The 144,179-nt window shown below is 43.8% G+C and overlaps 1 protein-coding gene across 1 annotated transcript; it reads left to right on the top strand.

Annotated features, from left to right (window-relative positions):
* Positions 1 to 26,779: 26,779 nt before the first annotated feature.
* Positions 26,780 to 87,898, top strand: SCNN1G (sodium channel epithelial 1 subunit gamma). Its single transcript, XM_086940445.1, has 13 exons — positions 26,780 to 27,046; positions 52,059 to 52,389; positions 55,909 to 56,248; positions 58,046 to 58,242; positions 58,975 to 59,078; positions 62,158 to 62,321; positions 64,138 to 64,236; positions 70,826 to 70,943; positions 71,229 to 71,307; positions 72,797 to 72,854; positions 78,006 to 78,067; positions 83,910 to 83,985; positions 85,097 to 87,898. Exons 2-13 carry the CDS (start codon positions 52,070 to 52,072, stop codon positions 85,508 to 85,510), a joined length of 2,031 nt encoding a protein of 676 aa, XP_086796571.1. The 5' UTR covers positions 26,780 to 27,046; positions 52,059 to 52,069; the 3' UTR covers positions 85,511 to 87,898.
* The last annotated feature ends 56,281 nt before the right edge of the window (positions 87,899 to 144,179 follow it).

The following is a 144,179-nucleotide window of genomic DNA, read 5'->3' as shown; positions in this document are numbered from 1 at the left end:
GACCCCAAAGGTCCTCTCTACAACATTTCTGGTGGAAATATGGGCATGGTTGTAGTTTTGCTCTTTACGGGTTGATGGATTGAGGTATGGTGTAAGTATATATGATCTCACAGCCTAGGCACTGTCTCCTATGGGGGTGTAAAAAGGTACAATTGAAGTTGACATATCTTGCAACAGCATGTGATTGAAATGTACTTTGGAAAACAGAACATTATTTACCAAGCAAATATCCATCTCCAAATTCACCTGACAACAGTCGCCCATGGATGGCACTATGTTTGAAAATGTAGGAGTCATGGGCACTCCCAGGGTAACTTGCAACTAAGTCTGTGATTAGTGTTTTGGAATTACAAATTACTTGAATGTTTAATGAGTGATATTTTTTTCTGTTGCGAAAAATATACTCATTTACAGATGGGGGACAGATGGGAACATGGGCTCCATCTATGCAACCTATAACATGTGGAAAATTAGCCATGTTGTAGAAGTCCAACTTTGTTTCCAACAACTCTTGAGGATTTCTTGGAAAATAAATGTGATGCTGTATCCTTAGCAGCACTGCATTGAGGAAATCATGGAAAAAACTAGAAAGTGCACTTTGTGAAACCCCCCCCCCCCCAGCAATTGCTATAACTCCCTGGAAGGAACCTGAGGCTAGAAGGTGTAGGCAACATAACACCTGCACATGGGTGGGTATGGCTCGGGTCCTACGAGTTTCTCTATGCAAAATAGGGTCTAATTCAGCAATGAGATCTATAATGGAGTCAGCATTCAGCCTATACTTGTCATATATTTCAGCCTGTGTCTGACCAAACAAAGTGATGCGCAATCTAAATATCCTTTCACTGAGCATCCTCCTTCTCCTTCCAGCTGCTCTCAACCTCCAGCGACGTGCCAGGACAATGACTGCTGCCATCCTCAAAGAGGTCTTGCTCAACTGTGGAACCCCTTAAGTACCCTACAAATTGGTTTCACATGTTTTCCACAAAAAAAAGAAAATACCACCTGCTCTCAGTACTTCTAAATTTAGGAATTCCTAAATGCGATTACTTAAAAAATCGCAATTTGCGAATTTTGATGCATACACTTTTTTGATTTTTTTTTGCGATTCCTTATATTTGCGATTTTTTAAGGAATCGCAAACAGAATTGCGATTTCGCAAAATGCGAAAAATACATTTCTTCATGATGCATCTCAGAACCAGTAATTGCATTCGCAAACGGCCTATTTTTGCGATTCGCACCGTTTGCGAGTGCAATTCTGCTTGATGCATGTGGGCAAATATGTATAAAAATGTAGGTAATACATATTAAATCCCTATTAACATATTTAGAAGGTTTGCTAAATCAGAACACACACATCTTATTAAAAATGCAACTTCCTATTGAATAACTTTTTTGAAATACATGTCTAAAGACATTTGTAAGATTTGAAATGTTTTCATCTCAGCATGGCAGTATAAAAATTGATAATTTTTTTATTTTTCATTGATCTTTGAATACACACTTTGAAGATATATTAACATTGATTAAAAGCTATTGCGTTTTCTCCAAGTGATATCCCTGTCATAATTATTGAAAATATTTGTCTGTGGATCCACAGATCCTTGCAAGTGTGTAACAAAATGTTAAATTATTTTTAAAAATAGTTTTTTGCTACCAGGCCTAGGGTGTAGGGTATCCCCACCCTGCCCCCTTACATGTTTTTATACTTTTATCAGGGCAGAGGACCGAGTCTTGAGTCCTAAAATGGTTTTCATCACATCTTTGTTAATGTGGTGGTAGCCAATCATATCGGATCTCGAGATCTGTCGGCTCCGCAGATCTTACGTTTTTTTAAACCCTAATTTTTTAAGAACTACTGATAGAATTACACTAGATGACAAAAAGGCATACTTTCTGGCCAACGATCTAGCTTTGTTCCAAATTTGGTGTAATTCCGTTGAGACGTTTTGGCAGTAACAGTCTAATTTTCCTATGGAAAAAATAAAGAAAATGTCTTTTAAGACCATATCCCCACAGTTTGTTTCTGGCCCTGCTTGACAGATAACCCTGAAAGTTTCTTGAAAGGAGTTGAGGTGGAAGAACATTTTCTGGGGAACATTTCGCGAAGATTCATCAAACAGCGCCGAAGTAATAGGCAAGCCAAAAAATGCTTTGCCTATGGAAACCTGGTCTTTACTTTAACTAACAGCCACTTTGTAACACATATACATATATAAATAATGCCTGTGCCTATGCCTAAAAGAACTATTATATAATATGGGCAGAGCCGTGAAAACTGGAATTGCTGGCTTTGAGTCTCATTGATTGCTGGCTTTGTGTCTGCTTGAGCTTCCAGCGTTGCAGCGTCATGCTTTAGGAATGGAATTTTGCTTTTTTTTCCTGCACTCATTAAACAGTATTTAATGTTGTAATTGATTTATCGCTGCTGGAAAAGAAATTAACCCCTCCCATGCCCATGACGAGCTCAGCTCGTCATGAGCCCCGGTGCTCCTGTGCTCATGACGAGCTGAGCTCGTTATGGCCCGTGGAACGCTCGCACGCTGGGCTAATTCGCCTGCTGTGCTGAGCGTTCCATTAAACGGGCGTGGTCGTGACAAGCTCATCTCGTTATGAGCACCGGAGCACCGTGGCTCATGACGAGCTGAGCTCGTCATGAGCATATGCGCACTGTGCGTGCCGCCGCGCCCCCAGCACAGCAGGGGAATACCCCCAGCAGCCAAGGGGTTAAGGACCTGGTTTAGATCTTGGTAGACTGGATATCTGTAACCGTTGTGATGGAGTAACTCGTGCGCCAAGACCTAAATCAGGCTACCTCTCTATTCCAGATAATCACGTAGTCGTGTAGTAAAGTGCATGACGGCAAAAAGGTCCACTCAGTGGGCCTCTTTCATCTTTCATTTGTTCCATTGTAATGATTTATTGCTTAAAACCTTTTGTGTATGGAACGAAAATCTTTTCAGTGGGGCACTTTTTAATGAAAATGTTCATTAAGGGGCATTTTTTTGTTCGGAAGTTGAAACAAGAGCAAACAGGCCATTGAAGCAGCAAAGAGTCTTTGCCAGATGGTCACACATAGGACCTCTATGTTGTGTGATTATTTGGCATTCATTTGTCCAGCTGGAGATCTAACAAGTGCCTCTTAGCCTGCTTTATTCCTCCAGTGGATGTTGTTTCAATATATTATGCTTTAAGACACTTGTTATTTGTTTGTTGTTATTAGAGCAGTAAAGGACAGTGGGTTACCTAATATATCCTTGCGGGCTCAGGCTGGTAATCGATAATGAAAAGTATGCCAGCAAGGGAATTTGTTTTGTAAGAATCAATCACAGATTATAGACACATATATTATTCACATTTAATAGTCTATCCAACCCAATTGGTATCTGTTTTTCTATTATTTGAGTCTCACTAATAAAGACAAAGAAATGAATCAAGATGAAAGAAATTGCTACACTGGCTGTATATCCACTAACAGATGCAGCGTAGTCTCGCGAGATCCACCGTTCAAACAAACATAATCTACGAAGACCATAAAACGAACATTCGTCAATCAGGCCTTAAGTGACAAAACAGATTAAACAGGTTTGAAAGAATCGTGAAGACAGAGGCATAATCACGAGTAATTCTTTATCAGTTCGAAGCATTAAGAGAACTGACCAGGGGGTCTCATCTTTATGTAAATATTGATTGTCCTGAAGATGGTCTTAAGGAGTCAACAAGTACAAGACCGAAACGTCGACTAAAATGTCCATATCTTTTACACCTTGATTGAATTTTTATAACGACTTTCCTTTTGTTGTAATACAGGAGTCGTTGATTATAATATTATAATTTATGTTGGATTGGACTTGAGTTCAGATGGATTAACGGAGTAATTGATTTAATTCCTGTTCATTTGAAATATTTTGTATAATCAATTTTAAATATTGAACTGTACCCTTCTCAAAAAATACATAAAAATAACACATTTTTCATAAAATTAATTTCTCGTGTAGCAATTTCTTTCATCTTGATTCATTTCTTTGTCTTCAATAGTGAGACTCAAATAATAGAAAACAGATACTAATTGGGTTGGATAGACTATTAAATGTGAATAATATATGCGTCTATAATCTGTGACTGATTTTTACAAAACAAATTCCCTTTCTGGCACACTTTTCATTATCGGTTATTAGAGCAGGCCTAAAGTCCCAGGATACAAAATACTGCTGGCTGAAACCCATGACTGCCCTAACTTTCTGAAAGTGTCACACATGAAATGGGGAATATTGACATGTGGCCCAAGTGTACATCACTATGTAGCCTTTAATGTACCCTCTGTTAAAAATCATCATATGCTACTATATATCAACCTATGCCCTGCTGCGCATAATGCACACCATCCTGTGCCCTCCATTGCATTCTTGATCCACAGCATCCAGTGCTGACCTCAAGCACCACACCCTGTGCTCACTTCCTGTGCAACACCCAGTGCTCTACTGATGCAGAACATTCAGTGCTCTCTAGAGGCACACCGCCCAGTGCTTCCCTGAGCTGTGTCATCTAATGCTCACTTGAGGTGCATTACCACTGCTTCCCTGGATGTACATCTCATGTCCACACCCGCTGCACTTCATTCTGTGCCTCTTTCTACACGCCACCCTGTGTGCCCACTAATTCACCTAAACATGTTTCCTCTGCTGCACATGGTCAAGTATACTTGGAATGTCCCTGATCTGTTAGAAATTTCTGAGACATAGAACTTTTTTCTGGAGAATTCGCGAATATATTTTTTCTATGGGAATGCCCTCTGCTCTGGCTTTGAAATGCCCCTCCTGTAGCCCCTGAAAGAAGGCATTGACAGATCAGTGTTAGCTTGATGCTCAAAGAGATCAGAGAGAAACCATTGTGGGTGCTTCAGATCACAAGAAAATTGTAAGAGGTGGAGATTGCTTATGCAATTAAGTCTGATTAAAGTAATTTATTGTCCTTTTATCAGAACAAATCAAACCTATATTTACCATTTCTGCATGAAGGACCACACTTTCCCCTATCTAGGTCCTTTGGTGACACATAAAACTGAATCACTGCATTCGTTTTTCCATCTACGTATACTGAAATACCTTTACAGAGTGAGAAAATGCACTTTTTGTATCCTCCCTAAAAAACAATTTGGTACAATTGACCAGCTCTTGGTTTGTAACAGACTGTAAATGTCAGGGCTTAGTAACAGGATAACTGCTCTACCTAATTTAACACACATTTTGAAGTGCTACTTTAACCCCTTCGCTGCGGCGGCAATTCCGCCGCAGCGCTAAGGGGGCGAGGGGGCCGAGCAGCGCTCGCATGCTCGTGACGGAGCCGCTCCGTCACGAGCCGCGGTTGAGCTGTGCTCGTGACGGAGCGGTTCCGTCATGGCCCCGCCCGCTCAATAGAACGCACCGCGCAGGCGCGAAATCAGCGCCACGCAGGCGCGGCGGCAGGGCCATGACGGAACCGCTCCATCATGAGCACAGCTCAGCCGATGCTCATGACGGAGCAGCTCCGTCTCATGAGCATGGAAGGGGTTAATGGAAATCAGGATCTAGTGCAGAAAGGTTGAAATGTAATGCTTGGAGCTAATTCTGAGGTTCACGTCTGCTTCTGTAGACTGCAACAGTTTATCTCCAGGGAACTGCTAGCCCTTTTGACAGTCAACTATCTTTGGGATCGTTTCCTGAGTAAAATGTGTTCTGGCTCCTGTCAGCTTTACTTCAGGATAAACTAAAACCGAACGTTCTTCTTTCTACAATTTGCAGGCTGCTGGAATCCACATATACATTTCCTTTGACTGTCAAAAGTGCAAAAGAAGTCTCTCAACAGTTAAAAGCCCTCATAGTACCTTTATCCCTTTAACATACTGTGGAATAAAATACTATTGCGTTTTAATGCATATTACTTTCCTTGGATTCTGAGCAGCTGCTAGTCATATAAGGAGCCTCTGGGCCCGATTCACAGAACTAACTTAAGACAAAATCCTAAACTTAACACTTTTGGTATTCACAGAAGTTAGGATTTTGTCTTAAGTTTGTCTTAAGACAAACTTAAGACAAACTTAAGACAGACTTAAGTTAGGATTTTGTCTTAAGTCTGTCTTAAGTTTGTCTTAAGACAAAATCCTAACTTCTGTGAATACCAAAAGTAGTAAGTTTAGGATTTTGTCTTAAGTTAGTTCTCTGTATCGGGCCTTCTGTCACGACCTTTGTATCATAAATTCACGCCTATTGTGTTAATATTATTTTCTCAGCTAAATATTCTTGGAAACTGAAGCTTTTTCTCAGCTAAACCTTCTTGCATACATTGCTTCATCAAAGTATCATCTCCATCACTTCATTTGAAAGAATATCAAGTAACTATAGTTTATGTCATTTCTGTTGGCAGGTTCGATTCACTATTGCACTATATAAACTCCAAATATTTGAGATAATGGCTAATAATAAGGGAGTTTATACATGAAGGTCCTTGTCAAAGAAGTTATTTTCAGAATAAAGCTGCTGCTCGTGACATATGACGCTCTTTACCACACATTGAATCACCTCAGAGTCGTGTCTGCGCTTAGCTCCTCTGCACTGGAACATTTTATTTCTATAAATTACAGGTTTATATGTCACCTAAGTTCCAAAAAATCCATTCTCTTACATCTGAATCGTTTGTTGTTAGAGATTGATGATTCGATTCGATTAGCTTTATTCGATTTCAATGTAAAATCATAAAAGCAACAGCGACACATATATATACATCAACACATCAAAAACATTTCATTTCGCAAGAAATTAACAAACATTTAAAAAAGTGATTAAATCAATAAAAGAATTTAAAATTCAGCTAATCACTGGACAACAAAAGTATTGAAATGAACAAAATTCAAAATAGTGGGAAATGGGGCCATTCAGTACAGGACCACTTCTAGCCGTCCGGAAGTTACTCTGAGTTACTTAACGGTGCGGCGGGACATATAAATATCTAGGGTAAAAATCGCTTAAACTCCAAGTAGATATTGGACCATCATCTATTTGCGGCTGCCAAGATTTGAGGTATGGGACAACATATTTGTTGCTGAATTTTACAAGAACCAAATCGCCCACAGTATTTTTTACAAGGGGTCCTAGCCAGCCCACCCTTCTGACGCTTAGAATAGTGCCATCTATATTGGCGGGCAATGGTCTATTCTTAGTTAACCAGAACGCTACGCTTGTTCCTTAGATCCTGCTGACTTTCATGTTTCCCCTTTGGGAGTTCTGGTATACCTGCGAGGACAGACACAATGGGAGCTGCCTCTGGTGGCAAATGAAGGTGATTAGTTTTACGTGGGATGGTGTTATGACTAGCCGCTATTCTATTTTGGGATGGCATTTCTTTATTTTGCCCAACCCTGAGGTAAGAACACTGTGGTGTTGTGGCTGCTTTCGAGTTTTTTACAGTGTTCACGGGTGGGGCAGCTATTTGTTTACAGATAGGTGTGTTTTGTATAATAGAGACAGGTGATTCTATGGGGGGTGGGCACTGTAGTGGTACTGGTCCTCCCAAGGTTTTTGTAGATAGCGAGTTAGCCTTTATTGCTTCTTCAAGTCCCGTTAGTCTATCCCCTAGGCTAGTTATTTTTTCGAGCAATGGGGATATAATAGATTTCATGATATTTTCAAGCGCGGATAATAGGGAATCCTGTACAAGTACATTCGGGTTTTTAGTACTAGGGGTATTGTGTACTGATTGCTGTTGGCCTAATTTTTGTTTCTTAACCTGACTGCCTGTTTGATTAACTTTATCTCTCTTCCTTTTGGCCGAGGGCATCTGGGTGGAGACGATGGGTAGGAAGTTTGATGTTGGGTGAATTTTGTCCTGTAAACTCTGGGTCGGTTGGGAAGAACGACTGGGACCAGGACTAGTCATAGTCATAGCTATAGGGGAGATTGGAACGGGAGTTAGCACATTTTCTATATTCACAAGGACATACGAGGCTTTACACATTAGATTGAGTTCTTCCAATAATGATATAGGTGGAGCTATATCAGCAGTCTGTGAGGGAGAACCCTTAATAAGAGAACTGTCCATGGCAGGAGATCGTTCAAGTCTTTCCAAATCGCTAGCAATGGGCGTTAGAGCACTCTTGAAGTAATAGTCCATTCTTCCCCTGAGCAAGTCACCCTCCAAGGAGTGTTTTCTACAGACCCCCTTACAAGTTATAGTGTAACAGCTTGTAACAATCAGAACCGAAACAATGTCGGGAGTCAAGCTACAGTGACCCTTGGCAAGAACCTGTAGAATAACACAAATTTAATCAGTTGGTAAGGTACCTTAAGTCAGTGTTCCTCATAGCAAGTAATCAGTCAATTCACATGCAAGGGGGGATGACCCGACCCGGCCTCCTCTGGCCTATGATGGCCTTAGATGGTCCCGCCCTTGTCCCGGGCTTCTCCCGGCGCTACCCGCGACGCGGAGGGCAGTCCTTCTTTTAAAGCGCCTTCGGGCGCTCCCTGGTTGCTGGAGGCGGCGTCCTGCCGCTAAGGATGTTGGGGGATGTAGTCCCCTATCCAGGCTGCCACGCTGCGGTGTCCTGGCAGCTGCGGCGATGGTGGGGATGAAGGAGCGCGAATGTCTGGGGCGCGAGTCTGTAGGTAAGGGACAGCAGCTTTGGCCCCACAGGAAATGCGCTAGAGCCCCCCGCTCCCCCGAGGGCAGTCCTTCTTTTAAAGCGCCTTCGGGCGCTCCCTGGTTGCTGGAGGCGGCGTCCTGCCGCTAAGGATGTTGGGGGATGTAGTCCCCTATCCCAGCTGCCACGCTGCGGTGTCCTGGCAGCTGCGGCGATGGCGGGGATGAAGGAGCGTGAATGTCTGGGGCGCGAGTCTGTAGGTAAGGGACAGCAGCTTTGGCCCCACAGGAAATGCGCTAGAGATTGATGCTTCACAATACCTTATAAGGGGCGATTGGAATTTGGTTTGAGATTCGATTCTTGACAGGACAGGCCCTCTTGATGAACATAATGCTGCAGACAGGGCCCTCATGAATGATATAATTGAAGATAACGGTCGTGTTGATCACTGGCGTCTTGCACACCCAGATGACACTGAATACACCTTCACTTCCCCCACTCATGGAACTCTTTCTCGGTTGGACTACTTTTTAATTTCCCAAGGTATAGTCCAATCAGTTCAGGAATCCCACATTTTGGAAGCATCAATATCTGATCACTCTCCAGTCTTATTACCGTTGCAAACAGGGATGACCAGACCAGGTCGCAAACCTTGGAGGATGAACATTCAACGTCACAGAACGCCTAAGGGTAAAACACAATTACAGGATCATCTTCACACTTATCTTTCCTTAAATCTAGGTTCTGTGGCTTCTGGTAGTACTATGTGGGCTGCTGCTAAAGTTACAATCCGGGGGCAACTTATGCGGGATGCAGCTCAGGCCAATAGGAAAAATGCTACTCGACAGAAAGAATTAGAACAAGATATTGAGCACTTCACCCGTTTATACACTAAAAAACCCAATTTACAAAACCGTAAATCATTAGAACAAGCCCGTACTAAACAGTCTCTTCACCTCCAAGGCAGAATATGCTCTACAAAAAATGAAAGGGAGACATTATGAGCAGGGAGAAAAGGTAGTTAGACTTTTAGCAGCGCAATTACCACAAAGAGAAGTTGCAATGGCTATCTCAGCCTTAAAATCATCTACAGGTAAAATGCTGACTCATCCTCAGGATATAGTTAATGAATTTGCCTCTTACTATAAATCTCTTTACACCGCAGGTACCCAAATAGACCATGATAAATTGACATCCTTTCTTGCAGAAATTGATTTACCTCTCCTTTCTGCAGAAGACAGAGCACTTTTAAATACAGAAATCAGTAAAGAGGAAATATCACAAGCCATAGCCAAACTTCCATATCATAAAGCCCCGGGGGAAGATGGATTCCCTGCAGAACTTTATCGTTGGTCAGGCGACACTGTAGTAGATTGTTTACATGCTGCATTCCAAGAAGCGGAACACTCATCTTCCCTAGAAAGTCTTTCTAATAAAGCTATAATTGCAGTCCTACCTAAACCGGGGAAAGATCCATTACTCTGTAGCAGTTATCGGCCTATATCACTTCTCAATTGTGACATAAAAATCCTAGCCAGTATTCTTGCCTCTCGCCTCCGTAAAGTTATTCCCTCCCTAATTCATCCTACCCAAGTAGGATTTATACTTGGACGCTCCTCTCGAAATCCTTTGCGTTCTTTAACACACCCTTACCGCTGCTAAAGTTCTTCAAGACGATGCCATAGCATTATCCCTTGATGCCGAAAAGGCATTCGATCGAGTAGAATGGACATACCTATTTAAAATTTTAAAAGAAATTGGATTGGGAGACCAGTTTATAAATAAGGGACAATTGCTATATGAACAACCCATTGCATCAGTTAACTGTAGAGGTTTCGTTTCTGATCCATTCACAATCCGTAGAGGAACTTGCCAGGGTTGCCCCTTGTCGCCTCTTTTGTTCTTATTGGCTATTGAACCTTTGGCAGCTGCAATACGTCAATCACCCACGATTGTTGGTATTCCTCTTCCGCTGGGAGAATCAAAACTTTATCTCTATGCAGATGACATTCTACTCACCATTACTGATTTATCAAGATCATTACCATCACTACTTCAAATCATAGAGAATTTTTCTTCTTTTTCTGGGTATAAAATTCACTGAGATAAGTGTGAAGCACTTCCTATATCTGATGGCACCTCAAAACATGTGATACAAGGTTACCACTTCCATTGGCAGTCTTCTCGTTTAAAATATTTAGGTATTCTTATGAATAAGGGAATGGAAGCCATGGTTACGGATAATATAAACCCCTTACTTACCCAACTATAACGTGATTACGATAAGTGGAAAATCTTGGGTTTATCATTGTGGGGTAGAGTACAAGCGGTGAAAATGGTCACTCTCCCTCGTTTTCTTTACACACTAGGAATGCTTCCTCTCCATATTCCGTTATTCACAATACGTCTCATAGATTCTAAGACAATCCTTTATATGGGGCCCCATCAAACCCTGTTTAGCTATCAATAAATTGATTGCCCATCATTACAATGGCGGTTTGAGTCTCCCCTCGATTGAACACTATTCAATTGCATTACAATTATCCCAACTTACATACATGCTTCACAATAACTCTAACACGCCACAATGGGTACATATTGAAAGATTTCTCTTATCCTCTGAATCAGGTCTTTCTGCCTTATATGGGTCAGGTACCAGCCGTCTTCATCCCCGTAATCCTATGTTATCTGCAATGCGTAAAACTTGTCAAAAAGGTCACACCGTATTTCAGGCTTTAATCCACGTCTACATGTAAAAGCCCCAATATGGAATAACTCTGGAATACGTATTAAAGGGAAAACTCTCTTCTGGCCTACATGGAAATTGGCGGGTATCCTTACCTTAGATCAGATTCTTCATAATGGAGACCTCAAATCCTTTTCACAATTGGTGGAGGAGTTTATTCTTCCCCTATTACAAAAGGCTAATTATCTTCAGCTATATAACTCTCTTCTTAAGGCTTTAGGCTCAAAGCCCTGGACACTGCAAATTTCACCAATAACATTGTATCATCACACTTGGGGAAGACACAAAGGGGTTAGCTCTGGTCTGTACAAAACACTCACAACACAATTATTTTCTTATCCTTTATCGCAAGACCTTCGTTCCAGGTGGAAATCACGCCTAGGACTTTCCTATGAAAATGAACAAAGGACAACTTTACTGGACAACGTAGTTAAAGGTGCCCAAGAGGCTTGTTTAAAATGTTGTATATGTAAAATACTTAATGACTGGCACTGGTCTCCTGTGAAATTACATAAAGCAGGCCTACTATCGCATACTAATTGTTGGAGATGTAATGCCTCTGGTTGTGACATTGTACATATCATATGTAAATGTCCCATGGTGAAACTTTACTGGTTATTTATAGGTCGATTTCTGTGTAACACTGTCCCCTTACATTTACCACTCTCACCAGCAACAATTTTACTGCATGATTTATTAGATTCCCCTACCCTTTCCAAACCGCAATGTCGTCTTGTCCACACTGCATTAGCTACTGCTAAAAATTGTATATTAAGACAATGGAAATCCTCATCTCCGCCATCACAGGAGACTTGGCTAGCATCAATGATCCAATCTGCCTCACATGAGAGAGTCGTTTATAACATTCAAGATCAAACTGAATTGTTTTTACAAGTATGGGACCCTTTCCTACAGGTAAAAGATATATCTGTTGCTCACCTTACTTCTTAGATTACTCCGTTCATTACACTGAATTGATCTTTGGGTACTGATAGTTTAATGACTTATGACTATGCAGGAATCTTTTCAATTAGTCAACTTTTTAATATTATATTTATACCTACTACCGGTGTGATTCGGTATTCTTTATAATGCATTCCCTTTTAATATTTCAAATCAATTCTTTTAATGAAATATAACTTATGTTTTACTAGCTTAACATTCTATCTTTTTCAGTTTTTAATGATTTGTTGTCAAATTTATGGTTTAATGCTTTAATATTTTATATTCACTATTTAACATTTAATGATATCTGTATTTATTTTATATAATATTTTGCCCCTAATTTCCTCCTTTGTTCCGCTATTCTATGGAGTTTGATACATTTGCTTTTATATTTATAATTGTATTCATTATTCTTTCTTTATTATTACGTATTTTAAGAAATGAAATGTTATCATATATTTCCTGTACCGTATTTATGAAATGCTAATAAAAAATTATAACACTAAAACCCCTTGTACTAAATCCTCAGGCTGTTGTCAAAACTATCATCATAGTCCAGTGAGAGGCTGCATTCATGGACTGAGGACAAGACTTGGGTTTTCTTGTATGTAGTTTCAACTTTTGCAGTACCATTAACGAATAAGTCTTATTTTTACACCCAATATAGATTTTGCTGTAATTTGAAAATATTTTTAAAAGTTTTGAGTACATTCGTTTTAGCAATGTTGAGATTTTTGTAAGCATTACTTAAATTAGTTATTTACAAAATGTATTGACAAATATGAAAATGATGTAATTTCCATCCTTTTCTACGGCATCTATAAGCATTTTTCAACACTTCATATTAAAAATTCCTGTTGTAAAACATAGACACCAATTACTGTTGTATTTTAGGTGATGGTATATATATAGATTAGATTGCGCTATCTGTGCTATTTGAGGAGAACAGCTGCTGTGAACAATAAACCTGCATGACAGCTGCATACAAGAAAAGACAAGTAAAGGCAATTGAATAGGTCTGGAGTTGGCAGCCTGCCTTTTGGCTTTGTTAATGCTTGCTTTGTTTTGTCATTTGTTTGGAAAACTTTATTGCTGGGAAGCTGCCAGGCCCCCCAGGAATCTAATAACAAATTAGAGGAAAGCACAAATATCTTATTGGTCTCAAAAAGCACACTTTTCTTAGCAGTCCCTTGCACCCATGGGAGCTACTTTGTGTGTAGATGTGCTCCTTTTAACCCCTCCCATGCTCATGTCGAGCTCAGCTCGTCCTGAGCCACGGTGGCCGTGTGCTCATGACAAGCTGAGCTCGTCATAACGGCCACAACACTCGCACGCGGGGCTAATTCCTCCGTTGTGCTGAGCGTTCTAAAGAAACGGGTGTGGCCGTGACGAGCTCAGCTCGTCATGAGCCCCCCCCCAGAACAGCGGGGGAATTAGCCCCGCAGGCAAGGGGTTAAAAGAGTAGAATGACATTACGCACGATAAAATTAGCCAATGGCTGTACTGGACTGGTCTTTTGCCCAATGCTGTATGCTGTAGTGGATGTGAATGACACAAGAACAGACCAATGGATGAAAAGGGCTGGCCGAACACCACTATAAGTATGTTATACATATAATTTTAGTAAAAAAGGTTTTGGCTAATGTCAGACCTAAAATAAGGAAATCACAGTGTTGTCTATCTTGTTGATTTCTTTCAAATCCTCCCATGCTTCTTGGTCACAGATTGTCTCTATACAAATACGAAAGAAGAAATTCTAAATAAACACATGCATGGCTTTCTTTACATGAGAGGTAATCACTTACATCCATGTTCTTCCATTGTGTTGTCACTTCTGAACTCTTTTATTCTTTTAATGTCATACCAATCTGTTGGATTTCTCCTTTTTCATTTTCTCTCAGAGCCTTAGATTGTTTTTGGGATACTTTTAACTCCAGATTATATTTTTTTTACAGAAATAAGTATTCGCTGAATTTATTACCCAAAAAGCTGATATTCATTCAATGTTATTTCCTCAACCATGATTTTTAATTCACAACTAGTAAACCTAGACTTTCCTTTTCATTTGGTGAACGATGTTGAATAAAAAGAAAAAAGCAAGAATAATAAAAGAAATGTAATTAAAATTCCTATTTCACCTGTGCAATCTGCCCAATAACATGTTGGAAATAAAAATCACAATAGTCATGTAAGTGACGTGATGACGTGCATTTTCATCAGTGCATTAATAATTTAAGATGTGCAACCCAAACATGGCCCATACCCTGTAATGGTATTTAAAGAGCTGCAGTCAATGAACGTTACAGTACTATTTTAGAACTTTCTCAATAAAAAATGTTGGTAAACACTCATGCATACTTTTACATCACTAAGGTATCAAATATGCCTTGTTTGTCTTCACAGCTTTCACTCCTGTCAACATTCATGTTCCTGACCTATCCCCAGCCATGCAAGCCTAGGCTTTATACAAGATTACAAAATGTATATAGACTTTTCAAAAAGATAGATATTGTCATCAAATATGGCTTGGGAAAGAATGAACGTTCGTAAGCCACATCGTTATCGATATTAACAACAGGTTATTCCCCAGTTTCGCGACAGGTCGCTAGCTCTTTCACCGCACTACAACTAGACATAGGTCCAGCAGACAAAATATTGATTCATTTTATCTTCATGGTGAAATTTTAAATTGCTGATATTTTCATTGATTTGAGTAAGTAATCTTTGCATTAAATGCTTGAAGAGCACATCACATGTTCTGTTTATATTTCTGACCTGTCTTTTTTTGCGTGTGACTGATTTCCTTGGTGTGACTGAGGGTAGTGGTGTTCCTTCACTCTTGTTTGTTTAGACTTACTAATTGTATTAGCAAGACAAACAAAATATTGCAAGTTTTAACATTTCTGATTTTCTCATATTTTGTCAACAGATAAACATTTTGGCACAATGTTAGTCCATTACTCATGTGATGGATATTCAGTCCACCTTATTACAAGCGCCATAGGATATAACATATGTATAATGTTTATGACAAGGTAACCTGTAGTAAATGTATAACTTTATTGTTTCTATTTAAACCAAATAAATGTATTATGACCAAAAAATATGTATATTGTCAAATGTTCTACTTCTTGCAGTTGCTTTGTTAACACTTGACTAATGCCAGATTAAATGTCCAAGATTACAGGATATTTGACCTCTGATGATCCCTCACGCCCACCATTTCAATGTACTTGACCAACACTTTCACTGTGGAGTTTGACAATGACCTCCTCAACAAATTATTTTTCAAATTAATTCAAATTAAGCATTTTATAGTTATGTTTGGCCCGCATTTTTCAAAAATATTGGTAAATGCCATGTATGTTGTTCTATGCTCATAGGTTCATACCCTTTCTACATTTGTTCTGGCACAGAAGACTGATCTTATATAGCCTTATAGCCTGCCATGGCGGGCTATATAAGGCCATTAAAGGCCTGCTCCAGTGTTAAAGTCCCAAGCTGAAGGCTAGCACATTTAACAAGGGAGCGTGACTTTGTTGCTGGTGTAGCCCAGCTACGAAGAGCTATGAGGCTATTAGAACATTCCGACACTAGAGGGCAGAATGTTCTAACAAACAAAAAAAGACCTCACTGAACTCAAGGGTATTGAAATCCCTTTGGGCTTGTGAGGCCTTCGTTCACATCAACAGCTGTGAAGGACAACATTGGGATGTTGGAACTCGGGGCTTTTACCAGCCATTAGAAGACCAGAGCCCTCCATTGTCTTCCATAGAGCTCCCAACATTCAGTGGGCTGGAGGTGCTGAGCTTAGGTGAAGACAATAGTTGTTGCTGAGCACTGCCCATCAGATGCTAGTAGCTTGGTTAATTACCCGTAATTGTCTTTACTCTGACTCCAGGTCTTCCCCGCCATAGTTCTCATGCAGTGATCGTTTGCGCCTCCAACCACCTAAAATTTCACCAAAGCATAAAACGTTTCCCGCCCACCGCTTTAGCTTTCTCCTGACACACCTCCCAGGAGCTGTGGACAGGAGTGCTGCTGAGTCGAAGGCAGCAGTTGCTCACCTCAGAGTGACAGGTGCAGCGGACTGGATAGCGGTTGCTGCTGTGCTGAGGCCTTATGGTGCTTCTGGGCTGAGGTAGCAGGTGCTTAGCTGACAGCAGTAGACTCTGGCTGCTGAGGGCTGTAGGTGCTGCTTAGTTGAAGCACTAGATGCTAACTTGAGGACACACTTAGTCAGTGCAGTTGGGTTGTTGTGGTGCTGATGTGATGGAGCAGGTGCTCTTGACTAGGAGGGGGATGTGGTGAATATATATTGTTTTGCTGAGATAAGGCCTTTATTATTAGGGTGTAAACGCTGCTGAGTAGACGCTGTTGCTGAGGAAATGTGAGCAGTTTCTGAGCTGAGGGGTGCATGGCCCATAAACTGAGGGCCGAAGCTGTTCCTGAGTTGAGGGCAATATGTGCTGCCAGGCAGAGGGTTGCAGGATCTCCTGTACTTATAGATATGTGTGGTGGTAAATGACTGCTGCAGATTGACTCTGATTTAAGAAGTATCAGCTCGTTTGCTGACTTAAGCGAGGCTGAGTGCAGAGGCTGCTGCTAAGCTGAGGGCACCACATCATACTGTTGAGTTGCAGGGACTAGCACTGCAGAGCTGAGTGAGATTATGAGGTGCTAAGCTAGGGCAGCCAGTGCGCCTTAGCTGAAGATAAAATTTGAAGGTGCTGAGTTGGTGGCTGTACATCCCGCTGCGAGGGCTCAGCTGAGGGCAGAACTAGCCTATGGGATGAGGTAAATGTAGCTTGCCATATCGCACACAGGGGTCAGCATCCTTGTTTGGCGCCCCTGCTAGATAGGACAGTATCTGAGCACATGAGCCGCCATAGGTGGAGAGGGCTACTCACCCATCAGTTTTATTGCCTTGGGCGTCAGGAGAGGTGGAGTAAGGCCAAAGAGGCACTTATAAAGGTTCATCTGGAGGGGCCGGGCATCTTTGGTGATGCCGGAGTTACAGGGTGATCCTAAAGCTTTAAGGAACTACAAGGGCTTCCAGATAGTAGATCGTGGAGCCAAAACAGAATGCCTCAGGTCACTGGGAGTCATTACGACAGGTCCTGAAATGACGTGACGGCGCTCCTTAATCCTTTAAGGACATTTGAAATCCTGAGCAACTCTGGAAACTAGCTGGGTCGTGCTCTGACTTGTCAGGAGCATGATGCAAAGGTAAGGAGGAGGGTGGCAAACCACTTTAAGTGAATGAGCTGCAAAGAATCTAAGCGCTGTGGTGCTGGAAACACCAATAGGAAACCTTTAGCTTTTATCAGGTGTCGTCTGTTTCGATGAACTCAACGCTGACACCTGAATCACCCGTAAGTGAACCCAATCTGTGTAATCAATAAACGTGTGACATATATGATCCACAAAGGGTGTCACTGTCACTTATTGTGTCACATCTTTTGTATTATATTTCGAGTTATACGTTTTCAAGTGTCCTTGTTTGAAATTGGGTTATTGGTTGAAGGGGGTGAAACCCGACTCAAGCAGGAACCACAATCTCTGTCAGAGTGAAACACAAGCAAACCCCTAATTAACCTGTGCTTAAACCTTTGGTAGCTTAGCACAAAAGCAGTCAGGCTTAACTTAGAGTCAATTTGTGAGGTGTTTGTGCAGCATTTCACACGGTAATAAAGTGAAAACACAATACAAGAAAAATCCCAAACCAATTTAGAAAAATAGAGTAAAATGTAAGACCAAAATGACAAAAATCCAATCAGTAGAACGGGAGATATGCAATTTTGAAGATTTAAGTGAAAAACAACCAAAAAGCACAAAGCGCCAACTGTGGATATCTGGTCATGTGGGACTGGGACAAAGTCACAAGTTCAGGCTGACCGTGATGGAGCGCTGGCCAGCTACAGGGACCCCGTTAGGCCCGCTGAACAAAAGTACCTTAAATCATGGGTGCAGAGTGAAGCGGAGTTCAGTTTCGAGGATACGTTGTGCAGCGCCGATTTCCTAGGAGCTATGAAGCTGTGATGCAATGTCCTGCATCATCATTGAGGATGTTATTGAGGGGCTTGTGATGCAAAGTCCCGGAAGGGTGTGAGCAGCAATTCAAAGTCATGCGCCGGGGCGGGCCATGCAGAGGTCCCAATGCGGAGTCTGGTGAGATGATGCGCAGTGCAGCGGCTCCGATTCGGAGTTTCTGGTAGCTGATGCGTTGCTTTGCATTGGTTCTGCTAGGACTACAGTTGGACAGGTAGTAGCATCTTCAGTCCCACTTCCAAGGGTTCAGGGATTGTGTGGCACTACTTGGGAGGGCTAGACTCACATCTGGGGGAGTCCTGGGGATGGGTTCAAAATGGAGATAGCCTGTTCTGTCACTGATGCTTCTGATCAGGAGGCCAGCCAACCAGCCTTTGAGTCACTCTGATGTTCCTGGGTTCCTGGTGAAAGTCCAGTCCTTCTCACTCAGGCGGGAGGGCTGCAGGGCCGCAGAGTTGCAGTCCTTGCAGCAAGACAGCGCAGTAGTCCTTCATCTGAGTCTTCCACAGGTCTAGATGTGTACTATAGAGTTGGGGGCTGAGGTCCAATATTTATACTTGATGCCCACATTGAAGTAGAAGAAGCTTCTTGAGATTTTCACCCACTAGAGGTGCTTTAAAAGTCCTGCCTCCCTGAAATGGCCACAGATTGCTTGAGTCACAATTGACTAGTGTCAAAATCCCTTTGTGAGAGTGCTCTGGCAGAGTTTTTTGATGTGCAAGTGTGGTAGGTGACAGTTCCTCACTCTCTTTAACTTGGAATGGCCCATCCTGCCAGCATCTAGTATCCTTTTATCTCACTGTCTGGGAGCAATACACAAAGACCAACTGACAGCTACACCCAGTCGTGTGACCCAGGATCAGGCTGCAGGCACCAAATGGTTGGGACAAGAAAAACGCCCACTTTTTAAAAGTGACAGTTTCAGAACTGTAACTTACAATCAAACTTTACCATTAAAGAGGGCTTTTAATTACAATTTCAGAGACACCAAACTCGACATTTCTACTTGTTTCCAATTGAAAGTTAGCATTTATTAAATGTAATGAGGAAAGCTAATGTCATCATATGGGCGAGGTAGGTCTTGAGGTACTGAAATACCAATTTAAGGTTCCACTACCAGGACATGTAAAACTTAAAAGTACATAGTCATCTTTTTATATACACTATACCCTGCCCTTTAGACAGTTCAGGGCCTGCCTTAGGGTATGACTATGATTTAAAAAGGAAGGTTTGGGCCAGGCAAACGGTTTATTTTGTCAGGTCGAATGGCAGTTTAAAAAGGCACACGAATGCTGCAATGGCAGGCTTGAGACATGTTTAAAGGGCTAATTAAGTGGGTGGAACAATGCATACTACAAGTACACTAGTAGCATTTAATTTACAGGCCCTGGGTACATGAAGTACTACTTTACCAGGGGTTTACAAGTAAATTAAAAGGGCTGATTGGGTTTAAGCCAATGTTACCATGTTTAGAGGAGAGAGCACGAGCACTTTAGCTCTAGTTAGCAGTGGTAAAGTACACAGAGTTCTAAGGCCACAAAAAAATAATAGAGGAGGAAGGCAAAATGTTTGGGGGAAGACCCTCCTGAGGCTGATGGCTCTAATTGTCCTCACATTCGCAAACAGCTAGGAACAACAATGCAATGCAGTTGGCCATATTGAAAATAGGGGAACATAGAGGGGGGAGCCTCATTTTGTTGCTCTCTTGCTAGATAGGATGGTAGCTGAGCACATGGGGCTTACATGGGTGGAGATGACGACTCACCCCTCTGTTTAATTGAACTGGGCGTCAGGGGGGAATGGGCCAAATGGGGCCTTATGAGGGGTCGTCAGGGAGCAGCAGGCGTCTTTGGTGACCGGTGGTAACCACACACCCACCCATTCATTTGATCTTTATTTCGATACAAAGTATCATAAAAGTCACAATAACAAGACAGGTATACATAAACATATAAAAACATTTTATCGTGCAAAATCATCAATAATCATAAAAACGGAAATTTAGTACATCTCCGAGGGGAGAGATAATCATATTTTAAAACATACTTAAATAGTTAAAATTTTAAAAAGGCACCATAAAAACAATTCATTAAAACACAATCAATTATGTCAATCTTTGCTGGATTTGTAATTTTTCAGAATTTTTCACCCGCTTTTTTCTTTGGAAAATTTACTGCTAGCAGGAATCTGCTAATACCAAATACTAAAACCTGGCGCGTGTCAGTTATTAAAGTTCTTTCTGCCACTCTATGCATTCGCACACCAATGTTTATACAGAGGGGTTTGATCCATTTTTTCCTAGAAACCACGTAAGCTGGACAAAAAAACAAAACATGAGTGACATCCTCCCTCAATTCCCCACTGCACATAGTACATTTGTCATCACCATTATACTCCACCTTGCTAAACAGCTTTTCAACATCAATATTCCATATCTGAATTTTAGATATAGTGTTTTAGCTAAAGGTAGGTTTACCTTGTTCAAAAAGGATTCAAAGTTTGGGTCTACTTTGAACACAAGGAATTCTTTGTTTAACGATCCATTTGATACATCATTGGTTCTATGCTCATTCATGTAAGCCCAAAAAAGTAACTTTTAAAGTCTTTTTTGAACGGGCAGTCAAAGCAGTAGGACTTTTCCAGAAATGTGATAATCCAACCCTTTCTAACCATACTCTGATTTGTTTAAACCATATAATGCAGTTAGAAGCATCCATATCCATACCCACTCAGCTACTTCCATGAAAGGACAAGGAGAAGAGTTCTTCCAGAGTTTTCAGTCATCACACGGTGGAGTTACAGGGCAATTCTAAAGCTTTAAAAAACTACATCGGCCTCTAGCTTGTGCATCTTGAAGCCAACACCAAATTTTTCATGTTACTAGAAGTCAATACGGCAGGATGGGATTACATGAGGGTACTTCTTAATCCCCCAAGGGACAATTGAAATCCTGAGCTACTGTAGAGCCCGACCGGGTTCTCACTCTGATTTATCAGGAACATGACACCAAAGTAAAGAGTAGGGTGACAACCCACTCTAAGTGAATGAGTTTTAAAGGATCTAAGTATGTTGGAATGTATGACGTTACAACAAGGTCTTTACACCGCGATACACTTACAGCTCTGTCATTACACGCAAGTCATTACAACGACTTGCGCTAGAGGCGCTGGACTTAGTAATAGTATGATTTACTATTCCAACTCCAGCCTACGTAACAGTAAGGAAGGTGTTAGAATAGTAAATCATACTATTCCTTAGGCTATAGCGCCATCTAGAGCAAGTCATTGTAACGACTTGCGTTATAATGACCACGTTGTAAACATATGGTGGTGTAAAGACCGCGTTGTAATGGATGTTTATGCTGAAAATACCAACAGGATAGAGGTGAGAGAGACACAGAAAGTTTGAAACAGATGCTTCCCTCTGGATCAGCTCGAAGTCCCATTGAAACCTCAAACCTAAAATCAGTTGAGCTCTATTGGGACTTCTACCTGTCACCCACGCTGTAGACTAATATGCTAAGAATGAAAAATATATTACCTTGGATGTAAAACAGGGAAATGGAAATAGATGCTCATCTTGTGGCTGAATGGCACAATGTGAAAGCAGAAAACCTAGGAATTTTCACGGCTTCCCCGCCTGACCAAACTGTGTGATCAATGGCAAATATTTTATTTCACCGCGTTTTCTTTTTCCTTAATGCATTTGAGAGCACTTTAAAACACAGGATTTCAGGGTGTGTGCTATACATGCATCTCTGACTTAAATAGACTACAATGCTGCTCCATGTAAGAAACTATACCTTATATACGGTGCACATGATTAACGGCATGGCGAATGCTGCGGGAACATGAATATTTTTAGATTCATGTTTAAAAACTATGGGCCTGATTCACAATCTGCACTTTGCAGTATGTTCTGTAGTACTACAGTAGTAATACAAAACGTATTACAAAGTGCTATTCGCAAACTGCACTTTTGCAATAACTGACACTTTTGTAGTAAGTCCACACCTCCATCATTTTCTTTGGGAGGGTGTTGTGGTATCAGCGGTTGGCCATCTGCAGTGCTGGATTTACTACAATAGTGTAAGCTACTACAGAAGGGTAAATCACAAAAAACAAGTGCAGTTTGTGAATACCAAAAAGTAGCAAGCTTACACAAAAATATATACTTACTCAAAAGTGTAAGTTATCTTTGTGAATCAGGCCCTGTCACTTCTACCTAGGGATTCTCAATGCAGTGATATAATCTGAATGTATTAAGTTGAAACGCTTAATGCTGAGGAAGTGAACTGTTTTTAAATTGTGTAGCGACTTGAGCATATTTGTATATGGTGTTTGCTGCACAGTTTACGTGCCAATCATTTTCATAGCTCAGCTTGTGCGCGTGCTCTTAGAGCCCAGCCTGGCCCCCCGCTTGTCTCTGGCGCACCTTTCCCTGGTAATTTTTGGGTTGACTACCTCTACAACAGCGGCTCTCCCCGGTATTTTACTGTTTTTCCCACCTCTACAACACGACAGACCTAGCTTTCTCAGGATGGGTGACAGCTGTTCGATGAACTCACCTCCCACACCTGGATCGCTGTAGGGTAACCCAACCCGTGCAATTAATAAACTTTTATCCTATATTTTATCCTCAAAGAATGTCACTGTCGTTTAAAGTGTTTCATGCATTGCATTGTTATAAGTTCCAAGGTTCTTCCTATCCTCAAAGCGCAAATGCTATGATCAGGAGGTAAATGCAGTACTTAAAAAAGGACAGCAGATGGCGCAATAGAATTAAAGTCGCTTCTAGTGTACACCGATCTTATCAGTAGATTAGACTGTGGCTCTTTTCAGATATCAGGGGCCACGGAGCCTGGCCCCGGCCAACAGGTGCCGCTGAAGTACGTTCTCTAGGTGCTTCGTGAAAACTCGCCGGGTAGCCCAGGTGGTTAAGGCACTTTATAATTTTGGAGCCAGCTGTTGTTTTGGAGATTCCAGCGAGATTGAGTCAGACTTGTATTATTCCTGTCGCGATAATAGAATATAGCTTTTTAACATGGTGGGGTGTTTTTGCGTTCTTTAGGCATTGTGGTGTGAGCCTGAAACGAGGGGTCTTAGCAGCTCATCTGGTTTACGCCTTATCTCGATGGAGGCAAGTGGCTTTTTTTCTCAGCTAGCCATCTGAAAATACAGGGGCCATATTATCAAGAAAGGATACATTATCGACGCTTTTATCGGCAGGGAACTGCCGCTAAAGCGGCGATAATGGGCTTGAATAGGCCCTTGGGAATTCCCATAGAAGCCCAGGTTCTGGCGTTAACCTGGGCTTCTATGGGAATTCCCAAGGGCCTATTATCAAGCCCATTATCGCCGATTTAGCGGCAGTTTCCTGCCGCTAAAAGCGGCGATACTGTATCACCCTTTCTTAATATATGGCCCCAGGAGTTAAAAGTGACCGATCTTCTGTGGAGATTCGTCACTCGTGTAGTTTAGTTTCGTTTTTCATTGTAGTTGGGGAGCACTGATGTTTTCATTTCACTACAAAAAATGACTGCTATTGAGGAAGCAGTGTTAAAGTACAGAAGTTTCAAGAAAGCAGAGATAGCAGGTGCAGCAGATCTAAGAATGAGTCGTTGTTCAGGGCCACACTTTTCCCTCTGCATTCTGGTACTTGTAGTTCTGATGTCAGACTTGGATAAGCGCGAATACAAGTAACAGCATGCAGAGGAATGCCTTGGGCACTAAGGGCCCTCACACATCCACGCTCCTCAGTGGCCTTTAAGAGGATTCTCCTTCCACATGGGGTTGTGTGTGAACAATCATATCTTTGAGGCACCTGTTTACTGGCCAGTTGTTAAATAGCTTTCTTACACAGTTTTATAATGAAACATTTCAATTTAGAATTGGGTGGATTTGGTCAGCTGGAGGTGGTATTGTGCAGGGCTGGGTCAGTAGGTGGTGCTGTGGAATTGTAGTGGGTCAGTGGGAGGTGGTATTGTGCAAGGATGGGCGAGTGGGTGGTGCTGTGGAATTGTAGTGGGTCCTCGGGAGGTGGTATTGTGCAGGGCTGGGTCAGTAGGTGGTACTGTGGAATTGTAGTGGGTCCTCGGGAGGTGGTATTGTGCAAGGATGGGTGAGTGGGTGGTGCTGTGGAATTGTAGTGGGTCAGTGGGAGGTGGTATTGTGCAAGGATGGGCGAGTGGGTGGTGCTGTGGAATTGTAGTGGGTCAGTGGGAGGTGGTATTGTGCAAGGATGGGTGAGTGGGTGGTGCTGTGGAATTGTAGTGGGTCCTCGGGAGGTGGTATTGTGCAAGGATGGGTGAGTGGTGGTGCTGTGGAATCGGAGTGGGTCAGCGGGGGTGGTATTGTGCAAGGATGGGTGAGTGGGTGGTGCTGTGGAATTGTAGTGGGTCAGCGGGAGGTGGTATTGTGCAAGGATGGGTGAGTGGGTGGTGCTGTGGAGTTGGAGTGGGTCAGTGGGAGGTGGTATTGTGCAAGGATGGGTGAGTGGGTGGTGCTGTGTAGTTGGAGTGGGTGAGTGGGAGGTGGTATTGTGCAAGGATGGGTGAGTGGGTGGTGCTGTGGAATTGTAGTGGGTCCTCGGGAGGTGGTATTGTGCAAGGATGGGTGAGTGGTGGTGCTGTGGAATCGGAGTGGGTCAGCGGGGGTGGTATTGTGCAAGGATGGGTGAGTGGGTGGTGCTGTGGAATTGTAGTGGGTCAGCGGGAGGTGGTATTGTGCAAGGATGGGTGAGTGGGTGGTGCTGTGGAGTTGGAGTGGGTCAGTGGGAGGTGGTATTGTGCAAGGATGGGTGAGTGGGTGGTGCTGTGTAGTTGGAGTGGGTGAATGGGAGGTGGTATTGTGCAAGGATGGGTGAGTGGGTGGTGCTGTGGAATTGTAGTGGGTCCTCGGGAGGTGGTATTGTGCAAGGATGGGTGAGTGGTGGTGCTGTGGAATCGGAGTGGGTCAGCGGGGGTGGTATTGTGCAAGGATGGGTGAGTGGGTGGTGCTGTGGAATTGTAGTGGGTCAGCGGGAGGTGGTATTGTGCAAGGATGGGTGAGTGGGTGGTGCTGTGGAGTTGGAGTGGGTCAGTGGGAGGTGGTATTGTGCAAGGATGGGTGAGTGGGTGGTGCTGTGTAGTTGGAGTGGGTGAGTGGGAGGTGGTATTGTGCAAGGATGGGTGAGTGGGTGGTGCTGTGGAATTGTAGTGGGTCCTCTGGAGGTGGTATTGTGCAAGGATGGGTGAGTGGTGGTGCTGTGGAATCGGAGTGGGTCAGCGGGGGTGGTATTGTGCAAGGATGGGTGAGTGGGTGGCGCTGTGGAATTGTAGTGGGTCAGCGGGAGGTGGTATTGTGCAAGGATGGGTGAGTGGGTGGTGCTGTGGAGTTGGAGTGGGTCAGTGGGAGGTGGTATTGTGCAAGGATGGGTGAGTGGGTGGTGCTGTGTAGTTGGAGTGGGTGAGTGGGAGGTGGTATTGTGCAAGGATGGGTGAGTGGGGGTGTGTGGGTGGTGCTGTGGGTTCAGAGGTGGTCAGCGGTGGTATTGTGCAAGGATGGATGAGTGGATGGTGCTGTGGAATCGGAGTGGTCAGTGGGAGGTGGTTTTATGCAAGGATGGGTCAGAGGGTGGTGCTGTGGAATCGGAGTGGGTCAGTCTGAGGTGGTATTGTGAAGGGTGGGTCAGTAGTTGGTGGTGTGCAATTGAATCAAGTACCTTTTTTCCCTCGGAGTAAGACCACACCCCCTCACCACCCACAGTGGGTTATGTGTTGCTCTTGGACTGCGGTCCGTCCGCTGGGGCTGGTGTTGTCCAGGGCTGCTCGCTGTGCGCTGCAGTGGATTTTCAGCGGCTCCCCGTGTTCTGCGGTGTTATGGATTGCTGTTAAAATGTAGCTGGGTCGGTAGGCAGGGTTGGGCTGGGATAAAAAATAGACCCGGGCATCAAAATAAAGTGCCCCCCCCCCCCAATTAGGTAAGCAGATAACTAAAAAAAATAGGTACTACAAGGGAAACCAACAGTTCAAACCGGCCCCCTGACCATAATTCCGTCCCATAACATCTAAAAAAAAAGTCCACACACGATCTGTCAGAGCAGCGCGTGGGGCATCGCCTGGTAGCCCGGTATGCCAGTCCGACCTTGTCGGCAGGTAGATCTGTATTGATAAGTGGAACTGTTTGGTAGGCTGGTGGTTAAAGTTGTGCAGTGCTTGGTGGGCAGGGGTTGCTGCTAGGCCTGGCTGTCTGGGCCTTTGGAATCGGAGCGGGTCAGCAGACAGTGTGCTGTGTCGGTAGGTGGCGCTGTGGTACTGGAGTGGGCCTGTTGGCGGTGCTGTTATCCGCGCTTTGGTCGGTAGGTGGTGCTGTCGAGCCGCTTTCTTTGCATATAGAGGCTGAGCGCCGCATGCTAGTTATTTTGCCAGGGGCGAGTGAGGTAAGGAGCGGAGAGCCCAGGTGAAGGAGCCTTGACAGCCGCTTGTCCTCTCAGAGCATTAGAGAGACGAGAGGAGGCAGCAGCGGCCGGAGACCTCTCCAGGAGACGGCCTCAGAGCACACCCCGCCACGCCCGGATCCCCCCAGCGCTCATTGACAAACCCCCCCCTGGGCCAGAGCCTCGCTCCTGCCCCCAGCCCTGCCGGCCGACCACCTGTGCCCCCGGGCACCCACCTGCAGGCCACCTTTATACCAGGACCGTGAACAAATACAGGTGAGACCCCCAAGGTATGACTGCGGAATATGTGCCTGGAGGCGTGAGAGGAGGGGTAACTACTTCTTAGCGCTTCAAATTGTGGGGACCAAGGCAAACAGAAAAAAGTATGTGCCCAGGATCACACATGGCGTGTGGAAGTCGGGATTAGGACTCCGATCTCCCGGTTTATCGATAACATTGTTCCTACTTGAGCACATTATCTTCCTCAGAGACGAGCGCTGTATATATTTTTAAATTGAAATCGTTTTTGTGTCAGGAATTAATGTGAAATAATCCAAGTATTTTCCAGGTATATATGCTGTTATAGCTCCGAAAACATTTCATTTGTAGACGTTTGTTGTATTTCTTGTGGTACATATCAAATATGTCTGGGAAGACACTTTGTTCGACTAAATTTAGTAAACGACAATTCTCCCCCACCCCCGGGGACACAAAATATGCGTCTGCTGGCGTGCACGCTGCCGTTTTATTATGTGCTGCATTTCATTCGAATTGTTTGTGACATTAGGAGCGACATCTAATCAAACGTGAAAGCAGAGTACGGAGTGAAAATCCATGTTAATGAAAATACTTTCTGAGTGAATCCGCCCCACCTTGATATTAGTTGCTTTTGTTGGCGTGGCGAGAATGTAAAGCCCCGCCCCCCCCCCCCCCCCCAAACACCCCCCTCTGGTCCATATGGGGGTTGGGGTGGTCGGCTGCCTGGCCCCGTTTTGCGGGTTGTCCACTTCTGAGACGTCTGTTCCTGGCTCTGGGGTGTCTCTGCGCTGGGGCCCTGGTCACGAGAACATGTTGAGATGCCTGCAGGCCGGGCACGAGGGTGCTCAAACAGGTGTCATTAGGAAGAATTAGCGGTAAATGCTCGCTTGGATTCGATCACGTGATCTCCATGCGGATCTCAGCAGTAGACCCTCAACAGACCCCCCCCCCCCCCCCCCCATATCGCAGGCGTGACACATTAACGGAAAGTGGCGGGTTTTTACATCTATATAATATGGACATTAAGGGTATATTTACGAGCCCCTTGCGGTGCCTGTCCGCCACTTTTCCCCATATTAAAAGTGACGCAGCGGCGGTACAAGGGCCAGGAGCATGTACGTAAGCCCCTAAAAGTCCTTTCACGAGGCGCTTTGCTCATTTTGTGTTCACATTTGCTTGCACGCCACCTGCATTGGCGCTGATTACATTAGGTTTCATTTAAAAGTGAGGTGATGGAAGGCAGTGTCGGGCCGAGGCTGGGACCCGAGGTCGTGGATATACTTCGAGCCGCTTCGAGAGTGAAACCAAGCGCCTACATGGATCGCAAGAGGAGCTATACTAAACCTCACAGCGGCGGGGCGAAGGCGACACAAATGCACATTAGTTTGTTGTTACCCGGCACCTCGTCCTAATGTCTTCCCTCGTCCACTTTTCAATGCGCCGGATCACGTGATCTAAAAGTCGGGACCGTTGTCATAAACGTTTATGGGGAAGCGATTTAAATCCAGCTGACGGGGAATTTCCAACCAAGGCGGCAGATCAGTATTCAAGGGATGTACATCTAGCGCCTAGAAGGATGTACACAATCCCGTGCCTTCGAGGCACTGGGGGACAGGACCTCATGTAAGGAGGTAGTACCAGACAGGCGCATCTGGGAGGAGCAGAGAGGACGTGTAGGGGCATACAGACGTGTAGCGCACAACCCACTCAGCAATTTTATTTTGATGTCACAAGTGACGCTACCAGTTTTAGAAAACGTGTTCGCATTGTTCGAAGGTCAAGACCTTGCATTTTAAATATACTTGTGCTTTTGGACTCCTGGCAATATTTATAACAACTTAATTGTCACTCCCACACAGATTGCCATGCATATTTTAACACGAGTAAAACACCCAGCCCCCCCCCCCCCCCCCTCGCCTTGTAATAAAAAAAATGGTCTGTACATTACCATGGCATATTAATCTTAGGGCCACAGCCTGTGTATTCTGCACAGCTGGATTTTAAGGGTGGCCCTGGCATTCTGAGATTCTGCCGCTAACTCAATGTTCGTACAGTTGCAGAGTTGCCGCATATGCCACATAATTCACAATCTGCAGCAAGATCTGACCATTTCACCAGTTTTAGTTGTGTTTCTTGTTCACCCAGGTTAAACGTCACCTCACATGCTGCATGGGAATTCGACACTTTGTTGCAGGGTCTACACACGCACCTTACCTTCCCCCTTTTCAATTTTTACCTCCTACATTCAAAACTTTATCTATAGGAAAACACCTTTAGGAAAAAGGTGAAATACGTTTACAACTGTTAGTGAAAAGAGACTGTCTCTGTCATAGAACAGGCCTTTGTCAAACATTCCAGCGGGGGTTCCCAGGCGCGTGCTCGGGTTTTCCCAGAGAGACAGAAAGGACTTATAAATGCCAACATCAACATGGCGTTTCTACCTCTCAATGAAATATAGACTATTCATTGGTGCCGAATCGCATTCTCTTTTTTTTATCAGTTGAATATCTGTATAATTTTCGGCCAGATTATTATTATTATTTTTTTACTATGCCCCTGTTGATGTCTGCCTCTTTTCAAGAAAAATAAAACCGTTTGAAAAACAATAAAATAAGTCAATGTTCCTTTTAAAGCATTGGAATTTCTTTTACGTCACTAAGTACGTAAAAATGTGATACTAGTTGGGAAACAATGCCACGGAAGAACATGACACACCAATTGCATTTGATTAAAATGCTAAATGATCGACAATTGGCCATATAATTTAGATAATCAAGCCACATAAATGGGTTATTCCTTGTTGCATAATTCCGGCGGGCTAGCCCAGAGGGATGTAGGCCCGGTATTGCAAGCTGGGGAGCATTTTCTAGACAAAAGAAAACACAAAATGACTCACAAATGAAGCAATCCACAAAAATAAACAATCCGTTTAAAGGTTATTAAAATGCATGTCTAGAGTTTTGTTTTGGGTCACTGGCTGATTCAAGAAAGCCCAGGCCGCTCAAGTGATACTGGCAATATTACTGGGGAACAAATGCATTTTTGTGAGAGGAAATACGTGTCCTTATTGTGGACGAAAATACACGTCTTATTGTGGTAGTAAATGTCTGTCCTTTATTGTGCGAGTATATATAAGTCTTCTTTGTGTGAATACATGCACCTCTTTATTGTGGGAATAAATACATCTCTTTATTGTGGGAATAAATGCATGACCTCATTGCGGGAGTATATACAGGTCTTCATTGAGGGAATAAATACACCTCTTTATTTGGGAATAAATGCATGTTCCTACTGTGGGAGTATATTCAAGTTTCATTGTGGGAATAAATGCACCGCTTATTGTGGGAGTAAAAACGCCTCTTTAATGTGGGAATAAATGCATGTTCCTACTGTGGGAGTATATTCAAGTTTCATTGTGGGAATAAATGCACCGTTTTTTTGTCGGAATAAAAACACCTCTTTATTGTGGGAATAAATGTATGTCCTTATTCTGGGAGTATACACAAGCCTTATCGATGGAATAAATACACCTCTTTATGGTAGTAATAAATACACCCCTTTATTGTGGGAATAAATACACCCCTTTATTGTGGGAATAAATACACCACTTCATTGTGGGAATAAATACACCTCTTTATTTGGGAATAAATGCATGTTCCTACTGTGGGAGTATATTCAAGTTTCATTGTGGGAATAAATGCACCGCTTATTGTGGGAGTAAAAACAACTCTTTAATGTGGGAATAAATGCATGTTCCTACTGTGGGAGTATATTCAAGTTTCATTGTGGGAATAAATGCACCGCTTTTTTGTCGGAATAAAAACACCTCTTTATTGTGGGAATAAATGTATGTCCTTATTCTGGGAGTATACACAAGCCTTATCGATGGAATAAATACACCTCTTTATGGAAGGAATAAATACACCCCTTTATTGTGGAAATACCTGCACCCCTTTATTGTGGGAATAAATGTACCCCTGTATTCTGGGAATATATACACCTCTTTATTGTGAGTATAAATGCACCTCTTTATTGTGGGAATAAATGCACCTCTTTACTGTGGGAATAAATACACCACTTCATTGTGGGAATAAATACTCCACTTTATTGTGGGAATACATACACCACTTCATTGTGGGAATAAATACTCCACTTTATTGTGGGAATAAATGCATGTTCCTACTGTGGGAGTATATTCAAGTTTCATTGTGGGAATAAATGTACCACTTATTGTGGGAGTAAAAACGCCTCTTTAATGTGGGAATAAATGCATATTCCTACTGTGGGAGTATATTCAAGTTTCATTGTGGGAATAAATGCACCGCTTATTGTGGGAGTAAAAATGCCTCTTTAATGTGGGAATAAATGCATGTTCCTACTGTGGGAGTATATTCAAGTTTCATTGTGGGAATAAATGCACCGCTTTTTTGTCGGAATAAAAACACCTCTTTATTGTGGGAATAAATGTATGTCCTTATTCTGGGAGTATACACAAGCCTTATCGATGGAATAAATACACCTCTTTATGGGCGGAATAAATACACCCCTTTATTGTGGAAATACCTGCACCCCTTTATTGTGGGAATAAATGTACCCCTGTATTCTGGGAATATATACACCTCTTAATTGTGAGTATAAATGCACCTCTTTATTGTGGGAATAAATGCACCTCTTTATTGTGGGAATAAATGCACCTCTTTATTGTGGGAATAAATACACCACTTCATTGTGGGAATAAATACCCCACTTTATTCTGGGAATAAATGCATGTTCCTACTGTGGGAGTATATTCAAGTTTCATTGTGGGAATAAATGCACCGCTTATTGTGGGAGTAAAAACGCCTCTTTAATGTGGGAATAAATGCACATTCCTACTTTGGGAGTATATTCAAGTTTCATTGTGGGAATAAATGCACCGCTTATTGTGGGAGTAAAAACGCCTCTTTAATGTGGGAATAAATGCACATTCCTACTGTGGGAGTATATTCAAGTTTCTTTGTGGGAATAAATGCACCGCTTATTGTGGGTATAAAAACGCCTCTTTATTGTGGGAATAAACGTGTGTCCTTTTTCTGGGAGTTTATTCAAGCCTTATCGATGGAATAAATACATGTCTTTATAGTAGGAATGCACGCTTTCCCCTCAACAAACCCATTTTGTGGGTGGCAAACTACATAGAATGCAAAATAATGCATTCCCAGTCCCACTCCAAGCTCTAAGAAATGTATTTCAGCAAAATCTTAAAATGATCCCACGCAGCACCTGGAACCTCAAAGACGGGTGCTTTAGGTAAACACTAAAGAAAGAAACATTTTATTATTCATAAAAAAGAGCCGTCCTTTGCGTCACCCATTCATGCACATGTATATGACACTACACAGATCTCACAAGATTTAATTCATTTTACTTTCACACATGTCTTCCCTAATCAACTAAACACGGAGCAGATTCCACCAATAAAGGGCTTGTGTGTACTCCCACAATCAGGGTATTGCTTAGAGGTGAGAAACCCGGCTGGGGCATTGTAACATGGAATAAATCAGTTTTGCTTTTAATCGAGGTCATATTAATTTCAATTGCATGCTAAAAATGTCGCCTTTCCGAGGAAGCACTTTGTGACTTCTGGCTGGCTTGACCCTGAGGTGAACAATCTTCCTAATATATGGAGGCAAACAAATCTGAAAATACAACTGGGATTTGTGATTTAAATAAGGGAGGAATCCCTTATATAAATCAAACAATCCCTTATATAAATAAATAAATAAATAAATCAAACAATCCCATAAATATATAAACAAGATCTATCACATGTTCCATCTGTCTGTCCTAACCCAACCCTGGTTGAAGCCAGGAGGAGGTATTTAAGGCCTATGAGTGTCAGATGCAATGCTACCTCTATACAAACCCTAATTACACTCTGTAAATCACCACAGGATGAACCCGCTCATTATCAATTGTATACATTTTTAAAGAGCTTTCTAAACCTGTTTTAAAATCCATGAAGATAACGTTTTAAAATTATAAATATTTAAAGTTGATATTATGAACTATTACCTTTAACCCCTTGTGTGCTCAGGACTGCCGATATCCCAGCGCCGTGCAAATTCCCCACCTGTGCGGAAGAATTAATTAGTGGGCGGAGTTCAGACGGTCCCCGGCCGTCCTCCGCACACGCCTACTGTAACGTAGGACGTCCGGGGGCCGTCCTGAGTCCGCAAGGGGTTATGCCCCCAATTAAATCCGCGCACCGCAGCGAAATTCACGCCGCAGGGAAGGGGTTAAGTACAACCTGCCTTTTCAAATGATCTATTCAAGCTTTGGGAAACCTATCGGATGAATTCATCTGTTATCAACCATCTAAATATCTAATGGATTCCATTTGAAATATGTTGCAAAAATTATGATGAAACATTTTAACCTTTGAAATGCTTAAAGTTGATGCAATGGCTGTCATTATAAATGTTTTAAAACTATGTTTGTATATTTGTTGACCTCAGTTGACGTCTATATCAAATTTAAAATAAACTTTCATATGGAGTCAGTTCACCAAAGTGCAGAAAGCGGGTGGGCGGATGTCTGCCTCTTCGATTGGCAGCCGTCTTCCCTTTCTGTCCCTGTTGCTGTCTGCATGACTGCTGAGACCGCAGGCAGCAAGTGCCAGGGGTACCGAAGAGCAATCCAAGGGTAACAGCTACTGCTAATTGGCACTGATGCCCTAGTACCTGACCGGAGGAGGTTGGCACACGCTGCCCAGGAGCCTGGCACGAGGCCGCGCTCCATTTCGCCAACCTGGTTTTAATCTCTTAATACCAAGGTGGATTACAGCGGATTAAGTCTGATGAAAGTCTTTTTCGCTTTTAAAGGCTCGCCTTTAATCAGCAGGGACTTGGCGCTGCAGCGCATCTGCATACTGCTGTAACAACCACGCCTCGACCGGGTTTTCTATGCTTAATTTAGTAAGGGCATTTATAGCACTGAGTTCTCGGGCATCTCAGCACGGTACACACGTGGACCTCAATTTAAAGAAATACCAGATGTGGTGAAAGTGATACAAAAGGGGATGATGGACGGAGCGTTTGAGCAAATCAAACACTCACCCCCAGTCAACTGATCTGGGTTTAATCCATCACCATTCTTTAGCCCATTCAGCCACCCCAGTTCAGACATGGCCATATGCAAATCAGTCTGACCTGTGCCTCATGGGAACAGTCCAGCCCGAACTGCCAAGCCATGTCTTCCCTGGACCGGAAACAAGCATCCTGGGACCGGTTTCTGGTTAATCAGCCATTATCAGCCAGGCTATCTTGAATCCAGTGGCCAAGTGAGCAAGGGATGTGGTGAAGGTGCCACTACACACCCTTCCACCAATGATGACATTACAAGGATGGCCCCTATGCCATCCTTAATTCCTTCTTGGCTGTGTCTTCAAGAGCCCCCAAGACAAGGGTTGGCAAGGAGACTGGCATTTGTATTAGAAGCCAAGCCATGGTTATTACCAAGGCCAACCCTTATTGACAAATGGGAACTTTGTAATACAGCAAAACACAAGTATGGACGAATAATGTATTAAAAAAAATCTGGGTGTTCCATCAATTGCATTTCAGATAAGCCTTTGATGTTGGGGGTGTCCAAAGTAGGCACAAGAGAGTTGGATCCACGCCAGGTTATCAGAATAACCCCTGACTATGTCAATGATTTACATCTGGGTTCATTGTATGTACATACATTTTATGTTGAGATCCTGAAAAGCTGACATTGGGTCCAGTCCTTCAATACCAGGGACACCAGTGCGGTGGCTGGCATGGCACAGATCTGGGGTCTTCAACCTTTTCTGTAAAAAGAGCTTCTGGTGTTAAATTAAAACCATCTTGATCTGCTAATATTGTTAGTGTTGCAGAAGTGCCACATCAGACAAGATTACATTGCTGGCCACCAAAGCAAGCTCACAAGCAGGGATCACCTCAGTGCATCGGGCATGGTGAAAGTATTAATGTCAAACATGTTGTGTATGTCATTGTGGAATACCTCCACATCGGTGATACTGCATGACTTATTGCTCAAATATCCCCTTTAAACATATTTTGGAAATTGGACCATTGTTATCCAAACATCAGACTTCTGAAAATACAGGTTTTTATCTCGAATACAGAATTTTCAATTTTGATATACATATTAATTCACCCAATCACGTTTTGAGTTTAGTAGGCCAGGCTACACACAAAGAGCTACTTACAGGGAGCTGGAGAGCTACCAGTTGCTCACGAGCTACATCCTGTAGAAGCCTGGTATGGATACAAGTCAAAGATTCAGGAAAAACATTGACTAGGTAAATAAATGGCATTTATATTCAAAATAAATTCACTTAGCTGTGTGTCTAGAGAATGTGGCACACATCTAACCTCCTGGACCACCTTGTAGTCACTGGTGTGAAGTGGAACTTAGAAATGTGTAAGAAAAAGAAGAATAAATACCGAGTAAGTAAACCCGGCAATGAACACATTGAAAGAGAGAAACTCGGCACCCCATAGGCTGGAAAGAGGATGGAGGCAGGGCCCAGGAATGGTATATTTGCATACCCACAATGCTTTGCAAAATTATTCGCTTCACTTATCAGTCCCCGCAAGAAATAACTTACACATATATTGTTATTATATATTAAATCTGGCTCCCCTGCGGATCCACTTAAACCGGCCCAGTTTAAGAACATGCAGGCGACATGTCGTACACCAGTGCTAGCTCTCATCAACCTGTCGCTGGCCTCAGGGATCGTGCCCACCAGGTCGAAGCAAGCGGTAGTGACACCTATCCTAAAAAAGCCCTCCCTAGAACCGGTAAAACCTGAGAATTATCGCCCCATTTCACTGCTGCCGTGGGCCGCCAAAGTCACCGAGGCCCACGTGAATAGGATCCTGGCTGATCATCTCGCCGAAGCTAACATCTTGGACCCCACTCAAAATGGGTTTCGTGCGGGTCACAGCACGGAGACTGCCTTGCTGTTTATGGTTGTACATCTGCGCTCCGTGCTGGATACCGGTCGAACAGCGGCACTCCTGTTATTAGATCTGAGTGCCGCGTTCGACACGGTTTCTCACGAGATCCTTTTGCGGCGGCTAGAGGAAGCAGGCGTTAGGGGGCCCGCCTTGTGTTGGTTCCGGTCCTTCCTCTCTGACAGATCTTTCCAGGTTGCTATCCCACCCGGTAAATCTACCTCTTACCCGCTGACACTGGGGGTCCCACAGGGATCATCTCTGAGCCCCACTATGTTCAACCTGTACGTTAGACCGCTGGCTGCGGTAGTCAAGCGCTGGGGCCTGACAATGGTATCCTACGCGGATGACACACAGCTGGCGGTCACGTTGAGTGGGGACTCAGATGTGGAGGCCCTCAGGTTTTGCGAGGGTCTACGTGCGGTGGCCACTTGGATGAATCAGAACTGCCTCCAATTGAACACTAAGAAGACAGAGGTCATGGTTGTGGGAAAGCAGACAGGATGGTGGAATGATAACTGGTGGCCTCCTGAATTAGGAATGACCCCTTCTCCTGTAATGGAGATAAAAAATCTCGGGGTCTGGCTGGACCCTATTCTCAGTTTCACCTGCCACACTAAGAGGGTGGCAGCCTCTTGTTTTGGCATTATCAGGGGCCTTTAGACCTGTACTTAAATTCTTCGATGCCCCTACCAGACAGCTAGTGGTCCAAGCCTCAGTACTATCTAGGATAGATTATGCCAGCGCGCTGCTAGCAGGAACAAACCAGGCTGAACTCACGCGGCTGCAGCGCGTGCAGAACCCTGCAGCCAGAGCGGTGGTGGGATTGCCCAGGCGTTGTCCGGTTTCGAGAACACTGCAAGCGCTCCACTGGCTGCCTGTTGGTCGGAGGATCGAGTTTAAGGTGCTTTGCCTGGCTTTTAAAATCTTAAAAGGCGCGGCCCCCCAATACTGATGAACCTACTGACCCCTTACGTCCCCTCTCGATCCTTGAGATCGATGGGTCAGAACCTGTCTGTTGTCCCACGTTTCTTGTTGAGTAGGACAGCTGGCCGCTCCTTTCGAGTAGTGGCCGCAAAGCTGTGGAACTCTCTTCCTGCTGAAATTCGGGCACTGGATGACTTACTCTAGTTTAGACGTGCCATTAAAACCTTCCTTTTTAATAAAAATCTCTGATTGAGTATCTTTTATGCTGTGTTGTGTATACCTTCATATGGCGCCAGGATGCCCCTTTGCTGGGGCAGCTGTGCGCGGTACAAAAACAGTTAACATAACATTGTAGTGCGTTAATTTGCAAATGTGAAACATTAATATTGCCCTGGCATGATCAGATCTCCTTCACCCTCAGTGGGACAGGTGTCAGCCAAGTTAATTTGAGGTTGCAGAGGTTAATGTCTGCCCGCTCCATTGAGGCCAACAACATTCACACAGTGCATTGTGCTGTCGGAAATAGTAGACATGCACTATATATAAACCCTGGTATTATCATAACATACATACATTTATTTATTTATTTATTTTGCACATTTTTAAAGCGCGCTGTTACCCAAGCCAGGTCTTCAAGACATGTTTGCTGTGAGTAATTCTCCCAGAAATTGATATACTTACATCTAAGCTCCCTGATAAACCACATTAAAATGAACACTTATATCCCTCAAATGGCCAAAACGACTCCTGCATCTTCCAGGAATTGTGGAAATATAGATTTGACAATAAGGTGGTATACATTATGGAACACATAACCTCCTGGCTCAGTGCCTACCAATGCTACCAAGCTTCTATGGGGCCATTTTTGGCTCCCAATAGATAGGGGCACGTGTCACCCTGCTGAAACATTTAGCGCTTAGAGACAGCTTTGACCGTTGAGGCGCTATTAAAATCCCTACCCAAATATTGATCAACGTGGATTTAAAGACGGACGAAGAAGAAAAACCCATACCTAATGGCCAATTTCAGGCCCCCAAAATGAGAAGGAGGACAAGTGGGCAGTAGAGTTAGTTCCTTAAAATACTTATTCAACCATAAGCTCTTGGTAGGCGTGAAGTTAGTCCAGGGCATCCGACTTTAGGCCCAGCCAGCGGACCAGCAGCTGCAGACGTCAGCGGTTTAGTTTCTTTCACAGGTCCTGACTTCAGCAGGGCTGCCTCGGCTTTCCATCCTTCCGTGGATGATTACATATTATGATGTACTTAAATGACCACAACAACTTACATTTCAGCACCAATCTACAGTTTACTTTGTGTGGGCAAACTGAAAGGCGCCAAGAGACAGGAGGACTCCGAATTTTATCCCTGGTTCTGTTATGTAATTGTCTCTTCTAGAGCTTTCTTCCGGTGTAAAACCACCAGACCTCTCCGACCTCAAGCTTGTCGCACGCAGAGTGTGGTTCACGCCGGGTGTCACGCAGAGCATGGTCCACGCTGGTTGTCGCGCAGTGTGGTTCACGCTGGGTGTCGCGCAGAGTGTGGGTCACGCTGGGTGTCACGCAGAGTGTGGATCACGCTGGGTGTCACGCAGAGCATGGTCCACGCTGGGTGTCGCGCAGAGTGTGGGTCACGCTGGGTGTCACGCAGAGTGTGGATCACGCTGGGTGTCGCCAGCTCACTGAGTCGGGTCAGGTCAGGAGAGCTCCGGACGCTGGATAACGAGGCACATCCTGGGAGGAGAGGGCGGGGCCGGGGCACCCCCGAGGCGGCTGCACCTGCTCTGCAGCCGGTCGCCAGCATCCCGTCGGGCACACTTCCCGGACGCGCCTCCCTGGAAGGGACCGGCCCAGCTCCAGATTCAGGAACTCTGTCTTGTCTTTTACTCCGTTGTTTCTCTGGAAAGAGCCTCACACCGTGAATCATCTCAGTGACCACTACACCTGGGCCAGCAGTGTGCCTTACACCTGGGCCAGCAGTGTGTCACACAACTGGATCAGCACAGTGTGTCACACAACTGGATCAGCACAGTGTCTCACAACTGGATCAGAGCAGGGAGTCCTACAACTGGTTCAACACAGTGTGTCACACAACTGGATCAGCACAGTGTGTCACACAACTGGATCAGCACAGTGTGTCACACAACTGGATCAGCACAGTGTGTCACACAACTGGATCAGCACAGTGTGTCACACAACTGGATCAGCACAGTGTGTCACACAACTGGATCAGCACAGTGTGTCACACAACTGGATCAGCACAGTGTGTCACACAACTGGATCAGCACAGTGTCTCACAACTGGATCAGAGCAGGGAGTCCTACACCTGGATCAGCAGTGTGCCCGACAGCTGGGCCAGCAGTGTGTCACACAACTGGATCAGCACAGTGTGTCACACAACTGGATCAGCACAGTGTGTCACACAACTGGATCAGCACAGTGTGTCACACAACTGGATCAGCACAGTGTGTCACACAACTGGATCAGCACAGTGTGTCACACAACTGGATCAGCACAGTGTCTCACAACTGGATCAGAGCAGGGAGTCCTACACCTGGATCAGCAGTGTGCCCGACAGCTGGGCCAGCAGTGTGTCACACAACTGGATCAGCACAGTGTGTCACACAACTGGATCAGCACAGTGTGTCACACAACTGGATCAGCACAGTGTGTCACACAACTGGATCAGCACAGTGTGTCACACAACTGGATCAGCACAGTGTGTCACACAACTGGATCAGCACAGTGTCTCACAACTGGATCAGAGCAGGGAGTCCTACACCTGGATCAGCAGTGTGCCCGACAGCTGGGCCAGCAGTGTGTCACACAACTGGATCAGCACAGTGTGTCACACAACTGGATCAGCACAGTGTGTCACACAACTGGATCAGCACAGTGTGTCACACAACTGGATCAGCACAGTGTGTCACACAACTGGATCAGCACAGTGTGTCACACAACTGGATCAGCACAGTGTCTCACAACTGGATCAGAGCAGGGAGTCCTACACCTGGATCAGCAGTGTGCCCGACAGCTGGGCCAGCAGTGTGTCACACAACTGGATCAGCACAGTGTGTCACACAACTGGATCAGCACAGTGTGTCACACAACTGGATCAGCACAGTGTGTCACACAACTGGATCAGCACAGTGTGTCACACAACTGGATCAGCACAGTGTCTCACAACTGGATCAGAGCAGGGAGTCCTACACCTGGATCAGCAGTGTGCCCGACAGCTGGGCCAGCAGTGTGTCACACAACTGGATCAGCACAGTGTGTCACACAACTGAATCAGCACAGTGTGTCACACAACTGGATCAGCACAGTGTGTCACACAACTGGATCAGCACAGTGTGTCACACAACTGGATCAGCACAGTGTCTCACAACTGGATCAGAGCAGGGAGTCCTACACCTGGATCAGCAGTGTGCCCGACAGCTGGGCCAGCAGTGTGTCACACAACTGGATCAGCACAGTGTGTCACACAACTGGATCAGCACAGTGTGTCACACAACTGGATCAGCACAGTGTGTCACACAACTGGATCAGCACAGTGTGTCACACAACTGGATCAGCACAGTGTGTCACACAACTGGATCAGCACAGTGTCTCACAACTGGATCAGAGCAGGGAGTCCTACACCTGGATCAGCAGTGTGCCCGACAGCTGGGCCAGCAGTGTGTCACACAACTGGATCAGCACAGTGTGTCACACAACTGGATCAGCACAGTGTGTCACACAACTGGATCAGCACAGTGTGTCACACAACTGGATCAGCACAGTGTGTCACACAACTGGATCAGCACAGTGTCTCACAACTGGATCAGAGCAGGGAGTCCTACACCTGGATCAGCAGTGTGCCCGACAGCTGGGCCAGCAGTGTGTCACACAACTGGATCAGCACAGTGTGTCACACAACTGGATCAGCACAGTGTGTCACACAACTGGATCAGCACAGTGTGTCACACAACTGGATCAGCACAGTGTGTCACACAACTGGATCAGCACAGTGTGTCACACAACTGGATCAGCACAGTGTCTCACAACTGGATCAGAGCAGGGAGTCCTACACCTGGATCAGCAGTGTGCCCGACAGCTGGGCCAGCAGTGTGTCACACAACTGGATCAGCACAGTGTGTCACACAACTGGATCAGCACAGTGTGTCCCACAACTGGATCAGCACAGTGTGTCACACAACTGGATCAGCACAGTGTGTCACACAACTGGATCAGCACAGTGTCTCACAACTGGATCAGAGCAGGGAGTCCTACAACTGGTTCAACACAGTGTGTCACACAACTGGATCAGCACAGTGTGTCACACAACTGGATCAGCACAGTGTGTCACACAACTGGATCAGCACAGTGTCTCACAACTGGATCAGAGCAGGGAGTCCTACAACTGGTTCAACACAGTGTGTCACACAACTGGATCAGCACAGTGTGTCACACAACTGGATCAGCACAATGTCTCACAACTGGATCAGAGCAGGAAGTCCTACAACCGGTTCAACACAGTGTGTCACACAACTGGATTAGCATAGTGTGTCACAAAACTGGATCAGGGCAGTGAGTCCCACATCTGGGTCAGCACAGTGTGTCCTACAACTGGATCAGCAGTGTGTCCTACAACTGGATCAGAGTATTGAGCCCCCCAGTGTGCCCTACAGCTGGCTCTGCACAGTGAGTCCACCAGCGGACTCATCAGTGTGTTCCACTATTGGCTCAGAGCAGTGAGCCCCGCAGCAAGGATGCGCAGTGGTTCCCACAGGCAGCGCAGCCTGCTTTACTGAAGAATGAATATAGTGAGTCCCAGAAATGATCAGGTACACTGTGCCACTTGCACGGGTCAACAGTGTAGCACAGCGTGTCCCACAGCTGGCCAAGAACATGTTGTTGTCTCACAACTAGATCAGTACAGTCTGGGTGCGTCCCACAGCCGACTGGCACAGCCCGCTGTAAGAAAGGATGAAAACACGCAGTCCAACAACTGGCTCCACACAGCGAGCCTCAGACTCTCACAGCGGGAGCAGTGCAGTGACTCCCACTACAGAACCGACACAGCAAGTCCCACAGCTGGATAAGTACAGTGTGTCCCACAGCTGAATCAGTAGAAAGTGTGAAATAACTGGAGCTACACAGTGAGCTGCACACTGGACCAGGGCAGTGTGTCCCACATCTGGATCTACACAGAGTCACACAACTGGATCAGGGCAGTGTGTCCCACAGCTGGATCTAAACAGTGTCCCACAGCTGGATCAGGGCTGTGTACCCCACAGCTGGATCTACACAGTGAGTCGCACAGCTGGATCAGGGCAGCATGCCTCACAGCTGGATCTACTCAGGGAGCCACAAAGCTGGATCAGTAGAGTGAGTCCAATAACTGGCTCTACACAGTGAGCCACACAGCTGGATCAGTAGAATGTGTCCAATCACTGGATCTACACAGTGAACTGTACAACTGGATCAGGACAGTGTGTCCCACAGCTGGATCTACACAGTGAATCGCACAGCTGGATCAGGGCAGTGTGTCCCACAGCTGAATCTACACAGTGTCCCACAGCTGGTTCTAGACAGTGAGTCGCACAGCTGGATCAGGACAGTATGTCCCACAGCTGGTTCTACACAGTGAGTCTCACAGCTGGATCAGGACAGTATGTCCCACAGCTGGTTCTACAAAGGGAGCCACAAAGCTGGTCCTGTAGAGTGTGTCCAATAACTTGATCTACACAGAGAGTCCCACAGCTGGATCAGTACAGTGTGTCCCTCAGCTGGATCTACACAGTAAATCCCACAGCTGGACCAGTAGAATACATCCAAGAACTGGGTCTACACAGTGAGTCACACAGCAGGATCAGTACAGTGTCTCCAATAACTGGATATACACAGTGAGCTGCACAGCTGGATCTGCAAAGTGCGTCCAATAACTGGATCTACACAGTGAGTCACACAGCAGGATCAGTACAGTGTCTCCAATAACTGGATATACACAGTGAGCTGCACAGCTGGATCTGCAAAGTGCGTCCAATAACTGGATCTACACAGTGAGTCACACAGCTGGATCTGCACAGTGAGATGCACAGCTGGATCAGTACAGTGTATCCCACAGTATGATCTACACAGTGAGCTACACAGCTGGATCAGGACAGTGTGTCCCACACCTGGATCTACTCAGTGAACCGCACAGTTGGATCAGTAGAGTAAGTCCAATAACTGGATCTACACAGTGAGCTGCACAGCTGGATCAGCACAGTGTATCCAATAACTGGATCTACACAATAAGTCACACAGCTGGATCAGTACACTGTGTCCCGCAGCTGGATCTACACAGTGACAGCACAGCTCGATCAGTACAGTGTATCCCACAGCTGGATTAACCCTGTGAGCCACACAGCTGTATCAGGACAGTGTGTCCCACAGCTGGATGTACACTTTAAGCCCCACAGCTGGATCAGGAGAGTGAGTCCAATAACTGAATCTACACAGTGAGCCGCACAGCTGGATCAGTAGAATGTGCTCAATAACTAGATCTACAAAGTGAGCCACACAGCTGGATCAGTAGAATGTGTCCAATCACTGGATCTACACAGTGAACTGCACAGCTGTATCAGTAGAATGTGTCCAATGACTGGATCTACACAGTGAGCTGCACAGCTGGATCAGCACAGTGTCTCCAATAACTGGATCTACACAGTGAGTCACACAGCTGTATCAGTACAGTGTGTCCCACAGCTGGATCTACAAAGTGAGCCACACAGCTGGATCTACACAATGAGCCACACAGCTGGATAAGGACAGTGTGTCCAACAGCTGGATCTACAAAGTGTGCCACACATATGGATCAGTAGAGTGAGTCCAATATCTGGATCTACACAGTGAGCCACAAGCTGGATCAGTAGGACGTGCTCAATAACTGGATCTACACAGGGAGTCCCACAGCTGGATCAGTATAGTGTGTCCCACAGCTGGATCTACACAGTGAAATGTACAGCTGATTCAGTAGAATGCATCCAATAACTGGATCTACATAATGAGTCGCACAGCTGGATCAGCACAGTGTGGCCTATGCATGCTTCACCACAGTGAGCCAAACAGCTGGGTCAACACTGCATGTGCTGGGTCTGGATAAGCACAGTGCGTCTTAACACTGCATCAGGATAGTGTGATCCACAGCCGGACCAGCACAGTGAGTCCCTTCACTGCAACAGCACAGAGCGTGCTCTGCATAGAGCGTCCCAAAGCTGCTTCAGCGATTGTGTCCTACGCATTGATTGGCACAGCGTATGCTGTGCATTGATCAAGACAGAGTCTTTCACAGCTGGAGCGGCGCAGTGGCTCCGACAACTGAATCGGCTCTGTGGGTCTCACCACAGCCCCGGCCCAGTAGGACCCACAGCTCGATCAGCATAGTGTGTCCTAGGCTGTATCAGCATAGTGTGTCCCCTGGATGAGACAACAGGGTGTCTCTCACAGCTGGATCAGCGCAGTGGTTTTGACAACTGAATCAGCATGGTGGGTCCTACCACAGGATCAGATCAGTGTGCCGCACAGCTTGATCAGCATATTGTTTCTCACAGCTGCATCCTCACTCTTTGTCCCCTGGATGGGTCTACATGGTATCACCCACAGCTGGACCTGTGCAGTCTCTGCCAGGCCTATGTGCTTCGCCACGCCTCACCAGGCCCTTCAAGTGCCCCACTGCCTTGCCATTGCCCTATGCTGATCCTGCAAGACACTATGTGTAATCCACTGTGCCCTCCATGCCAAAGGCCCAGCTTTCATCCAAGAAACACTAGAGATGGTCACAGAAGAGAACTCTCCACTCAACCCCGGCGGCCCGGCTGACTATCACTCCTTACAGGAAGACACGCATTACCAGCATCTACCTCGCTGTGTTAGAAACAGAACTAGGGAACACTCTTGCAACAAAGAAAGGAAACACTGAAGACTATCTGGATTCCAAGAAGGAAGGGAAGGTCTGGTCTCCTCAAGATGGCACCACAGCAAGCCGACAGCATCACCTCCTCGGTAGGTGTGGATTGACAATACGATCACCAGGATGGTGCTGGCCCAAAACCCAACCCATGGTAGACACAAGCACATGCTCAACTATCTCTGACTCTCATTCACTCCTCCCCAGACATAACCGTAGCACCACATTGGCAGTGACACAGATTAGCAGATTGCCACTTACGCACGGCACTCATCCATAGGTCAATGCATCAATCAGTAGGTCTTATATAGCGAGGCTTGTCACCCCAGGGGTGTCAAGGCGCTGGGGTTCTGTGAGCCTTGGTCAAAAAGTCACGCCTTGAGCTTCTTCCTGACGTCTTCCAGTGAGGGGGAGGTGTGCAGGTGGAGGGAGCTCGCTTCATGATTTGGGTGTGAGATAGGAGATGGCCCGTCCTGCCACACTCCATCCACACATTTTATTTTCTCATACTGGAACCATTTACAATTTCAAAGGCCCCTTTTCTCACTCCATTTACTTCACTAAATGCCAAAGCACTGCACCCAAAAATCCTAGAAAGCAGCAGCATACTTGTCCTCACACACAACGTCAAAACACCACCGACAAAATCCACATTGCAAGCCTCCCGAGGAGTAGAGTGCTACCCGTCCAGCCAATTACTCCCACAGCTCATCAGGGATATGAAGTGTATATAAATGCAACTACAGTACCATACCCAAAGCAGTCAAGTCCAACTTTACTACTGCTTAGGAGCATACAAATATCACCCTGACCACAACTAACACATCCTGGACCACAGAACCAGGTCCTACAGATCTGGGTCCCTGCCCATGGGACTTACAGCCAGTGACTGTACATCTGTGGGATTTCTAATGGATTAAGTGTAGGGCGCAGAGTGGGTGGCCTCACGGGTGTTCCCCCAAGAGGGGAGTAGAGTGGACATGTGGAATCTCATGGAAACCCACAGAGCCATAACTTTGTGGATGTTCACCAACATTCTCCATGTTTTTCAGATACAGTTTGCGCACCTTCGCAGACTGAAAAAATAACACTCACATGGTTTCAGGGGTAAGGATTTTTTCCCACATGGAAAACAATTGTCAAGGGAAGAGAAAAAAAAAAAAGAAAAAAGTTAAGTTCCACCATAACCACAGATGTTCTACTGGTGGGAATCTCTCCAATTAGAGTATTCGCGCCACCACATACATCTATGAAAGTCCTAGAATTTCTTAGCCAGGTTTAGGAGGTTTGTGAATTTAAAAAAAAGTATACATTTCATGGAAGTCGTAGGCGTGCACCTCTTCATCGCAAACTTCCTGTTCTCTAAAAAGTTGCAGTTTACTCAAACTAGGGCCGCGTCCCACTGTCATTGGCGACGTGTAAACAACAAACAGCTGTGTTTTTTGTCCGAAGCGAGGGAAGCCTTGGGTGCAGCTTGAGCCTGCCTACTGATGAGCTGCACTTCACCAGGTGCTCGCATACCGCACAGGATTGGAAGCAATTGCCACAAAGTAGCCTTTTATCAATGATGCCAAGAAACAATTACCTCTTTGAAAGCTACCTCCCAGCATTACATGGCATGCTGTCCGCATAGATTAGAGCTCACACCTGGGGCGGCTGGTGCGTAATCCTGAGGCGAGACTGCCCAAGCCGGTTGGAGGACAAATGATCGCACTCAGGAACCAGCCAACCTAAATAAATAATGTATTACCCCACTTCACTCTACGCCTCTCAACTCTATGCCACTTCACTCTGCACCACCGCACTGTACGCCACTGCACTTTACTATGCACCACTCTAATTTACGCCACTGCAGTCTACGATGCTGCATTGTACTCTGCTGAATTCCATGCCACTGCACTCTGTGCTACTATACTTTGCTACACTCTATGCCAATGCATTCTACACCAGACACCGTACTCGAAACCACACTACTGTACACCACTCTATGCCACTGCACTTTACTCTGAACCACTCTACGCCACTGCACTCTACACCACTCTACTCAACACCACTCTACTGTGTGCACTGCAATATATGTTACAGCACTCTACAACACTCTACTCTGCAACACTGCACTCTATGCCACTCTACTTCTGCATCACTCCACCCTACACCACTGCACTCTGTGGCACTATACTCTGCACCACTCTACTCTGCATCAGAGCAGTGAGTCCTACTTCTGGGTCAGCACAGCGTGTCCTACAGCTGGATCAGAGCAGTGAGTCCTACATCTGGGTCAGGACAGCGTGTCCTACAGCTGGATCAGAGCAGTGAGTCCTACATCTGGGCCAGCACAGTGTGTCAGACAACTGGATCAGACCAGTGAGTCCTACATCTGGGTTTGCACAGTGTGTCCTACATCTGGATCAGAGCAGTGAGTCCTACATCTGGGTCAGGACAGCGTGTCCTACAGCTGGATCAGAGCAGTGAGTCCTACATCTGGGCCAGCACAGTGTGTCAGACAACTGGATCAGACCAGTGAGTCCTACATCTGGGTTTGCACAGCGTGTCCTACATCTGGATCAGAGCAGCGAGTCCTACGTCTGGATCAGAGCAGTGAGTCCTACATCTGGGTCTGCACAGTGTGTCCTACATCTGGATCACAGCAGTGAGTCCTACATCTGGGTCAGCACAGCGTGTCCTACAACTGGATGAGAGCAGTGAGTCCAACATCTGGATCAGAGCAGTGAGTCCTACGTCTGGGTCAGCACAGCGTGTCCTACAGCTGCATCAGAGCAGTGAGACCTACATCTGGCTCAGCACAGTGTGCCCGACAACTGGACCAGAGCAGTGAGTCCTACATCTGGGTCAGCACTGCGTGTCCTACAACAGGATCAGAGCAGTGAGTCCTACATCTGGGTCAGCACAGTGCGACCTACAACTGGATCAAAGCAGTGAGTCCTACATTTGGGTCAGCACAGTGTGTCCTACAACTGGATCAGAGCAGTGAGTCCTACATCTGGATCAGAGCAGTGAGTCCTACATCTGGGTCAGCACTGCGTGTCCTACAACAGGATCAGAGTAGTGAGTCCTACATCTGGGTCAGCACAGTGTGTCCTACATCTGGGTCAGCACAGCGTGTCCTACAGCAGTCACATTGGTGTACAACATGGCTAAAGCACATTGACAAAGCCAATGGCTCTTGCATGGGTGAGACCTATTGGCTTTTCCAAAGCGTGTTATGGTCTTGTGGGTTTTTTCACTGTTGGATTCGTTCAGACTACCATGAACAAGCAGAAATATATGCATACTCCTATTCCTTGCAAACTACCCATACAGCTGTCTTTACACACTCAACACTGTCCTGATTTCACAAATGTGGGTCACTTTTATCTTTCTGATTCACCAACGGGGCCTCTTTCATTTCTGTGCCCGGACCTATTTTCTCTCACACTCCGGCCTTATCTCAGAGTCGAGCCTGTGTCGCTCTCGTAAGTTCCAGGCAGGTCACAGGCGCCTCCTGCGTAAGGAATGGAGCAGGTCTCGAATTTCTGTCCAAGCAGGCTCTGAAGGCAGGCCATGTTGCCTGCCCCTCCCTGCTCTGGCGCGACGCCCCAATCGGGAACACAGCCCGAAATAGGGTAAAGAGCAGCCAGGCATGTCTCCCTCACACTTCTGCCTGACGTCATGCACTTTATGGCACTTTACTTTTTGGGCTGGCGACAAACAGATGTGGTTCTGTTCTTCTTTCGGTTGGGAGGCTGACATGGACTGATATATATTTTGTATTTTCGTCAAGTTCCCAGAGCCGCCTCTCCCTCTATGGACACAGGCAAGACACAAACAGGAGAAGGGCAGACAGAAAAGGCAAATTCACTTTCTGTGATATGAAAAGCAGAGGGAGGGGCGAAGGGGGCAGAAGAATGCACACCTTTAAATCACAACCAGGAATGAGGCAAACACTCCACTAGCAACAATGGAAGATTGCTCAGTGGCTTCAAACACCTGTAGCAGTGAAACTTCCGCTGGCGTGTTGCTGTCCACGGCAGACCAGCTCATCCTTTTATTATTGCAAAGTCGATGAAATGTGTGCCAGTGAGTGAGTGGGGTAATACTGGCATGTGGTCACTGCAAGCACTATGTAGAAGGTACTTTTCTAACATTGAAACCCTTCTGCATCTGGTCAGATTTAGAGCGCCTTTCCTAACATAGAGGTGGGAGTGTAAATCCAGGCGTTGACATGCCTGTCCCTTTTAGGGTGTACTGGGGCGGCTCTTCTGGTGTGGCGGAGGAACATCGCCCCACTGAAATATAAGATGATAATAAAATCCTTTTATTATCTTTTTAGTTTTCTTTCCTAATCCTACCATTGCCAGACAAGGTTAGGGCAGGGGCTTGGCCATTGTGACGAGCGTCATAGACATTAAGAACGGTCGGTGTTTAAAAGTGCGCATGTCAGTTTGGCCGGCCAAACAGACATGCGCACTTTGGTTTCTCCAACCCAGCTGTGTTTCACAGCCAGGTTGGAGAAAATCTGCAGGCTCCCCGTGCCTGAGCGAGTGTTACGTCAACCCACTCAGGCCAATCACAGCGCTGCTTTCATGCTGTTCAATGCTATAACCAGCATGAGAGCAGCACTATGATTGGCCCCAGGGAGCCTGCTTAGTGTAACCAGCGTCAGGAGAGGAGCACCAAGGCGGCGGCCCCAGGTGAAGGTAAGTTGTTTAATTTATGTCTTCCCCCAAACCCCACTCCCCCGCTTGCGTTGCCCCACCGATTTCAGTTCAGAGCAGCCACCATCAGTGGCGGCTCCTCCACTTAGGCGGAGGTGCGTCGCCCTACTGCTTTGCAGCAGTGAAAGAAAGGAAAAATAAAATGATAATAACGAAATGTTTTTAGTTATATGGGCCACCTGCAGGGCAGGGGGGAGTGGTGGGCACACTGAAGTGGGCATGATGCTTTGGTCAGCTGTCTCGGGCCGGCCAAACAGTCATGCTCACTTAGCATGTTCTCCACCCAGGGTGCATTACAGCCGCGGTGGAATACATGCCCAGGCCCCAATTTCCCATCTGAGCGCCAAACTACGATGCTTAGACCAATCACAGTGCTGCATTGCAGCATTGTGATTGGCTCAGGGGAGCCTGGCTGCTTCCTGTTCTGGGGATGCGGAGGAGAGATGATGTGGGACAGAGCGGCGAGGAGGTAGGTGTCTTTTTCTTCCCCCCCCCACCCCCTCGCCACCCCGCCATCCCTCCTGCAGCCTCCTCCATCCATCAGCAGCACCAGCCTCCCCCTCCCTGTGGCTGCTGGTTTCATCTTCCCAGTACTACCCTTCTTGCTACAGTCAGCTGCCACCTTCCTCCTGCCAGAGCGCATGTCAACAACATATAAGTAAAACCAAAGGTAATAGATCAATCTTACAATTTAGTTATAAGGCAGACCCATTAGCTTTGCCAGTGTTTGTTTTTACTTAACATTGGTTGATGATGCTTAATCCTAACTGATCGAAGTCTTGTAATTAATGTTGGCACTTCTTTACAACTGTGACAACATTATTTTATTTCTAATATGTTTTGTCTACTAATTAATTACATTTTCACTTTTCCTGACAATTTTTTCACCAAACAAAACATTAAGGTATAGAAATCTAGGAACCCACTATACACAAAGTATCATTGACCACATAGTTATACATTTATTCAAAATTTATTATTTTTGTTTGGTTTTATAACCAAACAAAAATAATAAATTTTGAATAAATGTATAACTATGTGGTCAATGTATACATTTATTCAAAATTTATTATTTTTGTTTGGTTTTATAACCAAACAAAAATAATAAATTTTGAATAAATGTATAACTATGTGGTCAATGATACTTTGTGTATAGTGGGTACCTAGATTTCTATACCTTAATGTTTTGTGTGCACTAGTTATAGACCTTTTTCAAACTAGATTTCTTTCCCTATGTATAACTAGCGAATTTCATATATAGGGGTCCCCTACTTCCAAAATCAATTTTTTCACCAAAGCCTGCTTAAGAATATGCTGTAATTTCAAGTATACACATAAACTTGTTAAAATATGCAGTAGCTTTGCCAAAGTGGAGGGGCATCACATGTTGTGTGATGTAATTTCGTGTTCATCAGTCAGAGGCCAAAGGTTACGTGATGTCACATATGATTGTGGAGGGATGATGCCTCTGACAGATTAATTATCTGCCTTTTCTTCCCATGTCACATTTTAAACATCTCATGAACTGACTGAATGTGTCACTGAAGGAAGCTGATTATCATGTGTGTACTGGCACTGCGGTGCTACATGTAGGTCATAAACCCAGTTCCACTTCTGTTTCTATGAAATTATTGTGTCTATGAAGGCAGCTACTTCTCATGTATGTGTTATAAGGGGCCGATTCACAGAACTAACTTAAGACAAAATCCTGATCTTACTACTTTTGGTATTCACAGAAGTTAGTATTTTTTGTCTTAAGTTTGTCTTAAGACAGACTTAAGATAGACTTAAGTTAGGAAGACAAACTTAAGACAAAATCCTAACTTCTGTGAATACCAAAAGTAGTAAGTTTAGGATTTTGTCTTAAGTTAGTTCTGTGAATCGGGCCCGAAGTGTCTTACTACATATGTGCCTCTGAAGTCAGCTACTTCTCATATATGTGTTAGAAGTGTCCCACTACATATGTGTTTCTGAAGGCCGGTTCTTCTCATGTATGTGTTAGAAGTTTCTCACTACACATGTACCTCTGAAGTCAGCTACTTCTCATATATGTGTTAGAAGTGTCCCACTACATATGTGTATCTGAAGGCCGGTACTTCTCAAGTATGTGTTGGAAGTGCCTCATTACATATAGACCACAAACTCAGTTTCTCTTTTGTTCCCATGAACTGATAGAATGCGTCAATGAAGGCAGCTGATTCTTGTGCATTTGTTGGCAGTATCCCTCCGCATGAAGGCAGTGATCTCAGTTTCTCTTCTATTTCTATGAAATGATTGTGTGTTGAAGGCAGCCGCTTCTCACGCTTGTATTGGCTTTGTCTTTCCGCATGTTGGACATGACCTTAGTTTCTCTTCTGTTCCCATGAACTGATTGACTGTATCTCTTAAAGCAGCTTATTCTCATATGTGTTACCCGTGTCCCTCCACGTTGAGGCCACGAGCTGAGTTTCTTTTCTGCTCCTCTTCTCTACAGCGGCCTCCACCATGCCCGAGCACAAGAAGAAGCTCAAAGAGAAGTTGAAGAAGACCCTGCCCGTGACGGGCCCGCAGGCACCGACGCTCTACGAGCTGATGCAATGGTACTGCCTGACCACCAACACCCACGGTTGCCGCCGCATTGTGGTGTCCAAGGGGCGTCTGCGGCGCCTCATCTGGATCATGCTGACCGTGGTGGCCGTGGGCCTGATCTTCTGGCAGTGTGCACTGCTGATCATGTCTTTCTACAGCGTCACGGTCTCCATCACCGTCAGCTTCCAGAAGCTGGACTTTCCTGCGGTGACCATCTGCAACCTCAACCCCTACAAGTAAGAAGCATCTCTCTTGAACATGTCCTGTGACACTGCTACTCTGTGGTTCTTGTTCTCCTTCTCCTTATTTTAGTTATTATTAGAGGGGTAGACGTGCCCCTCCCTGCACAAAAACAATACTGCATGCAACGCAGGCATCCTTGCACCATGGTGCAAGGGTGTGTGCATAGGCACTAGGCAGCAAATTGTGTGCCAGCACAGGGGGAAAGAACAGGAATGCACCGTATTTCATAAATGTTATGAATTCTGCCCTTTCACGTTGACGTAGGACAGTACAGGAAGAAGACTTGTGGTGCTGCCCTACGCCCATTCCTCGTCAATGAGGTCCTGTAGTAGCAAGCAGTGTTGGACAGTGCCAAATGCAGCTCATAAATTCAAAAGCAACAAGGGAGCTACTCGGCTCTTGTCCACTGTGAGTTTTATTTCATCCCAAATGGACATGATGGCTGACTCTGTGTCTGGTCTGAAGCCGATTGTTGACCTGACGTTAAGCCATAATGTTCTGTAAAGTTAGAGCGTTGAGCACGCATTGCTCTCTAAAAAAGAATTCCTAAGAATGTTTGTTTTAATTTGATGTGGACCTGTATTTTTGTGGGTCAGAGGGGTCGAGGTTTTCTTTTTGATGAGAGGTCTAATGTAAGAGTTTTTAGTCTTTCCAGGGACTTGTTGAGTAGGCATGTGGCTACCTCCCCTGCCTATGTTCAGAAAAGGATATCTTTAAAGATTTATGGTGGTGCCGGGTCTGAAGTTGATCCTGGTGGTCTGACTGCAATGATTCTATTAAGGACATCTTTTTGTGACAGGGTATTGAAAGCGTGCACTGATGGATGGTTATTGTTATCTCTTTCCTTGGTGGTTAACTCGTGTGTTTGTGGTGATGTCCGCATTCTCCTTATGGTAATTTTCAATCTTCTTAATTTTTTAGGTCAATTCATTAGAGATTGCGTCACAGGCGTCTTTTGATTGTGGTGTTTCTGTGTTTTAGCACTTTTTATTTGAATTTTATGACATTCATTAGAAGGGAAGTCTGCTTCAATTCTGCACATGGACTAGTGGTTGCCTTTCGTGGTTCTGATAGTTCTTTTGTAGCCTCTATTATAGTGGTGTGGTGTGCATTTGTCTGTTCCATCTCCTGATTTTCTCCATTTACATTGTAGAATGTAGAATTGTGTTTTTATTCTTTTGATGTTGTCTTTATGCCATGTGTTGTCTTTTTAGGGTCAACCTTCGATGTAATTTTAGTTGGTATCTGTTTGTCCAGTGCAGCAGAAATCCAGTTGTAGAAGGTGTGTATGTCTTTCGGCTGCATGTTTATTAGGATGCTTTTAAGGTGTGTGTTGATTTGGTGGATGTCTAGTTTTTTCCATTGTCTATATGAGCATTTGTTGTTGGTTTTTAGCGTCTTTGAGGTTTTGTCATTAATAGGTGTATTGATCTTGAAAATAATTATGTTATGGTCACCCCCAGTTTACGGGGGGAGATTTCTGTAACTTTGGCTTATCTGAAGGGTGCAGATATGACATCCAAAGGTGTCCCATGTAGTTGGTTGGGCCAGAAAGATTTTGTTGGAGGTTGAAGGCTTTGGGGTTGGTAGTGATAGCTGTGGTTGTAGCTAGACCAATGTTGAGGTCTCCTTGGAAGGTTTGGGTGGCCCATATGGGTGTTGGTGCTGTCTCAAGTAAGGCATTGTCAAAGTTGCTCCATGATGGTGTATATATTAAGAAGAAGAAGTAGGTTATAGTTGGAATGGGGTGACATCTTATCACCAAGGATTCACAGCCATCCATGGTAAGGTTTTCAGTTGTTGTTGTTTGTAATGCTATTTTATGGATGACAGCCAGGCCCCCTCCTGACATTCTGCTTGTTATTTATTCAAGTTGTGGTTTTTAAGTTGTATTGTTTGTGATAGGTTGTGTGGTGTTGCAGCTGTAGCTGCTTTTGTTTTTTTTTGAAAAAGTCAAATTATTGATGAGGAGATTTGTTTAGTAGTTAAAGTCACTCAGTGATTGTATATGAGGGCTGTGTATTTGGTATAGGCAGAGTTTAGGAAGTAGTAATTGATAAAGATTTTGTAAGTGAGTGGTTACTTACTTAAAACTCTTATGGTGGAGATGCAGAGTTTCTGGCCCTAGGCTCTTTCCAGGTCCAAGGAGAAAACACCCTTAACCTGCAGTTCTTTACCTGGACACCCTGAGCCCTAGGGTCAAATAGATCCAGTAATCAGGTGACCTTGGGCCAATGGGAACTCTAACCCTAACAAATCAGAACTGTAAACCTGTATCCTATAGCCAATAAGAACCTTAGCCCTATCAACCAATCGGTGACCAAGCACTAATTCCTAGGTCCACTAAGAACTATAGCAACTAATCAGAATCCAAACCCTAAGCCCAGTGAGAAGCCTAGCACAAGGGGTGAATTAGAAACCAGATGCAGGGGTCTATAAAAATCATTGGTCTACAAATCATCTTACCTGAACCTTAAAGGGCTAGGTAAGGTGGGAGGGAGGTGTGCTTTGCACCCAGGTCCAATCATTCATGCACTTCGAAAAACAAGCTCCTTCAACCCTAAAACGAGTTGCTACACCCACGGCTAAACACAATTTTGTCAACAGAAAGCAGATTACAACATTCTCCACACACTAAAGCTAGGGATTGCATTCAGTTCATGTGTCCTATTTACTTAATTTCATGTTTGGAGGGTCACATTTACCCTTTAGTAACCTTAACACAGTATGTGAAAAAGGGAAGAATGGTAAACATTTGTGTGCTCACAAAAACAGCTCATTTAAAGTGAAATTGTTCAGCAGAAGCTATCTGCTCTTACCAACTAATCACTCTGGACTTTCTGTCTGGGCTGCACAAGGCTTAGAGTAGCTGGGTGGACTCCAAATGGAGATTGCTACCTTGGTGTCTCTTCCCCAAACTTCAGGGGATGTGCAGTGGGAGAGTGTAGGCCTGCTTGTGTGACCCTAAAAGCAGGCACAATCACTAGGGCTGATTCAGATATGTGTTGAGGGGCAAGGGGCTACTGCTTCAGCTCACAAACTCCTTGGTTACAGACTGGCCCAATACACACTTTCCAGTTCCTTTTTAAAATATGCTGGTATGGCCCACTTTAAACCACTAAACAATGCTTTCATGCACTTGCAAAACTTGCTCTTTCACCCACAAAACGAGTTTCTCAACTAACTGCCAACCACAATTTTACCCACAGAAAGCTAATTAAAACACTATCAACACAGGCATGGAGTGCTACATGTATTACATACCTCTATAGTTTGAGTACCATAGATACACTCGGGTCTGTATTCTAAATTCATCTGTATTGTGAGTGCTGCTGTAGTTATCGGATGGTTCAGTCTTCGCCTGTGCTTTAGTTATTGCATGCCTCTGGAGTCAGACAGCTGTAATTATTGTACACCTCTGATTTTTAACCTTTGAGAGCATACGACTTGTCTGTTTGTGTTGCATGTTGCCTTGGCACCCATAAGTGATGGCCTGTGACTTGATTCTGTAGGTACAGTGAAGTAAAACCATACTTGACCAATCTGCAAGAGAAAACTATCGAGAACTTGAAGGATTTGTATGGATACCCAGATTCCCTCCTCCGCATGCGACGTGACACGGATGCCCCGCTTAACCGTGCGAACGATGACGACCCTAAAGGATTTCTCCAGAAAATTCAATTAGTGAGAATTGAAGACATAAAGGGTGAAGAGATTCTTGTGTCAGACATTCCAAGTGGAAGGAAGCGTAGAATGAAGTCACGCATGGTGGATGGGGAGCGCGCAGCTGCGCCCGGCGAGCGCGCAGCTGTGCCCGAGCCAGCACCCAAGAAAACTGTTGGGTTCCAACTGGTGAGTGCAAAAGAATTAACAAGGCAATCATCTACTCAGCAAGAATGACCTTGGGTGACATAACTTCATCCATTTCCCAAAGCAATGCTTGTAACACAACTATAGCCACCCCATACAAACACATACACCACAATAGTCTACAGCCCAATACCACAATGCCATTCTCCCTTTCAAGCGCAACGGTCACATTCTACAGCTCTCTCACTACACAGCTATCACCCTGAAAACTAAAAATCTCAACACAATCATTGGCAACCACTCCTTCAAACCCAACCAGAGCAATCTTGGGGTGCAATGCCCTGACTTATACTAGCACCATCCACCTCCCCAAAGGCTACCATTTCAATCCCACAACACGTCCTGGGCAACAAATATGTGCCTTCCCCTTCAAGAGGCAATCCAGTTTGGAGAAAAAAGCATTCCTCTCTAACCAGTCTTGCATCCCTGGCAATCCACAACAGACCTTCTAGAATGTCGCTTTGTTTGATGATGACTGCTGGGGTTTTTCAGATCTCTTGCAACATCACTCCCCATATGGCCCCTTCAAAACTCAATCACCCCAATCCAATGCAGAACACGTATTTAAACAAGCTTTTAGTTATAATGCTGCCACCAAAACTGCCTGCTCACATGCCACAATCAGCAAGAAAACCTTCCACAGACAAGTAAACTAGGACCTCACATGCTTCTCAAAGTTGTTATAGCTTAACACTGCAATGGACTATCCCTCAGATCAAGTGGGGGGATGGGAGGTGCGATCTGTCCCGGGTGGCACAAGTTTTGGGGGCGGCGGCCGACCCCCGCTCTTCCATGCGGCTGCCGCGGGCGGCAAAGGGAGGGACCAACACGGGCAGCAAAAGCAAAGTGGCTAGCTATATCACTGCTCGGTGAGATCCCCAGACTTTAGCTGATGAATCCACAAATCCCACATTTTGTAAAGTTTTGTGCGATACTCTAGCCGACTGCAGCCTTTAGGCTTCTCCCAGAGGGCCAACTTAAATCTTCAGGTTTAATCAACAGCCAAGTGCTTTTCTGGAGTTCTTAAAGTTTTAGCCGGATCGCTGACAGAATATCGAAAGCAGAAATATTGTGTGGACATATTATCCTGTCAAAAATACTGAGCACCAAAATATCTAGAAGGTAAGTGAAAATAGATAATTATAGATTTACTATTTTTAACCTCACATCTATGTACCTTGAAGATATATACATCGTCAAGGTACATATATTAAGAGTTATATATAGTAAAGTTTGCTTACCAATAGAAACTTACCATCATGATATTGGTGTCTTCGATATTCTTGACACAATATTTTGTTTCAGGATATTTTTGTTTCGATATTCTGTCTAAATACTGTTTTAGCCATGTATAGCTATTCCTCAGCAGGACACTTTACCACTAATTGTTCACCAACACATAAATGAGGCACCTATTGGCACACATATGTAGAGATTTTCATGCCCAGGGCTCATTGAGTAAAAACTGATAAATGCACTTTCCCCATTATAAATTTATTTAGGGATATGTAGTTCTTTGCTGTTTGACCTGGATGGGCTTTGATGGTTCAGTACATAGATACAGAGTGGTCACATGTTCTATTATTTCGTTCATGGGATTCCTCCAGGAATACACAGTCTTTCTGCTCTAGTACTTGATGGCTTGGCATCCAGGCATTGATCTGGTATATAGAACATTTCCCCTTTAGGATAATACAATATCACACAATTTAGTCTTTCGGCAAGAGCCAAGATGGGATGTATTGCTAAGTCGATTTTGTTTTTGTTTATCTGAATTAGTGTAATCAGTTCAACAAAACGGACTGTACCACCTACACCTTCAGCTCGGGTGTGAATGCCATCCAGCAGTGGTACTATCTCCACTACACAAACTTGATGGCTCAGGTTCCAATGGAGAAAAAGATTGAGATGGGCTACACCCCGGACGAGTTAATTGTTACCTGCTTCTTCAATGGGATGTCCTGCAGCAATTCCAGGTGAGAAGCCGGGCACGCTACCCCTTGATCCTTGCTCCATCAGCTCATAGTAGAGCCCCACGCTGATTGCTTCCCAGTGCTGAGCACACACATGGGGCCCGATTCACAGAACTAACTTAAGACAAAATCCTAAACGTACTACTTTTGGTATTCACAGAAGTTAGGGCCCGATTCACAGAACTAACTTAAGACAAAATCCTAAACTTACTACTTTTGGTATTCACAGAAGTTAGGATTTTGCCTTAAGTTTGTCTTAAGACAAATTTAAGACAGACTTAAGACAGTCTTAAGACAAAATTCTGTCTTAAGTCTGTCTTAAGTTTGTCTTAAGACAAACTTAAGACAAAATACTAACTTCTGTGAATACCATAAGTAGTAAGTTTAGGATTTTGTCTTAAGTTAGTTCTGTGAATCGGGCCCATGGACTCTTACTTAAAGCTACTTGGGCAGGGAGAAAGACTACCAGGCCTTTGGGTGGCATGGAGAGCACTCACAATCCCATTGGATGAGTGGTAGCGCTATAGGCTGCAGAGAACAGAGAGGGAGAGAAGCCCTTGCATCAACAGAGATGACAGAAGGAAGCACCAACAGCCCATTGGATGGTGGTGAGCGGCACACCCTCACAGCAACATGGACAGTGGGGTTGCACTCATGATGGCAGGAGACAGAGGGCAGTAAAACGCTTTGACCATGAGATGGGGAATCAATGAGCTACCTCTTATTTTCTTTCAGAAACTTCAAGCTCTTCCATCACCCACAATATGGAAATTGTTACACCTTCAACAGCGGTGAGGATGGGACCATAATGAGTACGTCTACCGGCGGCAGCACCTACGGTGAGGGCCCTCTCCATAAACATTAATTTTCACTAAAGATGACACCTTGTAGGGGATCTTTAACTCTGTATCGTATGCTAAAATGACCTTTTTTATGCGGCTCTCACTTTTTTCTTGTCTCTAGCGTGAATCTAATCTTACCTACACATCCACCAATATGCTTCCCCGGGGGCCACCTTCTTGTTTCTCCTCCCCACAGCCTGATTTCCACCCTGAAGGCCTGGAAAAACACTGAAAAGTCACTTCTGTATTGACAATGAACATGATCTTTGTACCCGCTGTTGCGTCACCCCCCCCCCCCCCCCTCAATCCCTCCTTACCTCTTCCATGGAGCACTCTTGTTACATCACACACTAACACAACATGTAGAAGAACCTACACTTTTACTATTTTCTCTGCACCAAGTGCTCACCTCCTCTCTACTTTAAATTCCTTCTCCTCGCCAGACTCTATCCTACAAAACCGATTATCCCCGTAGACCCGTCTCCACATCACAGTGTGGGTAGATGATCTATTCCCACTGTGCTGTAGCCGCCTGACTATCAAGTGCAAACCTGCCAACAACTACGCCCGAGTGTACACGCCCATTCCCACCCAGTAGTGGAGTACTAAGGGGAACGTGCTATAAAACATCCTCTACAAACACCTGGGGACATATTTAAAAGGCCCTAATGCCACCGGAGCGTGACTTTTTTTGACATTCCGCTGGCGTTGCTCCCTACCCTATATTTACAAGGTGGCGTTAAACCACTTAACGTGACTTAACACCGCCTCGTAAATATGCCCCTTTCAGCAGCAATCCCCTTTGGCAAAGGGGCGCGCAATGGGTGTTGCTCTGGGCGTTCCGCCACAACACCCATTGCTTTTTGATGCTGCCCTATAGTTACAAGGTTGGGGCAGCGCCAAAAGCCAAGGCAAAGTAAAACCTGGTCATAGGATGGTAATACGAGAAAAATACATTTTTTCCTCGTATTTTGCTCTTTCTATGTGTGCTACATCAAATCACCATTATTGATTATTTATGTGCAGGAAGGTGTGCCTTCCTGCACATAAACAATCGCCCCTGCAGCGCAGGCACCCTTGCAACATGGCGCAAGAGTGTCTACACTAGCGCTAGGCAGCTTTTTTAGCGCCAGTGTTAGGGGAAACACAGGGCGGCACTGTATTTTTGTAAATACGGCTCTTCCCTGCGTTTAGAAAATGTCGGAGTTTGCATTTGCAATTTTGGCGTCACACCGCACTCCAACATTTTCTTGTACATATCCCCATTGGTGTCAAATTAAGCGGCAACAAGTACACGCCGCTCCCTACAAAATCTTCTACATGCAGCAACGACTACCTCGACTCGGTCTCTGGTAAGGAGGATACAGGACTCAATTCTACAAAGGGTGGTAAGGGAGCCTGACTACTTATAGTAATTTATAAGATCTCAACATTTTTGAAAATGAATCTTCATGCTTGGTAGATGTTTTGACAGCCTATACATTTCTGTCTATTGGTCGATCCTAACACACATCACTTCTAGTGTAGGCTTCTCTGAATCCATCCCTACTTATGACACCTCATCGCCTGCCCCTACTCCATCTCAGCAGACCGTCTTGCAATGCAGAACAGGATGCAAGAAGTCAACTCTGGAAAGTTTAGAATCTTTGTTCAAGTCACAATACATGCAGAATCAGAGGTGTAGCAACCAGTGGTGCAGCTGGTGCAGTGGCACCAGGGCACAGAGTTGAGAGGGGGGCCCAGTACCAGATGCACTTGTTTTAGAGGTTGCCCTTTCAGAATTTTTCAAACACAGAGCGTGGTTGGGGCCCAACTTTATGTTTAAGCTTTGGGAAGGGTGCAAGGGATTTGAGTACGGCTTGAGTAGAAGATAAGTGAGAAATGGAGGAGAGGAAAGAGAAGAGAAAATGAGGAGCAAAGAAGAAAGAGAGAAAATGACAGAATGGGAGGAGTTAAGAACCAGACAGCAAGAGAAAAGAGGCAACAACAATCAAAAAGGACAAGGGAAGAGGAAATGAATAGGGACAGAAGAAAGATATCAGGAAGGGAGAAAGGAAGTATTGAAGAGTGAGAGACAGAATAGAAGGAAGAAAACAAGAGGAAAAGGATAGTGAGGAGGAGATGAAAGGGAGGAAGAAGATGAGAGAGAGGGACTGATATTTCCTCTGAAAGGCAGGTAGAATGGGGTACTTGGAGACTCATAAACAGGTTGTAGCATCATTAGTGCAGAAACCGAGGCCCTGGGGTGTGATTGGCCCACTGCACCCCAATGATATATCTTTATTGTAGTACTGACAGGGGGTCTTTTTCTCTGCTAGCAGCAGGGCACATGTCACCCAGGCTGCTCCACGTACTCAGTGGTATAGTCTGGAACTCCATTTAACTGTTTTATAACTTCCTAAGACTGTCACGGTGTAAAAGGTCCTGTCCTTTTGCATAAATGTGGGCGTCACGCCCTGTACCCCTCTGGAAATGGGCATTGATGAATTAGTCAACTTAAACATGAGTGCATGGCATGTTTTGGGGGTCATCCGGGAGGAGAAGGCAAACTATTCACAGACACCAGGAAGAAATCCTGGAAACATCACTTCTCACCAACTTATGGAAGGCATTTAGCAATAAGAAAGCAGAATTGTCGTAAAATATCTCCTAAACCCAAAAGCAAGAAAGATCACCGCTTTTTCTGTTTCCATCAACATTCGCTGAGTTGGAATCCAAAGGCGGCTTGAAGCCGAAACATATCTGTTGCAGAAAGCTTTAGGGTCTCACTTAGACCTTGGCGGATGGGTTACTCCATCACAAACATGATGGATAGCCCATATGACGTATTACAAGTGCATTATATCCTATGGCACTTGTATTGCAGCGTATAGAATATTCATCAGGTGCATTACGGAGTATAGCACCCGCCAAGATCTAAAACAGACTCTTAGTGCTTTTTTCTTCCTCTGCCTGGACTTATATTGAGTGAAAAGCCGGACCTATGGTGGACAAAGTTATGTTTCCACCTATAGATTTGAACTCTGTTCTGTTCTCTCTTGTGATCTCTGTTCTGTTCTCTCTTGCACTGTTGCAGGCTTGCAGGTCATCCTCCACATTGACGAGGCAGAGTACAACCCCTTTCTATCCATATCCGCCGGGGCCAAAATCCTGGTGCACGATCAAAGTGACTACCCGTTTGTGGAAGATGTTGGGACCGACATTGAAACGGCCATGGAAACCTCCATTGGGCTCCAGTTGGTGAGTTACCCCTCTCCAGAGAGCTGCAATTTCAATAAACAGCTAGAAAACTGCATGCGTAGAATCTCGAATATCTTCATTCTTGGTACCCACATGGCCAAGAACTTGCCAGGTCCAGGGGCACTTCCAAGTGTTATGCCGGGTGGGGGGGCTTTTCTTAGGATTGCACCAGCCTCCTCAAAGATCAGCCCAACACACAACCAAATCTTTCTAAGCCTGAGGGAGAGAGTCCTTGATTGACAGGATCGGCACAGGTCTCAAGCGCGAATGATGCTAGTGATTTCCATTTGATTATCGCTTCCTACACAAATGGAAGAGTAAGATAAAGTTGATAACTTCCTGTTGTGTTTTACCACATACACAGATGCATTCTGGGATCCTGGTCTCCCTGAAGGTTCTTTACCAACTTTGGGAGTGTGTGGGCTTCCCTGACTGGCCAGGCAGAATTTACATCTTCTTCTCTTTTGGCAATAGGATGCTTCAAATGTTTCTAAGGTGCGCCAACATTTGATCACAAATGTGGTATTACTAGCTGTAGTTAAACTAAAGCCTGGTCACAATTCAAATAAACAAAATCTAAAAACACATCTTGGTATATTTATTTACATTTGTCTGATTTTTTACAAGAGGGGTTGAGTTTCAGGCTGGCTAGCAATATTGCTTCTTTTTGTATTGGCAGCCAATTTATCAGGCATTAATTAAACTACTCCAAATATTCCTTTTGCTGGAGAAGATTAGTAAGCCTGGGCAAATCACTACGCTTCGCTCACATAGTTTGCGAAGTTTGCGCTACTTCGCACTACGCAAATTGCACATATCACAGTTCAAACACACGTAGCATAGTGCAGCGGTAATTTTTTGCTTGCTCGCGGTCCTCAATGTCAAGTTAGCGACCTGGAGCAAGCAAAATTCCATCCTAGCGAGACTTTTTCCTCGTTCGCAATCAGTAACATCACGTTGCCGATCGCGAGCGTGGAAAATAAACCTCCCGGCGAGCTTCTCAACGTGGGAAGGTCAGGTTTCTCATTGCGAGTGGTCGCGTATCCTCACGACCGTTCGCGATGAGAAACTACCAGTCCGCGTTGAGAAAGCTGCCGCTCGAATAGAAATCTACTCGAGGGGCAGAAAACAACCGCTTGCACTGTTCAAGATGCAGTTTGTACAAATTGCACAGTGCGGACAAGCATCCAGCACTGTGCAATCGATGCGAACAGCATTTTGCACAGTGCTGTACGCAGTTTGCATAGCTACGCATAGCTCGCATAGTGCGAAGTGCACTTCGCGTAGCTACATGTAGCGCTACTTCGCAAACTACGTCAAGGGTTAAAGATTAGCACACATATTGTGCAAATGAGTTAAAATGTGGACAAAAAATTGGCATTGATAGTGCAATATTTAGACTGATTGATATGAGCCTCCACTTCCCTAAAATAAGAGTCGCCATACATAGGCCCCAATTTGCCAGTGCTTAGAAATTGAGGTCCTTGTCTACAAAGAATGAACGCAGCGTGGTGCCGAAAGTCATTTGGTTGCGCCACGCTGCGTTAAGTCCGAAGCATAGGGATGTGTCATATACACATAGATATGATGGATGTCTTTGCTCTCCCCTGCTCTGGTGCACAACTAGCTGCCATGTGCTGATGCAGACACCCTTGCACCATGGTGCAAGGATGCCTGCGTCATGGGGATGATGGTTTATGTGCAGGAAGGTGTCCAGGATAGCTTGCAGGAATGCCAACAGTAAGCAGAATTGAGATTCATTGCTCCTAAGAAGACATTTTAATGGTCACTGTGTGCTTGTCTTTCTGTGTCTTAGACGGAATCCTCCAAGCTGAGTAGCCCCTACAGCGACTGCACGCTTGACGGGTCTGACATCCCAGTGAACAACATCTACAACAAGAACTACTCCTACCAGGTACATAATTCTGTTGATCATAAGGTTAGATTTAGATGCAAGCAGAGGTCAGTGGGTATCCACTTCTATGTCTTACACCTTTTACAAACCTTGTTGCCTCTGGCCAATGGTTTCCTTCAATGGACTTATGCTTGAGCTATGGGACCATGCTGAAGGCTTATCTGTTTTATTTGGCTTACTGGTGAAGTAGTGTCAGGAACGTTTGAGCCATGTTTTGAATATCCAGACATGGTAATGTCATATATTTTTCAATAAAACACTTAACATTGAGGGTTGAATGTTTCTAAGCTCTGTAATAATAAAAGGTGTTACTGTTAGCAAGTGGTACCAACCTCAGAAGGATGAAAGGCTGAGTCGACCTTGCTGCGGTTGGAACTCTTGACCAGCAGGTCATCCAAAGATGTCAACAGCAAATGCGTATTTCATTGAGCCCTCTGGCTAGCTATTCCGGGGCTGGACTTCCAATTGTGGTCTGCTCAAGGAACATTAAATCTAAAGTCTCTGTGCTTGACCTTACCATCCCCCAACATGGTCATCTCAAAGAGGAATTTCTAAGTCAGTCTGTGGCCATGGTCTCTCCAAGGATAACAAAGTTGTACAAGCAGATACCTTTGACTCACTTGGTCTCCATGGTCTATCACCCCACTAGCAGTAATTACAAAGGGCCCGATTCACAGAACTAACTTAAGACAAAATCCTAAACTTACTACTTTTGGTATTCACAGAAGTTACAAAATCCTAACTTAAGTCTGTCTTAAGTCTGACTTAAGACAAACTTAAGACAAAATCCTAACTTCTGTGAATACCAAAAGTAGTAAGTTTAGGATTTTGTCTTAAGTTTGTTCTGTGAATTGGCCCCAAAGAATATTTACCACCATGCGTCTATGCTCCCTTCAGCTTCAAACAGATTATTTTACGGATAAATAACTAAGACACATTGTGCCCGTGGACTTTATTCAGTCGATTTGAGAAGTATCTCCCAAATGACATTGTGTTGGTGGTCTAGAAGTGGTCTCCTTTAGAAGAATTTTCCATGGGATAATTGTTTTACAGTCTCAGCGCCACCATGCATGATTATCTTAAGTAGAAAGTGTCCAGTCGTAAGATAACAGAGATCTTACCGCCCTCAGATATGATCGCTTTAGATCTAAATCCCCAGTTACATGGTCTCATAATTCCCGAACTCGGACGGTCCAGTCACACAGTTGGACACACACTTACTGCTAAGTTTCTTCTTAGCAAGAGAACTTTTTAAAATTTATTTCAGAACACAAATCCATCCCTTTTTCCACATTTGATCAATTATAATAGACCAACACAACACGGCCAGTATTGGCACAATCGTTGTACAGCAATTCTCTAAAGAACATCAACAGTTTAAACGCTAGCACACCTTACTCACCCACCCCGGCTACCCTCAGGACTGCTTCAGACCCCCTGGGATATTGCACCATAGATTTGGAAATTTGGCAGTGAAAAGAAAGCCATTTTGCGCCACAAAAATGGAAATTTTAGGGCAGAATTGCAGCACTTTACTTTACCCGTAATCATTCCTTCTCAGCTTTAAATCAATGGAAACTAGTAGCAGACTGTTCATACCACGAAGATCCATCTTAGATCCTGGCGGGCTCTGGCTACATCCACGCTGAACAGGATTTCTCTTTCTCTGGCTTTTCTCTACAGTGCCAAGAAGTCCTCGGACATTACATTTCCATGCTTTACAGTGCCGTAGTGTACACTTTTACACCTCTAATCTACTTTCAAATTCCTCGTATGCATCCTGTTCACACTTCTATTATAACTCTTACGAGTTTAAAAAATACATTGGAAGTAGGGGAAGACAGGATGTTAGATGGACCTTTAAAGTGGGCTGGCATCAGTCAGTTTTCTGTGTACTTGCCAGGGAAGCTGCCTTCATGAGGAAGACCTGCAGAGACTTTAATGGTGGCCATATCTGTTCTCACTTTTGAACACTCGCTGTCTGTCCTGTTATTGGCTCCAGACCAAAGAGGGGGTGCCTTCTGACCCCTGCTTGAGGGAGGGAATGCCTCCATGGAGGAGGGCTTGGTGTGAGGGTGGGCAGTGAGGCAGCCTTCAGAGGCTTAGGGGGTCATAGCTGTTCTGTGCACAACTACCAAATGCCTTGGCACCTTCAGCCCTCCCTAATGTTTCCGTCATGCTGTGACTTGTAGGTTTGCAAAGTGGTGTTGGCTGAATCTGCAATGCAAGCCAAAAGGGTCAGATTTTATTCGAGCCACGCGACAGCTTTGCAAAGAAATACCTGAAGCACACCCCCACTGCCAGTTCATCATCTCACGGCGGTGTGCATGAAAGAAAACCAAAGCCCACAGCCTTATAATGTACCAGCCCAAGGTCAAACTGTGAGAATGTTAGAGCTGGGAGTTATTATCTTTAAATTCCAGAGTAGCATAAGAACCCACCTATCTACCGTGGCCTCTCTTTGAGAACACTTGACTAGCAAGCTTTTTACCACACCCAGCTTTCCACCACTGAGTAGGGTGTTTAAAAGAGAGGCTTCAAACAGATGCTGTCATTCAATCAATCAATCAGGGTTGGTAAAGCACAACTACTCACCTATGAGAGTCTCAAGGCGCTATGGCAAGGCATTAGGAAATGTTTCTTCACCGGCCATAGCTAAAAAATAGTTTTACAAATACAACTTGTGCTGTTCTTGAACGCGAGCTGTGCCTGCTTTTAACAAGTGAACCTGGGTGGCCCGTGCGTAGAAAGCCTCTGATTGTCTACACCAGCCGGAAGAAGGGACTGTGAAGGGCTTATGAGCTCTAATTCTTTTCAGTCTCTTGTTCTCAGGGTAATTCCTCAGAAGCTGGCTAATAATGGTGACAGCAGCGCCGAGACGCCAGCAGACCGTGCCAAGGCAGTAGACAACTATACCAAGCATCTCCCTTTGGCAAGAAACGTGATTTGTTTTTGCAGTTTTATATAGCACGAACTCGACTCGAAGGTATTGGAGCACTTTACATGAGTACCAGTGACGTTGCACAAGGACATATTCATTTTTGTTAGGCACAGGGAGATTAAGTGATTTGCGGAGAATCACAGGATGTTGAGCCAATGCCGGGAGTCGAACATGGTTCCCCAGCTCCAAAGTCGGCTGCTCTTATGCCATGTTACTCAGTTTCATACAGTATCAATTGAATTAAAGTCAATTTCCTGGAAATGGTATGCTCTGGTCATCTTGTGAGCATGGTTTCATCTTGTGTCTGCGTGCAATGCATCCCTTGGTGATAGTGGTACTCACGGCGCTTGCGTGACGCTAAGTGCCGGATGTTTGAAGGGCCACTCTCAAGGAGCTGGGCCATTTGCTTGAAGGCCGAGCGTTTTCTCTGAAGCTAGAATTCTGGCTCCCATTTCATGTGACAGTAGCATTAACAAACTCATCAGTTTTGTGCCAAGTGGGTTTTTTACTTTCAGGCAAGACAGAGGACAAACCACTAGTACGGCTGCACGGCGGCACCTAGTGACGTGTGTGCATACAGCCAATAAGAAGTCACCATTTTTTTGCTGTCTGTTGGGAGACTTCCTTTGCAGCAAAATCTGTAAATCTTGCGTTCTGCGTGCTCTTTTTTTTTGTTGCATTTTTTTATGGGTTACAGCACAAACTCAACCCAAAAGATATTAGAGTGCTTCACATGAGCACCAGTTACGTTACACAAGGACACATTCCTGTTTTTTGTTAGGCACAGGTAGATTAAGTGATTTGCCCAGAATCACAGGATGCAGAGCCGATGCCGAGTCTCAAACCTAGTTCCCCAGCTCCAAAGTTGGCAGCTCTGGTTGTGAGGAGACATCCTCTCTTTATTTGATTTCGCAGTTTTTTTGCGAATCGCGAAATGCTGGATGGTCTGGCTTTATATCCATGTTAATCATCATAATACTTCACAGGATATGTGTGTAAACCATTGCACTCTCCTGCTTACACTGGTTGGTGTTGCTAAACCATCAGCTGTAACAGAAGCCGGATAAAATTCAGCGCCATCTCCTCCATTCAGAATCAACATAATGTCCTTACTTTTAACCACATCCCCTTACCTCTGTTCGTTGCCACACACTCCTCCCAGAGTTCGGAACCTATCAACCTACCGCCATCACAAATCACTGACCCCATAAAAGCAATGTCTAAGGGTTTACAGTGGCCCTTTATGTGGAGGGTCATTCAGCCGTCTAATTGTCTCAGCCAATGGCATAAGGTCCTCTACTAATTTTTCCTCCTGTCAAGTATGTTTACTCAACAATTCTTCAGCCTTGATCCATTCTACCATGCCCTGTGTCCATTCATCAATTTTTGCCAGCCGAACACTAAGCCAGCACATAGCTATTCTCCTCCTCAAGAGGACCATCCCCAGTAATAGACATTTTCTAGCCATCTTCTGCCTTTTCTTCTTGGGCTGCAGGCCCAAAGAAAGGGTAGAATTGTACGCTGCACCACTCCACCTGGGCTCAGTAAGAGCTTAGCCAATGTATCTGAACAGAAACTCTTCACTTCTCTACATTTACAGGTAAGGTGTATGAACTCCTAAACGCTCTGACATTTGGAGGAGTACCCTAGAAAAGTCATGTGGATGTAGATATAGTGAATACGTTTTAATTGAGCATTACTAGATACTTGCCTTAATAGAATACACGGTTAGTCCCAGTCCGCCTCTGTAATGATATCAGACCCAATTTTCTGCCATTTGAGCTGTACTTTCAACCTCCTCAGGGGTCTGTCAGCACGAAGAGTGTTTCATAGGAACATAAACAGATTTCTACAATTCGACAAGGCATGTCATTTGATCATGGTTCAAGTTGCCGTTTAGGCATCCAGAAAAATGGGCCATATCTCTCTAGCTGTACGCACTATTTTCGCGTATTGAAGGAAATGACTGGTCCTATGTTAAAAATCTCTTGTGCATCAATAAAACTCAAAAATTGGGGTACAAGTTTGCAAGTGTCTGACAGCCACCCTTGCCTCCAGCGTTCCACCGAGATACTGCGATCAATTTACACAAAGGGATAAATGCTCCATATCCCCAGAGCTGGTGCGAGCGGGGAATGTGTCTCATGTTTCTTTTCATCGCTTTGTCCCAAACATCACAAACCAGCCTTATGACAAAGAGGAGATGTGGGGACCCCTCTGCCCCACAAGAATGATCTAACGCATGTTACCCATGCGTTCCATGCAGCGGCGCTTTTTCCCAGTTGTCATCTTCTGTCAGCCAATGCACAGCATGTGGTAACTTGGTCGCCTCATAATAGAAGTCCATGTTGGGTATTTCCAGTCCACTAGTAGGGCATTGTTTTTTTAGGGTCATCAGTTTCATTCTGGTTCTTTTCCAGGCACGAGCAACTGAACTAGAAGCAAATCCGATTCCGCAAACACCTTTTGCGTCAACTCAATCCTTGTGCCCTGAATTAATAAGAGAATCTATACAGTCTTGACTGCTACTGAGCAATGTCTGGATTTCCCTCACAGATTCACAGTTCAATTCCTGATTTAAAAGCAGGATGTATTGACCATTCTAAGGTTTCTAGGAGCCTCTTTCACATATTTTTGTAGCCATCCTTTGCCTTCTTGTGCAGAGGTTAATACCCTCAGCAGGTCTGGGTGTTTGTAGTTCCTGTCTCTTATCCATGGTGGAGGCTTAGGTTGGTACTTTTGCTGTGCCTCGTGTGCAGTTCATATCTGTTAATTCTATTTTCAAGTTACTTTCATCCAATATCAAAATAGGCTCTGTAAATAAGGGACAGGGGGTGCTGCAACACCCCAACATAACCATGCTGAAATTCAGACCGTGAAAAAGCAATTCAGATGCCTTTAAGTTTTGTTTTTATTTTGTCACGTTTTCTGTGCGTTCAGAGACAGAGGCACATGTTAGGATGTGTCTTCTCATAAATTCTTGCTTTCTCTTTTAACATAGAAATTGGTCTTTGCTTATATTTCTCTGACTGCAAAGTGGGAGGACTATGTGGCAATCTTGCTGGGGCACAGGAAGTAAAGGCTGCAGGGTGTAAACGTTTTAACACAGCACAATGTAAACATCCGCAAATGAATTGTACAAATATTTCAAAATAGATCAGCCGTTAGGAAAGAACATGTGGAGCACACTTTTTTTGCAATTCTGAATTGTGATAGAAACAATGATTTTACTAGGACCAAAACCAATCACAACACCGTACTTGGAGATGAGCAGATGATAAATATTCGCTGAAACCCAATTTCTATACATTATCATTGGTGCGCTACATCGCTTTATCAGAAACACTGCTTGTCTGTGCAAATTTAGTGGCCATTTCAATGGACAATATGTCTGCAAATGAGTGTCCTACCATAATATGCCTTAGTAACATGTTTGCTACAGCGTGTCCCGAAATGCACCCCTGGTTACATACTGCACCCTTTGCTACTCTCCTCCTGATTGGGCGTGGCTCATTTGCTACATTTGTTCTTTTTGTGATGCTTCGATTTTTTACAAAGTTTATGACTTCAGTGAAGTAGCACCCCTGCCTCCCTGATAATGGTTCCTGCATACTGGTTATCAATGTATTTTTTCTCATTCACTTGCAGATTTGCATTCATTCCTGCTTCCAGGCGGCCATGGTGGAGTCGTGTGGATGTGCCCACTACAGCCAGCCTCTACCCCTAGGGGCAGAGTTCTGTAACTACAACTTGTATCCAAACTGGAGTAAGTTATGCCTTGCATTCCTCTCTGTGTGGCCTCTTGTCTCACCTGGCAGATAATGATGTGTTTTATCTGCAGAATGCTGTAGTTCATGAGTAGGATGCTGTATTGTGACTTATTTTGTGTACATTCTGCAGTTGCACAAACATTTCAAGTATGGTTGCGACACACTGCACTGTGCACCATGCCCACCCTTCCACTATTGTGTGTTTAGTCCCTACACGTGTCCTCTACGTGCTCCTTTTAGCTTGCCTCATTCCTAAGACATGTCCTCTCTCCCTCATGCAGTGTACTGTTACTTAAAGCTCTACAGCGACTTCGTGAAGGAGGACATGGGATGCCATAAGAAGTGCAGAGAGAGCTGCAGGTAAGAGAGGGCAGAGGGTGATCTCTCACCTTACATGCCACCATGGATCCCTCACATCACACGCCACCATGGATCTCTCACCTTACACGCCACCATGGATCCCTCACATCACACGCCACCATGGATCTCTTTTATCACACGCCACCGTGGATCTCTTCCATCACACGCCACTGTGGATCTCTCACATCACACACCACCATGGATCTCTTCCATCACACGCCACCGTGGATCTCTCCCACATCAAACGCCACAGTGGATCTCTTCCATCACACGCCAGTGTGGATCTCTCACATCAAACGCCACAGTGGATCTCTCGCATCACACGCCACCATGGATCTCTCACATCAAACGCCACAGTGTATCTCTCGCATCACATGCCACCGTGGATATCTCACATCACACGCCACCATGGATCTTTTCCATCACACGCCACTGTGGATCTCTTCTATCACACGCCACCGTAGATCGCTCAAATCAAACGCCACCATGAATCTCTTGCATCACACGCCACCATGGATCTCTCACCTCACACGCCACTGTGGATCTCTCACATCAAATGCCACCATGGATCTCTCACCTCACACGCCACTGTGGATTTCTCACATCAAATGCCACCATGGATCTCTCACCTCACACGCCACCATGGACCTCTCACCTCACACACCACCGTGGATCTCCCACATCAAATGCCACCATGGATCTCTTCCATCACACATCACCATGGACCTCTCACCTCACACGCCACCGTGGATCTCTCACTTCACATGCCACCGTGGATCTTGCGTCAAACGCCACTGTGGCTCTCTCACATCACACGCCACTGTGGCTCTCTCACATCACCCACCACCGTGGCTCTCATGTCACACACCACTCTGGATCCCTCACATCACATGCCACTGTGGATCACTCACCTCAAATGCCAACATGGATTTCTCAGATCACATGCCACCATGGACCTCTCACCTCACACGCCACCGTGGATCTCCCACATCACACGCCACATTGGATCTCTCACCTCACATGCCACCGTGGATCTCACATCAAACGCCACTGTGGCCCTCTCACATCACACGCCACTGTGGCCCTCTCACATCACACGCCACTGTGGCCCTCTCACATCACACGCCACAGTGGCTCTCTCACATCACACACCACCGTGGGATCATGTCACACACCACTGTGGATCCCTCACATCACATGCCAACATGGATTTCTCAGATCACATGCCACCATGGACCTCTCACCTCACATACCAACATGGATCTCTCACATCAGATGCCATTGTGGTTCTCTCACATTACACGCCACAATGGATCTCACACATCACACGCCACAGTGGATCTCTCACATCACACGCCACCGTGGAGGTCTCAGATCACACGCCACTGTGGATCTCACATCACACACCACCATGGATCTCACATCACACGTCACCATGACTCAATTCCTTTCCTCTAAAAATGCAATGCTCTTTCTCACTTCTCTGCAGCAATCGAGAGTGGACGTTCACAAGAAGCACAGCACAATGGCCCTCCATCACTTCAGAGGTAAGGAGCTTGCGCTTAAGCCCCTCTAACATTGTATCATTGCTCAGTTTTAGATAACTTCTTTGATAGGATGGCTTTTTGGTTTTCAATCCATGCTTCCTCTTATATCACTCTATAACGGCTTGGCTTTAGAAAACTTGATGCACTCACGCCACTCCATCTTCTTGGCTTCAGATAATCCGCCATTTTTAAATCACTATATATCCTTCACTTTAGATAACTTGTTGTTGTCATTTCATCCTGTCTTCTTGGCTTTATATAATTTACTGCTCTTCCACCACCCTATCTGGGTCACCGCAGAACTAGAGGGGAAATCGAGGAAGTAGTAGGAAATTGTGCTGGGATGAAAAGTCAAACAAAGTAATGTTTAGGATGTACTGCCCCTCCCCCCTCCCTCCTCCCTGAGGTAGAGCTCCCCCATGTGGACAGTCGATGGGGAGCAACCATCAATTTATCACAATGGGGTGGGACCTCACATCTTTGAAGAACGCTCCCACCTGTCCTGCCGGACTGTGGACTGCCCTGTACAGGGTCAGACTGACTCTCTGTTTCCGGTTGTGCCATGTGTAACCAGGTGACTCAGCACAGAGCGCCGTTGTCTGTCTTTTATCTCCACGACGACTGATGTTGTGGAAATGAAAGAGGGTCAATGATGCTCAGTGTGATCTCAGTGGCGCTGCTCTAAAGCCAGAACTGACGGCATGGCCAAATACCTAAAGGAGGCTGGAAATGAGTGGTGGGTGGCCTGCTGTAAAATCAGTCCACTGTAACACAATCGTTCATCTTCACCCTTCTGGTATTGCCATGTATGGACTTGGCTATATTCCATGCTTTAGATAACTTGCTTCTCTCATACCACCTTGGTTTCTTGGCTTTAGATAACACACTGCTCTCACACCACCCCAGGCTATTGATTTTAGATAACTTGTGTCATACCACCACTTCTTCTTTGCTTCAGATAACTCGCTGCTCACACATCACTCTACCCTCTTGACGTCTAGATAACGCGCCGTATTCTCTTCACTTTAGATAACTTGCTGCCTCATACTACCCTAGCTTAGTGGCTTTTTATAACTTGTCCCTCTAATGCCACCCTTGCTTCTTTGCTTCAAGTTACTTCCTGCTCTCACATCACTATCCTTTTGACATCTAGATAACCCGCCGCTCTCATACCACATTATTCTCTTGACTTTTGATAACTTGTTGTCTCATACCACTATAGTGTTGTGGTTCTACAGCACTGGCGGTTGTTACATCATCTTGTATTTGCGCATTTACATAACTGTCTGCTTTAATATCACTGGCTTCTCGGCTTTCAGTAAAAAACAGATCTTCTAAAGTGTTTTAAATTCCTTCGGCTCTCACATTGCTCAGGCAGCACTCTCCCAGAAGCTGTGAAATCATGGATTTGTCAAATTTGCTGCTGTGTCTTGACTCAGTCTGGGTGATCACTCACAGTTTAGTGCAGGTTGCTTTTAGATCACTCTGGCTGCTCCTCATCACTCTGACTACTCGATCTTAAGCCAGTGGCCTCACCTTCTGAGATGGTTCCGGCTACTTTAATACCCCTCTCGCTATTCGTTCTTAGAATTTGCTCGGCGCCCTGACCGCTAACAGACTACTCCCTTCTACAGCACTCTGGCCTCTCTCCTATATCTCTGGCTGCTTGATTTGAATTGTGCATGCCTTTTATAGATCCATTTGCTAAATCTTCGAAACAATGACCGCTTCTTCTGAGATTCCTTTCAACTCGATCTTATAATACCATGACTGTTCTCCATGAATTGCACAAGTGCCAAATCTGTGCTACAACCAGCGGCCCAGCTTTAGCTCACTTTAGGAGCTCATCTTTCCATCACTTAAGCAGTCTATCTTTAGCTCCTATAAGCGGCCCACTTTTATATTACTTTTGCTGCACACTTCGATGCCTTTGGCTGCCCAGGTTTAGATCACCTAGCTGCCCACTTTTAAGTCAGTTTTGATGCTCATTTTTGGATCACTCTAACTGCAACCATCTAAAATACACTAGGTATCCACTTTAGATGACACTACATGCCCACTTTCAACTCACTCTACCTGCCTGCTTTTAGATTATTCTAACACTTAGATCACTGCCTTTCCATTTTGGTTGTATACTTGCCCAATTTTAGATTGCAATGTCTAAACTCTTTTACATCACTCTGGTTGTCCACTTTTATTTTGTCAATTTACTTAATTTTAGATTATAACAGCTAAACACTTTTATCTCACAGTAGCTGCCCATTAGCTAAACAAAACTTCAGATCACTTTAGGTCACTCTGACTGACCATTTATGTCACTAACATTGTCAGCTTGAATTTCACTGTGGCTGTCAACTTTCAGATCTCTTGCTGACTTCATTTAGAGTATCTCTCCCTTAAATCATTCTTGCAAAATTATAGTTCACTCCTCTAAAACATATCTCACAAGTCTTTAAATTCACAATCACTGCCCAACTCAAACAACATTCCTCCATCCTCATGTTTCTCAAGCATTTAAGTGTTGACCCCATGGCAACCATGTCTGAGTTAGGTGCCATGGGGTTCTTACTGACCTGGCTCTCCTCTTACATTATCGTCTGATCCTGTTCTGTGCCCTTGTTCTCCACACTTTTATGCCTGTGGTAATGCACATGAGAATCCATAATGATCTGTTCTCCAACCTAATCTCTCCTTACTTTCAACCACTTGTCTCAGTGAAATGATCTATTTTTCTTGCACTATCTCTTTGGCAATGAAACTCATATATTATTCTCTTTCCTCTCATTCGCAGCCTCACTCCACACAAACTTCACTGACTCCGTTTCAGGCTGTATGGCCTTGTGCCTGGAAATGCATTACCTGCCAAGAATGAAAAAATGTCTGACTCTCAAATTCACCCCCCCCCCATTCCTTTCCTTCTAACCTTAATGTGCAGTTTGACAGCAAAAAACAACCTCTCCCAGACTGCCTCTCCTAGACACATCCTCCCACTGACTACCACCAGGTAAATATCAGTCAAATATGCACCCTTACCGTCCACTGTGCCACAGTTTGTAGGGCTAGTCTCTAGCAAGATGGACTTCGGCCAAAGCCTCTTGGTCCTCCCAATGAATCCTCCACTCCCATGAAAATGTTCTTGAAAAAGCCACATATCATGAATAACCTTCATGGATCCACCCTCACTTCTACCTAAATAATAAGACAGGCTGACTCATAAACAATTTACTTTCTGAAATATCCAGCACTGGCCTACCTCTCTCCTCCTCTAAAAGCCGTACGCACCTCATCTTCTTCCATTGGTTGACATCACTCGGATGAAGGAAATCAAGGCCACTCTCAGTGTTACTGAGTAACATTAGTTTGAAGGCCAATGCAATGGACCAGATTGTCTGAAACGATCCTGGATTTGTTCTTTGATTAAAACAACCCCTTCTGTAGACCCCACTTGTTCAGCAACTTTGACCAACATTGAGATTGCCGCATGTGGCTAAATTATTGGAACGTTTGTCGCCACGCATTTCAGCACTCACTTGTACATGACATGTCTGTTAAAAGATCTCAAATTCCCTAGAGCATGCACCCATCAATGGAAAATTACTGGTTGCGAGTGGGAGTGGCTGGTATGTAGAGGAGCAGGGTGCGGGTGGGCCGGAGAGGCAGGGGTAAGGGGCACTAGGGGTCGCAGGGGGATAAAATCTTTTTTAAAAAGTTAAAAACGTACATGCAGCCGTTCCCGTTGTGCTCATCTGCTCCTCTTAACAAGTCTTCAAGAAGGCAGAGGCTCACGGAATGCCCTGTGGCCAATCCTGAAGCCGCTCTCATGCATGAGAGCAGCATCAGGATTCGCCTGAGCACCATTGATTTGCGCTCCAGCACAGACTGTGAGTATGTGCCTGCCTTGTCCAACCCAGCTGCGTTGCTGGGTTGGAAAGAGCTTTCACTGCGCATGACGGTTTGGCCCGCCTGAGACTGCCGGCCAAACCATCATGCGCAGTGATGGGAGTACACTACCACTCCCCTCAGTGCCTGTCACCAACAGGCCCCGCTCCCAAGCCTCGGCAGGAGAAATAAAACAAGTATTGTTTTATTTTTCCTGTCCTGCCGAATTTGTGGCCCACCCCTGCTCCTTATGCTTGCCTCTCTGTCACATTGGCTGTTGAATCACTTTCACTGGATTTGCAATACTCTCTCTGCTCTTGCATTACTATGCATTTTGTTAAATCACTGAAACCTCTGAAAGATAGCAGAACTGCCATTCAAACACGTTGCTGTTAAATATGTTTACAGAATGTCAAATATGTCTAGTTAGAATTGAATACCTCTAGTGGCTCTTAGAACATTTCAGGTGTATTAAGGTCACTTCAGTCATTGTTTATCTCTCTGAGATCTTTGTGTGTTATGTGGGCAAAACAAATGAGTTCTTTAGAGGCCTATAGAGAACTTTAAGGGACCAAAACAAAGGCAACCACAGGCGAGTGCTTAATTTGTGCTAGTGGTTTCTGGTGGTTCAACCAACACTCATTTTAGGGGACTGGGACTTCTTCATCATCAGATGTTCACCCAAGGCAAGAGAAAGGCTGAAAAGAGAGATAGAAACAGCACAAAGGATGAAGGCTGAGATGAAAAAACCTTCCAGGGAGTGATAAAGAGGCATGAATTGTAGGGTGATGGCAGAAAGAGGCTTGATGTGGAATCAAGGTCAGGTAGCCTTGGTAATTATCAACCCCAGCATTTGGCAGCTCCAGTTGAGCTCTCCTATTAAATACTATGGCCCCCCTGCACTTAATGCTTCACAATTTAAGCACTGTCAGAGGTTACTGTCCTGTATCTGTCGTCTCACATGGATCAGATCAGAAATATGTAATAGAGGAGAGTTTACTGCCCAGTTTATGTGATGGGTTGATTGCCATTCATGTCCTAAGGTTGTTGCACAGTGACTGGATCACAACATTCAAGGCCCTCCTGGCCACACAAATACCAGACTAATTCCAGCATCTTGAGACATTTGGCCCAAGTCCCCCAATCTCTCCTACACCAAAAGTCCGAGTTACTCATTTTAGGTCCTTAATGCCTAGTACCCCCTTATCTGCATTTTTAAAAAATATATCTTCTTCTTCTCATTGCCCCCATGTTTATTCTGTTTTCTCCCAGGAGTGGATGCTTCGAGTTTTAACCTGGGAAATGGGAGACAAGATCGACAAAAACTTAACAAAGTAAGTCTATGTATTTCTGTAAGTGACATGCCACAAAGATGCCAGAAAGAGCTGAGTGATTTTGGGAGAGCACTGGAATAATCCCTTGAGGCTTCACACATAATTAACCCTTTATTACTTCACTATAGGACAGACCGCCATTGGAGATCACCCTGGTTGTGGTCTGGGCAGTTTTTCTTTGCCTGAGGTACCCCTGACCTTCCTCCACTGGACTTTCCTTCTTCGAGTCTTGCTATGGTTGTCTGAGAAGGGGGGGGGGGGGGGGTCAGTGAAGGCAGAGCTCCCACATAAGTTAAGTAGGTGTGCAGTTTGAGGACCACAAACTCACTCAGTGCATTAACTGCACAGCTGTCCCTTTATTTTATGTACAAAACCCGTGAATAATGGATGGTCTGCAGTAACAGAGGCCTGAATGAGACCAATTTGAACTTTTCCCCTCAAAATGGTCATCAGGACCAATGACGGTGAGTGGCCCATGAATAAGATCTTGTGAGATAGATCCTAATTGGACACTGGATGAACATCTGACCAGGGCCAAGAACTCGGCCTTAAAGTCATATTTAGAAGAACGGATTCCAGGTGTAATACTCCAGCAGAATCTCAGTTCTAAGGCTAAAAGGCATAAATAAAACAAACATTGGCAAAACCAATAGGTCTCACCAGTGAAACATATAGGCTTTGCCAAAGCAATTTTTTCTCCCAAATGGCCGTCGAGAGTGCTTATGTGTGTGTGGTCACCGTCTTAAAATGTTTCTCTTTTCGTTTAAGGAGCTAATTTCAAGATTGCCTGTGCATGTGCGCACCCTCTCTCACAGTGACCAACCTGTAATGATTTTTCATAAACTAAAAGAAAAACCATTACAATATGGCCATCATACACATGTGCGCCTGTGCAGTGGTCATCTGGGAAAGAGAAATTATTTTTTTTATACTCAAAGAAAACCCGTTACAAGATGGCTGCTGCTCATGCACCCCAGTCATCTTCTAATGATTCTTTTTTAAACGTAATGTTTGGTGGCCATCTTAAAACTGTTTTTCGTAAAGGTGAAGAAAAATGATTCCAAGATGACCATTCTGCGTGTGCATATTGCTCGCCTATCTTGGAATGGTAAAAACAACTTGAATATGGGAGCCTGCTACTACAGCAGACTGGGGCATTTGGAAAGCTAGAAACTGGTGAATAAGCAGATGCCTAGGACTTCTCATTATTTAATAACAAATGTGGGTGTTGGGAAAGGAACAGGGTGGAAGAATGGATTCATCCGGTAAAAGCACAATGCAACTGGAATGTTTCTAGCGTGCGACAAACACAAGAAAATGGAAGAAAACCATCCAATCAAAAGGAGGAAGTGACGTAGACAAGAAAACTATTGAATTACGAGCAGAGGGTGGACCAAAAAACCCTGAGTGCTAACAGACAGCAGAAGTTATCTGTAAACGAGACATACAAAGTTTCTTCAGACTGCCTTCCCCATGTGTTATTCTTGTATTTTTGACATGCATGTGAATGCCCAAAGGCATGATACACGTTTCTGCAATACAGTGTTACTCCAAACTGAGCACTCATCCATTTGCTACCGGTGCTTTGTCCTCATCTCATCGTATCATGAGAAAATGTGTGCATGATGTCTTCTCTAAACCCCAATATGGAATCACAATGGATGTTCATAACTATTGGTCAAAACGTGTAATTGTCCAGGTTGGGTTCACCTATGGATACCCTGTCTGTGCAAGTTTCCACCATTGATCACAATGAAGTGCTCTATAGTGGACCTTCCAAAATATTAATTCACCCACTTTAGACAAGATATTAACACTCACCACCAGAACATTTTGGAATATTCATAGAAACACTCCCACTTATTCCTATCACCTTCAAAATGGCTGCCTTTCCATCACTGATCATGTTGAAATGTTCCCTATCATCAAATTTCGTCTTCTCCCATGTACCCCTCTTCTCGAGAGGTCTTCTTTCCATTGGTGCTCATGATGCACCATTCTTGAAGCTGCATTCTCCTCTCTCCCTCTAATGTGTGCACAAGTTCTTCATCTGGCTCCAATGCGTCCTTCATTTAATACCCTTCTGGATTTGTCTAAGTCTGAACATCTCCCCACCAGTCGCCACATTGTCTGATCCTGAACATCAACCCCCCCAATCGCCACATGGTCTGAGCCTGAACAACACACCATCGGTCAACACTTGCCTGAGCCGGAGCATCTCCCCACCAGTGACCACGTTGTCTGAGCCTGAATATCACACCACCAGCCGCTGCGTTGTTAGAGCCTGAACATCTCACCACCAGTCACCACGTGGTCTAAGCCTGAACATCCCACCACCAGTCGCTACTTTGCCTGAGCCTGAACATCTCCCCACCAGCCACCATTTTGTCTGACCTGAACAATACACCACCAGTTGCTACGTTGTCTGAGCTTGAACATCTCACCACCAGTCGCTACATTTTCTGAGCCTGAACATCTCACCACGAGTAGCCACTTGTCTGAGCCTGAGCAACACACCTCAAGTCGTCACGCTGTCTGAGCCTGAACATCACACCCCCAGCCGTCATGTTGTCTGGGCCAAAACATCACACCCCCAGTGGCCACCTTGAAGACAGCTTCAGAAAGCGTTGGTGGAACGTTAGCACTCACCTGGCACCAATCCCAGGGACACACAGAGGTGTTTGACTTCCTGACAGGTTAATCCAAAGGAGTTTACCATCCAGACACTGATGTGACTTTATTTCCACTTGGACAGTGTCTAGTTCCTTGCTTGGAGTGGACCCGCGCCTCTGTGTCTCAGGGCCTTGCCACAATTCCAGAAATCTGAGCCCTGGGCTTCAAGAGGTGTAAAATGTACATCTGAGATTTGTAATCAGAGTGTTGTCCTTGTTAATTCTAGTCCATTGTGGTTCACTGCATGAGTGACAATATGCAAGTGCTTCGCAAACATAGCACACAATGTATGTTTACCGTACAGATGAATGTAAGAAGCTCGTGTTCTTATACAGATGTTATTTAAATACTAAAGCACTGTTTGTTCCTGCTGCCTTCATCCCTGCATGTCTGATAAATGTCCCTTCCCGGAAGACATGCAGTCTCTGTGTTCCGGTATCCGTCGTCATGAGTGTATGACTGTTGTGCATTCAGTGCTCGCTGTGTTCCCCTTTTCATCAATGTACTTTCTTTCATCCCTTCCATCTTTCTACATCTCTTTCTCAGAGTCTCTGCGATCAAACCTCTATTCTACTCTCTCCCAGTACCTTTATTTCTCTTTCTTCAGTTCTACACTTCTTTCACATTTTGACTCCCTGTATCTCCCTCATTCCCTCTCTACACATGTTGACCATCACCTCATATTTGTTTAACCCTTCTTCTTGTTTTCTCTTATCTCTCTCTCTCTCTATTTCTGTCTCATCCTACATGCAGTTCCCTGGCTTTTTCACTCATCGAGGGAATAGCTTTCTGGAATTAAGCTATAGGCATCAGTCTGAAATAGACGTCACTTAAAAGAGGGTGTACATTAAAGAAAGCACTCTCACAATTTTTCCTTCATCAAAACATCGCATGTGCATACATTGCAAGGCTATTTAGGTAGCCGGGAGGGTGTTCATTAAAATAATAACAACAATTAAAAACAAAAATTCAATAAAAAAAGGATCACGTTCAAAGTCATCATTTTTTTCTTAACACATACCAGTCAAATCTAGACCTAAAAAAATATAACCAACAATTCTCAGTTTTCTGGTGGAAGATTTGTGCCCGATTCACAGAACTAACTTAAGACAAAATCCTAAACTTACTACTTTTGGTATTCACAGAAGTTAGGATTTGGTTTTAAGTTTGTCAAGACAAAATCCTAACTTCTGTGAATACCAAAAGTAGTACGTTTAGGATTTTGTCTTAAGTTAGTTCTGTGAATCGGGCCCATAGTCTTTTCTGGGTTTAAGTCTTTGTACGTTGATTTGATCCAGCCCTGAAAAAATGTATATGGATGGGCTGCAAAGTTCTTTTGCTCAGCTCAATGCAACCGGAAATGGGAAGTTTCTGGGTGACTGTAGCAGTGTGTTGGGCCTAAGGACACCATTGTCCATATTCGATGATATGGATATAAGCTTAGTTGATACTAAATCCAGGAACCTGCAGTTCAGATTTTAGTCTAGGTGGTGATCAGCATTAGTCAGACAATGGATTTGCAATTTGCTAGCTGATTCTGTTGTTACCCTTGACAAATGTGTCTGATAAATAGCCCCTCATAAGGGGGCGCTGTTTTCTAAGAGTGTACCATTGTTAAAGGATTCTTTGGGGCATCACTTTCCCCATATGGTTCAGCTTTTTTTGAGCCAGGACCTTCACAGTGGCGGCGTGAAGGGAAGGTTGGCAAAGCCCCTTGGGTTCCTTGTGGTTGGCTGTGGGTCAGTAGAATTTGGCAAGCCACTTTGCCTGGCATGCTTGTTCTTCTTGTCCTGGCATGCAGATCACCAACTCATAGTCTGCTCTGTAAACCTTCACCGCCATTATCTCTAAAAACAAAATGGTGGCTAAATCATCCCTTGCCCGCGTGAGTTGAAAGTAAAGTAGGCATGAAAGACAGTCAAAAGAAACTCAGCGACTAAGAACACAGCAAATCACATCATTGGATAAACACATTTGTGATATTAAATTAAAAAAAGATGGGAAATAGATGATAAACACACTTGTGATATTAAATTAAAAAAAGGTGGGAAATAGATGCTGAGGCTACCCAATGCCCACAGTCAAACCACAGGGAGTAAATAGTTAGCTGGTTCCAAACAGAGACTCAGCATCCTGAAGCGACTTAGGGCAGTATGTGCGTACACTTTATTCACCCATCCTGATACTCTTGTAGTTTATATTTCTACATCTATTATTCTTACTTACACACCACTACTTTATATTTCTCAAATTACTTACATATAAATGCCTTTACTTCCCACTTCCTTTTCTCAGTTTCTACTTTTTGACATATCGCTCTCACTCGTCATTTTTCACTTATTCCTATTTATTTTCTTCTTCTTTACACCCTCCTTCTCCCTCATCCATTTTTTACCTCATAGTTCTTTTTTCATTCTTCCCCATTTGGTGTATCTTTTTGCGGTTCATTCATCGTCCTCTCTTTATTTTCTGCACTACCTTGCTTTCTCTCCATAACATTCACATGAGTTGCATGTCAAAAATTTTGGACCAGAATATCTGACTGCAAAACATAGGCTCAAAATAAAGAATGACAAAATATCTAACATACATAAATATATTCGTACAAAAATGTTGAGAAAAATCTAAATCTGGCATAAAATACTTGCATTAAAATATATAACAAATGGTATCAGAATGGTTGGTTAACCCAATTATATGATAGGTTAGAACCAAGTTTGGTTGACTTTAGGAAAAACTCATTTTTGTAAGATGATTTTTTGGGGAGTGCATGTTAATGAGTGTCTGAGTTTGCACTCTATGGGCTTTATTGGAGTTTGGCAGATGGAACATGCTGTCACAAATCTGGCAGGTATCCGTCCATTGTATTACAAGTTCATGATAGACTAGGGCACTTGTAATATGACAGGTGGGAAATCTGTCACTTTTTGACTGAGTATCCCATCGGCCAAATTCTAAATGAGGACATATGTGTATTTTCAGCCTATATGTGCACATGGAAACTTCACATAATTATTAACACACTTTTTGTTAGGCATATATCCACAGCTCTAACATTTTTGCAAGGTCAGTTTCTGACTTACTTGAGTTTAAAATACATTGTACATGTTTCAAAGAAAGTAATTTTCTGGTTACCTCAAACACCTATTTCTTCTTGTTTGTTTTGCAGATATGACCTAGCAAATGTGGGAATATTTTACAAAGATCTGAATCTGCGATCGATCTCTGAGAGCCCAGCAAACAGTGTAAGTTACCTATTTTCTAAGGTGCTGATTCTGCTTATAGATCTCGCCTACATGTTTATAGATCTTGTTCATACATTTGTGTGAATTACCATTTGAGAATGTCCATATAACATCTTCGAATGGTAAAATTAATTCCAGATTAGTCGCCTGTTTATTGTGAAGCATACACATGCACTGGTGGCCTTCCTGCAATTTGTTTTCTTTGAGAAAATACCATTCCAAGATGGCGACTGTGACATGCACATGTGTCGTGACATCATGACACAAACGCACAGCACTGCGTTATCTTGGAATGATATTTATTCAAAATTTGCTTTACAAGAAGTCACTAGCTTGTGGGTATGCATTGAGACACGTGCATTGCATAACGGCCATCTTGGAACACTGTTTACTCAAAGAATGAAAGAAAACAAATTCCAAGATGGCCTCCGTAGTGTGTGTGATTCATGATGTAATCTTCCAAAGATTGCGCCAGAGATTTTTACACAGTTTTAACCCAAACACAGTTTTACCAAGGTTCCCCAAACACAGCTTTACCACTGACTCCCAAGCACAATTTTACCCTGATTCCCCAATACAGGTTTACCAGACTTTCCTACCTTCCACACAATGCTTTACCACTGAACCATCAAACACAAAACGTGTCACAGTTTCTCAAACACCATTATGCCACATAGTTTCCTAAACACAGCATCTCTGCATAATCCCTCAGACAGCTTTAGCACAAGTTCAGCAAACTTTTACGCCTGATTCCCAAACACAGCTTTACTGTGGAGCACCCAAACACAGTTTGACATAAAAGCAGTTCACAGTATAATCACATAAGACTTTAAGTGCAGGTTAAGTCAAGAGTATTTCCAATCCAGATTTACAGCAGAGTATTCCAAATAATTGCTTTGCCTGATGTCTCTCGAGCACAATTTCATCACAGAGTTTCCAAAACTCCTGTCAACCTGAGGATTTCTCCAAGCGGAGCTTCTCATATGCTCTAAGTCCTTTCTGGTTCCTACCATTAGCTCATAGAGTTTGTTTTCATATGCACTGGTGGGGATGGGTTAAAGGTGTAACCCTGGCAGAGTCTGGCTCACCATCTGTCTGTTTTCTCCTGCAGATTGCAACATTGCTTTCCAACTTTGGGGGCCAACTGGGCCTGTGGCTGAGCTGCTCCATGGTGTGCGTCATCGAGATTGTGGAGATCTTCTGTGTTGATTCCTTCTGGGTCTTTGCGCGACAGCACTGGCAGAAGATGCGCAAGAGCTTCCAGCAGAAGAAGGAGGAGCGGAGGCAGGCGCAGTTGGCCGCGGCCTCGCAAGACGCTGTTGCTGCAGACAGCGGACATGACAATCCTGTTTGCATTCAGGATGAGGACCCACCAACCTTCAACACGGCGCTCTCCCTGCCCGTGCCATCCAACTACCAGATGCCCCGTACACCACCTCCAAACTACAACACTCTTAGGCTACAGACTTTTGTAGAAAATGGAGGTGAGCTCGAGGACTCGGAGGATGACACAGAATACCTCTGAAGAGCCACACTTGCGTACTCATCCAGAACTTGTGATGTGACAGAGACACACTTCCAAAAAAGCCAGTCAACGTAGACTGGGTCGCAAGGCATTTTGGGTATTTTGTCCCTCTAGCAGATGCCTGTCCTGTGGATATGGTTTGAAGCTGCTGGCTTGGGCCTCTTGGTCCTGTCTCAGCTGGAAGCTGACTATGAGCTTGTATAGAATGCAAGTGTGCTAAAGATTGTATTTTCCTTCTAGGACCTTTAGCGGAACAATGCAAGCCACTCAAGGAATCTCCAGGAAGTTCCCTTCCTGCTGGTGAACACTTCTTTGTTAATCCCACAAGATGTCTCAAATTTAATCTCAGTGTATGCCATTGTCAAATCATAGCCTTTCTACAGAGCATCCTCCCTTACAGATGAGAGGAAGGGATGCTGCCATGTAGGATACCACTGAAGGCATCTTCCGATTGAAGGCTATCCATGATCTTGGCCTAAATGCAAGGCACCTTCCGCCATCAAGAGAGACAGCAGTTGAAGCCTCTGAACAAGTCAGAAAAAGTCACCATTGCTCCGCCCCACACCCCAGACTTTCAGCATTATCTCCACTACAGATTCTGCAAATCTCTGCAAGGCACCCTTTTGTTGGTCAATCACAATTCCAGGTCCTCCACATGTGCCACTCTGTAGTCCATGGGGCCATAGGCCCTAGAGCAAGAACTATGGCACTAGTGAGGAGGAGCATGCACACGATTTGTAAGGAAAGGTTTGCACCGAGATAGGATGGGGGGCAATGGACTTCCTGGAGACATGCAATGTAAAGAAGCAGAAAGGCCACTAGAGTTCACTACTTGCACAATGGACAATATGGTGAATATTTGCACCCAAGAATCTCAAAGGGCTTGGAGCATCAAGACATGCGATACGCTGCAAATGGGACTAATGATAAGTCTTAAGAAGAGGTGGAAGACCCATGAGTCATCTCAAGAGAGCAAAATTCAAAGAGTTACACATTACAGAGTTGGATCCATATTTGTGATGGCAAAATATTATTCAAAACTCCAACCACATGGTGTTGAGACAAGCATTCTAACAACTGTCCAGTACCGGGGAAAGACAATCTCAGCGAATAGGGATGAGCTGGATAAGTGGACCCACAAAAATAATCTTTAATTGGAAGTAGTGAGATACTTCTTTCCCTTCGCATTGATATCAGGCAACACCTGTGCATTGGAGAGGTGTTTTCAGCAGGAATCTACAAGGAGCTCCTCTGATACACCACAGGCTTGAGAAGCACTATCCTGCCGCGTACGATAAACGCACCCCCTATAAGCACAGTAACATTACGCTCTTGGTATTTCATAAGCTTCTGAAAGTTGAAGGTTCTTCACAGACTCGCAGAGACCTGCCAGCATCACCTTTGTGTACTCTGAAACTTCTCCGTTGACTTAAGGCCACAATACTGTGGCGCCCCAATCAAATACCCCCACTTTCTTCGGACAAGTAGGCCAAGTAATGCCATTTTGAATATCACAACTCTGAAAGCTCGAAGGATCCAGTGACCTCTCAAGCCATGCTGGTGTCCACCTCCACTAAAACTAAAATTCCCTTCCATCTGTCGCCCAACGCACTGACAAAGTGGACCTGACATAGTTCCACTATGTTATACTTCCGTTTCCGCGTCCACTTTCTGCAGATTATTATTCTTTTTTTTTAACTCTTTTTATTAACAAAGCTCGCAAGACCATATCATTCAAAAACATTGCCATCAGTGCAGATTATGTTTTGAAGCTATGGACAAAAAGCCAGGAGTTCACATTGACCATAAAGTGTGTTAAATGTTCTTTTTTATTGTATCAAAATTAAGTGCAGTGCAGAAGCATTGAGAACACAGAGTCTTGTGGACATGGGGACTGTTTCCTGCTGAAAAAGGATATATATATTTTTTAATGTCTTTATTTCCATAAAAAGGATTATATTTTTTTATTTCTAACAAAAAACTGTTCTTGGATTGCACATAGCCTATAGTGCACCAAGGAGGTATATATCAGCCAATAGCCATCTTCTCTGTGTTGTAAGGCCTCAGGACACTGCATTGCAGCTGATATGTGCTAGCTAGTCTCTTTGAAAAGATTGCAAACAAATCTCTGTATGTATGTAGAGTAGCATGTAGCATGTATGTATGTATGTTCATATACACACATATATATCCAAAATATGTGTAGACATGTCAGTGTTTGTGAGGGAGGAAGGCCTCTACTTTGGTGTGCCACTTGTGAAGAAATGTGGCTTCCTCAGAACTTGAATGTTGCTAAGAGGGGGCGTTGCAACCCTCCGAATCTCCCATTTATTACTTGAATAATGCTTGGCATGAACTGTGAGACATAAAACCATTTTGCAAATCACATGTTCCACATCTGTCTGTGTGTTTTATTATAGTGGATTGTTTGTGTGTTGTTATCATTGGATTTTTAGTCTGGGTGGCCATAAAAGAACAAAGCTGACAAAATGGCCAAATTGCTCAGGTGTGATGGGGAAGAAAGGAAGTCTCGACAGGTAGATTCCCTACCAGAGAAAGTACTTCTGCAGCATAGCAGCCCATTTAAAAAACACAGTAGCACAGTATGGTGCTATGCGATTACAAAAAGTGCCACAAAACACTTCCACATCATCCCATTCCTCACCAGAGGAGGCAGTGCTACAGAATGGCAACCACTTCAGAGAAAATGATGTTACAATATGGCAGTTCCTACCAGAGTAAGCCCTGCTACAGGTTTCCGACCCTCTTAGAGAAAATATTGCCACAACATGGTGCTCCTCACCGGAGACCACATACTGAAGCATAGCATTACCTGTCAGAGAAAGGCTTACTGCGGCGCGCCATTGTCCACCTGAAGGCGGCACCAGCAAAGAATGGTATTCTGTACCATAAAAAAGCATCGCCATTGCTGATTAGAGCATGGATGGAGCATCCTGAGTCCTTCCAGAGTCCATTGGAAGCAGGACTGGCTCATCGTCCTCTGTTGAATGGAATCCATGGATATATCTGCTCTGCATTACAGTAAGATCAAAATGAATGGAGGAAGCATTGTACCCAGAATCCTCTTGGTGTCTTTTGGAAGCATTCTAAACCGTCAGCCAATCCATCATTGTCTCGTGACAATCTGGTTTTGGTACAAAGATCCCAAATGAAACAGATGCTGGCTTATTCTGTCCTTGTAATATCAAAGCATGAGCCTACCCATCTGTATCTCTGTTCCATGTGCTCAATTGTTGTGTCTCTCAAGGGTCAGGCCAATAGCATAGGTGCTGTCTCTGTCATCCGCCATCCATCACCAAGGGTTCTTGCTGACATATGTTAACAACACTCAATCCTGCTAAGATCTGGAGATAATTTAACATTTCACCTACCTGATCAGGCATTGTCTTCCAGTCATCAATCAAGGGATGTTTGATCAGCCACTGGTCTTGCAGTCATCAATCCAGGGATGTGTGATCAGTCACCTGAATCCCAGTCATCAATCAAGGGATGTGTGATCTCCCACTTGTCCTTTAGTCATCAATCAAGGGATGTTTGATCAGCCATTGGTCTTGCAGTCATCAAAGAAGGGATGGGTGATCTGCCGCCTGTTTTAACGTCATAGATTAAGGGATGTGTGACCTGTCACCTTTCTACTGGTCATCAATAAAGGGATGTGTGTGACCTGTCACCTGTCTTTCAGTCATCGATCAAGGGATGTGTGTGACCTGTCACCTTTCTCAAAGTCATCAGTCAAGGGATGTGTGATGATCAGCCACTTGTCTTTTAATCATCATTCAAGGGATGTTTGATCAGCCATTGATCTTGCAGTCATCAATCAAGGGAGGTGTGACCTGTCACCTGAATCCTAGTCATCAATCATGGATGTGTGACCTGTCACCTGTCTTCCAGTCATCAAAGAAGGGATGTGTGATGTGCCGCCTGTCTTCCAGTCATCAATCAAGGGATGTGTGACCTGTCACCTGTCTTCCAGTCATCAAAGAAGGGATGTGTGATGTGCCGCCTGTCTTCCAGTCATCAATCAAGGGATGTGTGACCTGTCACCTTTCTACAGGTCATCAATCAAGGGACATTACAAAAAGGGGGGTTGAACCCAAGCAGTCACGGGGACCTGGGCGATATTTGGTACATGTAAAAGGGGATCCCCACAAGAGAAACGTGTTGTGTCAAAAAAACAACCAACAGTTGTAATTTATTAACAATACCTTGAGGTAGTAACACAATCAGAGAATTTTATGCAATTATTGCAATTTTCGCCCCGGAAGAAGGGGGGGGGAAGGGAGAAAAGGAGTGCTCAAGGAAGTGTAAGAAAGGGATAGACACAGTTAAAGAGACAAGTGATGAGTACAAAAGTTACCAACACAATCAAAATGAATTCAAATACATAAGCCCAAAAATCTGGGCACACAATGATGAATTATTTCACAGAAGAACTTTCAGCGGACACACAGTCAATATAAAACTGTAGAGGGCTTGTGCCGGAAGTTTCAAAGGAAAACCGTTCTCCCCCCCCCTCCCCTTCTTCCGGGGCAAAAATTGCAATAATTGCGTAAAATTCTCTGATTGTGTTACTACCTCAAGGTATTGTTAATAAATTACAGTACCCAGATTGAAAAAACTTTTGATGTTTTTCTTGTTTCATGAAGTTGTTTGAACAATAACTGTTGGTTGTTTTTTTGACACAACACATCAATCAAGGGATGCGTGTGACCTGTCACCTGTCTCCCAGTCATCAATCAAGGGATGTGTGACCTGTCACCTGTCTCCCAATCATCAATCAAGGGATGTGTGACCTGTCACCTGTCACCTGTCTTCCAGTCATCAAAGAAGGGATGTGTGATCTGCCGCCTATCTTCCAGTCATCAATCAGGGGATGTGTGACCTGTCACCTTTCTCCAGGTCATCAATCAAGTAATGTGTGTGACCTGTGACCTGTCTCCCAGTCATCAATCAAGGGATGTGTGATGATCAGCCACTTGCCTTTTAGTCATCAATAAAGGGATGTTTGATCAGTCACCTGAATCCCAGTCATCAATCTCGGATGTGTGACCTGTCTCCCAGTCATCAATCAAGGGATGTGTGACCTGTCACCTGTCTCCCAATCATCAATGAAGGGATGTGTGTGACCTGTCACCTTTCTACTGGTCATCAATAAAGGGATGTGTGACTTGTCACCTGTCTTCCAGTCATCAATAAAGGGATGTGTGACCTGTCTTCCAGTCAAGGGATGTGTGATCAGCCACAGGTCCCCCATTCATCAATCAAGGGATGTGTTACAATTTCCAGAAGCTCAAACCCAACAACATGGAGATCATGTTATTGGACCTCACACCTATGATTCAGACTTAGAGCTGCAGCCTGAATACGACTAATCTTGCATTGTCGAAGCTACCTCTCTGCAGCACCTGGATCAATGGCTCCCAGGGAGGATAGTTGATTTCAAACCATACTGTGTGACCAATGAGTTCTCTCCTGGTTCTACATCCTCCCTTGTCCTACAAACCCACCGCAAATTCCCTCTCAAGGTGATTGACTACTAACTTTGCCATAGGAACAACCGAGCATGCCTTCTCTGTACAAGCTGCATCACTAGGGAAGCTCCTCTCATCGGAGTGTCGAGTCATCAAGGAACATTTGAGCGGCTGAAGGAGGCTCCAAACCTAGTTCTTGTCACAACAGCCCACTCCAAAGGCCCCCGAGCAGCACCCTGCATGTATCGTCATTGCATTTTAAACATGAGGGCCCACTACTGCTGTATGCCATTGCCCAGTACAGAAAGCCTTACAGTCGAATGGCAATGCCAACAAAAGAAAGAACTACCACCATTTTGGAATTCACTTTCAGGAAAAACACTATCAAAGGAGGACACTACTTACCAGAGAAAGCGCGGCCATAGTATGCTACTGTACCCCAGTTAAAACATTACAGTAGCTGCATTGCCAACCCATTGCAGCAGAAGAACATACTACTGCAAATCATAGGAATCGTTATCATAGCATGCCACCCCACACCCACCAGAGAAACCACCACTACTGCATGGCACTCCAGAGTAGACAAAGCTCTACTAGAGCATAGCATTACCATCACTTCAACATCTTCCCTCTGACAAAGTATAATCTCAGAATGGCATTCCCTACCACTGAAAGTAGTAAGCTGAATTCCATTCCACACTGGAGTAAACATACCACTCCATACCAGAGAAAACACTACGGCAGTATGCAATCATTCCAAAGAATGTACAACCACATGAGACCACTCAGTACCCGAGAAAGCACTACCACAGCAAACCACCCCATACCTGATAAAGCAATACTGCTGCATGTCATTCCAGACCAAGAAAGCACCACCACAGCATGCTACTCCATACCAGCACAAGCACCACAGTGGCATGCAAAGCCATGCCAAGGAATGTACAACCACATGATGATGCTCAGTCCCCAAGAAAGCACTGCCACAGCCAACCACTCCATACCTGATAAAGCAATACAGCTTTATGTCATACCAGACCAATAAAGCACCGCCACAGCATGCTATTCCATACCAACCCAAGCACCACAGAGGCATGCAAAGCCATGCCAAGTAAAGTACAACCACATGATGATGCTCAGTCCCCAAGAAAGCACTGCCCCAGCCAACCACTCCACACCTGATAAAGCAATACAGCTTTATGTCATACCAGACCAATAAAGCACCGCCACAGCATGCTATTCCATACCAACCCAAGCACCATAGAGGCATGCAAAGCCATGCCAAGGAATGTACAACCACATGATGATGCTCAGTCCCCAAGAAAGCACTGCCACAGCCAACCACTCCATACCTGATACAGCACTACTGCAGCATGTCCAGACCAAGAAAGCACCACCACAGCATGCTACTTTATACAAGCACAAGCACAACAGTGCATGCCAAACCATACAAGTGAATGTACTATTGCAGCATCCCACTCATTATGAGGGAATCACTACCACAACACTCCTCTCCACAGCAGAGACTGACAGAGCATTACACTCCATACCACAGAACATACAATTGCTACATCCCACACAATACCACAGCACGCCACATAAACCAGAGAAAGCTCTACCGAAGCATGTCACCCCAATTTAGTGAGGAACTACTGCAGAATTCGACCCTACACCACAGATAGTACTACCACAGCATGCCATACCAAAATAGAAAAAGCAATTGCAACTACAAGGAAAAGAACTCCAGCAGCATGCTACTACACACCGGATAAAGCGACACAGTTTTATGCCACAAAATATTAGTGCAACATGCTATTCCATGCAGGAGAAATCACCACACCGGTGTGCCACTTCCCACCAATGAAAGTTACACCACAGCAGGCCACCCCAAAATTAAGAAAGTAATACCACTGCATGCTGCTACCTACCACAGCAAGTAGCACAGTGGTATGACCTTTCCCTTCAGGGCTTGGACATACCAGGTTAATATATACTTCATAAAGCACTTCCACAGCGTGTCACTCCACACCGGAGAACGTACTACGACAGCATGCTACTCCATTACACAGAAACCACTACCACAGCATGACACTGCATTAGTCCATCCCTCACCAAAGGAAAGAAACATCTGCATCTTGGTATTTCCCGCCCAGGGCAGAAGAGTAGCATTAAGGCATGATATACCATTTGTTATCAGAGAAAGGACTATTGTAGCCTGGTGTTCCTCATAGGACGACATGATAAGGTAGTATGCTAATAATTATAGATAGTCCAAATCTCTAAAAGTATGCAAAATTGTGTGGAAATATTTTCACATTTTTGTAGGGGATAAAGGTACATTTTGCCAGGAAAGCATACGAAATCTGCGGAAACTATGTTGAAAATGTATAATTATCTTTCAAAATTTAAATGTAAAAAAGAATATGTGTGGATGCTGGAGACCCCAAAACTTCAGACACCCCATAATCCACCTCAATCAGAAACCCACAATTCTCTGGATTAGAGATGGTGTTACACCTCAGTTTCATAAGGCTGTGTGTCCCGCATTAACACACCTCTCATTGGATCAAACATCAGAAATACAGTCAATTAATCAAATGGGCCACTCAATGACTGAGTTCTAGATCAGTGGAATAAAGGGTTTTATTACAAAATTCTGAAATAGAACAGCACAGAATCAATGCCATAAAGACTCCCAGTGGATAGGGCAATAGAGAAATGCAAAAAGAGAAATTATTCTTATACCAAGTGGCTCACTCCCATAATCAAGGGTTGTTAAATTAGCAAAACTGCTGACTCAATGTGGAGTCTCATTTCGTCAGCAAATCAGAGCACAGTATTTGTAAAATGTCATATTGCCCTAACTCCTAAGCACTATCCCATAACATGAATCACTATTCTTCCCCCTCTAAGCTTAAATTATCCAGAGATGCTAGAACAAACTAGATACATAAACAATAGTGTGCTATATAAATAAATAGGCACAGTGACTTTAGCAGATTGACCTTGAAGAAATAGTTGCATGTCTGAGCCGGGGAAAGTTCACAAAGGAAGCTTGAACAATAAAAATGCACATAAACAAAGAATCTATTTGAGTTTGTGCTACAGAAATGACCGACTGTGAGATGTGCAGGAAGGGAAGACATTAGTGACAAGGGTGACATCCATTTTGGACAAAATGGTGTTCAGGTGCAAATTGAGGACTTGTTAGGAAAGCTCACTTCCACATAACATAGACAAATAGTTTGAAGGACAATAGTACAAAATCAGTGTACACATGTGTAATCAAGTGTGAAAGTACACTCTACACCTTGTTAATGATGCACAAAAACAGAAACACAAGGACATCTTCAGCATATGTAAGGCTTCTGTTTTCCATTGATTTAAAACAAAAGTATTGGGATATATATATGTATATATATATATATATATTTTTTTTTTTTGGGGACGAAGAAAAAGACTGCACTCAGGGGGGGTCAAATCCAGGATGGATTTATTGCACACAGGATCAAAGATTCAGACGCGTTTCGGCGGTACGCCTTCGTCAGTTACAGGCGGCCGCCATGACGCTTCAAAATATACACATTATTGCCTCACAAAATCTCACGGGAACTGTCTCACTGAGACGCCATTTTAACATCAGGCACTCTCGATATCGGCAAAGAATAAACAAACATATTAACAATATCGGAGTTGGGTGAACACAATTGCATAAGTGATTTAACTCCTAAATAGATGTGTACATTGCATGGATAAATCCAGTAAACGTTCAATGAAACCACACAATTCATTTGAAATTATAATGTATAAATACACCAAATAAATGCTTGTGGTCACAATACTCATGATCTGAGCCAGAAAACTGCTGAAGCCCTCAAATGGGCAAATCAAACAAATTATCCAATACAAAAAGCTATTATACACAATTCGATCTAAGATTATCAAGCTAGTAGTACCCAACCCCAATAAAAGTGATATTATATATAAATACATTTCTAACTGATGTTCACAAATTGCATTATCAGTCAAAAAAGATTAATTTTCTCAATTCATCTCTAGAGGCCTTAATTCCCAATGTGAGGTAAATAAGAAGAAAAAATCAATTGATAAATACAGTTCATTCAGTGTTTTCAAGTGTACCTTCAATTCTTCTCCCATATTCAGACCCAAAGGAGTTTTTGTTGCCAGATCAATAATGTAGCGAGACTCCAATCACCTGAGGCGTTTTTGTCAATCGCCTCCTCTGGAGTCTACAGCTACATGGTCTAGACAGAAATAACGGAGCAGTTTCAGATTACTGTTATGATGTGTGTGTAAATGACGCGCTACCGGGTAACTACTATCATTGTTTTGTCTTGCTCTTTGATGTTGCAAGATTTTAATCTTGGCTGGATGTTTTGTACTCCCTATGTATCTGAGGCCGCATGGGCAGCTCAGACAGTACACTACAAAGGGTGTCAAAAATGTCATGAATTTTTTGATCGTCACTGGATCACTCCTGCCGGGCACATGATAGCTAGTGATCCTCCTGCTGTCTGCGCATGCCTTGCATTTGTTACAGGGATAGAATCCTCCTAAACCCTGTATGCCTCTACTGACTGGTGCTAAGTGGCTTTGTACCAGTAAGTCTTTAAGTGATCTGGTCTTACGAAAGGTAATAGATGGTTGCGCAGGTATGTCACGACCAATAATAGGGTTGGATCTTAATATATTCCAATTGGAAAACATTATTTTCTTCAAGCTCTTTGCAGCATTGGAAAAATTCATAATGAGCCTGAGATTGGTATTACCTGTAGTTTTATCTTTAGGTGTGTCTTTGATTAGATCTGTTCTGCTTCCACCCTGCGCCTTCTTCCATGCTTCACTTAAAACTCTCTCTTTGTAGTCGCGTTGCCTGAATCTGTTAAGGCTCGCTGCACCTGCTTGATTAAAGTCTCCTGGTCTGGAACTATTGCGTTTAATACGCAAAAGTTCCCCACCCGGGATACTGTTCTTGAGACTTGTAGGATGACTACTACGTGCATGAAGCACTGAGTTTCCCGCAGTGGGCTTCCTAAAAAGTGCTGATTGTTGCTTGGTCTCAGTGACAAAAATTCTTACATCAAGATAGGTGACTTCAGTGTTGCTAATTTCCCCAGAGAACCTTAAATCCAAATCATTGCTGTTCAGATGCCTGATGTATTCCTCTACTGACTCTCTATTGCCCCTCCAGACCAAAAAGAGGTCATCAATGTAACGCCTCCAAATAATGGTCTTGTCGACCCAATGGTCGCAGGAGTCGGACCAGGCTGCCTGCTTCTCCCACCAGCCAACGAATAGATTCGCGTAGCTGGGGGCAAAGCAGGCCCCCATGGCGGTCCCCCGTCTTTGGCGATAGATTTGTTCCTGAAAAATAAAGATGTTATTAAACAAGCAGAAGTGAAGAAAGTCAATTAGCATCTCACTGATGGTCTTTGTTGCAAAATCTGAGTAATGGCGTCTAGACCCTGTTCATGAGAGATACTCGTATATAGGCTGGCTATATCCAGGGTCACCATTAGAAAATCAGGCTCCCATGGACTCCCCTCGATGTACCGTAGGAAGTCTTTGGTATCTCTTGTGTAACTAGTAAGTTCCTCCACAAATGGAAAGAGATAAAAGTCTATGAACTTGGACATGTTCTCCAACAACCCCCCAATCGACGAGATTATTGGACGCCCTCGGGGTTTGGTATGGTCCTTATGCACCTTTGGCAGGTGATAAAAGGTGGGTATCCTTGGTTCTGGAACTTGCAAGAATTGACATTTCTCCACTGACAGCATACCTTTCAGATGCCATTTATGCGTCAGTGCTTCGTATTGTATTATACTTGCCAAGTATTCTCTTGTGGTGATGGGTACATAATTGTCACGGTTGCTAAGTTGTAAAAGAGCCTCGTTACAATAGTTCTTCCGGGTTTGCAACACCACGTTCCCACCCTTGTCAGAGGGTTTGATTATTATATTCTTGTCAGCATCCAAGCCTTTTAGTGCATTCCTTTGATTAAATGTCAAGTTCCATTTTGGTCTGATATTCCCCATTGGATTCTCCCTCAATTTCCTGAGGTCAAGCATGACCCTTTCGTGAAATAGGTCGATCTATTTTTATATATCTGTGACGGCGCAGCTGGTCTTAAAACTAACGGAACAGGTTTCCTTTCCTGTAGCCCACTGGAGGGCTGTCACTGATCCTTTTAATGTTTGCAACACACACAAACCACTGGAGGTTATAATTATGGCGTGTTTAAAAACCACAAGTACCATGCTGCAACAGAATAAAAACTGTTGAAAAGGAGGCACACCGGAGGCCGATATAAATGAGGAATGCAGGAAACGAGGTGTGTCAGGAAACTGCCTCTGAGGAAGGAGCATAATTGCTGTGAAACGCATCAGGCAGCGGGATGGAAATAATTAGAAAAAGAACCCTGTTCCTTCTGAAATAAAGGATTTGTTAAATCACAAGCTGGAGGAGTGCGTCTTTATATGCAGGGCATATATATATATATATATATATATATATATATATATATATATATATATATATATATATATATATATATATATATATATATATATATATATATATATATATATATATATATATCAGTTTGCATTTATGCAAGGATTGTAAATGTAAATATAAATGTATAGGCATTTATATAGCGCACTACTTACCCGGAGGGTCCCAAGGCGCTTCGACCGCTGCGAAACCCTTCCTGGCTTCCCTGAGAGATGGTCCCTTAATGGGTATCTCCAGGGTGAGACCAGGCATCCCCGGCAGTCTGGTGGGGCCGTTAGTGAAGATGAGGCAAGCTAATGCCCAGAGTTGCCGAGTGTGATCGCTGATCAGAGTGGGCACCGAGGCGAGAGAATTATCGAGTCCGCTGACCCTGGTCCAGAAACCTGCCGCACCGGAAATCGAACCCTGGTCCCAGGCCGTCCTCTGCTCTCGGGTCTGCCGCCTCTAACCAGTGAGCCACACTACTTCACTGTCCACTTTTCATGTCTATTTCCCTTGGGTGCTGTGATCCAATGCTAACCCATTTCCTATTTGCACTGGCACTTTAAATAGTCCCCCCTCCCATTGTGGCGTCATGTGACCAAGGCCTCTGTGAAGGCCGAAACGTTATGCTGGCAGGGCGAGCTTCCACAAATATAAAATAAATTGCTCACTACATTTTGGGTCGGCTCCTCTCTCTTTTCCCTTGGTGTGCTCCATTGGATGTGGAGTTCGAGGCGTGTTGGATTGGGTGTGTTAACATACCTTTGCGCGGTTCTTGGCTTCTCCGGTCTGAGCTGACCCCTCCTCCATCTTCGTGGCGGAACGGCAAGAAGTTGTGACCTCTGGTGATCTGGAAGTCTTTTGTTGCTCTCGTTGTAGAGAGGCCGTCCCAAGCCCTCGGATACTGGCATTGGATTATCGAGGAACTGAAACCGGGGAAACGAAGCTGCAAAACGGTGGTTTTGATTGGTTTCGGTTCTCCGCTGCAGCGGCGGTATCAGCCGAAAAATCCGAAGGAGGAGTGTTTGCGGGGACCCCGCGGCAGGAATCATTAAGGCAAGCTGCCTGGAGTCTCGTGAGTACGCATCAGCGTGTAACTATTTTGAAGCGCTTCGCCATGTCAACAGACGCTAAGAGGGGCAGAGAGCTGGCAGCTCTTGATCTATTCAGTGACTCCCCGGCCGGGGAGTCAAATGTGACGACGATGTCAGATACAGTTAGCGAGGTTGGCACCACCTTAAGAGACAAAATGAAGAAATTAGAAAAACTGATGCATAGGGAACAAGGCAAATGGTGGGAGCACCGGTCCCTCAGCAGATATTTGGAGGTGAATCGGGTGCCCAGGGGGTTAAGGATCATGCTGGCCCGAGCTATGAGCCTCCGGATCCAAAAATGTTGAGAGACTGGGCTGAATGCAATTTGGAATCTTCACGTCGCCTTATGACTATTCTGGTGCAATATGCAGAGAGTGATCGGGCAACTTTGGAGGGACAAATAGATGAACTCAATTCTGAAATAGAAGCAATGCACCTGGGTGAAACAGCTGAGTATGTTCAGCTAAAAAAGGATTTGCTGACGAGGCTCAGCAAGGAAGAGGATGTAATCAAAAAGAAAAGCATTTAAATTTCAGAAGGACAAAATAGACTATCAAGAGGGGCGAATATTTACTTTTGCCAAAAAATATGATGCCATAAAAGCTGCAGCATCCAAGTCCTCTGTTAATGCGTCCTCATCTAGTCACCCTAGCACAATCCCTACACCTGGGGCGTCTACCAGTTCATCAAATGTGAGTTCCCGGTGTGACAGCGGGTCAGAGTCTGAGGCGGCAAGAAGCAATGCGCAATTGGGGTTTACCCGGTTCTCGTTGGAGCAGGAGGTGGATTGCCTGCGCCAAGACCGACGAGAAACTTTGCGTCCACGGAGGCAGTGGCAGCAAGGAGGGCAGCCAATAACATCAAGCGCCGCAAATGCCGACAAGCCCACAGCAGACGTTGCTCAAAAAAATCAGAAAAAGAAAAAAACGTTCCAAAAGAAGTGGAACAATACACGCAAGCAACAGCAATAGACCCTCTCTCTTGCCCCTCAGTAATCAACCTAACTGAGGTTGCACTCAGCAAGTCAGAAATTGACATCTTGGCATTGGGTTTGTCTTTCAGCCCAACATGCAATTTTGATTATCCCAATACACGGATGGATCTGTTCAAATTTGTGCGTAAGTTAAAACTTCAAAAAGATTTCTTACACAACAGAGGCCCCAAGTCATTGACTGATGTGCCAGTCATTAGTGATGCAGCCGAGTTGAATACTCATGATCTACGTGCTGTACAGAACCTGGAATCCTTATCAGCTGAGCAATCTGATTCCCAGGGCACCGAAGATCCGGTGGGATTACGTACGGCTGGCCTCACTCAATTCAAAACTCGATCCACATTTACTCCGGTGATGATACACGATAATATTGATGTGTTCCATGAGATGACAACTAAGGAAATCAAGAAACTACACACCGAAGTTTTGAAAGATACCCACCATCAGGTCCGAAGAAATAATCAATATACCAATTTGGTTAAGAGAAATCAAGGAGACCAAAACATAATTGTGCGCCAAGCTGATAAGGGCGGCAACGTCGTTCTGTGGCCTCGAACATTATATCTAGAGGAGGCCCAATCACAATTGAACGATCCATTGTGTTATCGATGGTGTGACAAAATAGCTGCTACCAGGTCTCAGTCTGAATTCTTTTCCTTATTGTTAGGTTGGCGGAGCATGGGCTTATTGAGTATGGAAGAACTGAAGTTCTTGAAGAATGAGAATCCTATAATACCAGTCTTCTATCTCATTCCTAAAATTCATAAGCATGCAACTACCCCTCCTGGCAGACCAAATATTTCGGCCTGCGGGAGTTTATTGGAGCATACTGCCACCTACATAGACTTTTTTCTACAGGACTTTGTGAGAGGCTTACCATCATTTATTCAGGACTCAGGAGATTTCCTTAGAAAAATCAACGACATTGTATGGGACCCTGATTGCTGGCTAATTACTTTAGACGTGACATCGCTCTACACGTCCATTCACCATCAGGACGGTGTCAGGGCAGTCCAATATTTCTTAGACTTCAGACCGGCAGTGTTGTCACAGCACAACAAGATGCTCATTGCCATGATCAGCCACTGTTTAAACAACAATTTTTTCATGTTTAACAAGCAGTATTTCCAATAGGTCAGAGGAGTGGCCATGGGGGCCTGTTTCTCTCCCCGTTATGCCTGTCTCCATATGGGCTACTGGGAGAGGCAGGTCCTCCATGGTGACTTCAAAGACATTTGCTGCAATAACATTGTACAGTGGCATCGATATATCGATGATATATTTTTAATTTGGCGTGGGTCACTTGAGGAGGCGGAAGCCTTTGTAAGGAACATCAATGTAAATGTATATAATCTGGAATTCACTGCTAACATCAGTCAAACCACTGCCTATTTTCTGGATGTTGAGTTAACTATCATTGACAATCATGTACAGACGAAACCTTACAGGAAACCCATAGCAGGCAACACTTTGCTGCATGCCACCAGCCACCACCCACCCCATCTTATTCGTAGCATCCCCTATGGGGAGATGCTTAGAATAAAACGGATTTGCAGCACAGACCAGGAATGTGAGTCAGCTCAGCAAGTCAGCCGCATGAGATTTCTGGCGCGAGGGTATAAGGAGAAAGATATCAACATGGCTATTCGCAAGACCAATGCATTGTCCAGACAAGAGGCCCTAATATATAAGAAAAATAGGACCTGTGATGTTGTGGAGCCTCAGCAGCAAACAAGATTAATCTGGTCATTCAATAAACAGCATGGTGCCTTGAGGAAAATTGTGAATAAGTATTGGAACCTCATTCGCAATGATCCAGCAATAGGTGAGGTGATGCCCTTGAAGCCGCTGATTACTTTCAGGAAAGCCCGCTCTTTGGGCGATGAGTTAGTCAAATCTAGCCCTGAGATTATGACTCCAGTCAATTGGCTCAGTTCGAGTAGAGGTTTTCACAAATGTGCAACGTGCAAAGCTTGCAAGCACGGTATTAACAAAACTGAAGTCACCACTCCATTCTCAGACATTCCCTATAAAATCAACAAGCAACTCACGTGCAAAACGGAGTTTGCTGTGTATGTGCTGGAGTGCCCTTGTGGCCTGCGTTATGTTGGAAGCACCAAACTGCAGGTTCACAAGAGGGTACTCCAGCACATCAGGGCGATCAATACCAATGATGCATCATACCCGGTGGAACGACATTTTAAAACACACCATGGCAACAAAAGTGATCTGTTGCAATATTTTGTCGTGGATGCCACTGGCCCTTTAAGAAGAGGAGGTGATAGGGAAGCACTCCTGCGTCTTACTGAGACCAAATTTATCCTGAGACTCGACAGTAAAACCCCGGGTGGGCTGAATGCCACTGAGGATTTCTATACTTGCCTCTAATTGTGATAGTGGGTGGCCCCTAGATCCATCTCGACCATATGAAGTATATACAGAGGAGTCAAACTCAGGTCGTTGAGGGTTTCGGTAAAGTAAAGTATCTGTACATAGCAAGGTGGTTATGGATGAAATAATTGACCATATTTTCCCCAGGCACAAAACCTCGTATATGTATTCTGACATCCAGTCACGAGACATTTCTTAAAAAATACAGTTAGTCATCACTTGATAGTTGACTATTTTATGTTTATACACCATTTGCACTGTTCACTTTTATTTTGCACTTTATGGGTTTTCAATATAGATTCACAAATGAACAATTGTAGGCCACTTGGGCAATATTTTCAGCCACTATAAGTATAGACATGTTGGACATGAATTTTTCAGAAACGCCATTTTTTTCTATGTCTAGGTACTGATTAGACGTAGCAATATTCAATGCTGCTATGAGTAGGATTCCTGTTTTTGCACTAGCACTTTATGATCTTAACCATATATGTTTTTACATTTGAGAAGACGTTTTTATATGTACATAATAACGAGCCTTGTTTTATCTATGTAATACATATGGTATTTTTTAATGATGAAAAGGGGAAACAAAAAAAAAAACCTTTATTTCATTGTTACTGGCACTAGGAATCTAACAATTATAGCTGTTACTCATTATATTCAAGCGCATTGTTTACATGTTGTTTAACATTGCCATTAACGTTGGTGGTTTTAAAAAAAAGCGCCTTAGCAATATGTCAGTTTGCATTTATGCAAGGATTGTGTCCACTTTTCATGTCTATTACCCTTGGGTGCTGTGATCCAATGCTAACTCATTTCCTATTTGCACTGGCACTTTAAATAGTCCCCCCTCCCATTGTGGCGTCATGTGACCAAGGCCTCTGTGAAGGCCGAAACGTTATGCTGGCAGGGCGAGCTTCCAAAAATATAAAATAAATTGCTCACTGCATTTTGGGTCGGCTCCTCTCTCTTTTGCCTTGGTGTGCTCCGTTGGATGTCGAGTTCGAGGCGTATTGGATTGGGTGTGTCAACCATATATATATATATATATATATATATATATATATATATATATATATATATATATATATATATATATATATATATATATATATATATATATATATATATATATATATATATATATATATATATATATATATATATATATATATACACACATATATATATATATATATATATATATATATGTATATATATATAAATATATATATATATAAAAGAAAAGACTGAGCGCCATATATATATATATATATATATATATATATACATATACATATATATATATATATATATATGTATATATATATATGGCGCTCAGTCTTTTCTTTCCAATTCAAAAGAAATGTACAGCACTCAAGGGGGTCGTGGTAACCGCAAATGTTTTTTTGCGGGGGACTTGCACAGACGCGTTTCGGCATACTGCCTTCGTCAGTGTGTATAACACTTCAACATTCGACATGTTAATAACGTTTTTCATGAACATAGACATCAACAAAGGACTCAACCCTCCTAGAGTCTTTTATATAGTTATAATTTTGTTTACGAATAGGAGACAATCTGAGCAGTTTTCGCATTACTATGACACTATGTCGAATGAATATGCCCCTCAAACTCGCAACTCTGCTTAACGTGTAAATATATGAATTTCATGAATGTAAAAATGTGTATATATGAATACCATGTAAATAGTAATTTACTATTATTTTTCAAGTCTCCTTGTCAACTTAGAAACTGTACATATATGTGTAAATATGTTGAAATTATGAACATGTTTGATATACTACATACATATTTTTACCACTCTAAGATGGCCGCCATGTTGAGATTTGGACACGTGTTATCAAACTATTAGTCCTTTGTTAGTGTCCAATACCTATGTATAGACTTCCTGTTTCAAAATGCAAACTGTGTGATCAAGACAGCTCTGCTATCGAAACGCGTAACTTTGCTGAAATAAACTGTGGTTTATCCCAAGTGCGAGTCTTTCTTTGAAGAAACTGCTGTGGTGAATATATATATATATATATATATATATATATATATATATATATATATATATATATATATATATATTACCTACTGGTGGTCGCCAGTAGGTATATATAGTTAGGATTTTTTCTCTATGGAACTTTTGAAAATTCTATGTCTAATAACTTTGGCGTTTGTGGACGGAATCGGCTGAAATTTTCAGGAAAAGGGCACAGTTTGTTTCTGATCAGCCCCTGAAGATTTGGGGGGATTTTGTCAAGGGGGGGCTGAGAAAAAAGGGGGGTCCCAAAACGCGTTTTTCCCATTCATTTTTCCATAGGGCCTTTGGCCTCACTTTTAGCTCGAACGGCTGAATGGATTTACACGAAACTTGGCAAAATTGTAGGGACTCTTTGCCCGATGTGCCTTTGCTGGGTCTCAATATATGTGCTCCAGTGGATTTTGAGAAATTAACGTTTAAAAAAACAGATATATCTGTGACAGCATCCTAGATAGCGGACTAGTTCGCGTACTATTCGCGTAACGGAGCTTTGCAAAGCGAAGCTGATTGGCTGTCCGGTGTCTGTCAACATTCTAAACAGTCCGGAGCGGCCGCCATCTTGTCTCTCGGTAGGATCGAGAGACAAGAGGAGGCTAAAACGAAGGGGGAAATGAAGGAAAGGGGGCAAGGTAGACCTCTTCTGACCCCCTAGGATTGATGAGGGGGATATTAAAGTGCCCCGCGGGGCCAAAAAAAAACCCAAAAAAAAGAAATTGCGATTTTTTGTCGTAGAGGCGCAAATCGGTACGTGAACCGGGCAGCTAACCGGGCAGCTAACCGGCAGTGTAACGGGAGTCTGAGGAGAAGCTGAATGGGTGTCAACATTGTAAACAGTCTGGAGCGGCCGCCATCTTGTCTCTCGGTAGGATCGAGAGACAAGAGGTGGTGAAAAACGAAGGGGGAAATGAAGGAAAGGGGGCAAGGTAGACCTCTCCTGACCCCCTAGGATTGATGAGGGGGATATTAAAGTGGCCCGCGGGGCAAAAAAAAAAACAAAAAAAATTTGCGATTTTTCACCGTAGAGGCGCGTCCCGGTACGCGAACCGGGCAGCTAACTGGGCAGCTAACCGGCAGCGTAACGGGAGTCTGAGGAGAAGCTGATTGTCTGTCAACATTGTAAACAGTCCGGAGCGGCCGCCATCTTGTCTCTCGGTAGGATCGAGAGACAAGAGGTGGTGAAAAACGAAGGGAGAAATGAAGGAAAGGGGGCAAGGTAGACCCCTCCTGACCCCCTAGGATTGATGAGGGGGATATTAAAGTGCCCCGCGGGGCAAAAGAAAAAAAAAGAAAATTGCGATTTTTCGCGGTAGAGGCGCTTCCCGGTACGCCATCCGGGCAGCTAACCGGCAGCGTAACGGGAGTCCGACATCTTGTGTTTTTGGAGCGTCCGGTTTGCGTACCGGGTAGCGTTCCGGTAAGTGTAACAAGGGGAAAACCAAGAGAAACAGTAAAATAAAATTTAAAGGAATAGATTTCCACCAAACTTGGCAAAATTGTAGGGACTGTTTGTTTGATGTGCCTTTGCAAGGCCTCAAGATATGTGCACGTGTGGATTTTGTCTAATTAAGGTTAAAAAAAAATATATATATCTGTAAGCGTGCTCTGGCGCGCTTACGTTACGGGTTTTGTTTGCGCTGCAGAGACGATACGTCACGTTTATGTGACGCGTCATGAGGCGTCTCACGTGGCTACGTGATACGTCACGTAATAAAGAATATATTTTACAGCTATAGATATTAGCTTTTAAAAAACCAATGAAATTCACTGAAAAAACCATAGGTTATAGACCATATATAGTTAGGAATTTGCATTTACAAAACCATGAAAATTCACAGAAAAAAACATTGGTTATAGACCATATATAGTTAGGGATTAGCATTTACAAAACCTTAATTTACTCGCACAAAACCATAGAAATTCGCATATATAGTTAGTTGCAATAACTATATATCGCGCACCCGCAATCCACTGCTGATGATGTCAAATATTACATCATTCATGACATGGTCAGTGACATCACTGATGACATCACTGATGACATCTCAAATGACATCACTGATGACATCTCAAATGACATCACTGATGACATCACTGATGACAACATCCAGTGACTGTATGTTTCTGTAAAGTTAAAATATGTCTTACATATTGAAGAATGAGTGGATGTATAAGTGTCTGGATGAAGGATTTAGTAGGTGCATGACTGACTGTATGAGAGAATGATTAAATGTGTCTCACTGAGTGCATGGGTTAGTGACTAAACTGTCTTAATTTGTGAATCATTATGTCTGTTGTTATGTAAACTGCTGCATGTGTTGATCAGTAGCTATATGAGTAACTATATGGGTTATTGATTGGTTGCCCAAATATTTGTATGGGAGAGTGAGTGTGTGTGTGGGGGTGGCTGGGAGGTGTGTGACTCTGTGCATAGATGTGTGAGCAGTTGATTCACTAGATGTATGGGTTCAAAAGTGCATGTGGAAACAGCTCTATGGGCGGTTGACTGTCTCCATGAGTGTATTGGTGAGTGATTGGATTTCTCAGTGCTACATGTCAAAGTAAGTACATATGTAAAACACAGTCCATGTGAGAGTTGACATATATAAATAACTGTGCATAAGAGCCAGTGAATGTGTGAGTGGCTGTATGGATCATTGTGAACTTGTATCATTGATTGTATAAGAGAGTAAATATGTGTTAGTATATGTTTGATTAAGTAAGGTGTGTATAACTGTATAGTTGAGGAAATGGAGGTGTGATTGATTCTTTGCATGACTGACTAGGTGTGTGAGTAACTCCATGGATGAGTGACAGTCTGTGAGTGTCTGTTTACACTGATTGTATCTAAGGTTATATTAGAGTCTGAAGAGGTTGATCGTATTATCGCATGAATGATATTATCAGTGATGTGATCAGTAATGTCAAATGAGATGTTATCAGTGATTTCATCAGTGATGTCATTTGAGATGTCATCAGTGATGTCATCAGTGATGCCATTTGAGATGTCATCAGTGATGTCATTTGAGATGTCATCAGTGATGTCATCAGTGATGTCACTGACCATGTCATGAATGATGTAATATGTGACATCATCAGCAGTGGATTGCGGGTGCGCGATATATAGTTATTGCAACTAACTATATATGCGAATTTCTATGGTTTTGTGCGAGTAAATTAAGGTTTTGTAAATGCTAATCCCTAACTATATATGGTCTATAACCAATGTTTTTTTCTGTGAATATATATATATATATATATATATATATATATATATATATATATATATATATATATATGGCGCTCAGTCTTTTCTTTCCAATTCAAAAGAAATGTACAGCACTCAAGGGGGTCGTGGTAACCGCAAATGCTTTATTTGCGGTGGACTTGCACAGACGCGTTTCGGCGTACTGCCTTCGTCAGTGTGTATAACACTTCAACATTCGACATGTTAATAAAGTTTTTCATGAACATAGACATCAACAAAGGACTCAACCCTCCTAGAGTCACGGTGTGCGCCATCTTGAAATGTATATACAAGACCATTAGGCCCATATATATATGGCTCAATGATTAGAGCTGCAGACCCTGATGCAGAGGTCTAGCCCGGGACCAGGGTTCAATTCCCCGCCTCGGCGGGTCTTGGGCTCAAAATTCCACGGACCTGATAATTCTCGCCTCTGTGCCTATTCCAATCATGGAGTCCCACTCTGCAACTCTGGGCAATAGCTTGCTTAATCTCCACAACGGCCCCCACAACGCTAAGGATGCCTGGCCTCCATCTTGGGGATGCCAGGAGTGGACGCCTCACAGGGAAAGCCAGGATGGGTTCCACAGCGGTATTCGTACAAGCGCCTTGAGACCCTTGCGGGTGAGTAGTGCGCTATACAAGTATCAATTTACATTTACATTACATTACATATATATATATATAATATATATGCATATATTTCCCAATACTTTTGTTTCAAATCACGTGGAATAACAAAAGAATAAATTACTTAGTTTGGCTGGACTGAGTGTTGTGAAAACACAAGATCAAACTAAAAGAATTGTTAAGACATTTTCTAATCTTTATAACAGACTAATACTGTTTTACATTCAGAATTCCTTCATTCATTACATTCAGAATTCTTTTCTTTTTTCTTTTGATATAATTCTACACTGAAATGTTCTGTGATAAAAGGACAGCTCAATTACAAATGAGTTCCATGTGAACACTTGTTGTAAGCCTATGCTTGGCACCCAGTTCACATGGACATATGGGTTGCTCTTGTCCTTTAAAAATGTAGCCTATCTTGGATCACATGACTGGATGTAAATGACAGAGTTTGTGAAGTCCTCTCAGTCACACAATAGAGGGGATAGGTGTGTCTCAATGGGCCATATGCTGGCAGGATGGGGTGGGACGTAGCTGAGCACAGCCCCACTTGCAACTGAATTAGTGCTCTGCCTTCACACAAAGGACCTATCACCTCCACATTGCCACTACAGCCAGCTTGGAGCCAGGGCAGGGGAGTCAGGAAATTTCATGCACTTCAAAGCCACTGTCTAGAAACATCTCCCACTTTCCAGAAGGAGCGTACCAGGGTATAAAAATAGGAATTTAGACACCAACTCTTCAGTACACTTCTGGGCCTGTGAGTACTTTGTGAGTACTCTGCAAGGAAAAAGGGCTGCTGTGCTGCTGAAAGGACTGTAACTCTGTTGGACTGCTGCTGCTGTGCTTAATTGCTGCCTTTCTGCCTTGCTGCCCTCTTTCCTGGGGAAGAAGGATTGGGCTTGCAACTTCCACCCAGGCCCACCAGAGTGACTCCAAAGGGCTAGTTTGCTGGCCTCCTGATGAGACCCTCAGGGACACAAAAGGCTCCCTTCACCTTGAACCCACACTTCAACCTGGCCTGAGTGAGTCCTAACCCGTCACGTGGTGTCCCACCAGTACTCGACCCTTGGAAGTGGTGCTGAACGTGACCAGATAGCCATAACCCAAAAGTATGGACTTGGAAACATTTTGGCTAAAAACTGCTCTGAGAACCAGGAGGAGACCGGGAATAACCTGCTCGCCAGTCGGATCAACTTTGCAACTTCTCCCACTACATACTTCTCCGCAGCAGCTGATCTTTTTCAGTGCCAAAGGGGTATCGGGCCTTGTGATACTGCATTTGGCAACAGCCCTCCGACTTTCATTTCAGAGACTAAGGGCCTGATTACGATATTGGTGGTCCAAACGCCGGACCGCAGTTGCAGCGGTCGGGAGAACGTGACCAAACCGGCAGCATCCTGACTGCCATATTATGAGTACACTGGTTTTCTGGCAGTGTTGTGCTGGAGGTGTCACAGCAGCAGCATGTTCAGCTCATTGAAAGAGCCTGAAGCATATGCCACCACTGTGGCAGCGCTGCTTGCACGTTGGTGCGCCATGTCATGCATGGCACACAGTGCACACATAATTGTGCAAGCAGAGGGGGGCGCAACATGTGTACCCATGCACAACCCTCAATTGGAAAATTCACCCTGGGCCCTGTTTGGGGTCTTCTCCCTGCCATTCTGCTGACATTTTAATGGCAGGACCCTCCCCGCCCCCCGCCCATGAAAATGTCAGCGTAAAGACGAGTCATGTTCAGCATGCCGGTGCTGACATCGGCACTGCCGCCATTGATCACCGTTTTCCCCACTGCCGCCCCATCAGGATCGAGGATCCTGGTGGTGACGGTGGTCTTGCATCAGGCTTGTGGCCGTAAACCCCCAACCTCCTAATCGGTCGGTAGGACCATTGAGGAGCCCGCGGTCGGAATGCCACCATGGTTACGGCGGTCTTGGGAACGCTGTACTCGGAAACAGGCCCTAAGTCCATGTGTAGAAATCTTCACCACGACTTCGACCCAAGGCTATCCAATGATGATGTTCCCTCCTCGGACAGCTCCTGCAGTCTTGCCCCTATAAACCTTTCCTTCTCAGAACATTTTTTCAAACTTTCTTGTAAGTCTGAATGTAAGCGCTCACCGGGCCCAATCCACTTCATATATCCAAACTGCACTCCAACGCGGCCGGCCATATTTTTTCATTTTGACCCAGGCTAGCATAACTAGATATCCATGGTGGCTGCTGTGATCTTTCAAGCACTAGTTTTTTATTAAAAACTTTAAACATTCATACCATCTCCTAGCAGCACAAGACTTGAGACTTCTCATTGGTTCAGCCCGACTGGCCTTTCATTCTTGATACTGCAGCATCTGTTGGTGAAGACCGATCCCCATTGACTTGCATTGGGCACTGATACTGTCTGGCCCCACTGCACCTGGCCGCCCTCGTGCCACCTGAGGTGATCTGCTGGTGCTGTCTTGAACCTTTCCCCCTACACCTCCCATGTCCCAGAGGTTGGTCTCGTACGTTGCTGAAAAAACATTTATACCCTAATTGTTTTTTCTTCCATAGGATAACATAGCAGCCGCAGCAAATGTACTAAATGATGACTGTTTAAATGCGAAAGTATGTCTCCTGAAAATGTACTTACCTGATCATATTGATTATGGTGCCTAAACAATTATAAAGATATGTGCTAGTTTTATAAATTGGTGTGGATCTCCTTATTGAGTCATATGCATCATTTATCGACTAGTTTGTTTTCTTGTGGATGTCTCACACTACCCCTAAAACAGCACCTTGTGATTGCTAGAGCAAGCCCTGTCCACTTGTAAGCAAACTCCAGGTCTCTGTGCACAGTATACCTCATTTTGATATACTACATAAAGAGCCGGCTTCCTACAGTCACTAAACCTTTGTTTTTTTCAGTGAATTTCTGAGGTTTTTTAACGTAAAGTAAGATGTCGATGGCCATGCACAGCATTGGGTTGGACACAGGGCCTTTGGCCGTGGACAGCAGGGAGATGTACGTTATAGTTAGGTGAAAATATCAGTTAAAACATACCCTTATAAACAAAAAATACGGAAATTCACCAATTATAGTTAATTCAAGTAACTTGTACCTTAAAGTCCCTTTAACTTGCACCTTGCCATGCTCTGCTAATTACCTCCCATATTACATCACTCATTACATGTTTTATAATATCACTGCCACATCCGAAATGACATAATTGATGACAACACTGCGCATGGTGAGGGTGAGAGTATAGTTACTTTAGGGCACACGTTACTTGAATTAACTATAACTGTTGAATTCAATTGTTTTTTTAGTTTACAATGGTGTGTTTTAACTGACATTGTCACCTGAATATAACATCACTTTCACCTTTGTTTTTTTCAGTGAAAATATATGTTTGTATTTATAGCTATGTGTTTACAAGTATATATATAATGCCGAAAGTACACAAGTCTATTAATAAGCCACCCGGCAGACCCATTGTGAGCTCAATTGTGTCATTGTTGGAGACCACATCAAGATTCATAGATATCTTTTTAATGAACTATGTGACCACACTACCTTCGTATTTACGTGATACCATGGATTTCCTGAACAAATTGAACGGCATATCATGGAACATGGGATATCTAATGGCAACAATAGATGTCTCATCGTTGTACACATCCATACAACATCAGGATGGAATAGATGCTGTTCAGGAATTTCTCAACCAAAGATCGGTGAACTTTCTGGAACATTCCGCAATGATAATTGAGATGCTGACTTACTGTCTGAGATTCCAAGGCAATCTATACCTGCAAAAGCAGGAGACAGCAATGGGTACATCTTTTGCCCCAACATATGCAAACTTATTCATGGCTGTATGGGAAACTGGGATTTTATTGGAAGAAAACAAAAAACATTCAAAAATAAAAACTTGGTGTCGATTCATCGACGACCTATTCGTCATTTGGGACGGAAATCAAACTGAACTACAGAACTTCATCAATTCCCTCGAGACAAATAACTACAATCTGCACTTCACATCAACAATCAGTAATACGAACATCATATTTTTAGATGTGGAAGTTGGTGTAAGAAACAACAAATTATGCACCAAAATGCACCGGAAACCGATGTCCTGCAACAGCATCCTCCACGCCAACAGTGATCATCCTCCCCATCTCAAACTCCACCCTAAAAAAACTAAATCATTCTCTTCTCCCCTAAAAACAACCCACTCCCCATACAAAACTGGATATCCAACCCTAATGCTCTCAACTGATCTCTCACTACATCCAACTTAAATCTCTAGGCATCACCAATTCTCTCTCCTCCCTATTCTCCCTCCTAACTCCACTCCCTCATGCTACTCTCTCCCCTCCCGCTTAATCGCCCCTCCCTGGCTCTATCTTCACAGATGACACCTAGCCTTATGCACAGCCTCCCACTGTTCTCCTGTTCTCCTAACTCCTACTCTCTTTGTCCCCTTCCTTTATATTTTCTTCTCTCCTTCACCCCCCCTACCTTAGCCTAATTAATCACTGCCCTCTTTAGCTTATTATGGAACTTTTGTAAATAGCGTTCATATTTATCCGCTTCCTGTGGTATACTGGTTCTTATTGCAATGTTTTTGATCAAGTGTTCTTTGTCCCTCTCCTTTACCTTTCCTTTTTCTGCTTCACCCACCCACCCTAGCGCAATTACCCACTGCCCTTTTTAGCTTAATATGATACTTTTGTAAATAGCACTCGTATTTATCCGCTTCCTTCGTTATAATGGTTCTTATTGCCATGTTTTCGATCAAGTGTTCTTAATACTGTACCTCCTCACACCCCAGTAAAGCGCTCTGATACCCCTGGGTCTAGCCAGCGCTATATAAAACCTTTAAAATAAATAAAAGAAATAAATAAATCTAACTTCTTCAATGTCCAACATGGTCCCTACTGATGTTTGGATTTAAGTGGGAATAGTAAATCTAACCCTTCCTACGTCCAACACTTTTGTTAGTATTGTTTATTTAATTTTTTTTAAATATATAATTCTATTGAAATTGTATGTTTACATTTTTTGATTAATAATGTTACAGGTTATTAATAATATATTTGTTAATTTTAATTTGTAACTTATTGTGAATAATAATTATGCATTTTTTTAGTTTAGTCGACAGTATTAATTAAACTATTAGTTGTTCATATATTTAATTTAATGTATTTTTAAAACTGCTTTAAACTTCTTCATCTTTTCTTAAAGACTATATATACATATATATATACATATATATATATAGATTATTTACATTACTTGTTAAACCTATTTATTTTGTATTATGTTTTTATTTTCTAGATTAATATTTTAAATAAATTACTTACAATGCTCTATAAATTAAAATCTCAATATACTTAATTTTTTTTCATGATATTCTGTGCCACAGTATTGTTGCCACAAAAATTTGGTATTTTACATACAAAGGTGCCGATTTCAATTTTAGGAAGGGCTCCGGATGGGATTCAGTATTGTATAATCAGATTCAGAACCCTTGCTTCCAACCGAATTGTACAGTGTTCCCAACGACCAATTATGATGCTCGGAAACCGTTCGAGTAGACCGAATTGGTTCCGTAAGGCATCCAGACAGCCCGAGTCTTTCAGAGCCGATTCGTACAGCTCTATAGACACGGTTTCCAGATTAGCGATTCCAGCTACCAATTCAGACAGCCGTTCCAATTTGGTTTGCCCGAGACAAATAGGCTGCTGGAAAGGAAGCTTTCAGTGATGGCGGGAGATTCGTACTGAGAAGACATGATGGGGAGAAGAACAAGAGCGAAGGTCAGACAGATCCCGCTACATCCCTAGCAATAAGGATCTAGATTGAACATTTGATGCACCATTGAAATGTTGAATTTTTTTATTGCCATTTTGCTGCCATTGTTGTAATGTGGTGATGTCCCTTATCATTTTACATGCTTTAAATAATGACTTTGTAAGGTCTCGCTTACGTTTTGAACCATGATCACAGATAATCGCCACTGGGAATACTGCGCTGCAAAGAATATGCAGGTAGACGTCCTTGGAAGAGGTTGCAGACTCTACTAGGGCCATACTATCCCAACAAATCATTTACACAGAACTTAAGAAATATTCTTTTATTTAGAGTGGAACCTCACCACTGCAGCAAAGTCTTCTAAAATGGCTATCCCATGCAAGCTTTTCATGTTTTCAGATTCTTTGCATAAATTCACATGTTTAGTGTGAGATGACCATTGAAATCTACTTCCTAGACATTCATATGTCTCAGATTTTACTAGATATCCTAAGCAGAGTATCCCGTGGGAAACTGTTAGTAGTAGAGCTGTATTAGCGGTCTGCAAGAATGATGGCCCTGGTGGACATCCTATTGGCTAATGTATTGGTTTCCAGGCTAAATGATAGCAAGCATGCTTGGTGGTGGCATGTGTGTAGTGTGGGTGGGCGTGCACCGCGCATGTGCAAGTGTTAGTGTGTACACCAACAATTAACAACAGAGAGAGATGGGGGCGGTGTTATCATGTGCGCAGAGGCAGGCCCAAAATCGGATCTGCAATGAGTCAGCACTTCTAATCATTCTCCTTAGCGTGCCCTGAGCTCTGATTTGTCACTGAGAGGGTGATCCCACCATAGTTTGTACTGCTTATCATACTCAGCGTGTACCCGCGCATACAGTGCGAATATGCTTTGATGTTACGCGTCGCATTAAAGCTTCGGTGTGACGTCATGTACGGCGTTCTGTATGCGAAAGGGGGCAATGTTTTTACTTGGTTTAAAACATGTATGTATTTAATGTACATAATAAGGGCAGACATTTGGGATAGCTATGATTTTTTTTTAATACTTGTAATAATCATATATTACTTTTAAAAAGAATTACACAAATCGCGGTAGAATATCATGCGTACTCGTATTAAAAGAGTTGCGCAAGCACATCATAAGCGTACGTAAAGCCATGTGATTTAAAAAGTAGAGATTTGATTGGTTCATTCCTATTGCGACTGTTGAAAGTTCCGTCCCATTATAATTATTCGACTTTGACTTTCTAAGAAGCATTTGTTCTGAGTATCTTCTCAAATAGAAGGAAGATCACAATAATAAGAGCAATGGACTCATATTCCAGCAGTTCTTCAGAGGGAGATTTCATTCCTGAAGAACCTCCAAAGAAGAGGTAAGAAGCTCTAATTTAGAAGTTTTTCACTTTTCCAGAAGGTCAAAAAAATGGTTAATGCTCCAAACGTAACTTGTAAAATTTACAAAACAACTCTTTCAAGGGGTGATCCATGTAAAAAATACTCCTTTGGCACAGCAAATATGGTGCGCCACGTGAAGAATTTGCACCCCAAGAACTTTGCTCGAGCTGCAAGACAGAGGTTGCACGAGAACCCACCTGCTGCTACACCTAGCACATCAACTGCGGCAGCAGAATTTTCAGCAAGCAGTCCACACCCACAGATTGATTCTGACTTTGCTAAAGTTAAAATTCTATGCATTTATTGCGATAAACTTTTTTGTTATGGGGAACAGTCTATAGACTTGATGAAACGCAGGATGCAGGGTCATTGCTGTCCTCAACATTAGTTGTTCTTTTTTTCATTCTTTTGTTCCGCTTGGAATTTGTTGAGAAAACACCAAAAAAGTACAAAACAAAAAAAAACAGTTCTTTTTAGAACTACCTTCACTGGTCAAAGAAATAACTATATTTCTATGTTAGTGTGTAAATGTTTGTCAGAATAAATGTGTAGTTCATAAATGAATGAATTAATATGTTACTAGTGTATGGAGAATGTGAAAGTGCAGAACTATAAGGAACTGCTACAGCATAAATCTATAGTATACTGTAGTATGTCCGAAGCACTTGAATGTATCATATGTACATAAATATGTCTATGTTTCAATTTGCGTTGCTGGTGAAAGTGCCTGGGTGAATTTGTGTGTCTTAGGGGTGGATTTACAATCCCATTGTGCCTCTTTTACACAGCCGTTGTGTCACTTTTGTGACACAGCGGTGGTGCAAAAGATGTGCCATGGTGTGTGGTATTAACAATGTGACGCATCTGGAGGGTGTATTACATTGTAAAGCGCTGCGCCAGAAGAGGGTTTCTTGTGCAGAAGGGGGTGTAGCAAGGCCTCCTAAAAGTGACTGAGTGAAATGTATAACATTTTATTCAGTGACTTTTGAGTTTATGATGCGTCAAAACCTTGCACATGATTGAAGTAGGTGTAAGGATTGATACAACATAGTGAGCATAGGGCCCCAAGAGAATTGCTGGAGCAGTGTTATACTTGCAACCGACGTCAAGCAATAATTCATCCAAAAATTACTTTGCAATTTAGTTTTGTTATTATTTATAAATAGAATATGAAAAATAATCTAAAAAAATATACATAAATATTTATATTAAAAATATAAGAAATTAGTATAAAAAGATAGACATAATAATTAATACATTTATGAATTATCATTTACAAAACCTATGACATTCACTGAAAAAACCATAGGTTTCACACACGTTATAGATAGGAATTAGCATTTAAAAAAACATGCAAATTCATTGAAAAAAACATAGGTTTCACACGTTATAGTTAGCGGAACATTTCTCTCATACAAAACCAGCTAACTATAACTTGCGCGCCCGCAATGCACTGCTGATGACGTCACATATTACATCACACATGACATGGTCAGTGACATCACTCATGACATCACTGATGACATCTCATATGACATCCCTGATGACATCACTGATGACATCATCCTTGTGGCAGACCTCTTACTGTAATATAACCTTTGATACACACGATCAAAAATAGAAACTAAAATTTTCAAAAAAATTGAGATACCAATTCCAGTTAGAACAACCTGTTGAGTAATCCCAAAATCTACATACACATCCACTCATTCACCAACAGTTCAATATAGTCACGCATACATGTACTCACTGATCATATGTACACATACACCTATATATCCTGTTATACACCGACACTCATCTATAGAGTTACTCACACACATTCTCACACATGCAAATACACTATCAAATATCCATTTACTTGCATATACAGCTATATACCCACCACTACACTAACTTCTACAGAATCGTAGACATACTTATCCTCTGAAACAATCACTTATAGTAACACATACTTATTTATACAGGAAGTCTTAGATTCTCTCGCTCTTAGATATACTCACTTATATACATCAATACTCACATATACTAGTTTAAAACATGTGTAGTTAGTCATAAAGATACTATTCAGACAGTCATTCACTCACTAACACACCCATACACACACTCATCCACCCATACAGTCCTGCACACATGCTGTCTTCAAAACACATACAAACAGTGAGTCAGTCATTCATGCGTCTGTGCGCTAAGTAATACTCCCCACCGAACTGTACAAACACTCATTTTGGTACTCAAAAAACTAACTAACAACCCATATACACACTCATGTAGCTACTCACCAACGCATGCAGCCATTTATATACAAAGTGAGACACTGATACAGATATTTAAATATTTAAAGATTACTCGCTAGTACACCTATTCACTAAGATATACTTAATAAGTCAGTTATACAATCAATTCCACAAAAAAATCCATTTAGACACTTATTTGCCCATTTATTCTTCTATCGACCTTTAGATATACATATATATATATAAAAAAAATATTTTTCAGAAAGACACACATTCACTGTATGATGTCATCAGGGATGTCATATGAGATGTCATCAGTGATGTCATGAGTGATGTCACTGACCATGTCATGAGTGATGTAATATGTGACGTCATCAGCAGTGCATTGCGGGCGCGCAAGTTATAGTTAGCTGAGCTAACTATAATGGAGGAATTTCAAAGGTTTTGTATGAGAGAAATGTTCAGCTAACTATAACGTGTGAAACCTATGGTTTTTTCAATGAATCTGCATGGCTTTTTAAATGCTAATGCCTAACTATAACGTGTGTGAAACCTATGTTTTTTTCAGTGAATCAAATCACGTGGAATAACAAAAGAATAAATTACTTAGTTTGGCTGGACTGAGTGTTGCGAAAACTCAAGATCAAACTAAAAGAATTGTTAAGACATTTTCTAATCTTTATAACAGACTAGTACTTTTTTTACATTCAGAATTCCTTCATTCATTGTTCCATGTGAACACTTGTTGTAAGCCTATGCTTGGTACCCAGTTCACATGGACATATGGGTTGCTCTTGTTCTTTAAAAATGTAGCCTATCTTGGATCCCATGACTGGATGTAAATGACAGAGTTTGTGAAGTCCTCCCAGTCACACAATAGAGGGGATAGGTGTGTCTCAATGGGCCATATGCTGGCAGGATGGGGTGGGACGGAGCTGAGCACAGCCCCACTTGCAACTGAATGATTGCTCTGAAATAAAATGTCTGAATAAAGATTTTTATAAAACAAAACAAAAATGAATGAGTGCTCTGCTGTTGGGAATCAGCTGATGTTAGCAGACTTTCCTTTTGTGTGCTTCTTTGTGCATTGTATCCTCGGTGTCCTCTCTCTGTTTCCTCCTTTGTGGTAGCCTCCTCCCCTTTCCCCTCCTGCCCCTCCTTCTCTTCCTTCCTTATCTGGGAGCCAGCGCCAGTGCTCGGGGCTTGGTTTCTAGCCTGGTTGGTCTTCAAATTCCAGGTTGTGTTTTGGGAGTTAGCGTTTCTCCCTCTGATCGTGTTTCCCCGCAAACGGAGAAAAGGAAAACGCTGGGGAGCTTTGCCGAGCAGAACGAGGCTTCGTTCTGCTTCCTGAAGTCGGGACGCGTCGGATGCCTTCCAGCCTGCTGTTCTCTGTCGGAGTTGGACGTTGTGCTTCAGATAGCGTGTGCCCTAGGACGGATTGGGATATTTATTTTTGGACATTGAACGGCTCTGGCTTATTCCGTGTGTGGTGTTTGATACACACGGCGGTGCCGATTTCCGGGTTTTGTGTAACCCGTTTCACATCATTGTGTGAAACTTTGGACGATTTCACGAAGCAGTGTGCTTCTGGCGTTTTGCGAGGAACGCGGTTTAGTTTGTGGCCACAAGTTAGGTTAAACGCTATGCAAATACAGCGATTTTGCTGTTAATAGCTAGGTAAGGGTTTTTTTCTGTCAGATTTATGACTTTTTCCCCCCTGTAAACAAAACGCTTGGAGAAATGGGAGCTTTTCTACTTATATCTTTTGGATTTACCACCACAAGTCTCTTTCCTGAGGATTCTTCTGTGTTACCCAAGTAAGGAGGGGATTGGGTTGTGTTGGGCATTGATAAGTGTGTACTGTGGAGAATCCAGGTGAGAGGACACTGAGAACTGTGTTAAAAGTCTGTTTTTCTTTGTTTCTTCTCTTGTTCTGCTGCAGGTTAGAAGACCTAGAAATTCCAACAAGAACAGGGTCTGCCTAGCTGAAACATAGAAAGAGTCTTGGCGTTTCTCTTTCTTTTTGTTTTTTCCCACCTTCTCCCTTTGTTCAGTCCGCTGTCACGCTGTGGTATAATGGGCGTGTTGCGTTCTGAATAGGGGGAGAGGATTGGGGCCATCCTCGCTTCCGTGGTGTGGGTCGAGTTGGGTGAAATCCAACATCTGCCTTCACACAAAGGACCCATCACCTCCACATTGCCACTACAGCCAGCTTGGAAACAGGGCAGGGGAGTCAGGAAATTTTATGCACTTCAAAGCCACTGTCTAGAAACATCTCCCACTTTCCAGAAGGAGCGTACCAGGGTATAAAAATAGGAATTCAGACACCAACTCTTCAGTACTCTTCAGTACACTTCTGGGCCTGTGAGTACTTTGTGGGTACTCTGCAAGGAAAAAGGGCTGCTGTGCTGCTGAAAGGACTGCAACTCTGTTGGAGTTCTGCTGCTGTGCTTAATTGCTGCCTTTCTGCCCGCTGCCCTCTTTCCTGGGGAAGAAGGAGTGGGCTTGCAACTTCTACCCAGGACCACCAGAGTGACTCAAAAGGGCTAGTTTGCTGGCCTCCTAATGAGACCCTCAGGGATGCAAAAGGCTCCCTTCACCTTGGACTCACACTTCAACTCGGCCTGAGTGAGTCCTAACCCGTCACGTGGTGTCCCACCAGTCCTCGACCCTTGGAAGTGGTGCTGAACGTGACCAGATAGCCATAACCCAAAAGTATGGACTTGGAAACATTTTGGCTAAAAACTGCTCTGAGAACCCGGAGGAGACCAGGAATAACCTGCTCGCCAGTCGGATCAACTTTGCAGCTTCTCCCACTGCATACTTCTCCGCAGCAGCTGATCTTTTTCAGTGCCAAAGGGGTATCCGGCCTTGTGATACTGCATTTGGCAACAGCCCTCCGACTTCCATTTCAGAGACTAAGGGCCTGATTACGATGCTGGTGGTCCATCCTCCGGACCGCAGTTGTTTGGTCAGGAGAACGTGACCAAACCGGCAGCATCCTGACTGCCAAATTATGAGTACACTGGTTTGCTGGCAGTGTTGTGCTGGAGGTGTCACAGCAGCAGCATGTTCAGCTTATTGAAAGAGCCTGAAGCATATGCCACCACTGTGCAGCGCTGCTTGCACGTTGGTGCACCATGTCATGCATGGCACACAGTGCACGCATGACTGTGTAAGCAGAGGGGGGCGCAACATGTGTCCCCATGCACAACCCCCAATGGGAAAATTCACAATGAGGCCTTGTTTGGGTCTTCTCCCTGCCATTCTGCTGACATTTTAATGGCAGGACCCCCCCCCCGCCCATGAAAATGTCAGCGTAAAGACGAGTCATGTTCAGCATGCCGGTGCTGACATCGGCACTGCCGCCATGGATCACCGTTTTCCCCACTGCCGCCCAATCAGGATCAAGGATCCTGGTGGTGACGGTGGTCTTGCATCGGGCTTGTGGCAGTCAACCCCCAACCTCCTAATCGGTCGGTAGGACCATTGAGAAGCCCGCGGTCGGAATGCCACCATGGTTACGGCGGTCTTGGGAACGCTGTACTTGTAATCAGGCCCTAAGTCCGTGTGTAGAAATCTTCACCACGACTTCGACCCAAGGCTATCCAATGATGATGTTCCCTCCTCGGACAGCTCCTGCAGTCTTGCCCCTCTAAACCTTTCCTTCTCAGAACATTTTTTCAAACTTTCTTCTAAGTCCGAATGTAAGTGCTCACCGGGCCCAATCCACTTCATATATCCAAACTGCACTCCAACGCGGCCGGCCATATTTTTTCACTTTGACCCAGGCTAGCATGACTAGATATCCATGGTGGCTGCTGTGATCTTTCAAGCACTAGTTTTTTATTAAAAACTTTAAACATTCATACCATCTCCTTGCATCACAAGACTTGAGACTTCTCATTGGTTCAGCCCGACTGGCCTTCCATTCTTGATACTGCAGCATCTGTTGGCGAAGACCGATCCCCATTGACTTGCATTGGGCACTGATACTGTCTGGCCCCACTGCACCTGGCCACCCTCGTGCCACCTGAGGTGATCTGCTGGTGCTGTCTTGAACCTTTCCCCCTACACCTCCCATGTCCCAGAGGTTGGTCTCGTACGTTGCTGAAAAAACATTTATACCGTAATTGTTTTTTCTTCCATAGGATAACATAGCAGCCGCAGCAAATGTACTAAATGATGACTGTTTAAATGTGAAAGTATGTCTCCTGAAAATGTACTTACCTGATCATATTGATTCTGGTGCCTAAACAATTATAAAGATATGTGCTAGTTTTATAAATTGGTGTGGATCTCCTTATTGAGTCATATGCATCATTTATCGACTAGTTTGTGTTCTTGTGGATGTCTCACACTACCCCTAAAACAGCACCTTGTGATTGCTAGAGCAAGCCCTGTCCACTTGTAAGCAAACTGCAGGTCTCTGTGCACAGTATACCTCATTTTGATATACTACATAAAGAGCCGGCTTCCTACAGTCACTAAACCTTTGTTTTTTTCAGTGAATTTCTGAGGTTTTTTAACGTAAAGTAAGATGTTGATGGCCATGCACAGCATTGGGTTGGACACAGGGCCTTTGGCCGTGGACAGCAGGGAGATGTACGTTATAGTTAGGTGAAAATATCAGTTAAAGTATACCATTATAAACAAAGAATACGGAAATTCACCAATTATAGTTAATTCAAGTAACTTGTACCTTAAAGTCCCTTTAACTCGCACCTTACCATGCTCTGCTAATTACCTCCCATATTACATCACTCATTACATGTTTTATAATATCACTGCCACATCCGAAATGACATAATTGATGACAACACTGCGCATGGTGAGGGTGAGAGTTATAGTTACTTTAGGGCACACATTACTTGAATTAACTATAACTGTTGAATTCAATTGTTTTTTATTTTACAATGGTGTGTTTTAACTGACATTTTCACCTGAATATAACATCACTTTCACCTTTGTTTTTTTCAGTGAATATATATGTTTGTATTTATAGCTATGTGTTTACAAGTATATATATACTGCCGAAAGTACACAAGTCTATTAATAAGCCACCCGGCAGACCCATTGTGAGCTCAATTGGGTCATTGTTGTAGACCACATCAAGATTCATAAATATCTTTTTAATGAACTATGTGACCGCACCACCTTCGTATTTACGTGATACCATGGATTTCCTGAACAAATTGAACGGCATATCATGGAACATGGGATATCTAATGGCAACAATAGATGTCTCATCGTTGTACACATCCATACAACATCAGGATGGAATAGATGCTGTTCAGGAATTTCTCAACCAAAGATCGGTGAACTTTCTGGAACATTCCGCAATGTTAATTGAGATGCTGACTTACTGTCTGAGACATAATGTTTTCCTCTTCCAAGGCAATCTATACCTGCAAAAGCAGGGGACAGCAATGGGTACATCTTTTGCCCCAACATATGCAAACTTATTGATGGCTGTATGGGAAACTAGGATTTTATTGGAAGAAAACAAAAAACATTAAAAAATAAAAACTTGGTGTTGATTCATCGACGACCTATTCGTCATTTGGGACGGAAATCAAACTGAACTACAGAACTTCATCAATTCCCTCGAGACAAATAACTACAATCTGCACTTCACATCAACAATCAGTAATACGAACATCATATTTTTAGATGTGGAAGTTGGTGTAAGAAACAACAAATTATGCACCAAAATGCACCGGAAACCGACGTCCTGCAACAGCATCCTCCACGCCAATTCATCTGCCATTAGGGGATCTAAAACTTTCAACCCTGTCTCCAATCTAGCGCTCCATTGCATATTTGTATCTGAGCTTTCATCCTTCGAATAAAGTTCAGCGTAGAAACTTTGAAATATATTAAGAATGTGTTCCGGCTCTGAGTGAGATATGCCCTGAGCGTCTTTCTTTGAATTAATATTCCAAGCTGTCTGCTTCATTCGTAATCTTACCGCCAGTCTTTTACCTATTTTTTCCCCAAATTCATAACTTTGCATCTTGGATGTTAAAAATCTCCTTGCAATTTCTGTGTCCCAGAAGCCAAGAATATTAGCTCTAGCCTTTGCCACCTCATTTTCAACCTCCCAAAGCTCTTTTCTACCCTGGACAATTTCCCTAGTTAACAGAATCTCTGCATTAGCCAACAATTCATATAGTTTATCAAGTTCTCTTTTAAATTTTTGGTGTTGCCAAGATGAAAAACTAATGCACTCTCCCCGGAACCCCGCTTTAAAAGTATCCCACACCATACCAGTATTAGCCGTACCATGATTATTAATAAAAAAAGATTGAATCCATCTTTTCATATGTGTATTAAATTCTTAATTCAATCCCAATTTCCGATCATAAGAGAACATAGGTGGTGCTAACCTCTTCGTTTGCCTCTGTATTTCAATCATTAAAGGAGAATGATTGGAGGTAATTCTGGGGTAAATTCTAATTTTAGTCCCTTCCAGCAAGTTCTCTGGGGCTAAAAAATTATCTAATCTGACTAATTTTTTGTGGGGATGTGAATAAAAAGTAAACCCATTATCCCCCACATGAAGTTTTCCCCATACATCAATTAAGCCTTGATCTTGTAGTAAATTAGCAAGAGCTTTATACACTCTCGGTTTTCGGCCTTTATAATTCCCATAGCCATCCTGTAATGCATTATTCAACAAATTTATATTCATATCCCCACAAATCACTATCGGCTGTGGAAAATTAACTAACTCCGAATAAATTTCAATCAACGGGGCAGGGTCATCCAAGTTTGCACCATAAACAGTAGCCAAAGTTAACTGTCTGCCCCCACTCTTGCACTCTACAATAACCCAACGCCCATTTTTATCCACAGCCTTCCGACCAACAATTGTAGTATTATCTTTAATTAATATAGCTACCCCCCTTATCATACTGGTCTGTCTAGAGGCAGCAACTAATATAAAGCTCAAATCTTTTAGCACCGCCCTTTTTGGCCACGGGATGTGAGTTTCCTGTACACATACGATATCGGGTTGTATATATTTCAGTTCTGCAGCTATTTTCTGTCTTTTCATCGGATTATTTAGCCCAGATACATTCATTGAACAAATTCTTAACCCTTTTCCCGCCATTTTAGTTCTAACTGTCCAACCATAACTATCCCATTCTGTCTACCACCCTTTCTCCCAAGAACACCAAAAAAAGGAACTAAAACAAATACTGCAGAACCCTTCTTTTCATTTGAATTTTTAACCACATTTTTACCATGTATTTTGCCGTGAACTCTTTTTTCCCCCTTTTTTACACACCCCTGTGAGCTCTTTCCCCACCCAACCTCCCTCTTCAGACTCACCCACCGTTTCCCACCCTGCCCTCCTCCCTTGTTAGAGGCTTTAGGACTTATGGTCCTGTGATGCGAATTTGCCCAAAAAAAACCCTACCGTCCCCCCACAGAGTTTTACCCTTATTCTTACCATACATAATCCCCCTATTCTGATGAAACACTCCTGAGCAAACTTATATATCATAATTAAGCATACAACAATTCTTATTAAATATCCCTCTCTGCAGTTATAAATCATAATTAAGCATACAACAATTTTTATTCAGTATCTCTCTGCAGTTACAATGTCATCAAAAATTCTTTGGCTGCGATATCAGTCATAAAAAATCTAGTGCGATCTCTATGAATGACTTTGAGCTTAGCTGGAAACATTAAATATGCCTGCGCACCTTTTTCTTGATATTTAGATATGAGCTGTCTTAACTGCCATCGTGTCTCAACAGATTGTTTGCAGAGATCTGGTCTTACAAAAAATTCACAACCAAGAGCCTTGCATTTTTTATCAGGACGCGCTTTCATAAATAATTCCTCGCGAGCCTGGAAGCTATTAAAAGCCACTATTATAGCCCTAGGTTTCTGATCCCGTGAATTAGCTCTGAAAGGGAATCTATGGGCCCTTTCCACCTCCCGATCCCAATCCCATTTGTCGACCTCGGGCAATGCTTCTTTCAAAAGTGACACTATAAAGCCTCGAGTGTCAGACCCCTCTTTCCCCTCCGCAATCAGCAAGAATCTCAAGTTGTTTCTTCGGGATCTATTCTCAATGTTTACCAGCTTCCAATTGACATCTTCCTTAGTAGCCATATGAGTTTCTATAGTCTTTCTTTGTTGAGCCACCTCATCTTCTAACGAAGAAATGCGTGATTCTGCCTCCGTGGCCCTGATCAAAAATTCTGAATGTGATTTTACCAGCCTCCTCACGGAATTCTGCAACTTTTTGCAGGAATTCTGTACCCTCAAACTTTCCTCACGTGTCTCCTCCATATGCTGCATCATGGTATGATAGATCAACCCCAGGGAAATATCCTCCATTTCTGGATCCAGATCAGATGCCACAGCCTCGGAGTTTAAAGTCTCTTCCGGTTTCTCTTTGTCTCTTGTGTCTAACCGCAGCCTTCGAACAGTACCAAGCTCTGTCCCATCTTTCTCCATTACGTCATTCAAACTAATATGCCCACTTCCTTCCTCTAAACATCCATCCTCCATGCTCATACGTGTGGCATAAAGTTCTGCTAAATACTCGGAGGAGGACATAGAATGTTCTGACATGGAAAAAAAATCAGCCGAATCAGTCTCTCCCCCAATAGGTATTGCTGAATCATCATTGTTTAATAAATCCAACCTAGTCTCTATTGGGGTAACCACTTCGTCTCCCGTCTGCATGCTGGAAGTAGTCGGAGCACTGTCATCAGGCTGAGTACAGCTATTAGATATAGATAGAGGTGAGGGTAAAGCCAATGTTATATCCTCTGAGATGGTGGTACTGTTTGAGCTCTCAGCTGTGTTCGTCTCTTTTCTATTCACAGCTTGTTCTAAGCCGGGGGCAGGGACAGGGGTTAAAGCTGAAATTACTTGAACAGACATCGTCTTCTGTACACCCTCTGCTCCTAACCCCTCGACCACTTTTTGAATCTTTAACTTCCCTGCTTCCTTAGATTTGTTCGCTGAAAACATCTCCGGTATTTTCTTCTGCATACCGTTGTTCATATATTTAATTTAATGTATTTTTAAAACTGCTTTAAACTTCTTCATCTTTTCTTAAAGACTATATATACATATATATATATACATATATATATGGAAGAAAGGGTTGCCCCATGGTGGGAATGCACTTACGGGTAGGAATTAATGCCACCGCAAGGGCGCGAGCCACGAACAAAGTCCTTTTCCTGCCAGACGCGTTTCGGGCCAACGCCATCTTCAGTGGCAGACCATGTGACATGACGGCAAGCGGCAAACACCAGTAAATACCCACAGTAATTATACGCAGGTGTAACACCTGAAGCAATGCTTTCTGGGACTGGTAGTTTATAAGTAACCCAAGCCGCGAACAAAGTCCTTTTCCTCGCGCCCTTGCGGTGGCATTAATTCCTACCCGTAAGTGCATTCCCACCATGGGGCAACCCTTTCTTCCATTTGTTAGCGGCCGGCCCGGTCGCGGGTTTGCACTACTGCGTACAAACTGCGGGTCCACAGCTGCCTCATTTGGGCAGCGTATTGTGGTACGGGAGGTGCCTTTTACTTGCGGGGTGCTTGCGGGGACATTGGCAATCCTTTTAATACTTTTTTTACATGTGAATGGCGGCGGCGACCCACTTGGGTTCTACTTATAAACTACCAGTCCCAGAAAGCATTGCTTTAGGTGTTACACCTGCATATAATTACTGTGGGTATTTACTGGTGTTTGCCGCTTGCCGTCATGTCACATGGTCTGCCACTGAAGAGGGCGTTGGCCCGAAACGCGTCTGGCAGGAAAAGGACTTTGTTCGCGGCTCGCGCCCTTGCGGTGGCATTAATTCCTACCCGTAAGTGCATTCCCACCATGGGGCAACCCTTTCTTCCATACATATATATATATAGATTATTTACATTACTTGTTAAAACTATTTATTTTGTATTATGTTTTTATTTTCTAGATTAATATTTTAAATACATTACTTACAATGCTCTATAAATTAAAATCTCAATATACTTAATTTTTTTTCATGATATTCTGTGCCACAGTATTGTTGCCACAATAATTTGGTATTTTACATACAAAGGTGCCGATTTCAATTTTAGGAAGGGCTCCGGATGGGATTCAGTATTGTATAATCAGATTCAGAACCCTTGCTTCCAACCGAATTGTCAAGTCAAGTCAAGTCAAAAAGGCTTTATTTCGACATATAAAAATATCTTAAAAAGCATACATACAATAAAATTCATTTCAATACATTTAAAGGTAAAAACCACAGAATTAAATATACCCTGATTAAAAAAGCGATTAAATAATTTGCCTAAGTCTTTTTGACCGAATTCGCCATGCCCACCCAAGGTACTTCGAGGTGGCACAAGCGTAAAAAGTGCGAGTGTCTGAGAGTAGGATCCTTAGGGCCACGTTACAATGCCTAGTACCCAGGGTACGACACATGGGTTTTAGCCATTTTGACCGTGGGACTCTATATGCAGGACACTCAAATAAAAGGTGGGGGACGGATTCTTGACGCTGTGGGCAGAAAGGACACCACGGGGCAGTCTGGTATGGAATTTTCCAATGACTAGTAAATTCCATTACGGGGAGGAGGCCAATTCTAAATTTAAAATACAAGGACCTTTCCCAAGGGGCTGAGATTATGTCCAAATACAGTTCTCTAAAAGGAGTATCTTTGGACTCCATAAAGTTTTTTGTCGACTTACAAATCGAGGTGGAGGAATTCCTTCTATTTGACACCCAGTTCCAATAGAGCTGTTTTATTGTTGATTTGGGCGGAGCTGACTGTTGGTGCCATGCTTCTTCCAACCCCAAATTGCTGAGTAAAGCTTTGACATCCGTTAGCCACTTTATTTTCGCCCACCCTGTTGATCTTAATATCTCACGTAGACCATCCGCATAACTTGAGAGTTCAGGGACTCTCCAGATGCGGGCCCACAGGAGCAAAGGGCGCAACTTCGCTATATCTTCAATAGCCCGACAGCCCTTATCCAATTGCAGAGGCAGGATGGGAACAGAAGGGCCAAGGGACATCAGGCTTCTCAAGAAGATGTTCTCAGCTCGAGTAAGGTCTTTCAAGTTCGTCATTCCCCATAGTTCCGCCCCGTACAAAGCGGTGCTTACTCCTCTAGCCGTGTAGATGTCCAAAACTGCAGCTATGGGTTTAGTTGAGGCTGCTCTCTGCTCTTTTAGCAGGATCCCGGTTACTCTTTTTAAGTTTAACAGCATTTTGAGCAAATGTTGGTCCCATTTCATGGAATCCACCAACCTGATGCCCAGATAATCAAAGGTTTTAGTCCTGTCCAATGCCACGGAGCCCAGTGTTGGCGGAGGACCAAGTTTTTGCGGAGGGTTCAAAATGAGGTACTTTGTCTTATCTGTATTTATACTGAGTCCTCTTTGTTTACAAAAATCGTCAAAGCCTAGAAGAAGCTGTTGTAGGCCCATTGGCGATTTTGATAAGAGCAAAGTATCGTCCGCAAAAAGCAGGGTGGGGATAGAACGACCTGCCAGACGAGGGGCATCCGCTGGAATCCTCGACAAGTGGTCCACCACCCCATTAACGTAGAGCGAAAAGAGTGTTGGGGCTAGGACACACCCTTGCCGAACTCCTCTGTTCACATCTATTCTTCGTGTCTTTTGGCCATTGGGACCCCAGCAGATTTGGGCATAGTTGTTTTCATGAAATTTCATGACCAAATGGAGCAGGTAAGGTGGCAGACCAAGATCACTAAGGACCTTCCATAAGTTATTTCTTGGGACCAAATCGAAGGCCGTCAGGAGATCGATGAAAGCAAGATATAATGTGCCCTTCCCAATCGTGACGACCTTCCAATAAATCATGAGGAGCCTTAATGATTGCTCAATTGTTCCGGTTCCAGCTCGGAACCCTGCCTGGAGATCCGAGAGGATCCTGTTCTCATCTGCCCATTGCTGTATTCTAGTTAGGAGAACCTTGCCTGCAACTTTCTGTGAGCAGTCAATCAGACCAATTGGCCTGTAATTCCCTGGATCTTCTCTTGAACCTTTTTTGTGCAGGGGAACCACTTCAGCGGCCATCCAGGAGGCAGGCAGAGGTGCACCCGCCAAAGCTGCATTCAAAACGGATGAAATCAGCGTGCTCCAATCCTCTAGGTCAGCTCGGAGCAGGTCACCCGGAAGACCATCGGGGCCAGCCGCCTTGCGCGGGACGAGGGATTTTATTGCGCCTTCCGCTTCTTTCTTGGTAAACAGGCTTTCATCGGGACTTTCCCCCACTCCAGAGGACTGCGGTAGAGCGAAATCCAATACTTCTACATCAGTTGCCGTGTACAATTTCGAGAAATGTGTAAACCATTGATCCTCGGTTATGTTACACGTGATGACTGTGTCGAGGGGTCTGTTTTTCTTGTGTACTAAGTCCCAAAAACCTTTTGCGTTTTTTCCCACGCTGGCAGTTCGGAGATCCTGCCAAAACTTGTCTTCCCAGTCTCTCTTTGCTGTTTTGAGCTCCATTTTATAACCCTTCAGTTTGGTGGCTATTAGGGCGGCATCTCCGCTTTTCACTGCCAATATCAGAGCTCTCTTCATGGCACGACACTCCTTTGAGTACCATCCTGGCTTACCCTGCCGATTATCACGATTTGGGTTTCCCTTTTTTGCTTTGGCCTTGAAAAGGTCCCCAATTGACAATGAAACCTCGCAGAACAATGCTGTGATCTGATTTGGGCAAATAGGCTGACTTTTTAAAATGGCACAGGCTGTAGAGGTAACAGCTCTAATGCATGCCATTTTCTCCTCATCTATTGCCACTTTGTCCCATTTCAGACGTCTTAGGCAGTTTGATGGAACCACCCCTCCCAGTTGCCCTGTCGCTAGTGCGTCATGATTTCCGCTTCCTGTGATATTCACTTTCCACCAGATTGATAGGGTCAAAGAAAGTGCATTATGGTCACTATCCAAAGAGGGTAGGACCATCATATCCTTCATATGTACCCACAAAGAAAAGTTTAAAAGAATGTAATCAATCCGGGAAGAGTGGCCGATCCTGTTGTATGTGTGAGCCCCCCCTAAATCTGATGGAGTCCTCCCATTGGCTGCCCGTAAGCCGTGCTCTAGTATGAGGGAATTTAACTGAATGATTCTGGGGGTCCAACTATTTATGATAGGAAGATCGAGGGACGGGACACCTCTCCTAGAGTCTTCTTCATATAAATCCAGGGATTCATCGGGCAACAAGGGCTCGAATGTGCAATTGAAGTCCCCCATAACCAAAATCAAGGAATCATTACTACACTCACCCAGGGCTGCCTCCAGGTCCAAGAGCGTTGGTGACAAAGCTCTCCCGGAGGTCCCTCGTGTATAGATGTTAATAATCTCCAGTTTTTCTGCACTCCTGTTACAAGTTACAGTAAGATGCATCAGATCTGGAGATTTTTGGGGGTGGTGGTGTACCCTCCATCCCAACGTGATGTTTACCCAAACCAAGAGACCTCCATATGGGCGACCTCTTCCCGAAGCTGGGATTTCTGCCGGGACAAAAAAAGTGGCATAACCTACTCGGTGCCTTGGTTCTACGCACCACGTCTCTTGGAATGCACAAACTGAGTGAGGTTCAACGAGCGCCACCCAGTCTGGAACATCTTGCTTGCTACTTAAGCCTGCCACATTCCAACTAATGATTTTCAAATGTGCATGGTGCTGGGGCTCATTACAGCCGCTGTTCCCACCCTGTGGGCCCCGTGTTTGAGGTCCGTCCACTAATTCAATATTTTCTGGCCCCTCGCCTGAAAGAGTGGGTAAAATTGGGGAAGGCGGGGGCTGGTGCACGACAATATTGGTCAAGGGTACCTCCCCTACTGTACAAGTTGTGTTAACCCTCGGGGCGGAGACATTATTTGCCACTGAGTTTTTAAGTCACCAGCCCCAACCCTGTGGGTTGGGTGGTTGGGTAGGAGTCCATACCCTTGCTCTAGGATCCAAAGTTGGATAATGGGGGAACCATACGCCTCTACCCCCATCTTGGGAAGTTTTATTAAGCCCCATTAATGGGGGCGGATGATAAAAATACCCCAAGTCCCTAGTTTGTATGTCGCAGAAATTATGATGCGACTGTTGGCTACAAATCATGCCGGCTGCTCTAGGGTCATTGAAATTGATCAGCACACAGTCCCCGGTAATAGCCTTGCGTCTATTACCAATCCAACCCACGCGTCGGACGAGGGCTATTCTACCGTCAATGTGCCCTGGGAGGGGTCTATTAGCTTTTAGCCAGGAGAGCGTCTTGTGTTTGAGTTCAGAGTAGGACTCACAAGAACCCTCTTCAAGCTCGGGTACCCCTGTTAGAATAACCACATAGGGCTTGCAGCCAGGGGGAAGGCTAGCATTTGGCGTACGCCGTTTTACCCTGTCCTTGGCCGGGGATTTTACTGTGGTTATTACTGGAGATTTGGGCACAGCTTGTGTAACAGGAGTGGAAGGAGATGGGGTTGTGACACCCTTACTTCCGGTCACTGTATCTCCGGTTACCTTGGTGTTAGGGACAATAGGCTTTGGATTGGCAGCAAATTTAACCTTAAGTACCTTGGGTGCCTGGGTACTGGGTTTGTTCGATGAACAGACCACACTAGACTCAGGAGTAGAAGTAGATGGAGGGGGAATGGTACCAGTTTTGGTTTGTTGGGATTGAGGAGCCTTAACCACGGCGGGCTTTTTTTGAGAAGATAAGGGCTCAGGGAGGGCTGTAGAAATAGGGAGAACTAATGGAACAGCACCACTCCTTAGGCCACTGTTTTCTTCAGCATAGGATTTAGCGTGAAATTTGACTAACGATTTCACTGCATAAAAGTTGTCCAGCATTGTCTGCTCAAGTGAGGCTAGTTTGCGTGTGAGGCCATCAAGCTTGTCTACAAGAGGCATCACCACAGACTTAATAATGCTCTCGACTTGAGGGAAAATGCTAGCATCTATAGGAGCCATTTGACCAGGATTGCCCTCAAAAGCGGAATCTCCGGTATGAGGTGTTTGGGGTTTTAAGTGAGGAACCTGGTTCGGGGTAATGCCCCCTTTTGATGTGACGTTCCTGCTAACTTTGCTGTGGGGTTTTAGAGAGCCACCCCTGCGGGGACTAGCGGGGCGCTTTCTCTTTTTTTGGGAGATTATGCCTAGGGCTGACTTCCCTACAAGTGCAGTTTGTGGGGCTGCTACTCTAGGAGTGTTAATGTTGGAATGGCCTGCAGTGAGTGGGGAATTCACAGCTTCACTAACAAGCACAGGGGGACTCGAGGCATCAAGTATTTCGGAATTATAATCTGAGATCTGGCCTCCAGGTGATGAGATACTAGGAAGAGAAGAAGAGGAGTGTGTTGGGTCAAGCACAATACTTGGTGCTGTGGTGGTTACCCTTTCTAAGCTAGCCCTAATGCGACTCACTCTCTCGTCAATAGTAGGCGACTCAATTATCAACAGAGGAGTTGGGGGAATTTGACCAGGGCTATCAGCTAGGGCAATGGCGCCCAGAGAGGAGCGCTTGTTAGACATACTCAAAGAATCCCGTGATAACCTTCGCTCTGCCAAGATTATCTCCTTCTCAACTATGGAAACTGCACGGGTAATGAACTGGTCCATAGTACCTAGCACAACGTCTCCAGCAGATTTCTTTGTCTTACAGGATCGAGTACCTGAAGCCATTGTCCTGGTGGCTTGACGTCCGCTTCACGAACCCAAGGGATGTGGCCCAGCCCGGCCTCCTCCGGCCCCGGACGGCCACAGACGGTCCCGCCCTTGTCCCGGGCTTCTCCCGGCGCGCTCCCGCTCGCTCCCGCGTAGCGGGTGCGACTCCCTCCTTTTGTGTCTACAACTGATGGGATGTGATAGGCGGGGGGCGTGGCCAGCGGGGAGAGCAGCCCAGGTGTTGCAGGTTTGGGCGCGCAGGGGCTCCTGGATGCTGGAGTCCCTGCCTGTGCTCGCAGCCCCGCTGGTCAACTCGCCTCTCCCCGCGCTCTTCTCCACCGACCAGCAATCACCAGCAGCAGATGGCGCGCTGCGGGACCCGCGAAGCGGGTCCGGCGAGGTGTCGGTCGGGAGGCGCTGAGGGTCCGTTTCCCACACAGAGGTGCTGAGGGTCCGTTTTCCACAAGGAACAGCAGGGAATCCACGCACTTCCAAAATCCAGGTGAGATTTGGGCAGAAGAAACAGCTTTCAAGGGTCCCACAGGGGCGAGAGTGAAGCCCGTTTTTCACTCAGTTGGCGGGGGGCGTGGCCAGCGGGGAGAGCAGCCCAGGTGTTGCAGGTTTGGGCGCGCAGGGGCTCCTGGATGCTGGAGTCCCTGCCTGTGCTCGCAGCCCCGCTGGTCAACTCGCCTCTCCCCGCGCTCTTCTCCACCGACCAGCAATCACCAGCAGCAGATGGCGCGCTGCGGGACCCGCGAAGCGGGTCCGGCGAGGTGTCGGTCGGGAGGCGCTGAGGGTCCGTTTCCCACACAGAGGTGCTGAGGGTCCGTTTTCCACAAGGAACAGCAGGGAATCCACGCACTTCCAAAATCCAGGTGAGATTTGGGCAGAAGAAACAGCTTTCAAGGGTCCGAATTGTACAATGTTCCCAACGACCGATTACGATGCTCGGAAACCGTTCGAGTAGACCGAATTGGTTCCGTAAGGCATCCAGACAGCCCGAGTCTTTCAGAGCTGATTCGTACAGCTCTATAGACACGGTTTCCAGATGAGCGATTCCAGCTACCAATTCAGACAGCCGTTCCAATTTGGTTTGCCCGAGACAAATAGGCTGCTGGGATCTGTGTTTGGGGGCCCGTGGCGTGCCCCCATTCACCCAGAGGCATCCGAATGTGGCCTTGGGGGTACCCAAGGGACCCTTCTTCCCAACCATGCACAATGTGGTAGGCACCATGGGGTGCCTACCACAGGGTGCAAGGTTTTCCCCAACCTCCAGTTTCTTCAATTGGAGCCTGTGTTCCCTTTCGAGAACACAGGCTCCCATTGAAGTCAATGCGAGTCCGACCGAACAATGCGGGGAGGTATCGTAATCGGTCGTCCGGACTCTTAGGACCCGATTCATTTGCAAACTAGTTCGGAACAGATTAGTTCAAAACAGTTTCCTAATGACAATGGAATCGGCCACAAAGTATGTATTCTAATTAACAATGTTTTGAAATGGTATTCCGTTGTCACAATATTGTTGTTTACAATATTCTGTCATAAAACCAGATGTGCCTGTGGTCAGCATTGATCATCTGGATCCAGGTTTGTGCTGTGATCATAATTTGCCATCATTACCTGATTCTTCTTTGCCTCCTTGAATGTCAGATTCGAAGATGTTTCCAGGTCGGGCTGGTGACACCTTCCTAAGCTTTTTTTAAACTTGCAAAAGTGTTTGGAAAGGCAGACAGAATCTAAGGTGACACTCACCATACTTCTGTCCAGTGATCATAAGTGGCTGAATCTTGCTCTTCTAGGGAAATTAACTGTAGGGAAATATTTGTGGTCAAAATCCTTGTCCCAAATTCGCCCCGATCCGTTGACATTGGACATCGATCAATGTTTTGGGTGTGGGTTGTTTGTATAGAGTGGGCATGATCCCAACAGGACACCAGAGCATGCAACATTATGATTTTGCCTAGCCTATGGTTAGAAAAGTCTTAACATCAGTTGATAACAAACAGGTCAGTACATTAAGCAGAGATCGAATGGGTAGATAAAAGGAAGCTTTCAGTGATGGCGGGAGATTCGTTCTGAGAAGGAATGATGGGGAGAAGAACAAGAGCGAAGGTGAGACAGATCCCGCTACATCTCTAGCAATAAGGATCTAGATTGAACGTTTGATGCACCATTGAAATGTTGAATTTTGCTGCCGTTGTAGTATTGTGGTGATGTCCCTTATCATTCTACATGCTTGAAATAATGACTTTGTAAGGTCTCGCTTACGATTTGAACCATGATCACAGATAATCGCCACTGGGAATACTGCGCTGCAAAGAATATGCAGGTAGACGTCCTCGGAAGAGGTATGCAGACTCTACAAGGGCCATACTATCCTGACAAATCATTTACACAGAACTTAAGAAATATTATTTTATTTAGAGTGGAACCTCACCACTGCAGCAAAGTCTTCTGAAATGGCTATCCCATGCAAGCTTTTCATGTTTTCAGATTCTTTGCATAAATTCACATAATGTTTAGTGTGAGATGACCATTGAAATCTACTTCCTAGACATTCATATGTCTCAGATTTTACTAGATATCCTAAGCAGAGTATCCCGTGGGAAACTGTTAGTAGTAAAGCTGTGAACAGTATTTTGTTATTCAAGGCCATGCACATGGTTTCTACCAGAGCCCTGTTGTTGACCGCAGTTGCTGCCCTGTCCGTCGCCGGTCTTACATCATTTCCTCCCAGTTTAGCCTTCAACATTCAGTGCAGACAATGAAGACCTTTTGGAAGCAGAATGTTTGTTACAAATTAGCTAATTTACAGCTTTTTTGTGTTTTAAGAGCTTCTTGGCTTGTAATTACCTTCTGTTAAACACTCTGCAAACAAAAAATGGTAACTTCTGTGTAACATATAAAAAATGGTAACTTCTGTGTAACATATCAAAAATGGATGTGTTGTATTTATGCAATTTTTTTCTCATATAAATGAGTTTTAAAAAGGTACATTTTGGATGCTAGTAATTCAAGGGGCAAGCATTGAAGTTAGCTTAAAATGGTCTAAACGTGGTATGGTTTCAAATTATGAGGACAGGCATTAAAAAATTAAAGACAAGTGCCATGTGCTTCTCCGTAACTAATTTTTAAGTGCTTATGAGAAAGAATCTTCTTCTCGTTAGGCGGGGTTTTATAAGGAACATATATGTTTAGATATGCACTTAAAATATTTACTCATGTTATGGGCGTTGTTTTGTTCCTTTTTTAGGAAAGTGCCAATGGTGAGAGAGTGAGCAAGTGGGCGAGAACCTGCCAATCGCTCTCTTAGGTGGTTGCTTATGTGAGGCACTTCCTAAACAATCAATCAACCATAACCTTTGTAAAGCGCACTACATACCCGTGAGGGTCTCAAGGCCCTGAGGGGGTGGGGGGGGGGGGAATGCTGCTACTGCTCGAAGAGCCAGGTCGGTCTGCCGTAGGTGGGTGGGGAGTGTGTTTCAGGTCTTGGCGGCGATGTGGGAGAACGATCTGCCGCCGGAGGTCGCTCTTCGGATCGGGGGACTGTGGCGAGGGCGAGGTCGGAGGAGCGGAGCTGGCGGGTGGGGGTGTAGAAGCTGTGTCGCCTGTTCGGGTATGCTGGTCCTGTGTTGTTGAGTGCCTTGTGTACGCATTGTTTACTTATTTTCAACACATGTGAGAAGCACCTTTGAGCATAGGACCTGTATCTGTTTTTCATACACACCTGGAGGATTCATGAGTAGATATGAGACCCTTGCCTGCTAAAATAGAAGAAGTGGGGCACAAGAAATATCAACTTGATGTGCATTGTGCAATAAGAGCTTTTTTGTATATGATTCACTCTAGACCAGCCAATAGAGAAATGAGGAAATCAGATGGGAACGCGGCTTTATAAAACAACACAGGCAGTGTTGCTGGTTAATCGAACTGCAGATGGGACAGCGGAATGCAAACTTTCATTTTGTTCACCACTACATCATCGCTCAGGGCTGCTGTCAAAGCAGATTTTGCAGTCTGCCCTCTCAAACCACAAGTTGAAAGATTTCATTAGTACATTGGGTTCTTTTCTTGGTAGGCTTGCTCAAATGAGGAACACCATGGAAACAGAACAGGTTTTTCTAGACTGATCCAATCTGAGATTTTTGACACATGCATTGAGTTTGCAAACTATCCTGAACCCAATTAAACTTGTGAAGTGGTGCGCCTTTCACATTTCTGGTTTTGTAAATGCATTATCGGTTGGAAGAGTCCTCCATAAGATCAAATGCACATTTCTGTTTCCAATTCTATGTCTAAGTGCATAATATTTCTCTGTTCAGCTTCCAATGGCCGCCCAGAGAAAAACAAGTATGTGGGCTAATTATAGGCTGCACAGATTATAAGTACTGGTGATGCCACAGGTGGCAGCCTGTGTGCCCTATGCCAAGGACAGCCTACATCTGAATGGTGGCAGGATTAAGAGTGTGGTATAAAGATTCTGCATGCTGTAAACTGCTATCCTAAAATAATAGGGGCCATATTTTTCATGTAACTGCAATGCTTTTGCACAATGCAACAGGGTGCATGCACGACACAACTACTAATTGTGATTTATCAGGCCAAGCAAGACCCCTTGCGTTACCCTAAGTGGCTTGATAAATCCAGAGTAACGCAATGAAGGACAAATCACTGCGTTGCTGTACTCTGTCTCAGGGCAGCGTTCCACAGGTGGTGCGTGGGTATTTCCAAGCAACATCCATGGATTTTGATGCATTCTTGGAGTGGTAGACCTGTGAATGCCCCAAAACTGCAAAGCCTCCCCAGTTGAGGAGTAGTGAACCAAACATGCCCAATTCTCCTCTTTTTCCCCTCTATGTATGTGTGCTGCATTGTGCAGCACACATAGAAAGCAGAAAATGCCTCAGGGGATTGTTTTGTGCAGGAAGATGCTCCTTCCTGCACAAACACAAACCTGCTTCCGAAGCAGGCGCCCTTGCACTACGGTGCAAGGGCGCCTGCATTGACGCTGTGCAGCACATTGTGTGCCAGTGCTGGGAAAAGACAGGAATGAGCTCTATATTATTAAATATGGCGCATTACTGCCCTTCCCTATCATGCAGTGCTGCAAGGTGGCATGCTCCGTTGCATGACTTTTTGATAAGTAGGCCACTAGGTTTCATTTTTTAGAAACTAAGGGACAGATGTAGGTAATCCCAGTTTACTGACTCTTAAATACCGAATCATACCAATTCGGTATTTAAGAACAGGTAAATGGGATGTAGGTAATTTTTCTTTAAAAATTACCGAATCAGTAAGTTTCGGTAATTACCTAATCGATATTTACCAATTCGGTAATTGCCATTCATTCCTATGGGCCTGGAGGCCCATAGGAATGAATGCCAATTACCGAATCGGTAAATACCGATTCAGTAAAAGGGGGAAACATTGAAGGGTGGCAGGTTGTCACTATGACACCCTGTTGCACCCCTCAATTGTGTATGGGTGCACATGTTGCAGACATACATGCACTAAGGACATGCATGTCTGCAACATGGCACTGTTGGAAAAGCAAAAAAAATGCTTTTTCAAAGGTTTTCATTATTTACCACCAACTTCTAGTTGGTGGTAAATAACGAATCCTTAACTGAGGAATGCACTAACTTGAGTGCTCCCTACATCCTGGATTTGGTAATTTACCGAATCGGTATGTTAAGAATTCGGTATTTTACTGAATCCTTAAATTACCGATTCAGTAAAATACCGAATCCTACAAAAATGCCACCTACATCTAAAAAGCCCAATACCGGTCGGTTAATGGCCGAAATGCGGTTATTTCGTCCGTTACCGACCGGTATTAGGCAACCTACATCTGGCCCTATATGTTTGGTGCTCAAACATCAGGCTTTCATTTTTGTCAAGTACTTTCGATCACATAGAGTTGCTTGCATGGAAAAAACCTGCTTTGTATGCCAATGTACCCCTTCCGATGAGCGAGCCACTTATCCTAAATAGGGAGTGGTGTGCCCTTTGAATATCGAAGCTAGAATATGGAGGAATAAGAATATTGAGGACTAAATATTGAATCCAAAATATTGAAAGGTAAGTAAGTATAGCTTTCTATGAATGTCTGACATAATATCGACAGACAGAATATCAAACTACAAAAATATCGGAACAAAAATATCGACATCAAAAATATCGGAATCCTATATTCATAAAGGTAAGTACAAAAATATCAGAATTAAAAATATCGTTTTTTTAAATGTATTAATAATAAAGTAAACATTATTTTAAAATACATATAATTTTACAAATATTAAATAAAAATATTAAAACAAAATTAAAACTAATACATATACATTTAAAATAAATAAAACACTTAATAATTTAATGTAATTTAATTTTTTTTAATGTTATTTAATTGATTTAATGTAATATTTTTTTGTTTTTACCCTGTACACCTGTACCCCAAAAACCCAAAACTGACCCTGAACCCTAAAAATATCCCTGTACCCCAAAAACCCAAAACTGACCCTGAACCCTAAAAATACCCCTTTACCCAAAAACTGAAAACTGACCCTGAACCCTAAAAATACCCCTTTACCCAAAAACTGAAAACTGACCCTGAACCCTAAAAATACCCCTTTACCCAAAAACTGAAAACTGACCCTGAACCCTAAAAATACCCCTTTACCCAAGAACTGAAAACTGACCCTGAACCCTAAACATACCCCTTTACCCAAAAACTGAAAACTGACCCTGAACCCTAAAAATACCCCTTTACCCAAAAACTGAAAACTGACCCAGAACCCTAAAAATACCCCTTTACCCAAGAACTGAAAACTGACCCTGAACCCTAAAAATACCCCTTTACCCAAAAACTGAAAACTGACCCTGAACCCTAAAAATACTCCTTTACCCAAAATTAATTAATATTATTTAATTACCAATGAATTATTAATTAACAATAACAATAAAGTAAATATATTAGCACATTAGCTGTAATTAATTTAATTTAATAATTAATATTATTTTTCCCAATTAATTAATTAAGAATAACAAAAAATTATGTATTAAAAAAATTACTATAATTAATGTAATTAACTAATTAATATTAATTAATTACCAACTAATTAATACTTAAAAATATGTACAAAATTATATTAATTAATTAACTAATTAATATAAATTAATTACCAATTAATTATTAATTAAAATATGTACAAACATATATTAATTAATTAATTATTATTAAATTACTTCCCACCCTATTCCCCTATAAACCCATAACCCGCTACAGAACATATTTATCAATTAATCAATTAATTAAAATTAATTAAAAATTATTTCTCAATTAATTAATTAATAATTCCTACTAATTAATAATTAATTTAACATAATTAAATTACTTCCCACCCTATTCCCCTATAAACCCACAACCCGCTACAGTAGTAAAAGACAATATTTAATTAAATTACATTAAAAATAAATAATAAAAAATAATAAATACAATATAATATACACTAAATTTATTTAAAAATTGATATTAGTAACATCAAAGTTATTTATTTCGATATTATTGACATCGATATTTAAAACTTCGATATTACTGATATCATACTAATATCGATATTAAGACTGTCGATATTACTTACCTTCGATATTTTGTCCCATCGATATTTAAACTTCGATATTATTGTATATCGATATTTAAAACTCGATATTTTGTCTGTGTACCGCTTTCTATACCTAACTCCAAATATATGTACCTTTCTGATATATATGTTCAAGGTTTTCAGATGTGGAGGTAGAAAGAATAAATCTACACTTCCTCTATAATCACCTATATCTTGATATTTTGATGTTCGATATTTTGCCCATGCTAATCTTGTACCACAATATTCATATCCTCGACATTCAGTAGTACAATCATAGGTAGTTACACCGTGCCCGGAAAAGGCATCATTACAACAACGGACATCCTCATTCCATGCATGTCCACAATATGCCAAGAATAACAACTATTGTAGCTGGGCCATCATTATGCCAGGTTGGACACCACCAGGCACAGGATACCCACAATATTCCAAAAATTGCTACTATTATGGCAGGAACAGATATGCACCAGCGGTGACATCCTCACACTGTGAATGACACAAATATGCCAATAGTTACCATAAATGTGGCAGAAGTTGGCACCGTTATGCCAGAGATGGCTCCTATAGGTGACGAGGGGACCATTTGTGATGACTGGATGTGGAGTCAAGTCTGTGGAAGGCAGTGGGACTCCTTCACATATGTAAACACGCAGATACACACATATGCTTGCAGTAACACATGCACACAAACAGGTGTACAGAGACTCAAATATACACATAGCGGAATTCATGTTTCTTTTTATTTACTCTCCAATCCCACTCTGGCTCTCATGCTTCACTCCTACTTCTCGCAAATAATTCTGCAGCAGGCCCTGTGTTGTGCACCAATGGTGTGATGGACAACTCATGGCCTGCTAGAAAGCCAATCGCAATGTGGCTTGAATTCAAACTGTGCATGTGTGATTGGCCAGCCTATCAGACATGAACAGTTTGAATTATGTCCCTGCCACTCTTAGAATTTAGAGACCTGCATTACTGCAGTCTGATTGAGACAATACTGCACAACTCCAGATACCTAGAAGGATAGATAATATAATATAATATAATATAATAAATATAATATAATATAATATAATACAATATAATATAATATAATATAATATAATATAATCTATACTACTATAATAAAGGAAGAACTTTCAGCCATTGAGGCGGGTAAACTCGGGAACCACAGCTCCAATCCACACACCCGATACACCGTTGGAATCGTCAGGGTGTGTAGATGGTTATAGGCTATATAAATTTTAAAAAAAACGTTATTTAAAATATTTACAGTAAAAAAAAAGTAGTCCCTCCGAAGTAGCACCGGCCGCGACGTGCGTGCTCACGTCAGGAGCGCGGGGAGGAGCGGAGTCCAGGAGCGCGGTGGACATGGCGCGGGGGAGGAGCGGTGATGTGAGGAGGAGCGGACAGGCCAGCGGTGGTGCGAGCAGCTGACAGGCGGGAGGAGCGGCGGCTCAGGTAAGGGGACCCATGTCGGGGCAGGCGGGGGTCGAGGCAGGCGGGGGACGGGCCGGGCGGGGGCCCGGGCTGTTGCACAATGTCGGGGCGGGCAGGGGTCGGGGAAGCCTGTTGCACCCGGACAAGGTCGGGACGGGTTGCTAGTATAATATAATATAATATAATATAATATTGTAGGTGGGGTCACCCTTTCAAACCTATACCTAAGCTGCCTTACATTTTTCACAGACCGCTGCCTGACTCAATCATGGAAACTGAGCTTGGTGGCTAGTGAAATTAAAGCCCTGAGGTCACAGGAGCCATACAATGTTTTCCATTCCAATAGAGTGTTGCTTTGTTCACACATCCAACCCTTCTCCCTAAAGTCGGATTTTGATATTAACCCTTCTATTTCTTTATCAATGTTTTTTGAAAACCGGCCAGCTCCAGCAGAAAGATCATTACACATGCTGCATGTCAGAGAGGGGTGAGGAAGAGTAGGATTCAGAGAAATGAGGCCTTCTGGCGAGACATTCTTGGCATTACCACTTTTACCCTCTTCTTTGTCCATTCTAAGTAATGAGTTGACCCGATTCTGGAGACCAGCCCTTTTACATTTTAATTGACTTATTTTGTTTTTTGCTTCTCCCTTGGTGGGAGCTATGAGGCTCAACCACCTGGAAAATGTTGTGTTCCTCCTATATTAGGCAAGGCAACATACTAGATGGGTTCAGCTCTAAGGCAGTGAAATATTTCCTTTTATTAGGGAAGCCCACAGTCCTCAAGCACTACCAATGCCAAAGAGACTCTACAGAAATGCTTGTAATGCAAAGCTCTGCTGTAGGTGTTGAGAGAAGAGGGTCTAGAAGACCCACGGCCAAGTCTGTGCGGAAGCGATGGGTGAAAGGTCAAAGATGAATATTATAAGAGGAGCCTCATCAAGTAGAAAGCCTATTATCATTGCACCAGTAGAAGGAGGGTGTGTGCTTCAGGGTGGAGTCTGCTCTGGGTGTCTTCACGTGCCGCGGTGTATTAAATATCACAGCTGAAGCAAAGCTTCTTATTATGGCCAGCACATGGCGAGGCGGAAATTAATTATGGCTCATGTGTACTTGTTTACTATCCTGCAAATAGAGACATTTCTCTCAGCGCCATCATGTGTTCCGAAATGAACCCAGATGCTGATCACACTTCAACATTAGTCTTCTGCTAATACCCAGTTTTGGCTTCTGGGATTTCAGTATCTTTGTCTTGGGCCACTCAGGTGTGAGATGGTGGGTCCCTCATCACTGCGGATCCTCAGTACACCTTCCCTATACTTTGCTGGGTGGCAGCAGGGCGGGGATTTAAAAGTTCCACAAGCCAGTTTCAATCTAGTTTGTTATGATACTCATGTCACTACATGTGAAGAAATGTGTGGATCTCATGAACAATTAAATCAAGAGGTCTAGAGCCAACTAAAGTACTAACTTGCACCTCCTCGGGTGAAAGCACTATCCACCATGCGATTATTAGCCCTTCCGGTAATAAAAAAACATATTAGCTATTCATTCATTGCTTTGATGGAATATAATGTAAGGCATTAGTGACACTAACACCATTATTAGATGACGTTGTTCATGAGAGAAGTCCAGACATTTCCTGGTTTAAATTTATCTGTTGTTCCTTACCACTGTTTTATCCTTATTCATGGTTTATTTTTCTGCAGTTCCTGTCCTCAGGCTCCTCCAATTTCCTCAGATGTCAAACACAGTTAATGGTATGCTAGTCAACCCATGGTTAACAAACAAGGCACCTTTGTTCTGTCAATTTCAATTAATTGTATAAAATGCATTTAATCTTAATTTCCTGAAACTCTTATCCTATCAAAAATACTTTGAACAGAATTGGTGACTTTCCTGTTTAAGTATTGAGGGATTGATGGGATGGTTAAGCGTAGGTCAACGCTACCAGATTTCTTATGAAGTTCACCATGCATCCAGTCATGGTACAGTGCTCTAAGAAGGAAGCACATGAAACCTAGTCTTGGTAGCGATTGTAGTCTACCCAAATTGAAAGACG

The sequence above is a fragment of the Lissotriton vulgaris genome, chromosome 10 (genome assembly GCF_964263255.1).
Source record: "Lissotriton vulgaris chromosome 10, aLisVul1.2, whole genome shotgun sequence".
NCBI classification, from domain to species: domain Eukaryota; kingdom Metazoa; phylum Chordata; class Amphibia; order Caudata; family Salamandridae; genus Lissotriton; species Lissotriton vulgaris.
This window is presented reverse-complemented; position numbering and strand designations above follow the sequence as displayed.

What these genes read in the sequence shown, in the direction of transcription:
- SCNN1G (XM_086940445.1), top strand. Translation starts at nt 52,070, where the DNA reads ATGCCCGAGCACAAGAAGAAGCTCAAAGAGAAGTTGAAGAAGACCCTG. An exon ending in AAGTGCAGAGAGAGCTGCAG is followed by an intron (nt 71,308 to 72,796) that starts GTAAGAGAGGGC and finishes ACTTCTCTGCAG; the next exon opens with CAATCGAGAGTGGACGTTCA. An exon ending in CTGAGAGCCCAGCAAACAGT is followed by an intron (nt 83,986 to 85,096) that starts GTAAGTTACCTA and finishes TTTCTCCTGCAG; the next exon opens with ATTGCAACATTGCTTTCCAA.